The 144,179-nt window shown below is 33.1% G+C and overlaps 1 protein-coding gene across 2 annotated transcripts; it reads right to left on the bottom strand.

Annotated features, from left to right (window-relative positions):
* Window positions 1-23,618: 23,618 nt before the first annotated feature.
* Window positions 23,619-99,281, bottom strand: LOC118204858 (splicing factor 3B subunit 4-like). 2 transcript variants are annotated; one of them, XM_085821569.1, is made up of 9 exons: window positions 99,209-99,281; window positions 77,319-77,402; window positions 73,550-73,695; window positions 69,904-70,032; window positions 54,786-54,966; window positions 49,136-49,462; window positions 45,134-45,328; window positions 32,175-32,282; window positions 23,619-23,797 (listed from the first exon to the last, which is right to left on the bottom strand). In XM_085821569.1, the coding sequence occupies exons 1-9, from the start codon at window positions 99,240-99,242 to the stop codon at window positions 23,655-23,657; spliced, it is 1,347 nt and encodes a 448-aa protein (XP_085677695.1). In that variant the 5' UTR covers window positions 99,243-99,281; the 3' UTR covers window positions 23,619-23,654. The 2 variants fall into 2 exon arrangements, with proteins under 2 accessions (XP_085677695.1, XP_085677696.1); XM_085821570.1 differs by lacking the exon at window positions 99,209-99,281 and having other exon boundaries at window positions 77,368-77,402.
* Window positions 99,282-144,179: the final 44,898 nt, after the last annotated feature.

Here is a 144,179-nt window from a genome sequence, read left to right as displayed (position 1 = left end):
TTATATAGCTACTGGTTCTTTGAAAACATCCTCCCTTGAAAATTGTCAGAATTATTGTGGACTTCTCGGTAATGCTGATAATATTGATAGATTGGTAGAAAAATTTTGGTTAGTGGAAAATATCGTTGAAGGAAAGCCAATTCTTAGCCAAGAAGAAGAATTCTGTGAACAACATTTCAAAGACACTTACAGACGAAATGAAGATGGCAGATTTATCGTAAAAATGCCTATGAAACACGAACAATTAGGAAATTCAAAGCATTTAACCAACATTAGACTCAATCAATTAATTAAAGGTCTTAGCAAAAATGCTACCTTGCAACATTTATATCAAGATTTCATAACAGAATATGAAAATTTGGACCATATGGAAAGAGTCGATGATAATTCAAAACCGGAACTTGAATATTACCTCCCTCATCATGGAGTATATCGACCAGAGAAGTCAAGTACAAAATTAAGAGTTGCGTTTAATACTAGTGCGCCAAGCTCAAATGGCTTAAGTTTGAATGATTTACTTTTAGCGGGAGCAGTCCAAGAAGATACTTTTGATATTTTTGTGAGATTTAGAAAACATCAAGTTGCAGTTATTGCGGGTATACAAAAAATGTACCGGCAAATTTTAGTTGATGAATCCCAAAGTGACTTCGAATCTTATGGAAGAGAAACCTTAGTGACTCACCTGTGTAGACTCAAAAAAGTGACTTATGGTACTAAAAGTGCTCCATTTTTAGCCATTAGATGCATATAGCAAGTTGCATATGACGAAATGCATAAATATCCTGAAGCTGCCAAAGCTGTCTTGTCAGACTGTTATGTTGATGATGTCATCTCTGGTTCATCAAACTTAGACTCAGCAAGGGAATCGAAAAATCAGCTTAAACAGCTTTTTCATAGTTGTGGAATGACTTTGCACAAATGGAACTCTAATTCTCCTGAACTGTTGGATACCCCTTCTACAAGCTCTGAGCTTTCATTCTCCTCCAAAAGTGATAATGTTGTTAAAGCTTTAGGTATTACATAGAATTCTCAGAAAGATGAATTCATCTCTAAAGTCCCAATCAAGGAGAAATCATCATATACCAAAAGAGACATTTTATCCACAATTGCCAGACTTTATGATCCTTTAGGACTGATTTGTCCGGTAATCACCAAAGCCAAGATATTTTTACAGAAATTATGCGTTCAAAAACTGAGTTGGGATGAACCACTCTTTGCAACTATTGTTCACGAATGGCAATAAATACTTTCAAATTTAAAGACTGTTGAAAACATAAAAATTAATCGTTGCATCCTCTCCAATTAACCAAGCAAGATTTCACTCATTGGATATGCAGATGCTTCGGAAGCCGTTTATAGTGCAGTTGTCTACTTGATTTGTGTCGATGAAGATCACGGCTCGTCATCTCATCTACTAGCCAGCAAATCTCGTGTGGCTCCATTGAAAACGTTATCTATTCCAAGATTGGAACTTAATGTTTGTTATTGGTTTAACTGATTTCGAAAGTTAGCAACTCATTGAAGATGCATTTAGATGACATCATTCTGTGCACTGATTCAAAGATAGCACTGTCATGGTTGAAGACTTCTCCTCATCTGTTGAAGACCTTTGTTGCAAATAGAGTCTCCAAAATCCAAAGACTAGTAGAGCCTCAATACTGGAAGCACGTATCATCAGCAAATAATCCGGCAGATCTGATTTCTCGTGGTGCTTATCCTCATGAACTTGTGACATCTTCCTTGGTGTGGAATGGTCCTGAACAAAAAGAACTTAGTGATGCTTCTTTATTTGAACTTGACAAGACTCTCATAGATTCTCCTGCTTATCAGGATGTACTTAAAAAACCTTTAGACGTTAATTCGAACTGCAATTTAAACTTGTTTTGGAATATCTTTTTTGAATTAACAAATAATTATGTTAAACTAATTAGAATCTTAAGTCTTATTTTCAGGTTTCTGTCCAATCTGAAAGGTCCAGTGAAGAAAACAGGCCCCATTAGTAGTACTGAATTTCAAGATGCGGAAATGCACTTGATAAACATGGTTCAGGTAATAGAATTTGCTAAAGAGATTAAATCACTTCAAGATCAGAGAGTAATCAAAAGTCAGGTAAAAACTTTAAATCCATTTTTAGATGGGAAATATATATTATGTGTGGGCGGTCGCTTGACTCATGCCACAATTAATTATGACTCTAAACATCAAATTTTATTGCCAAAAAATCATGAGCTTACCAAGCTAATATTTATTCATTATCATTTGAAAAATTTTCATTCTGGCCCTCAAGCATTGTTACATTTTGTTAGGGAAATGTTTAGCCCATTGGTGGCAAGGACTTAGCTAGAAAATCAGTTCACGAATGCTTACTTTGTTTTCGTCATAAACCTATCATTTCAGATCAATTAATGGCCGATTTACCTCCTGAACGTGTAAATCCAAATCTGACCTTTCATAACACAGGATAGATTTTGCAGGCCCTTTTCTAATCAAATATGGAAATCAAAGGAAAGGTAGTTTACATACAGTTTATATAGCAATCTTTGTTTGCTTAGTTACAAAGCCGATTAATTTAGAAATAGTATTTGACTTAACATCTGAAGCCTTGATTGCATGTTTAACACGATTTTTCTCGCGTAGAGGTAAAAGCTCATGTCTGTTTATTGACAATGCAACTAATTTTGTAGGAGCTCACAAAGAGTTAAAGAAACTTGCTTCTTTAGTTACTGTCCCTGATTAAGTTTTGGGTAAGTATTTGGCATCTGAAAATATCTCTTGGAAATTTATTCCTCCTCGTGCCCCCAATTTTGGTGGAATTTGGTAGGCCGGAATCAAATCTTTTAAATTTCATCTTAAAAGAACTATTTTCGATGCTAAACTAACCTATGAAGAATTTTTAACCGTAATTGATCAAATTGAACGAATCCTAAATTCGAGACCTCTTTCTCCTTTAGCGTCTGAACCTTCAGATTACGAACCCTTGACACCGGGTCACTTTTTAATAGGTAGACCCATAAACCCAATTGTAGAATCTCAAATTTTAGATTTGTCAGAAAGCAGATTGTCAAGATGGCAAAAATGAACTAAAACGATACAGATTATATGGAAACGATGGATAACTGACTATCGTAATCACTTGCAACAACGAAAGAAATGGTATTTTTCAAAGGACAATATAAAGAAAAATACAATGGTTATTATTAAAGATGATCAGTTACCTCCATTTAAATGGTTACTAGGAAGAATTGATCAGACAATTCCTGGTAAAGATGGTAAGATACGAGTAGTAGTCATTAACACAAACTTTGGTCCAATTAAAAGGCCAATATCAAAAATTTGTTTATTGCCTATTGAGGATAACTTCAAGGATCAAGTTTCATTGTTAGAAATACACACTATTCTTTATCGTACTTATATTTTGGTAATTTTATTGAAAAAATGTGAATTTTCACTGTTTGAAATGTTGATATACTTACCCTAATTATTGAAAAAATTTGCAAATGTTCAAAATTTATCGAATATTCTGAATTGTTTATTTCATTCTGTAAATGATTTATTAACTTAACGACTTTTGTTAATGCTTAAAAAATGAATAGCTGAATTTTTAGCATTTGATGTTGAATTGTATGCTTAGATTTAGTTTGCATATCATAGATATTGCAACGTGGGGCGCAACTTCAAAGTTATGTACAGCGCATTGGTTCTGCGCAATTTCAGTTAGTTAAGATTCGAACTTCTAGCGTAGCATACATGTTTTGATCCCGTATGGTCGAGAATTTATCATTTTCGATTTAGATTTTTAATAAATTACAGTCCACGAAATAAAATTGGTTGTTGTTGTCGTAACGCTGTCTTTAGTATACAGTCTAACCAGCGACCTCAAAACAGTATACATGAGATATAAACTTGTACTTGGCAATAATTCTGATGCCAGCTTGATGTTTAAAAAATGGAAGCTGCAATACTAAAGAAGTATCACAACATTTTTAAGGTTCTGTTTATATTTCAGTTCATTTCATTGCCATATCAGTATGTTTTGAGTTTGATGTCCTCCAATTATGAATGTTTTTTAATTTCCTTTTAAAATATAGAAGTGTGTCATTACTCTATATTACATATGTTTTAGTTAATTTCATAAAACTACATTATGTAGCAAGGACTTGAAAATTTACAGATGTCTCCTCGCAGGAAATTTCTAAATCTATAAATGTCTGAGCAGAAAGAGGCTGTGTAGGTAAAGAATTTTTAGCTGAATCGCAGAATAGGCTGCATCAGTCGATGCTGTGTTTACTTCTCTTATGCTTGGACACGCCTTTTTATGACGTAATATTGGTTACGCCTCTTCTTCAAAACAAGTTATAAGTATGCTATAGCTTCGTATTTAAAGAAAACTTAAATTATATTTTAATTGAGTTGAAATGGTAGGTTTATAATGTTCTGTGCGAGATTTTTTAAATTATAAATCTAATTTTGTGTGTTGTGTGGTATTGTTAGCATTTAACGCAACGAATTATCTCTCACAAATGTATTATTAAGATACCAAACGATTGAAAACGATCATTAGCAAACGATTGAAAATATTGAATGCATGAATTAAAAATTATAACCGTAACTTCTGAAAATACAGAAAAGAATTCTTTTGCTTAAAGAATGTTTTGATTATTCATGAGTGTGTCTAATTCGGTGCTTACTGCAGAATGGATGAGTATCTGAATCTGGATTTCTTTTATCAGTTGGAGCGAAGAGATAAAAAATGCGTTATTGAGTGGTGTATGGAGAAAGGTTTGATTGCAATATCGTATAAGTGCCCGATTTGTGGAACAAATATGAAACTAGTAGAGCGAAAAAACCGTATAGACGGTTTTGAGTGGATGTGCAGAGTTACTGGAGGCGAATGTAGGCATCGAATTTCAAGGTCAGTTCGAAAGAACTTCTGGTTTGCGAAGAGTAAATTGAGCATGTGTGATGTTTTGCGAGTTATCTATATGTGGTTGGGTAAGTGCGGGAATGATTTTATACGAACGGAATTACGTATTGCTAAAAATACGGTGACAGATTGGAAAAGTTTTTGTAGAGAAGTATGCATGGAGTTATGTTTGAAGGAGAATGTTAAGTTGGGTGGGGAATGTGTCATTGTCGAAATCGACGAAAGCAAGTTTGGCAAGCAAAAGTATCATAGAAGGAAAAGAGTCGAAGGAAAATGGGTTTTTGGTTTGGTTGAGAGAGGAACAGATAAATGCGTCTTTAGAGTTGTTAAAAACAGAGGTGCCGAAACATTGCTAGAAATCATTAAAGAGAATGTTCTACCAGGATCGATTATTATATCCGATTGTTGGAAAGTGTACGACTGTCTCGAGTTCGAAGGGTATGCGCATCTGAAAGTCAATCATAGCTTGAGTTTTAAAGATCCAGAAACAGGTGCGCATACCAACAGTATTGAAGGAACTTGGGCGGCAATCAAAAGAAGTGCTCTAGTAAGGCAAAAGGACAGTTTGATTCCTATCTTGCGGAATATATTTGGAGAAGGAAACACAAGAAATCCGACGCCAGCCAATTGATGCGTATATTTCTCAGTGAGATCACAGCCATATATTCTGCAAAAGGAGAGGACTGAAGGTAAGTTTCATTTATTATTATTGACTTAAGTAAAATATTGGGTGCTTTTCTAATATGGCAGTTTGGATGTTTGGTAGTTGCTTTATTCTGGCAGTTTATCTTTGTTTTGTATCATTTTTCTGGACACATTTTTTGCAACTCGAATCAATGGAGTTGGTTCCACGCGAGTTTCTGCAATTTTCTGGTTTCTTTAAGTGAAAGCAAATTTCTGAGTATATGAGCAATGGAGAATTTATTTAATGTCTGATTTTTTTAAGTAAAATAGATCGATGTTCACATGGGCAAAGCCAATGTGGTGCGCAATGCCGAGGTTGTGCGCGATGCCGAGTTTGTGCAATTCTGGTATTTTTTTTAAGTGAAAATAGATCGATGTGCACATGGGCAAAGCCAATGTGGTGCGCAATGCCGAGTTTGTGCAATTCTGGGATGTTTTTTTAAGTGAAAATAGATCGATGTGCGGCCCGCCAGCGGCCGAGCGGTAAAGTAGTTGAACACTGGTAGTTCGGTTCGAGGTTCGAATCCAGCGAACGGGCTGGCTGCATGGCCGTTTTCGTGGATTTCCCCATGTGTAATGTGTATAGAAGCCAGTTTCCATTAGAAAGTCCTCCACGAAGGCATCCCTCTCTTTAGGCAGATAGCCCTCCTGTGCTTTTCCATAATTAAATACACACCACCAACAGATCGATGTGCACATGGGCAAAGCCAATGTGGTGCGCAATGCCGAGTTTGAGCAATTCTCTGATTTTTCTTTAAGTGAAAATAGATAAATGAGCACATGGACACCGAGTTTGTGGAATTCTTTGATGTTTTTCGAGCGAATACTTATCGTTGTGTAAAAGGGAAAACGAGGTTGTGCGTGATGTCGAGGAGTAATGTAACTTTATTTATGTGCAATGTTTAATATATCGTTTGTGTATTTTAAATTTGTATTGTTGTTTTAATTGTGAATTATATTTAAGACATAATTTTTCATTTAAATTGTATTTTTAATTTTTTGTTTTTTTGATATGTTTATAACGCTTTCCGACTTACGATATATATGGTCCGACGATATAGTCCGACGATCTACTCAACAGTAGCGAAACTGTAAACTTTAACCCTTGAAGTAACGTTTACCTCATATTTTAATACGTAGAGTTTGGTATCGTAATTGCACTTGATAATATGAGTTCATTGATAATATGTGTGTGTGTGCGTATGTGAAGCATTGCTTAGTGTTCCAAGTTTGTAGTATTTATTTTAATATATTATTTTCTTTCATTCTAAGAAATTAGAATTTTTTATTTATTAATGCGTAGCATATTCTAGCATGCCTACACAGAATATGACGTGATTTAGGAATTTTAGAAACTGATATGAAAGCTGTGTAATGATGTTCATATGCAATAAAAAATATTCTTCTTTTTTTATTAATGTAAAGTTTAAAATTTTTAGAAATAATGAAAACTGTCTAATTATTGGTATGTAAGGAATTATGTTGTTACGTAGCAAGAAGGTAATTTGTAAAAATGATAAAATTGAAATGTTCCACAATATGAATTTAAATTTAAAAAAATAGTTTATCTGTATAAATAAAAAAATTAATTAAAAAAAATAATAATTTAATAAAAATCTTTGAAAATATTGAAGCTCTACAACTATTAGAGACTGCGACGTCGTTTATCGTTTTAATAATTGGTAGAATTCGCTCACTGTATCATGGTAATTTTAAATATAAACAATTTATTATACTAATTTATTATCAGAAACGCCTAAGCTTAAATGTTATAAATGTAAATTAAAAGTAAAGAATTTGATATTAATTTACAATAATAAACAATTTATTATTGTTATTAAGAGAAAATAGAAACTACACGTAGTGTAAATGTAAGACTACATTGTGACGTCATAAGCTTAGTCCCACCCATTTAATGACGTCACGCAGCTCCTCCTACTGAACTTTGTTGATGCAGCCTATTCTGCGCTTTTACCGAATTTTTAACCGGTTGGTGAGGGCATTATTTTAATAGCCACTGTATTTTCTATTAAACATATAATTTAGCTATTTCTGTATATTTGGCACTGTTCTTTTATCAGGATATAATTCAGAAATGCAGATATGTATGCACGTATATATGGATGTATGTGTGTATGTGTTCATATATGTAAGTACGAATTTATGTGTATATACATACACATATATGTACATACATGTCTACAAATGCATACATTCATACATTTGTTAATCCGGTTCCGATAACAGAACAGTACCTAATATTTTGCCAGTTAATTTTTATGGGGGTAAACCTCAACCGATAAGCCATGAGAATATATTGATGAAGCAACGCACAATGTTCCCAAAAAGCATTTACGTGTCAACCCATGATGTCACCAAAAAATATTTATTGTGCAACCCAGGCATATGTATAGCATTTTCCCAAATGGTTTTTCACTTCTCCAGCATTTTCAGTAGCATGACTGCAGATTATGATCCCTCCAATGGAAATTTTAAGGTTTTAACATAGTGGACAGCATAGTGCAGTTTTGATCTCATTTTTAGCTTTCTGCACGCATACACTGTAATGTGGCTTGCTTTAAAGACATCATGCGCGTCTTTCTTCTTTCTGATTTTGGAATTTTAATACCAAGTTTATAATATTCTCAGATGTTTCCTTAAGTGAAAACAGTTGACTGTGTATATGGTGAGAACAAAAGCACAAAAACTTAAGACGTATATGTGTCTTATACAGAAAAAGAAGAATATAGAAAAACAAGTGGCAGTGGATGAATCGTTGGAATAGATATGTTTCTTTCCAATGACGCAAATGAGTTAATACAGTTAAAGGCCATACAGGGTATGGATGTCTAGGAATGCGAAACGATCAATAACACATATTACAGATAATGTGTAATTTTCTCTATAATTCAACAAATTTTTAAAAAATACCTTAAAATGTTTGATTTACCATAACTGTGAACACTGCATTCAGATTTAAAGTTAGGTTAGGTTATTTGAATATGGCAAAGTATACAAGGGCTAAATGCCTAAGGAGAGAGATACCTTTGTGGACAACTTCCTAAGGGAAACTAGCTTATATTCATGTTACACATGGAGAAAAACAACCATGCAGCTAGCCCATTTGAGTGTGTTTAAACCTGGGTTGAACTACCAGTGTTCAGTGGTCATAACTTCCCAACGACTGGTGGGATCCACATTTAATGTGTTTTAACAATATTTTTCTGTGACAGAAATGGCTCACAATAGACAATTGTTAAAACTAAGGAGTGCTGTTAGTTCAACCCAGGTTCAAATCCCAGCACATGGATTGATTGTATGAGAATTGTGGTTTTTTCCATGTGTAACATGGAAGCGAGGAGCTTTTCTTATAAAAAGTATTTCACAAAGCTATACCTCCTCTTAGGCAAATCGTGTATACGAGCCAGTTCCCCTTAGAAAGTCCTCCACAAAGGCATCCCTCCTTTATAGCAGATAGCCCTCGAGTGCTTTGCCGTAATATAATAACCTTCCCCCAAAAAAACCTCTTAGGCAAATAGCTGTTCAGTCCTTTGTTATCATTTAAGTAATGCAGTGTTAATTTGTAAGTATTTGTAAGTGAATTAAAAAGGAAGCTATTTAAAATTAGGTAAAAAAATAGAAACTTATATTTTGGATAAAACTAAATTGATTTTGAAAGCGAGAAAACACAAATCCAAGTTTGCCTGGAACAAAGAAATTCAGTTTCTAATTGTGTTGATATCATTATAAACAGCTATATAAGAGTCAGATATTTATCCACAAGTATCAATTGTGGCATGACAAATACCTTTTATTATGCAAGCATCATAAATCCAACAAAACACAGACATGTTTTAGTAGCAACTATATAAATTTTATTCACAAATTTGCACATAATGATGAATGATGTGATACGAGAAATAAATAGCAAATATATGGAAATGCAGTTGGTTGGCATTTTCAAAAACTTATAATCTATTTTTAAGGTCTGATTACAAAATAACAGAAAATACTATTTATATGTTTTTATTCAAACATAGTTCCTTTGTGAATTAAATTATTAATCTTACTGTGAGGTTACCATAATCCCAGTTTTATTCTGAATATTTTTTGAAAGAGAAAATTTATAGACTAAATTTGCCCGTAAAAGCTAATTTTGGCTGTATTAAATTTGTCTAAGTTTGGCTTAATCAGTGAACTTGACAAAGAAATCATATCATGTAGAAATAGGATTACATACATCTGACACTAGAATAATTTTACTGAAGATTTTTTTACGTGCACTACATTTTCTATATTGGACCAATCTAAAAAATTATCACTATTTATTCTTTCGCTTTCTTATGCGGAGAAACATAACCAAGTCATTCAGTTGCAAAATGCTCGAAATCGATCAAACATACATATTCACAGATATCGACAAAGACTTATTTCAGATTTCCGAATCAATGTTGCGAACCATGCTTACATCAACCGAAGTTGTTGTTGATGCTGGCCGGAGCTTCGTTGTGACGTCAGCTTACGCATGGCATGGACCTTATAGGAAATAGACCAACAGTCGGTGTTGTCGGTGTTGAGTAGACTAACCCAGTGGGCGTCACACACATGTCGGGAAGAGAGAGTAGAGACGATTTAGTTTATCGTAACATTGAAACATATGGCGTTTGTATCACATAACTCTTTTTAATTATTAAATGTGATACGTTGTATAAATGATGAGATAATAAAAATCACAGTTTTGCTAATAAGATTTTATATATCTCATGAAACCACATTTTAGTGCATTTTGAGTATTTTTTTTACTGCATTTTGAGCATAAGCGTAATTCTTGTCTAAACATCATTACTTTGATAAAACGGTAAAAACTCTAAACAAAAAATTTATGAATTTACTACAAATAAAGTAAAATTAAGTAAGATTGATAGTACATGATGCTATGAAACAAATAAAGTAAAATTAAACAAGATTTGGTAATTTGTTTTTAATTTTATGAACATTTTCAGGCAGTAGTAGCAAATATTTATCATTTCAAATGTTTATAGAAACCAAGGATTGTTTTATTTATTTTTTCTGTTTTCAAAATTATTATGGTATTAAAAGATGATCATTTATGACAATATTAATAACTCATAAAATTCGGAGCATAAACTTTCCTGAGTGTAACGAAAAATTAAAAAAAAAAAAAAATTCACAGTAAATAAAAAAATCTTATGCGGAACTAGAAATAAATTAAAAAAAATAATTACTATAAAATACAAGATATTATATGTCCAATCTTAAATTTTTATTAATGCGCCTAAAGTAACCTTGTAATTTTATATACCTGTAAATACTTTAAGCAGAATGACTATACATCCATAAATACATATGTATGAAAGTAAACAATTTAGAATATTTGTTGCATTGAAAAATTCGCTTACTTCACTTTTAATTCAAATATTTGTGAAAACAAGATTATATCTATTTATCTATTAATGTGAATACACACACCTATATATATATATATTTAGAGAGAGGAAGAGAAACAGATAATATGGTTTATTGATGCTTAAATAAAATTAATTTAGTAAATCTGCTTAGAATATTTTCTCTCTGTTTAGATTCATTGTAACATGCAACTGCATAATGCATTCTGATTTTTAAATATTGAAATATCACTGCTTTAATTAATTTAATCAGGTGGTTTTTATCTGGCTCAACATCATAAATATGGTTTTGAAGAGAAGTAAATATATGTGTTCCTACGCTTTTTAAGACTTTTAGAGTCATGAAATTTATAATATTTTTTTATTCAATTTAAACTCCTTTTCAGTCTGCCTAAAAATTATTTCTGCATTTTTGCAGATCATTCGGACGTCACTGGAAGGAGAAGTTAAACCTTTACATCCAGATTTATAATATTTGAAACCTAGCAAACCATCATATGGTTCTGTTGAAACTAAAGCTGAGAAACAGATATTACATTTTACTTTATAAGCTAAGCTTTTAACAACAAAACCAGCTATATAAGATGTATACTTTTCGTTCTTAAATATTCTTATTTTTGATTAGTTATAATGCTAGGAATTAAAATTTACCTATAATTTAAAAAAGCAGCAAAAAATTATAAATTTTAAAGAAAAACGTTCAAAAATTCATTTTTAGGCATTTTAGTATTTAGTTATAGTTTAGTATTAGTTATAGTTTTAGTAATTGTAAGAGAACATTACTTGGTTGAATTTTTCTGTTAGTTCAGATTTAAAATATTATTTTCTAAAAGAAGAAGTTACGAATTCGCTTACATTATAGGAAAAGCTAAAAATATATACAAGCCTGAAAGCATGCAACAGCTTTATAATTATTTAGAACGTTAATTATGCTTGAAAAACATGCTAAGTATTTAAAAAGCAATCTCAGTGTCAAAAATAAAAATATTTAAAAATTCTTAATTGTGAAATGAGGCACCAGCTTTTTCGTGACAATTGTACGCGCTGCAATAGCCAACTATTGCTAATTTCTGGAAGTCGTCCCTACTCCTCCGGATGTGATCAAGGTGACAGCCGGGAACGTACCAGACAAGGGAGAAAACGCAATTGGGTTAGTCTATTTCTTATAAGGTCCATGACGCATGGTCGGAGATCGGAGATCATCATTCGTTAAGTGGTGTTCGACCCGAAGGCCTTTACCACTACATGTTTATCAATATCCGAAGGACCTGTAAAAGTTCGTTAAATTCCATAAAAATGGAAAAATCTGTGCACTTATAATAAAAGTGCAAAGTAGTGAAGAAGTTGATCAGGCGTGGCGCCATATATCGGCCACAGATAGCAACTAATAACTTTGGCATATCTTTTACACATTATCGCAGATTTGAGTGACGATCACGTAACCTCCCTGCGCATTCGGGGATTTAGCACTGACCTCTTGATCAGGAATAAGATATGCTTCAGGCCACTTGGTGAAGTAATCAATGACAACAAGGATGTGTTTGTTGCCCTCAGCAGTTCGTGGCAGAGGTCTCAAGATGTCAAACGCGATACTCTCAAAAGCTGCTTCTACATTGTCAAGTTGCAGCTTGCCTCGGCTGCGGTTCTTCGATCCTTTCCGAACCGCACAGGCATTGCAAGATCAGCACCACTTTTGCACTACTACAGTAGGAGCGCTCACGAACGCTCTGCAAGATATTCATTATTACGAAGTTACCTCCCGTAGGGAATGCTATCTAGTTAATAAAACAGGCAAATCGACAGCTGGTATTAGCTTGTATTCGGCATAGATTTTGTAAAGTCCCTATCGATTTTGAGGGCAAATTGGGTCCCCCTTCACCAGGAGCAAAACATTCTGCAAAAAACTGATGCCTTCTTTGCTCCTGATGAAGGGGGACCCGTTTTGCCCTCGAAATCGATTGGGATTTTACAAAATCTACGCCGAATACAAGATTCTCGATTTGCATGTTTTATTTTCGACGTGGACGTGTTTTTCTTGCGTCTTGCTATTTAGTTCTTTAAAGAAATCCCCAATCCGGGATCTTGGAAGTAACAGTTGCCATCGGAAAGTCTTCCCATCATCAGAATCGAATTTCTGGTACAAGCCGCCGTTTCGAATGTGAGTCTTTAGAGAGCCCAATATTGTTTTGCCGTAGAACCATTGATCGAAATTGTCCTGCCAGGTAGGTTTTCTATTTGAAGACTCCATCAGCTCAATTATGGGTTTAATGTCGCCGTCTTCCAACTGGTCTTTCCTGACTTCTTTGTCACTCCATGGGTCTCCATCAGCCGATGTTTATGTTGTAATTTGTCGTACGACTGGATTATACAGCTGGTATTTAGCTTCGACCCTGGAACAATATCGGCAGCTTTCTGGGCAAGGAATTCTAGACAGGGCGTTTGCGTTTTTGTGCGATGATCCCTTCCGATGACAGATAGTGATGTCATATTCCTGGAGTCTCTGTATCCACCTGGTTATTTGACCCTCACGATTCTTGAAATTTAAAAGCCAGTCCAATGATGCATGATCTGCACAGAGCAGGAATTTTCTGTCATATAGATAATGATTGAAATGTTCTACGGCTTTGCATATGGCGAGCAACTCTTTCCTGGTGACGCAGTAATTCCTCTCCGGTTTAGACAGGCACTTGCTCCAGTAAGCCATTACACGTTCTTGGCCGTTTATTTCTTGGGACAAAACAGCACCGACACATTCATTGCTCGCGTCCGTGTCCAGAATAAATGGTCTGTCGAGCTGAGGATATGTCAGGATTGGAAGCAGATGTTAAAACTTCCTTCAGATTCTTAAATGGATCCTCACATTCTTTTGTCTACAAGAAATTTTGCTTGCTCTCTGTCAGCTGGTGAAGGGGTGTTGCGATGGAAGAAAAGTCCTTCACGAATCTCCTACAGTAGGTGCAAAGCCCTAGGAAGCTTCTCAGCTTATGGACATTTTCGGGAGGTTTCCAGTCTTTAACGACTGATACTTTTTCAGGATCCGTGCACACACCTTCAGCAGAGATGACATGTCCGAAGTAAGTCACTTCCTGTATAAATAATTTGCATTTAGCAGAATTAGATTGGCTTCTTTTAGCTTCTGAAGTAGCTTTCTAAGATTTCCTAGATGTTCTTCAAAACTCTTCCCGACGATGATGATGTCATTCAGGTATATCAGACAGGCCTCGTAGGAAAGACCTTTCAAAACAGTCTCCATTAGGCGTTCGATTGTAGCCGGCTCATTGCAGAGTCCAAACGGCATAACCTTGAACTGCCAAAGTCTTTGTGCCGTAGTAAATGCCGTCTTTTCTCGGTCATCAGGATGTATTTCTACCTGCCGATACCCACTCTTTAAGTCAAGTGTCAAGAACCACTTGCTTCCAGAAAGCAAGAGGGTAGCTGTCTTTCTTCGTAACCTCGTTCAACCAGCGATAGTCAACGCAAAATCTTGTTGAACCGTCTTTCTTTCTGACGAGGACAATGGGAGATATTATTTTCTACCAATTATGAAAAACAGACGATGAAAGGATATTTAAGTGAGAACTACACTTACCTAGATTTTGGAGAAATTCTGAAAGAACAGTAAATACTTTTTCAGAGTTTAATACCAAACAACAGAAACCTTCCATAACATTAAGAAAGGGTTATCCATATAGGGATAAGGCTATGCCAATTGCAAATTTTGCAGTCTCATGACCATTGTGCACGACAACTAAGGGAAACAGTTATATTCTGGTATCAGGGACTATTTTAGATTGCGATTGGATATTTACTTATTTCATGAATAAGAAGCATAAACGGATGTCTAGTTCACTGCATAGAATTTGATTTCCAGTTTGAATGCAGCGTCTTATACTGATCAAAAGTCTTGTTTCACTTCTGCCGTTTTTAAAGGATTATGCGAAATCCTCCGACAGATCACCAGCGCTCATGGTCAGACGGCACAGTAGTCAGGTCAGACTTAATAAAAGGATCTCTACGGGGTAACATCGATAAACTTCCAGACATCATCTTTCTTTTTATGTCTAGGATTCATCAGAACTGGAGCTAAAACTTAGTCTCGTTCCTCCTAGTATAAGCGAGAGTCACAGTACCAAAAATCTTCTTTCTTTCTGCCATAGACAGCGGAGAAAATTTCAGGAATGTGTCAATGTAAGTAGGCCTTATCAGTTAAAAGGCGGACTCAATAAGAGTATCTTGAGCTAAAGCCAGCGTGTGAGTTTGGTATTTTAATATGACTTCTAAATTCAGACTATGGGTGTACAGCTGAAAAGACAGCAGTCCAGACAACTACTTATATCCAGACACACCCAGTTTACGCCTCAGAAAATCAGCTTCAATTAATTGGCACCACAGACAGAAAAATACCCAGACAGATGGTACAACATTAACTGAGTCATCAGGATGTGCGCTATCAGGAATTGAATCACGCTAAGTCTTACGGAACCTTAACAGTGATTAGACCTTGCCTCACTCATGTTTATGAACTCCTAATAACGTATTATTCTTGAGTTAAAGCATACAATCGGTTGTAGTAACATAACGGCACATCCCCACTCTGCTGCTAGCATCAAATTATACCACAAATGTGCCCACACGATTATACTATATTTTGTAATTTATATGTGAGTTATATACTGCAGTATCTACACAAATATGTTAAATGTACCGTGATGTAATTGCATCAATTATATAATAGCATAGAATCAATAATTATTTTTACTTTAATTTTATTGTATTAATATGTAACTAAACAAAACTAATATGCATTTTTACTTGTTATATATTATTGCTTAGAACATATCCATTTGCTTCATAGATATTTATAATAATGTGTTCCACTTAAATGTCTCGCTATGTATACTGTTGCGTGCGTACGGTTCCTAATAGATTGAATGCACACAGATCAGATGATAGGTTAATAAAATTTATTTTTATCAAATGAAACTGGAATTTTCCACAGAAATACTCGTACAGGTGTCCACAGTATCGTAGAATACAGTCAGTAATTATACTTTAAGCTACTAAGAACGTTAAACTGAACGCAATGTAAAGCGCATCTAAAGAGAAATCTCCAATTTCACGCTGAACTAAACGCTCGCAACAAAAACAACAACTAACAGAGCAGATGCTCTCTTTCCGGCTTTATATGGTTTTTCACCGGCCGCCATGATAGTTCCAGTACTTTCTGAGTGGCATATTCACAAAGCCTACAGACCATTTCTCTACAGGCTGCTTTCATTGGAGGAAACATATGCTTGGTGGTCATATTTGGAATGGCGAGTTATCGCCCTGTAGGCGTAGTAATTAACGCAAAACAAACGTTATTTCACTCGATATTTTTTTAGTTTATGAATGAAAGCTTAGAGGAATTGTGTGGAATATATTTTAAATAACCTACTGATCTTATTAATAGTTTATTTGTATTTGAATTTAAACTTTTAAAAGTACGTAATTGTTTTACAAGAAAAAGGTGTTTACATGGAGATAGCATATGCACTTTTTCGTCATTTCTGTTGTGTAAATTTCCATAGCGCATTAATTTATACAAATAAAGGAAACTAACCAAAGGGAAAACATTCAGTAAACATTTAAGGGCGTCGGATACCTATTCTTTTTACCTAAATTATGAGTAAGTATAACTAAAATTATATTTTATTCCATTATGCGCTATTTCTATTGAAATGCTTTTCGGGATCTTGGATAGTAATCTTGCTACTGGTACCTACTACAAAGAGTACAGACCAGTAAATAAAAATAAGAAAATTCAAAATTAACAAAAATAGAAAAAATAAAGGCGTTTAATTTTTAACACCACATCCGAAGGCGAAAAGACAAAGTCATTCAATAAAGTTAGAATAAAAACAAATCCGTGCAAAGCAGAGTTTATGAAAGCTACGAGCGGGGATAGAACCGGCGATCTGAAGTCTGAGATTTTCTCCCGCGCTCGTTACCGCAGCTCAGCGGACTGAGAATTACGAAATAACCCATGTCAAGTTCTGATTCATTTGAAAGTGACTATGTTATGAGAAATTATAATGAAGAGTATAATAATGACCTTGAAAGTGATAGTGGAAGTGATATCATCATTCGTTCTAAGAAATTACGAGCTATTAGTGATAGCATTGATGATGATGAAGTAACTGCAAGTACCTCCGATGACGATATTATTGATGAGTTTTTACCCGTGGATACAATTTTTTCGAACGAATTGAATACTTTTTCTGAAGTACCAGGGCCAAAGCATGCCCCTCCTCCTGATGCGAAACCAATTGAATATTTCAATAACTTTTTTTTCAAGTATACTAACCAACAGCAGTGTCTTCGCATTCTCGATACAAAACAAGAAAAGCGCTATCGCGCTGCGCCGTATTTTTGGCATACGACAAGTGAAGTGCACGCCGGACTCAAACAATTAATACTTTCAAAAAAAAAAAAAAAAAAAAACTGCGGAATAAATTTTACCACATTTTTCTCTTTCCACTTATTACTAAATGAAATATCAGACATTTCCATAAATATATATCAGATAAAACTGCTGTAAAACTAAAATATAATGAGAAATCTCATGTAGTGTTAAGAAGAACAAAAAATGTAGATACATTATTATTAGTATTATCTGAAAAGCCCTAAAATAAAAAGAATATTTTAAAATTAAAACCAAATAATAGTTTAGAAAAGAACCATCTTGTGTTGCAATGCCGTCCCTTCAGAAATGATATATTTTCGAAGCATATGCCCCAAAAGGCTTTAAATGAATTACAATTAAAAATTAAACAATTTTATTTAATCCCAAGAAATATTATTCAGAATATTTATTTTTAGCCCAAAGGGGCGCGTTAGATACAAAGGGCTATTAGTATCAAAATAGCATTTTGCATCATTTCACTTTTCAAACTGTTGTCACCAAATATTATTGCCATGTATTATATTTAAAGAAACTAAATAATGAAGAATCTGCATAAATTCATGAATGTTTCCTGCACTGTGAAAAAACAATGGTACCTAGAGCCATTCAATTTTGAACAACATAGTCCTCCAATGGAAGAGCATTTGGAAGCCTGAATTTTGAATTTGTTTTATTATCTATTTCAAATTTTGTAAAATTTTAACGGATTTTTGATTAACAGACTAAACGATTTCAAAGTAAGCAATAGCAACACTGTATGGGGGGGGGGAAATTTATCTTCAGCGCGTGAGACTTTGTATTGGAAATTCTAAATACAGTCAAAAGTCTTTAATCCGGACTCGTCGGAACTTCAGCGATTCTGGATTATCGGTTTTTCCGGATTATAGATCATCAGTTTAAATCTGGTAAGATAGCATGCAGAAATTATAAAATTAAAAATATGAAACCGTAATTTATGAAATAAAGAGCAATTATGTTTTAAAAGGTATCAAAATTTACAAAAAAAAAAAAAAAAAAAAAAAAAAAAAAGCAGCAGCTTTATATTTGTTTACTTAATTAAACATTTCTTTCAACGCGCGCATGCATACGCATGCATAATGCATACATTACACATACTCGAAATTAGAAAATTGCAACCAGAAAAATATTTGATGTGTATTCGCGATATTTATAATGACGAGGGATTTGATTTAAATCATATCAAAGACGGAGTACATCGAGATGAAATACTACATTTAGTAAGGAACTAAAAGCCGAATAAAATAAAAACATCTGCCCTGAAGATAAGGATAGTGCTGACAGATCAACTTCCAGTTCATTGCGCGCCGTGTCTTCGAGCGCAGCTCAAAGATAACATTGTGTCATTCTTCCATAGGAAACTTTGAAAAATAAGCATGGGTTTCAGATTTTGAATTTTTCACAGAAGTTCTTTGCCACAAAAACAACTTATATATCAAGATGCAAGGGGGGAAAAATCTATCTATTGCCAATATCTCTGCCAAATTTAAAACTAGATCTCTTTGTTTTCAAGCTAGCTAAGACATTGCATTTCCGATATTAAATGCAGTACTCTCGGTTAATGAAGACAAGTTTAACAGGTATGAAGATGGTCCGAGAAAACTGCATTCTGAGTTTGAACACAGATTTCAATGCCATTCAAACATAATTGGGTATTTTCACCTTGCATTTCAATGTGAATTATGAAGCAGTGATGCCGAATTTGCAGCTTGAATTAACTGAGTTACAATCTAACAATTGCAGGGGTGTTTGTGGAACCCCAAAAAATCCCCTGAAACTTTTACGGACTTACTACCGACATTTTGGAGTTTCGAGAAGGGGGGGGGGAGAAATGAAAAATTACAATTATGAAGCATTGAATGACCTAATTATAAAAGTTCAATGAATTACTTTTTTTGCAAAATTAATAACCATAAATTTTCAAACATATAAACTACTACATTTTATGTAAATATTTTAAATTACCTGAATTAATTCTTAAAAAAATTATCTAATTTCTGCTGCTTTTTTTTTTTTATTTTCTGATGTTTGTGGGCTTTTCTTTCTTTTGTGGTGAACTTCAAATTGGAGGAAGGTTGACTTTTATTTTCCTCATTTACAGTTGAAGAAATTTCCTCGAGAACTGCACATGCAGAGGTAGAAGCAGTTTGCTTTTCTGCTAATGTAGAAGGTTTTTCAGAGACTTTTATAGGTGACTCATCTGAAATACATGTTTTTAAGTCCTCTTGATATGTTTTCCAACTTCTGTTCATATTCAGTAAGAGATCTTTGTGAATTGGCTCAGTCATTGGATTTTTTGAGCCATATTTTTCACATTAGGTTTCTTTAGAAGCCATTAAATCATATTTAATAGTCTCCACTGCATCTAGGGAATCAATCTTAAGAGAGGTTCTATAGTCAGTGACAAGTGTATCCATTAAGTTGAATGCACTTTCCACTAATGGGCCATGGAAGCAGCTAAGGCAGGCTTTGACCAATTTAGCCAATGTAGGATACTTATAATCATTTGTGAAATCATCTTTTAAATTAAAAACTTTAGACCAATATTTATCAATTGTACACTTGACTTGATTTCCACTTTCATCAGATGTGTAGAGCATTTCTTTGGTGATATCAATATCACTCTGGTATAACCTTATTTCAGCTTCTACTTTTGATTCATTATCACTAAAAATACGGGACATAAAAGATGATAATTTTTCAAAAGCTAATATTGTACTGGTTTTACCTCTTAGCTCTGGATCTAATGCTGTAAAACTAATTAGATATGAATTTTTAAGGGGTAATTTCTGTTTCATATGCTGTGCTGTATTAGTATAAGCTTTCATCAGAGAAATTTGGAATTCTTTTGCTATTGGATGATTTTTTGATAATTTCTTCAGGAGAGTGGAAGCTTCTGCACCAGTAAATATTACTTTGCTAGGTAGATGGAATTCTGGATTTGTGACATCAACCTTTAATAAATCATTATAAGATGTGCAGTCTATATTTTCTGGCTTCATAAAAAAACAGAAAAATTTTGCCGTCAATTTACAAATACTGGAATGTATTAAATGAAGCATTGGTTTTTTTGTTTCAAATAATTTAATATATGTGTTGAACTCTGGTAATACTGCTGAATATAATGCCATATGCAATAAAGTTTTATTTTGCATAATAAATAACCCATTTAGTATTCTTTTTTTCCGAGCTAAAGCATCCTTTATGAGTTGTTGGGAATGCAAGCAAGAATACACCCCTTCAACAATTTTTTTCTGAGCTGCAGAAATATTTCTTTTATTGTATACAGTTTCAACATAAGAAAAATAATCCCCTTTATCAGTTTTATCCAAGTAGTGAAAATAAAATGCAATAAGAGCATCCCACAGATCTTTGATTCTTTCTAAAACACATAAAATGTACACCCACCTATGGTCTGGTCTCTTCAAGGGCTTAAGTTTTTTAATGGCAAGGGATTCACAGATTTTGAAAAAATTTTCTCTTTTACTACAGCTTTTCATATCAAAATAGATGTCATCAAACAAATCTTCTAAGTATCTAACAAATCATGAAGCAAATTTTTTTGCACAGTTATTAGCTGTGTGACATGTGTCACCATCAATATCTAATAAGTGAGGTGCTTTGTTTGATCGTAGTCTGGTTTCAACACCCTTTTTTTTTTTCCATGCATCTTGTTACACGAGTCCATTAATACACTAATTAAGTTTGCCCATGGAATATTATTATCTTCAATAGTATTAACAACTGCTTTAAAAACAGCTTCTGAATTGCAAGATTCCATCTTTAGAGATGCAAAATGATGAACTACAACTTCATTTTGATTGTTGTCATAAAACTGCACCAATATTGCCAGTATACTTTCTTGAGCATTGCTAGTACTTTCATCCAAATTTAGAGAAAATGGAGTCTCCTTTAAAGTTTTAATGATATTTTCCTTAATAGTTTTTGCGAGCCCATATTTCATCTTATAACATGCAGTAGTCCTGGACATTTCCAACGAGTTTAGTGCCGTCTGATCGCAGCTCAACTGCTTGCAGAGTTCAATTAAATTGGGAGCTACATTGAAAGAAAGAGAATTCTCGGTGATAGACGAAGTTATTAATACCTCTTGGCGTGCTTTTTTTGTCACTATATCCAATGGCCGATCATCAGTCTCCATCATCAGTCATCAGTCCAAGTCATCAGTATTTTTTGAATTAGCATAATTACTTAAAAGTCATTGAATGTTTAATGCACTTTGAATATTTTATGTGCGTCACAGTTTTAGAATGATTTGTGAAAGCCTTGAATCCTTCCCCACCATACTTCAGCAGTGAGTTACAAAAAACACAATATGCTTGTCCAGCAACATTTATTTTCTTGCACCATGTGCCAATGGTATCCCCATTACCATCTCTCCGTTCAATCAAATTCCACCTAAATGCATTACGGACACCTTCTTCTAATTGTATAATATCACTATTTATATCGAGAAATTTCATAGTGAAATTCTCTTGCGTACATAAATAAAAAAATATTTGAATAAACGAAACAAAAAATTTACACGTGCATCAATAAATGAAACAAAAATTTTACACAGCGAAGAAAAAAAAGTTGAGAAGCGATCAATGACAAAAAGCTAATACGGCGAAAAATCCCCCTTCTCTACTTATTGCCGCCACGCCAGGAAAGATAGGACCTTTGAACCCAGAGTCACGTGATCGCACATCTGGTCGAACGAAGTCTCTCCCTTTTTTTTCTGCCGCACCTACTTGCCGAAAAGAATCCAGAAGAGAATGTCTGAGAACCGGGGGAATGAGTCATAACTCGCAATAAGGAAAGAACAAAAAAGAAGTTTTTTCCTCCCTTTTCACGCATTATCACTGCCTTTGGAGAAAGAAAAGTTTTCACCACACACACTGACCTTGCGTTTTCTGCTTTCAAAGCAAACAAATTTACCCAGATCAAAATAAATAATTCATTATTATTTCTACTTCCTTTTGAACGACGATCCCCGGAATTTCTGGGTATTGAAGTTCAAAATCCCCGGAATTCTGGGGTTTTCCCGGAGAACAAACACCCCTGCAATTGTCTCAAGCAGCTGCTTCTCAGTTTTCCAAAACTGATTTTTTACAAATCATTACTGAAAGCAAGCTTCCCAAATTTAGTATCTCATGCCCAGAAAATTAGTGCTACGTTTGCTTCATCATATGTATGTGAAGAAGTGTTTTCTACTATGAACCCAAGGAAGAAGGCTCTTGGTAGTTCTATTAGGAATACACTGACAGATGAGCATTTAGCATCATTTCTCAGAATTAGTGCATCTTAGTTTGAACTTTAAAATATATAATAAATAATATTTAAATAATTTTTAAAAATGCAGTTGCAGTTTTATTCCTTACATTAATATTTGTATATTTTTTTAAAATTTTAGAATAAATTTTATTGCCCATTAATTTTTTTTTTCTCTTGCTTTTTGGCCCATTCTTAAAGAAGTTTGTCCACCACTGGTATAGAAAGAATATTGAGACACAGGTAACAACATCTAAAATTTTGATATATGTTAATACTCTTTAGAAACAACTAATATAATAAATATTTTGGCACATTTAGGTACAAGTAGTATTAACAGGTATCAAAACTTGAGATACCATAAAATTAATCTAAATTCCAGCTTATTTCTCCCATTCCAAATAGTGACAGGACCATGGAAGGACAAGGACGGCCACAAAAATAAATAAATTAAAAAATAAAGGGTTTCTATTAAATACTGCTGCTACAATTATGATGTGATAATATTATAGTATCACACAGAAATAACTGAAAACAAAAAGTACTAGCAGAAGAAAAGCTAAACTATGATAAAAGGTTTCTGAAGAGAAGCATGTTGCTAAAATTTACTTTTTTACATATATTTAACATGATAAATAAAAACTATCTGCTATACTGTAAATGAGCTCCGGGTTATAACTGTTATTCTCACGAAGGCACGGCTAAGTTTAAGAATCAGTCCAAACAATGCTCTGATATGTAAATTATTTTGCAATTTCAGCAAATAACAGTCATTTTAAGGGGAAAAAAAAAAAAAAAAAAAAAAAAAAAAAAAAAAAAAGAATTTATTAAATAAAAAAATTCTAACTACTACATATAAAATACACTTTATTCACATTTTTCATATTTAAGGTGCTGAGCTGGGTGGAGGAGGCGGTGGTGGAGGCATTGGTGGTCTCACACCTCTTGGCACTGGAGGTGGGGGCATTGGTCCAGGAGGTGGTGGAGCAGGTGGCATGTTACCTCTACCGGGAAATGGAGGAGGAGGACCTAAAATGGCAATTGCAGTAATATAGAGAATTATGTAAAAAACTTTCAAATATTAATTAAAGATCACACACACACACACACAGATATATATATATACTATACGAAATAAAAGGACTTGGTACCAAAGCAATATTGATGGTGTAGAACGTAGAAGGTTGAATCCATGATAAAGAGAAAGAATTTTGATGGTGTAGAATGCTGAAATTCCGATCCATAATGAACAGGAAACTGCCAGCCATGGCAGATTAAATCTTCATTTTATTTCAGTAACCATGTTGCAGCCACAAATAACTTGCACATTATTAGTGCCTATTTCAAAATGTTTACATTTTGACAGCTTTACAGTAAGAATAGCAGGTAACAGTTGAGTTAAGCCAAAACATAGAAAGCAAGCGAGTGTGTTATCTTCAGGACAAAAATCTTAATTCAGTCTGAGTTATTTTTGGTTCTAAATGCATTTTGATTGGATAATTAATACTACTATAAAATTATTAATCGGCTGTTTGAGTTTTAGTTCCATTTACATCATCAGAATTACGTAAGAGTCATATGACATGGATTAGTCTTGAAATGACACAGTGCAAAGAGAGATTACTATTTTTAGAAGAGAGAAGGGAAATTAATTTAAACCGCTACTTTAAATTATAATTTATCCTTTATATATTCTTTATTTTTCTTATGCACACACACATATATATGTAAGATAAAAAAATGCAAATCAAAATTATAATTTAAAATGCATCTTAATTGTTCATTTTTAATTTGGGTACTTTGTCTGTAGTAATAACTTTCTCTAAACTGTGTCATATCTGAAAACATATTCCGCATTATGTCATCTTGAAACTACTGCATTGCCTATAAGTTTTAGCAAATCAGATTAATGAAAACTTTTACTATAAATATTGTTGCAATCCTACCCCACCCTCTTTCTCTGCCTATGCTTGCTGGCTGAAGGACGTTTCTTGCTTTGCTGCTTTTGTTTAAAATGTAATGCACCATCATCAAAATTGTGGGGTGCAGATTGGCCCCTATTGTTTAGTGCTACAAGTAATAAAGGTATATTTGGAATATTAAGTGATTTTCGTGATTCTTCAAAAGTTCCCAACTGTCAAACTAAATTTTATCTTTATATATATATCTGTGTATTGCTTATTGCATTCAAACGAGAATGCTGTACAGACAATTGACATTAAAAGGTTTGAATGTAAAAGCATAAAAACATGACATTACTACCTGAATATTACAGAATAAAAATAAAAACCTGTATACTTTAATTTTTTATTTATCAGTACAATGAAATGTGATTACAATAGAAAAAGCTTTGAAATGGTAACATAACTAGAGTTTTATCATGACCGCATACATGGACCTTGCAGACTCTGTCGGTTGTATGGAATGAATACTTAATTTGAAACTCAATAATTCTAAGTATTATATTTTCTGAAGCTTCAGTAATTATATCTAATTGAGAAATATTAGAATCTTCCCAGTTCATGGAAGAATTAGACAAGACAGAGGAATGTGACTATCTCCAGCAGTGTTCTATGCTGCATAATCATAAGAAAATGTACTTATTCATAAAAGCTAATAGTTTATATAATATTATAATTTTACCTTAACGAAAACAGAGCAATTTTTTTAAATGGATGCTTAATAAAATTAACATATATCATAACTACTTTTTACCTCATAAAACTTTTTTTTTTCACGGTTATTTTGAACAGTTTTCAAATTTGTGTTTCTATGTTTTCAATGAAATTGAATATTCAAATAATGATGTTTAATGAGCATTACACCCAGTTCTAATGAAAACGTACATCATGTCACAATGGCAGAATTAAAAGCAATACCTATATACCAAACTTACTTGCATAGTTAGAAACATGATCTCTAAAATAAAATATAAATTATCACATTTTAAAGAAATGCTGCAATTATGCATGGGAAAGCACATTTCAGGAACAGTTTTAGAAAAATTCTGCAAATATATTTTGTTAATAGTAATTTTAGATTTCCCTTATTACGTTCACATCACTTTTTCCCCCTTTAATTAATGTTGAGATATTTGTAATGGCATTTTTATTAGTTAAAAAGAATTACAGCTTTCTGTCACATCTGTTAACCCTATTTTTTTTGTTTATATTTTCTTTATGTTATTTTTGATTGGTTGTTTTCTGAATCCTGTTTGTGATTCATTAAACCATGATCTGCTGTAAAGCTATGCATATTAACCTCTGTAAACCTTTTCGCTGTGTGTGTATATTTCTTCTTTTTGCTTGTAATAAATTTTGTTAGAAAGCGCTAATCTTTTTTTTTTTTTTTTCCATCTAACTTTCTATGCAAGTGTCATATGTTATCATTCACATGAGTTTGATTTTTGTTTTGGCTTTCCGTGAATGATGGCTTCTTCAAGTGGAAGTGAAAAAGAAGTTTTTGGTGTTGTACCATTTAATGGTGTTAATAACTTTACTGTTTTGGGTCAAAGGTTTCAAGCAGTATTTACTGCAAAGGAATTGGATACATTTTTAGAAACAGAAGCAAGTGCAAGCAAGACTGCAGATGTTTTGAAATCAAAAAAGGCTTATGCCTTAATTCTTGCGCTTTTAAGTGATAATATTCTTGCTTCTCTTCAAAGTGAAGACACAAATATAGAAGAAACTGCAAGCTACTTATAGTGCTGAAGGAGCAGCGAGTATGTTTGGCTACCATAAGAAAATCTAAAGATGTGTCAAAGATACAACATAATGAACTTGGTTAGTAATCTGCACATCTCTGGATCTGAAGTAAGTGACTTTGATTTTATTATTTACATTTCAATGTCATTGCCAAAGGAATATGAAAATGTTAAGGCATCACTAGAAAATCAACCAAGTGATAATTTGGGTTTGGATTTTTGTTAAAAACATATTGATTCTGAATCCCTTATATTCGATTACAAAAGTGAAAATAAGTATTCTAATCCAAATATGGACAACTCTGTTTTTATTAGTGCTCGTAAAGAACTGTTTTGTATTTATTGTAAAAGAAAAGAACATTCTGTTAAATTCTGTAGGAAAAAGAAACTGCGTTTGTCATAGCTGTGAGAAAACTGGTCATTTCAAAAGTGAATGTTTTGAAAATCCTAAAAAGCAGACAAATTCAAAATACGTATGCATTCCCTGCAATATCTTTTAGGGCTGGAAATCTTGTGCATGATCAATTTATTATTGATTCTGGCACAACTTCTCGCATGTCCTTTAACAAGGAATGGTTTACCTCAAGCGTAAGACTGGAACTGTTAAATGTGTGTCTAAAATCAGCGGTTTTAGAAATAGAAGGCATTGGTGACATTTGTGGCAAAACTAAGAATGGTGTTGAAATAATGTTAAAAGATGTTCTTTACGTTACAAAATTAAATGGATAATTAATTTCTGTCAAAAATATTGAAGCAGCAAGTTTGAGCATAATTCTAAAAATGAAATAGTTTACAATGAAAACAAAAACAAATATCTCAGAGTTGGATATTTGGACAAATGCGGGCAATATTTTAGTGATTTTTCACCAAATTTATACACAGCTTTAGCAATAAAGAATGATGATTTATGGCACAGAAGATTAGGATACTGTTGTGATCAAAAATTAAAACTAATGAATCTTCTTGCAAATGGGTTCTACATAAAAAATGAGATGGAACTTATAAAGCCAGTCTTGTTGCTCATGGCTTCAGGCAAAAAGAAGGCATAGAATATACAGGCACATTTTCTCCAGTAATTAGTATGTACTCTGTACGGTTAATCCTGGTAATAATCAATAATGAAGGTTTACAAACTTTTAATTTAGATGTCAAGACAGCTTCCTTGAATGGTAAGCTAGATGAAACCATCTACATGGACCAGCCCAAAGGATATGATGATATGAGTGGTAAGAAATGTAAACGTAAAAAAAGTTTATATGGTCTTAAACATTTTCCTCGACAATGGTATCAGAAATTTCTTAATTTTGTTATTAAATTAGATTTTAAGCAATTGGACTCTGAACCACGTACTTTCATAAGAAATCTAAATTGTAAGAAAGTATTTATGGCTCTTTATGTGAATGACTTATCAATTGCAGGTTCGGATGTAAAAGAAACAAGTATTATAATATCATTGTTATCTAAAGAATTTCAGACGTCAAAATCTGAAAGTGTCTCAGAATTTTTAGGCATTAGACTGAAGTTTGAGTTCAATTGTTTATATTTAGATCAGAAACCATATATTCAAAAACTACTTGATAAATTTAAAATGTCTGATTGTAAAACTGCCCCAACTCCCATTGAACCAAAACCTACAGCAGCTTTTCAGAAAGGAAATGCATTTCATGGCCCATACAAAGAATTAATTGAATACTTACTTTACTTAGCATATATTACAAGGCCAGATATTTTATTTGCAGTAAATTGTTTAACTGCAGGAGCATCCTAGTGATGTTTCCTGGTGTGCTCTAAAGAGAATTCTTAGGTACTTGAAAAACACCTTAAATTTAAAATTGATATACAAAAAGGGTGATTTAGAAAGGGCAAACTTATGTTTGTACGTAGATGCAGATTGGGGGGGGGGGAGATACTCAAGATAGAAAATCAATTACTGGTTACTTTATAACATTTTCAAACTGTCCTATTATGTGGTGCTGAAACAAGCAAAAATGTATTGCACTTTCATCAACAGAAACTGAAATAATTGCTTTATGTAAAGGTATTCAAGATGTTTTATGGATAAAAAATGTAGTAAATGAAATTTCCAGTGTTAAAAATGTTTATATTTTTTAAGATAACCAGTCATGTATTAAAAGTATTGTTAATGAAAACTTTTTTGGTAGATTGAAACATGTAGATATAAAATTAAAGTTCACTCGAAGATTGTTAAAGAAAATAATATTAAAATTGAATATGTGCAATCAAGTTTACAAATTGCAGATATGTTAACTAAGGCTCTCTCCAAAACAAAATTCTATGAACTATTGTCATTGAGCTGTTTAAAAATTGTGCAATTCTTCTATCTTTTCTATAAAGTGCGATTAAGGGAGAGTGTTGAGATATTTGTAATCACATTTTTATTGGTTAAAAAGAATTATAGCTTTCTGTCACGTCAGATGCATTCTGAAACTTAATCCTGTTTTATTTGTTTATATTTTTTTATGTTATTTCTGATTGGTTGTTTTCTGGTCTTGTTTGTGATTCGTTAAACCATGACCTGCTGCTGTAAAGTTATATATATAACCTTTGTAAATCTTTTCGCCATGTGTGTGTGTATTTATTCTTTTGACTGTTATGCATGTGAATAAATTTTAAATTTTGTTTAATTAATAAATTTTGTGTAATAAATTTTGTTTTTCGAACCACAGCATTTTAAATGTTCAACAATTAATATGTTCATAATCTTTCACATCAAATTCACATGCATAACAGTCAAAATGGTAATTTCACATATAATTTTACCTTTACAAGCTTGTCTGAAAATTATCCCATTAATTTTCTTCTGTTTCATTCCCAATTGCTCTAAAAATTATTTGCAACATACACCTGAAATGTTGAGCACAGCAAATAAGGTCTAATTTAGCCATCTTGCAAGTTTTAGTTGCTTTGCAGGATATAATTTCAGAATAGTATTTCTATGTTGATAGGTTATTAGAAATTAGATACTCTATCGCTTATAAAGCTTAATACGAAGCTTCCATAAATTTAACAGTATGTATTGGTTGAAACCACTATACAAAATTCTCACAGTTTCTCACCTGGTGGTTAGGTCTTTTCCTGCCACCCAAATGTTAATAAATTGGTTTCCCTCATAACTTAATTCCCCTTTCTTACTGAGTTTTGATCATAAAATCTTAAATACTCAGATATTTTATGATAAAATTCAGAATCATTTCAGATTCAATATCAGCTAAAATATTTCCATTTAGTGCCCATTTTAACCCACAGTTCTACAATTAACCGATTAGCATGATGAACATTTATTACATTTAAGAATCCTACGACAGCTTTGACTTCAGTTACATTAGTTAAAAATGCATCTTTATTTTCAACATGCAAAATTTTTAATTTCTATCTTTATGTTTTGATACTGAGCAATCTGGATAAAACAGACACATCAAAAAACATTTATAGTCTTTTATGTAATATCAAAATTTCTTGACTCTCCACACATGGCTTTCATTCTTTTTAAAGCTCTTTCTCTTCGGGCCAGAATTAAATATTTATTTATTTATCCTCCTGAAAGTGGTATAATATTTATCTCCACAGTTATACTTATTTTTTTTGCATACACTCAGCTCCAAATGATAATCAGCTTCCCCACTAATCTTCAAAGTAATCACCATCGGCTTACAGTACCTTTTGCCAACCAGTGGCTAGCTGTGCAATGCCATTGCAGTAAAACTAAGGGTTCTTAGATGCAAAGAAATCCGTGAGGGCCTTTTCGAGGTCTGGCCGGTTGTTGAAGGAATTCCCACGAAGATGGCTGTCCAGGGACTGCAAAAGGTGGTAGTCTGCTGGTGCAAGATATGGGAAATATGGTGGATGGAGTAGTGTCTCCCAGCCCAGTTGCTGGATGGTGTGCCTTGCCTCCCAAACCACATGTGGCCTCACATTGTCATGGAGGACACCTTTATGGTTGACCAATTGTGGTTCTTTATGCATCAGTGCCCTATACACACATTCCAACTGCTGCGAGTACAGGCCTGCCATCATGGTTTGGCCCACTGGCAGGAGCTCATAGTGCACCACTTGGAAACTAGTCCACCAGATACAGAGCATGATATTGCGCGGGTGGAGAGAAGGTCTCGCAGCGTAAGGCACAAGGACATGTGGTGACAACCAATGTCTGGAACACCTGGGTGTGTCATACTGGACCCACTTTTTATCGCTGGTGAGTACTCGATCAAATACGGATATACTGTTGTGGCGAATAAGCAATGACAAACAGGCAGTGACACGCTGTTGCTTGTTTGTATTGGACAGTGAGTTGGGTACCCACTTGCTCAGCCTGCATGCCTTTCCTATGCGGTGCGAATGGAGTCCGATCATTCCATCAGATACCTGGAAGTGTGCAGCAAGCTCACCACATGTTTGGCTACTATCACTCACTATAACTGCTCTCAGGGCCTCATTGTCCAGCGCTTGTGGCCGACTGCTGCGTGGTGCATCACTAAGAGACATACCCTCTGACCTGAACTTCTGGAAAAAATTGCTTAGTGGTTCGTTTGTTAACGACATCATCCAAAAAAACCTGGCATATTCAGCGACTTGATTCTGAAGCTGACCGGCCCACTTTAAAATCATACAGCAAATAACGCCAAATGAGCATTTTTGACAGGTCCGTTTCAATCAGTCATTGTGTGAGTTATGTTTGAAGTACTGATGCAATGTACTTTTATACTGTATGGTCAATGTTCGGACTCCCATCCTAACCACTTCATTGCCAAGTTTGGCGACTATTTTTATGCTGGAGTTCACTTTTCCAATGTCATATCAGAAATGGCAAGCACTTTCTTGGTTACCTTGTATTTCCATTATCTTCTTCTTTATCATTAAAAAGAATTAAGTATACTAAATCTGAATTACCAGCATTATTTAAATAAGTTTATGTTTAGAAGAAAAAACTATAAAAATTTTAGACAGCAAAATTCCACAAACTTATATGACTAGATGTAGTGAATATGACATACGACTGCAAAAGAGTGGGAAAAAACGTGAAGTTAATAAATCAAAATCACCAAATTATGTTAAAATGGTTGCTCGCAACCAAAAACTGATATTTAAAATAAAACTTACATGTGTAGGTATGGTATGATAACAGATGAAGAAAATCATTTATCCCATAGTCAATAAACCATTCTTTCTACAAGGAAAACTTGGCAAGTAAGCTGAAATGTGATGCTATAATAATTCTACTCAATTGGTGTAAAGTAACTACCACCAAATTACAGAAAAATATTCCACAGGTATTTGTGCTGACTCAAAACACTTTAATAACAGCTCCAAAAACATGAATTGTCTAGTTTCATTGTATACATCATTCAATATTTTGTTGACTACAATATACAACACACAGGCTTGTTAACACAGCCTCATATTATGATTGTTATAGATTTTAAAGTATTTCACAATGGCGGGGGAGAGTTCTCTTGAATGAAACCACATACAGAAGAGCTGAATGTATTACCTCCCCAAAATATACACTTTGAAAAAATAAGTAATTATGCTTTCTCTTGGGATATAAATTAAGGAATAATGAAACTTATAATTTCAATTTAATATAAATTTGTAGTGATTTATATTTAATTGTAAATCCTTAGTAAACAGACATACTGTTTAAGATTTTAAAAAGAGCATATTAAGGATACTGAACAATCTTACCAAAAGGCTGCCTTGGAAAACCAATGCCAGGAATTGGCGGTCGCATTCCATGAAGAGGAGGGGGAGGCACAGACTGACTGTGAAACGGAGGCATGCCAGGAGGCAAACCTTAAACACAAAAAATAAAAAATACACTGATAAAAGAAAGATTTTTTTGACAAATATCATAGAACAATTATAAACAAAGATTTTTAACATTATTGAATAACTTAAAAAGGCAAGTTACTAACAGTTTATTATTTTTAACTTCCTTCTGTTCTTTTTAAATCTATTATGAATAAACAATGGATTTTAAAGATAGTAAGAAGTAAAAAGATACTGGTATTCTGCTTGAAAATAAAGTTTACTTGGAAGCTTCTATCAGAATAACTTCTTGCTATTATGAAACATAAGACTATAAAATTATCAATATATGTGAACACCAATGTAAATGCAACATATCCAGTGTGTTAAAGGGGGGGGGAGCAATTACAGGCTTTATTTCTACAACTCTTTCAACTACATGCTTAAAATGGTTTCATGAAAACAGTTTTAACACACTCAGTAGAAAGCTTTTTTTTTTTTTTAAATTTTATTATTAATTATTTATCTGATTGTGGCAAAGCACACTAGGGCTATCTGCCCAAGATGATGGATGCCTTTGTGTCTAATATACGATACACATGGGAAAAACGACAAAAACGAATACAGCCAGCCTGTTCGACTGAAATTAAACCCTCTTGAAAGGAAGGTCTTGGCAAATTAAAACAACTTTTTATACAGACCCCACACAGCAAAAGTTACAGTTTGTAAAATATTTACAACGTTTAACTAAAAAGTATGCTTCTTTTTAGTTCCACACTTTTATATGCAAATAGTACTTTTAAAATACAAAAGTGACTCAACTTTTCTTGAAACAGTATTTTCAATTAATAAGTAGAAAAACATTCATTTATCTACAATGAAAAATATGGAATTATAAATTGAACACACAATGAAAAATATTGAATTATAAATTGAACACACAATGAAAAATATTGAATTATAAATTGTTTTTAAAAACATATATTAAATATATAAAAGAAACTTCCAGATGTTACTTTTTCTTTTTTATTACTTAAACTTTATTTTATAACTTAAAAACATTTGAAATAATTTTTAAAATGCATAAATGTCTTACATCGGCCAACAAATTGTCACCAAGCTATGTGGTTTTAGTGCCAGTTATGGATAAACATGATGTAAAAACACACTCATAACACCTATGTTTTCATCTTATGTAACTTGGATTGATTCTCAATAAGCCAAGTTTTGTTTTTATGAAAAAAATGGATATAAATTAACTGTTGTTATATTTTTCTTGCTTTTTGGAGAAAATTATTAAAATTTGGGACCAAGCATTCTACAACACATTAAGCAATGGATTACTTTATATATACATGCTATGCGATTCTACCATAAAAAAAGCTTGAATTAATGGAAATGTTAGTTAAAGGAAAATGGCTCACAAAACAATAAAAGATTTATAGCCAACTTTCATGGTTGATGGGATAACACGTAAAAGCCATATTTTAAATTAATTGAGCAGAAAAAGTATTCGTAAATTCATAATTAAAAATACAGCAAATCATACAAAATGTTGAACTTGTTTTTAAAAACAGAAAAAATAAATAAAAGAAATTTACTGATACAGACTATTTTTCCATTTTTATAACTAACTTAAAATCAAGACATATGGAAACAATTTTAAAAAAACTATCACACAAACAACAGCTGCTCATTTTACACTACTACATTAGGTGATTATTACATTATGAAATTAGTATTTATTGTTAATGATAGCTAATCATCTTATTTTCAGTGAAAATGTTTAAGCACAACTTTGTGGATCATGTTTATTAAGATTTTTTTAAAAAACTGATTAAAGTCTAACAAATCTTTTAATAATATCAATTTATCAAACTACAGACCACATAACACATCAGATTTCTTTTACAGACTTTTTCTATCCAGCACTGAAACTTTTTTTTTAAATTATAAATTTTATTTTAGGAAACTTTGTAAGTACAAGCTTATAATCAACTCTTAAAGATATAAAATACAAAACTGTCTTTACACAAATAACCTATATATAAAATCTCTGACACTTAATAAAGTCACTGTTTTACAAAATTAATATCACCAGTTATAGTAACCAAATAATAAAAAGTTTCACCGGAGTCTTCGCAAATGTCATGGTCAAAGGACAATAACAGGTAAATACAAATGGCTCTAACAGGCTAGGGTCTGATTGTCAAACTATGGCAGTGACTGATTAACTGGGATAGTGATGAATAAAATACATGCATGCCCTAAACTGCTTCCAACAGTCTACTCACTAGTCTTCATCTGTAGAAGGATGGATGGGCAGCATCCAATTTAAGTAAATAAATAAATTAATTAAAAAGACTTGCTTAACCAATATGATTTTTTTAAGAAGCCCCAAAAGAAGCTGCTGTGAAACTAGAAATCTCACAATCTACATTAACCTGATGGGAATACGTCCAGAAAATGCAAGAGGAGGGGGGGGGGATAGTTATCAACTCAAAAAATGAAGATGCTTAAATGACTTCGAAAACTTCCACAGATTTCTTATCAAAATGGGATACAGAACTGAAAAGTGGGAAGATTTTCGTATACACAAATTCTATTCTTGACTGTGGATCAAGGAATCATTAAAGATTTCAAACATCACTATGCTATTATTGTGAAGGAGATGATTCATAAAATTAATAGAAACAAGATTACAAGCACATCAAAGAAAATTACCAAATCAATGTTTTTAGAATTCTTTGTACATATTTAACAATATACGGCAATCTATTTGTGAAAAACAATAAAAATAAAAAATTCTGATTATCAGCATCTCCCGAAAAGTATTCACAAGGCATTGCACTATATCACCATAATAGTTACGTGGTTACCCAGGTATGCATGCATGTAGATCTCTAAATTCGACGTCCTTTTTCTGATTACTGTTTGTTCTTGCACAAAGTACACCCCTTTTTTTTTTCTTACAACAAAGTGTAATGGGACTGCGGGTTTGCCAGCTGATGAAAAAGAAACTGTTGCACTTCTACAGAAATATGGCAGTTTGCTTAACAGTAAAGAATACAAAAATTCACATTCCAGGAAGTTGTACTTTTTAAATGAACAAATTTTATGGAAATGCAATAAAAAAGTTGCAAGCAAACTATTAGAATGTGAAATGTTGAATTTGTGAATTGAACACAATGTAATCTATTCTTAACACATAACTGCAGAGCGGGTCAATTTGACTGAAACCAATATTTAATCATCACCACACAAAAAGTATTAATTGAAAAAAAATTCCTTTTCTGACTTTAAATAATTTGCAGTAAACAGCAACTTACCGAATAGGGAAATCTGTAACATAAATAAATGTCTGATTATTAACACTTACACCTAGAACCGGGAAGTTGGTCAATTTGACCCGTAAGAAATGTTTATGCCTAAATGATGAAAAACAGATGCATTTTCTCGGAAGTAACTGTAAAGTATATCTGCCTCACCCCCGAATTCTTCAAATGGACTGCAGCAGGAGAGAAATAGTGTAGGTTTTCAGTCAAGGTCAAAATATTTAATTCAAAATATGAAATACGTTCAAATGCAGTGGAAAATTACAATGAATATTTCGAAAGATTTTCTTAAGTTGCTTTTCTGTATTTAGTAGAAGGATTGATATGATGTAATGATGTCATCCAAGACTGTTCAACACCGTTCAGGAAGCTTTGAAATACTTACTACAATTATCTGAAAATGATTCAGAAGATGATGATAATGATGACAGTGTTTCGATTTTGAGTAGCGAGGATGCATACCTGCCTGCTATTGAAGAAAATTCAAATTCAAATGAAGAAAATGAAAGTGATGAGGATTCTGGCAGTGCCTCAACATTCGCTAGACCTTCTCATTGCAATGATATTGATAATTTATTATATAAAAAAGAAAAATAAATTCTAAAATAAGACGCATGCACTCAAGGAAATCCGAAAAAGAAATTAGCAGTAACATTCAAAGTTGGAAATAATGAAGTTGGCAAAGATGGGATAGTTTGGAATGTCGTACAATTAGGAACAAATGATAAAGAAAGAAAATCAAAGCAAAATGTTTTGAAGGAAGTTGGGGGCCTGACACTACATGCTAAACAAGGGTTCGTACACATTTCTGCACACAGAAATTAAGGACTTTAAAGGACCAATAATGGAAAAAAAAATAATAAATAAAAAAAATAAGGACATATCAGCAAATGGGAACTGAATAAATTCAATTAAAAATATTATTCTATGCCTGAATTTCACTTTTGTAATACCATATAAAAAATAAAATAGATCCCTAAGTAGTATGCATTATTACTAAACATGAATTAACATAATTATTAATAAGTTTGAGAATAAAATAAACTACATGCAGTTTACGAAGTAGCATTAAATATTTTACACTTATAATAGGTTGGACATATTTGAAAGAAGATAAATGACATTTATGTTTTTCTAATAGTTAGCTTCATGTTGATTTTTTTATGTCTCATTTTGTCACATACTTGGTCAGTCTAGAGCAGAGGTTCTCAACCAGTGGTACACATACATATACCACTGGTGGTAGGCAAGAAAAAAATAGGTGGTACATAAAGGAAAAGTATTTTTTAATTGTTTATTTCAAAAATTAAAACCCCAACATCCTGTTTGAGTTTTTTCTCTAACACTCATAAATTTATGCGATCTGAGCTTTTTTCAAGAGTGGTGGTGGTAGTAGTACTTTGTAGTGGTGGTACTAAGAAGGTTTTCAATTTTTGTTTAGATGGTACACATTAGTGAAAAGATTGAGAACTGCTGGTCTAGAGGTTTAGTAAATAGCAGGTAGATTTTATGTCAAATGGCATAGGTTAAAATAAGAAGTAAGATCATAATCAGCATCATTCATAACAAAAGACTGAATGTTATCACCGCTGCTGCTTGTCTAAAGAGGGACCTGCTGATTAGAACTAAACCTGAAAGGCCTGATATAGGCACGGTTGGCAAGTGTTGAAAGTTGGCTCTGTTTGATGCAGGTTGGCTCTGTTTGGTGATAGGCATGGTTGGCTCTGTTTGATGCAGTTAGTGTCATAGCTTTGTGTAGAGCTCCAGGGGTTGTAACCAAGTTAATATAATATTAAGTTCCAATAAGCCATTAAAGCCCCAGAGTTGATAAGTTGTTTTATATTATTTTAAGTCTCACTAGATGCAAAGAATAAGTTTTACTTGAATTTCTACATTTTTGTGTTTTATCTTGTGAGCACAATGAGTATTAATGAAAGGCAATAACTCGCTTTAATATGTAGAGAAATTTTATGGGTAAGCAGTTAGTTATAAATAATTAAATTAGGTAAATAGGTAACCTTAGTGATTACGGATTTACATGGCCACTATTAAATTTTATTTCTATTAAAATGTAATAAAGTTTCACAGTTTAAAATACATGTAATTTATGACACTGATTCTTAAAGGATATTCGAATAATTACACATTAAAAGCTACAAAACATTTATGTTTTGCAACAACAACACTGAACAAAATATTTATCCGTCATTTAAATTTGAAGCCTTCTGAAACATTTTTCCTAGTTTATATTGATTGCCTTCTCTTTAAGCACCTTTTCCAAGAATAATTAACGATTTGTCTCAATATGCAAACCAATGCTCTCACTAGTTTCTGCGTACTTTACCTCCTAACTTGTCAACCTCTCCACAATGTACCTATGAATGTTTTACTTGATCTGGTAAAAGTTAAAAAGTCCAAAACCCCAGACAGACGTGAAGCAAATTATCACTATGTCTGAAAGTAATTACAATAACAGATAAAGGTTTAAATAAGCCTCTTACTTAAAAAGAACTTAGAACATAAAGGCATGTTCTAATGCTAACAAACAAAATCAATTACATCTTACGGTGACGTAATCAAACGAGAACAGTCAAATTCAAATTAATAGTGTGGACAAAGATTATATAATTTAATGTTAAAGGCTGAAATCATAAACAATTGGGTAATTTACATAATAATAACTGCACATATCTTTGTAGAATAATTTTTTTATGTATTCAGTTTCTTTCTTCAGCATGTTTCCTTTCCATTTTAGAATTTTTGGATTTAATTAAGGATTTCTGTTTCTCTAAAAAACACTAAATGCATTTATCATGTATAGAAAAAGTGACTAATACTTTAGTAATATGGAATTCAGAAGAAATATGAAATATCTATGGTAAAGGCTGGTATGGCAGAATTTTTAGAATTTAGTGACACACCAAAAAACAAAATCTAGAAATGGCAAAACTTTTAGAATTTAGACAGGCATTGGAAGCAGAATTTAGAAAGGCACTATGCAATCGAATTTAGGATCCACAGAGATTGCATCAGATGGGAAAATGCCTAGTATGATGCCTAGTTTGTGTATGATGCATTAAGACATATCAGATGGATCTTTTAACCCTCTGGCTGCTCATCCCGTGATTTCCATGGGCAACACAAATGTAGCAAAATCTGCTCAGCCCATGTGTTTTTCTTCCTTTATTGAGGAGCACATCCTGTTTTTTCCCTGCTTAACCACTGAAATAAATTATATACAGTATTAGACATTTAGTTTATGTTTTGCTCAACAGATATCATTAGTTGTCCACTACATTGTGGCATTTGAAGACACGTGGTATTACCGCTCAAACTCCACTTTTTGCACTTTTTTCTTACAGAAATGGCTGCTGGAAAACATTCAGCGATTATCTTGATTATTTAATTAAATTATTGAATTATTAATTAGATTTATTGACTAGATTAATAATTAGATTTATTGAATCTGGTGGAAAGACTGTGAAGTTGGACTTTGCCTTGAACCCTGTTTTGAACTCTATCATACCAAACTGCATTTCTAAGGTATTTTTACCTCAGTGCTTTATATTTCCTTAAATTTTATACATTTTACTTTTTATATTATGCAACAAATAGAAATGGACTGTAATTCGACTGAAATTTATTTAAAAGAATTTTTTTTTTGGCGATAACATATGAAATTGGTTTTTCTGGCAACTTAGTTTTTCACAATAAAAATCCATATAAAAAAATATTTTCTAGAAAGAAAAAATGCATTTTTCAATTCTTCAATATATATAGATTTAAAATATGCAAAAAAGATAGCACAATTTTTAAAGCAATTTCGGTCCACAAATTGAGCAGTCAGAGGGTTAAATTGTAAGTTTTCAGTTTCTTTATAATAAAAAAAAATCCCTTTCTATAATGCCTGCCAAATGATAAGATTAGAAGCATTTTTCATATTTTCCATGCTTGTGCCTAGTGAAAAGGAGAGAAAAAAAAAAAGGGAAGATACACATGTTAAGAAAAAGATTCTAGTATCAAGAACATTGAAATACAGTCAAAAGTCTTTAATCTGGACACCTCGGGACTTCGGCGATTCTGGATTATCGGTTTTTCTGGATTATAGATCATCAGTTTAACTCTGGTAAGATGGCATGCAGAAATTATAAAATTAAAAATATGAAACCATAATTTATGAAATAAAGAGCAATTATGATCTAAACGGTATCAAAATTTAGAAAAAAAAAAAGCTTTATATTTATTTGTTTACTTTATTAAACATTTCTTTCAACGCGCGCATGTGTAATGCATACATTACGCATAGTCGAAATTACAAAATTGCAACCAGAAAACTATTCGATTTGTATTTGTGATATTTATAATGACGAGGAATTTGATTTAAATCATATCAAAGATGGAGTACATGGAGATGAAATACTACATTTAGTAAGGAATTATAAGCTGAATAAAATAAAAACATCTGCCCTGAAGATAAGGATAGTGCTGACAGATCAACTTCCAGTTCATTGTGCGCCACGAAGAAAATAAAGAAACGCACTGAAGATGAAGCTCATCGACAGAATCATGAAAATAAATGGAATATAACAATATAAGAAATGGATGCTTTTATAGCAATTTTATGTGCACATGGTATATATTGTGCAGTACATGTCAAAACAAACCAGATAAATTTGGAATCAAGTTCTGGTTAACTGCAGATGTTGACTCAAAACATCTAATATATGGATTCCCGTATCTTGGAAAAGATAACCAAAGTCCATTCAACGTTTCTCTTTTTTAACGTGTATTACTGCGACTATTAAGTCCATATGAAAACAAAGGTAGAAATGTCACTAAAGATAACTTTTTCACAACAATGAAGCTTGCAGAAGCATAGAAATCCAAAAACACCAGCCTTGTAGGAACTATAAAACGCTCAAGAAGAGAAATACCAGTCTCTGTGAAAATGTCAAAATCCCCATTGCATGCGACTGGGATACTAACGCATAAAGACATCAGTCTAACTGTTTATCAAGGGAAAAAAGGATAAAAACGTTTTGTCGCTAAGTAATCTTCATCTAAATTATAGATACTCCCAAAAAATTATAGTTCGACTGTCTTACCGGCGACCATGTGCGCAAACATGCATGCGCCATTTTGACCGATTTATTCTCAAAATGGGGTGGATGGAATCAGGGTGGAATCATGTTGTAGGGATTTTTTTCCGTTTTACTTTTTCCCTGTTTATTTCCACAGCGTTCAAAGGGCACAGACAGAAGGAGACAAAATTACTTCTAAGTAATCTGCGCTGATATGCTGATCATATGTTTAATATTAAGCATTTATGTATATATTCTTAAAAATACAAGTGTTTTCTAAAATTAGTTTTGCAGTATAACATTATTTTATAAAAAAAAACATAATAAGTAAATTTTATTATAAATATTCAATTATTATATTTTATATATGATTTTTCATTATTATATTATTATTACAATGAATTCTAATAATTTAATTATAATAATTATATAGCAATAATAATTATCATAATTATGTTGTAATTGATAATTAGTTTATCTTCGAGCTACGATCTATCTGCATTATTACACACTGAAAAAATTTCCTATTAATTAATTATAATGATTATACAGTGATAAATAATTATTATATTTTTTGAGTAATTATAATAACTATATTATAATAAATAAATATTACATCGCTTCGATTTTTGCGCTGAAAGCTATATGCAGTATTACATGTACTGAGGAGCTAAAAAACAAAATTTCTTACCTCATTACTTACTATTCTGTATCACAGTCACTACACATATCCAAGTTGTCTTCCTCTTCATCAGGGGAAATAATCAAAGATTCGCATAAATCTTCAATCAAACCATCTTTTTTCCAGTAGTCATTTTCGACATGAGTACAGTACTTCTTTTAAATTTTTCTATCATTACTCTTCTTTTGTAATTTTTAATAATTTATTCATTTCCATGTCTCCAGTTGTGTTGCAGTTCCGAAAAAATTGCTCTTTTCATCCCATACGAATTCAATTGCATTAATGTTGCAGTGGTATGGGGGCAGACGTAGAGCCGTGAAACCATGTTTTTTTAGCACTGAATCTAATTTATATGACTTTTCTTTAGGAGCATTTTGTTTCACAAACTCCATTAACTCCACTATCCGTAAAGCTGGAGAGAACTGAACATTTTTGTTAAGTAACCAATGGCTAATTTCTTCTTTTCGGCTTGCCATAGTTGGACAATTATTTACTTGAACAGTGAGGTAGGAGGCATTGTGTCACTACAGCATTTGGTGGAAGATTCGGAATGAGTTTTTTGGAAGTCCACTTTTCAAAAACAGTAGAATTCATTTGCCCGTGATAGTCCCCAGATATGGTATTTGCTTTGTATACTAGAGACGTATCAGGTAAAAATCCTGTATCTCCTCCAGCACATAAAACAATAATTATTTTCAATGCATTGCCGCTTTGCAAGATGCCAAAAACTTCTTCTGATTGCCAACACTTTGAGAATGTTATGTTGCTATACACCCAGGTTTTGTCCAAGTAAATGAGATGTCTTCTTTCACGAGGAAATTGCCTCACTTTTCTAAGATACTGCGTACTTGTTTCCATACAAATCCAATACTATGCAGTTCATTTCTTAATGTTTCTTTTTCCCATTTAAAATCAATCTTTTCTTGCAGCATAGGAAGTAATTTTGAAAGGGATGGAATTTTTTTCCCCTTAATATAAAATTCATGAACAGTTCTTCGAATCATATCACATTCAAAACCATCTAAACCAATCCTGTTTAATACTTCTTTTTTGGGCTCTTTTTTTTTTTTTTCGAGGAACTAAAAACTGGCTCTTCCTTCCTTTCTGCCTCTCAGCGAATTTTCTTTATTGTCATCAGAGATACTCCTGCAATGCTGCTGGCTCTTTTCGTAGGCTGTGAGATGGAAATGCTAAGTTCTCCATTCTTGGCTTCGATTTCACAAAATGGAATGACATTATGCAGCCATTTTTTAGTATCACTGTGAAAAGCTTTGTTTTTACCAACATAACTCATTTTAACAATAAAAACAAGCTATCCCTAACGCTTGCACAAAAGATACGCAACATTGACAAATGTTAAGTAAACAATCAACCACGATCTAAAAAAATCCCACGTAAATGTGGTGGAAACATATTGGTTTTCTTTCTTTACGACAAAAAAGAATGCATCTGCTAAAGAATATAGTTCCTTGATTTTAGTGACCTTATCTTTAAAAGTAAGCAATGAACTATGCATTGTTCATATAAAATTCATACATTATGAAAAAAATTTCAACATTCTAGGTTTCTGGGCTGCAAACCAATTTGAATATTAGTATTTATTTCTACAAATCTAAAAAAATGAAAAAAAAAAAAAAAAATAACACTAAAGGCGCGAAAGACAATTGATGCAACATCATCACCCAATGACATAAGGATTTTCCCTCCCTCGATCATATAAATTCCCTTTTACTTACGAAGAGAGAACTTCCACGTGACCTCTCACCTCGCAGCACTTAACTGACACCCCTTTTGGATGATTCTATGTGTTTTGGCAAAATGCCAACAGAGGCATCGAAATAGATAGTCGAACTATACCTGATACAATTGCTTACTACCACGCAACTAAATTCGGTATGGATGTGATTGACCAAATGGCAAGGAAGTATACTGTCAAGTCTGCTTCACATAGGTGGCTTGTGCAGGTTTTTTACACTATTTTGGACCTTGCTGCTATCGATGCCTGGATTTTATACAAAGCCGTATCTGGAAAATCTACAAGTAGACGGCATTCATTCAAGACTTAGTTGAAGAATTGAGAGAAAAGTTTGTTCTGTCCCGGCAAAACAAGGTGACATATAGGTGTACAGCAACCACCGAAAACAGCAATTTAAGCGTAAATGAGTCCAATGCCATAGTTTAAAATGTGAAAATAAAATCCAAGATATTTGTTCAAATGCAAAGCCCTATTTGTGTAAATGTACAAAACTTATGACTAAATTTTGTGCACAATGCATACAATAAATTGGATTAAAAAAAAATCTGTAAAACTAGTAACTGGTAAAATTTTTATTTTTTTTCTACAATTATGTCTGAATTTATTTAAATGATAAAATCTGTTTTAACCAAAATTAGAAAAATTATGTTTTATTTTGTTTAAAAGACGTTATTATACTTATGGAAATAAAATTTTAAATAATACAATTTTCGAAAAATTTAGGTAATTTCCATTGATATATATAAAATATTTAATGCAAATTTTGAGAAATATTGATTGTTACATGAAAGTAAAATGTTTTAGTTAGCTAAATTAATCACTTGTGTATATTTTTAGGTGTTTTCTATTTAGGCTCAAATTGATCCTCACCGCGGTTCTAGTGTTAAGTGACTACGGATCATTGTGTACATGGGGAGAACATGTGCAATGCCCAATCCCCCCCTTTTTTTTAAAGCAGAAACAAATTGGTATATACAGAACAGCACATAAAAAATTATGTAAGGATTTCTTGAAAAAAGTAAGTGTTTTATCACAGATGTTTTTTAAACATTTTATTGATTGATTGCTCTTGTATAGAATTCTTAGTGCTCTGTCATTCTCAAGGTGGCTGTTGCTTTTCACGTATTAGTTTGGTGAACAATTAGTCACTAATGTTTGGCAACTTTTCAGGCCGGGGGAGGGTGCAGATTAGCTGAAAGTATCAAAATTGTTTAAAAAATCCAAATTTCTTTAACACATGCTGGATGCTTCCAAACTGAAAGAAGAAACTTATTCATTTTCCAGTAAAGTCTTTAAATTCATTAACAATAATAAAGAAAACTAAAGATAAAAATATATTTTTATAATATAAAAAGAATATGAAAGTTTGGAAATGGTAAGGATTCTGATGCAGATGACACTGGTGTGCCAAACAGCTGTTGAATTAGAAAATGCACTTCAGATCCTTTCATGGTCTTCAGTTGAAATGAAGAGAGGTAAAAATATCCAAAATTTCATCAAAAATTCTAATGCATAGGAAAATACTGCTGAAAAACTGCAAACACAAACATTAAACAAAGAATGCAAATGCAAAGCTTAAAATTTTAACTATTTGAATTTGATTCTTAGTGTAACTACTTAATGTGATCACACATGATTACAGCACAAATGACCATATTATGCAGAAGAGACAATATAATTAGCAAAAGCTCTTAAAAGTCTGCTGCTTGGAATTCAGCAAGTTTATATTAACAATCCTTTTTTTTTTTTAATTATTTTTTTTATTTAGTCACAATTTAAAGTCCAAGCTACTATTCACGTTTTGTCATTTAATTAGACATCTACATTAGTAAGAAATATTTATTAAATCAACATAAATAACTTATATATTCTTAATGGTAAAAATCAAGTTAACATTTTAATACTAAATTATAAATGAAATAAAAAATATTATGCAGAAGAAAAATTACATATTAAACTTAAGTTATTTAAACTTAAGTTATGTAAATAATTTATAAATATGATTTAAACTAACAGTTCTAAACTGAAACTACATGACATACCCATTGGTGGAGGTGGTGGAGGCAATGGTGGCTGATCAGTTGACTTAGGAGGCGGTGGAGGCTGCTCTGTACTGCTTGGTGGCATTGGAATCTGAGATGTAGAACTAGATGCAGGGGGCAATGGTGGTGGAGGAGGAGGCATGCCACTGAAAGATGAAACTGGAGGAGCGGGTGGTGGTGGTGGCATAATATGACCTAGAAACAAACCAAAATGCTTGAACTCCAATGAAAACTGTCAACAAAATTTACTGTTACAGAAAGTATGGAAAAGAAAAAAATATTACTCTTTTTTTAATAATGAAACAAAATGTACATAAATCATAAAATACCTTGAATGTATTAAGAACAAAATTGAAATAATAGATTAAAAATTTTTAAAACCAATTACTGGAAATTTAGATTTAACAAGTGCACATAGAGTAATTTATATACACCGATAATGAAAGCAAATAAACCATGATTATGATTACAGTTAAAAGTAAATAAATTATTTATCAGTTTTTAAGAATTAAATATGAATGTTAGAAGTTACACTAGAAAGAATTATATGAATTGCAACTTAAATTATTGAAATTTCAAATAAATCCTTTCATAATTTTTTCTTTGTAAGCAGGATCTTATTTTTTAAAGACAATGAAAATAAAACTTTAATTAGCTGGGTTCAGTTAAATTCAATTTTGGATATTTAATTATCAATGTTTAATATTTCAAAATTTTTATACGGACTTTATTTTTTATAAAGTGTGAGTAGTTTTTGCTATTACTATATTCCTATTCAATAGAATTTAACAATATTTAATATTCTGGAAGCATCAGACGAAGCCAAAAAGTAGAAGGTCAGAATGAGAATGCACAAAATACTTCTAATTAAAATTTTTGTAAATGAATTCTGCATTTAGTACCTGCAAAGAAAATTCTTTCTAATTCTTTGAATTGAATTTTAAAAAGGATTACTGTGCAGAGATTTTACTGTAAAAGAATGCACAAAATATTTAAGAATAAACATAATGGGGGGGGATTTAATTTATGGATTTGATATTTGCAGAAAAATCTAATACTTGTAAAATCTTAGAAAATTTATGAAAATAATTATGGAAATTCACCACATATAAATTATTATATCATATATACATAAGATGTAAGGAAATATAATAGCTGCTTTAAAAAGAATATTCTAGATTTGGTGCTCTCCCTTTAAATTCATCTGTTCTCCCGACTCTGTGAACTGAAGGTTCAATGAAAATGGGCTCCCGGTTAAAAACCTATCCCAGTATTTCCGAATGTTGATGAGCATATTGCTGGAAAAGTAAGGTGCAAGTCCAAGAGTAACGTGAGCAGACGAGTTGATGTTGTTGACGAGTGTTCTAAGATAATAAGCACTGAGTAGGCAAGTGAAGATTACTTTCAGCAGCATAGCTGGCGCCATCTATTGACCATTCCAGAAGATCGTAACTCTGGGGAGGAGTCAGAGCAGTCTTGGGCCAAAGAGGAGGAAGGTGATTGATTAGGTAGGCGAGTGATCCTCAGTGCGCAATGGGGAGGGGGACTCTTTCCAATGACATATAATTTTGAAAGGGGAAGTAAAGGGAGGGGAGGGGTTAACCTGCTAGATGAGAGTTATTAAAATTTTAAGATATTTACTGAAGGATTGCAATTAAGAGAAAATGAGGGGCTAACTATTTACTGAAGTATCAGATTATTTAGAATGAGTTATTTGCTTCTTCGAGCTTTATAAATATTATATAATTTTTTTTTCATAATTGTATTTGCATTTCTTAACTCTAGTTTTGGTTGATAAGTAGTGTTAATTTGGATAGTTGAATGACGAAAATTGATTCAAGTTCTTTAATTGCGCATAGAAATTCTAAGAAGGCTGACGGAGATTTGTTTGGAAATTTTTGATTATGATTATGTTTGGATGTGGAGGGGATAGACTGATTTAAATTAATTTCAGGCTGTTGTGATTTGTGATACCGTGGTTTATTGAGAATTGGTTCCAAGTATGATCTTTTTGGCTGATTTGCATTAGTAGTTTTTGGTTTGGGGAATTTTAAACAACCACAATAAGACACACGATGAGAATTACTGTAATTTACACAGATGGGATTTCTAGAAAGCCTTTTTTAGGGCAGAGTGAAGTCTTATGTTCTCCTGTGCATTTAACACAGTGTGGAGCTAAGAAACAATTTTCGGAGGAGTGATTCCATTTTTGACAGTTATGGCACTGTGTAATGAGATTTTTGCTAATGTATCTTTGGATGTCAACTATGAATAGTGAAAAGTATGTGATGTTATAAATTGAGTCAATGTTGGGTATTTGTATTTAGAAGAAATTGTACTTGAAATAGTGGCATGGGTTGGCGTGTACGTAATCATGTCCTTTGCACTACTTTATGAACTGAGTATCCTAGGTCTGTTAAAATGTCACTAATTTCTGTGGTGTAAATGTCGACAGGTAGTCCTCAAATTACAACTTTGAATTTTTTTTTTTTTTTTTTTGTGTGTTGTGTATTGATGATATAGTGTTCTACTGAGTGACTTTTAAGATAAGTGGTGAGTGTTCTGTGGTCGTCAGAAGTGTTTGGAAAAACTTTAAGAAATTCTCCACTAACTTTACTGTAAAATTTGGTAAATGATTATTCGGAGAGTTGTTTTAGATAAACATTCTGCTTGATGTTAGCTGGGGGTTTGATCATGATCGGTGGTACAGACTTTTTCTTAGGCAGTGGAGATGTTTGTTCCTCAAGATCTTTGGGTTGGCTGTTTTGGATATTTTCCTTGTCAGAGTTATTTTTTGCACTATCTGCATTTAAGTTATTAAATTTATTACTTATTGTTATAGGGTTTTTCGCTACATGCTCTTTTTTAACCAATTTTGGCTATGCGAGTGGGTTTAATGAATCCATCATTTTGCGTTGAATTATCATCAGAGAAATCAGAGTTATCTTGTTGTTTTCTTTTTAAGTGTTGCAAGTTAATGTTACTAGCCGATTTTGAGGGGGAGGGTTCAGCACATTGAGAAATTAAAAGATCTTGCTTACCTATGAGGTAGTCCTTCTATATCCTGTTTTCTCGAATGGTATTTGCAAAAACCTCGGTGTAGTTATCTGGAGTGGTGACCGGTCTGCTCACATCGAACTGTATTTTCATTTCTTGTTCTGATTCAATTTCAGAGTCCATAATCTGAATTTGTATATTTAGTTCAGAAAGTTGTGCGTCTAGGTTTAGTCCGTCATCAGGGTCAGAGAGTCCATATTTCGTAGTGATCATCAGTGAAGTGAAGCAGTGGTAAACATCAGTGAAGACATCTATAGGCGCACTCCAATCAGAAAAGCATTTGTCCGGAGGAAGAATATCATTGTTTGACTTAAATTCATGGCTCGCCATTCGAGAATCTTCTATGTTATGTAACAACCTCAAATTAACCAATCATAGCTTGTCTCTACAATTATCTCAGACTTAGTATAAATACTGCTGGCAAGTTAATTGCATCATTCTTCCCTTCCCTAACTTCTACTCTGTCAACATCGCGTCGCTTTCCTTTTTCTCAACTGCCTACGCCATTTCTTGCTAAAAGTCAATGTGCATAGAAATTTATCATATTTCATTATGATTGGATAAATATCTACTGAGATGATTTTATATACGTTGAAATAAAGATTGGAAATTCGTCTAATTCATTTTTGTGTCAGCATTATCTGTTCGTCTTCCCTGCCTGCCACTATGAAATTACGACTACACTTCAAAATCATTACATAAGGAAAACATTTAGGGGGAGGGCACCAAGTCTAGAACACTAATTTTGAGGTCGTCAATTATTTTTAAAGCAGCTACTGTATTTTTTTATATCTTACATACATGCAATCACGACTATTCTTCAAAATCATAACATGTATATATTATATATTCATCAAATTGCTGCTATACCCATAACTACAGAAACAGATTAGATGTCACACATACAATAAATAAAATTAGAGCACAAAGTTTGAAATTACTTACTTGTAGGAGGTGGAGGTGGAGCGGATGGGAAGCTGGTTGGTGGTGGAGCTGGAGGTCGCACAGGTAATGGAGGTGGTGGTGGCAATGAGCTAGGTGGCAATGGTGGAGGTGGTGGCATTGGTGCCCCAGATGAAGTAACAATTGCAGGAGTAGACATTGGAATTGATGGTGGAGGAGGCATAATTGATGGTGGGGGTGGCATTGGAGGGGGAGGAACTATATGGGTTGGAACTGGCATAGGTCCACCAGCTGTAGGAGGAGCATCAGCAAAGAGTTGATGAGGTCGATCGGCATGTGACAATGGATTCTGTGCTGCTAGTAAACGCTCTGAAAGAACACAAATAATAAGTATTGATTTGAAATTACTGATTTAAAAACAATCAGAATACTTTTGGTATAAAAGCAAATAACACAAAACCAAAATAGAACTGAAATTCAAAATCCTGAACACAGTACATAAAATTAGCTTTGAGTGCAATTATATATTAAACAATTTACAAACACTTTTATTGTAAAGTTTTAAAAATAAATATTGATTATCATATTTGTATTTGAATTCCATTTATGAATGTCTGACTCATAAAATGGCAAAAGAAATGTTCTCAGATTATATCATTTTAAAATTATGAATGCATTTAAAAATATTAGAAGATTTTAAATTAAGAAGAAAGTTTCCATTCTTTTCATATTAAAATTTATGTAAACTTATTTCAAGCTATAAAAATCAATGGAGATGCAGAAATTAAGTTAGGTTATGCTGAAGCAGTGAACAACTAAGCAATTCAAGTAGGGTATCTCAACAGAGGGATTTTTAAAGGAAATTAGCCTATCTTCAAGTTATACATGGAATGAAATCCATGTATTCAGTCATCAGACATAAACATGGAGCATAGTACCAATACTCAACAGTCTTATTCACTGGTAAGGTGACTTTTGTGCCCCCCCCCAAATTTCTTACTTTATATAAAACATAAAACAAACATCATCTTAAACCTTCCTTAATGAAAATACAGATGTGCAGAGAACTATCAAACAGAATGTTGTAAGACAGATATGCAAGCATGAAGCATACTTCCATAAAAACATTTATTTAAATACTGCATGGGTTAAACATGAAATATTTATTTACAATTATGGTTAAGCACAACAGTAAAAGGAACTGCTTTGTTACATAACAGCATAGTCAAATTGTGGGTTTGCGAGCTCTGAAATGCGACTTATTTGCAATAAATAGTAGTTTAATTTTTAAAATAGAAATCATGCAATGACATGTTTCTTTATTAATTGCTAATTTACTTTCTTAAATTATATCATGTTTATAATAATTTAATTAATGTCAAACTCTCTCCTGCAGCCTTATCATCAGAGTAACAAACAAAATTGCATATAATTCCATTTCTGGCAATTACTATTCTGTCTATGTTATTTTTTAAACAGATAATGGCCATTGGAATAGCACGGAATGTACAAATATGAAGTTAAAGCAACACCCTCTAATATTTTTTGTCTCAGATTAATTTTATTTCAGCCAGTTTCTACTTACATTCCATCTGAGCAATCCTCTTATTCACAGCAGTTGTGATCCACCTGGAAGATTTGCTATGATGTAGAGTACTACTTTTATTCATGCCTTGAATGGCTTTGTAACTGCTGAAGAAACCTCTTTCACCCTGCAGTCTATGCAGGGTTCTTTTAATTTATGGAAGAATTTTAATCAAAGGATTTTGACTGATGAGATGAACCTTCCTGCTCATATTTGGGTAGGAGACTTGTCTCAGTTTCCTGGGAGTGTGCTTCGATATTAATTCCCCATCTCAAAGCAAGTCAGGTCATTTTTATGCACTTCCATCACAGCTTTCGCAATAATTCACAGTAGTATGCTGCAATAAACATTTTTTCACATAAAACTCTTTCAAAATAATTCCTTGGTAATCCTAGGCAGAGATTGTAATTTATTTCATCAAGGGCCATGCATACTGAAATATTTGAGGTCACGAAGAGAATCATGGGATTGACAATGATTTCACTTCTATTCAAACTTTTTAATTCATGTTTTATCAACTGATGTTATTTAAGGTAGAAATCTTTCACATTCACCATCAAATCTTCATATCAATAATGTTGCATCAAGCAATGAAGGATTAACTAAACACAAACTTCTTTCTTCTGCAAATTTCTGTCAAAATACGGTATACTGATGTCAGTGAAATCACTTTAGCATGTGATATTTTCTTGTCTATTGTCCTTTTAACTCAGCACAAATATTGCACTACATTAGAGCTTGCACTATGCTTTTTGCTGCCTAATATTTCTAAAGTTTTTCACTCTTAGTACTGTCGCTCGCAACAGTTGCATGTTGCCCTGGCTCTGATGCCCAGCATTATACTTCTTTAATCTTTTTTTTTTTTCTTTTTTTGGGAGGGGGTCTTCTTTATTTTTGATCATCATGTATGTCTGACACATTCTTCATAAAAGCTTAGTAGTCCAATGGAAAGTCATACTATGATCTACATAATTGTTCAGCTGTGTAAATATTTAGTTTTTAAGCCTAATCTTATGATACAGAAGTCACACTATTCTGATATGCCTATACACTCCATTTCAAACAATCATTTAAACTTCATTTCAGATTTATTTTCTGCACACAGATTGCATAACCATTGTGCTGACAGTAAATTAGAAAAATATTTATTTTAAAATTTCTTCTCAGTTATTTTACTCAGAAATTTAAGATGAGACGGTAAGCCTTTTGACTGCTTTTATGGGTTCAATAGTTAACAGTTAGACAGGGTTTGTACACATTTTGCCACACAGAAATGAAGTACTTCTAAGGACCTTTTAAGGACCATTAATGAAAAAAATTAAGGACCTATGAGCAAATGCGAACTGAATAAATTCAATTAAAAATATTGTCTATGCCTGAATTTCACTTTTGTAATACCATCCTAAAAATGAAATAGATCCCTAAGTAATATGCATTATTACTAAACATGAATTAGTTCACATAATTATTAATAAGTTTGAGAATAAAATAAACTTTAAGCAATTTATAAAATAGCATTAAATATTTTACACTTATAATAGTTGGACACATTTGAAAGAAGATAAGTGACATTTACGTTTTACTAACAGTTAGCTTTATGTTGATTTTTTTTATGTCTCATTTTGTCACATACTTAAGCAGTCTGGAGGTTTAGTAAATAGCAGGTAGATTTTATGTAAAACGGCATAGGTTAAAATGAGAAGTAAGATCATAATCAGCATGATTCATAACCAAAAGACAATGTTGTCACCGCTGCTGCTTTTTTAGAGAGAGACCTGCTGATTGGAACAAACCTGAAAGGCCTGATGTAGGCACGGTTGGCAAGTGTTGAAAGTTAGGCTCTGTTTGATGCAGTTAGTGTCGTAGGTTCGTGTAGAGTTCCAGGGGTTATAACCCAGTTAATATACCTTAAGGTTCCAATAAGCCATTAAAGCAATAGAGGTGATAAGTTATTTTGTATTATTGTAAGTCTCACTAGATGCAAAGAATAAGTTTTACTAGAATTTTTACATTTTTGTATTTTATCTTGTGACCACAGTGAGTATTAATGAAGAGCAATAATTCACTTTAATATGTAGACATAATTTTTAAGGGTAAGCAGTTAGTTATAAATAACTAAATTAGGTAGTTTGATAACCTTAGTCATTATGGATTTACATGGCCACAATTAAATTTTATTATTAAAATGTAATAAAGTTTCACAGTTTTCTTCCTGTACCATTAATTCTGATTTACCTTGTATTTTGGGAAAGCTTAAAATTCAACATATAAGGATGAAAGTTTGACTGGTAAACAGTTGTAATATGGGCATATGTGCTCAGCATGAACTACTATATTTATTTTGCAACAGGTTATCTATGTCCAGAATTATTGGAATGATTCAAGATAAAAAACTTTCAATACTTCATATACTTTTCATATATTCATTACTTTTAGCTCTTTAGTGGCTGTGGTGTGGTTGTGAGGGGAGGTTAGCATTTTCTATCTAAACAAAACAAAAAGTAAAGCCCCAAAACATATTTTGGAGTGGCTTGCACCTTTTGATGCCATAGCAATAGAGAATAGATTCTGAGAAATTATGTTCATTTAACATAGCAAACTGCACTCTTTGTGAATTAAGCCACTCATTATCTTGTTCTGTCTAATATCATTATTCTTATTGAAATTAGTTTTAATGAATGATAATGTCTCTTTTTTATGTTTTTCCTGAAACTGTACATCGAATGGATATCAGAATTTTGCACACACTGATAAAATAAAATAACTTTTTAAAAACTGATGTTAAAGTAAGACTATCCAAAAATTTTAGGAATATTTTAATATAAGATTTGAGATGTATGGCATTGCAAGATCATGAAAGCACATGTCTGCAGATGTTTTCAAAAGTGTTGGCATAATTTGTAAACAACTACCAAATTCATGATGATGGAGAGAACCAGAGATGTTAAGATTTTTAATTATCCCAAGAAAAAACGAAATTTTCTGATTAATGTTTGGTTTAGTTCAGTTAAATATGGCAAAGCACACTAGGGCAATCTGCCTAAGCGAAGGGATGCCTTTGTGAAGGGCTTTCTAAGGGAAAATGGTTTGTATACAAATTACACATGCAGAAAACCACAAAAGCATATATGCAACCAGCCCATTCACCTGGATTCAAACTCAGGTCAGAACTACCAGCGTTCAATAATTTTCACCACTCGACCGCTGATGAGCCCTTTTGATTCATGGAATGTGAAAAGAAATCCTAAATGAAAATGATTAAATTGAAATTGTAATCATCAATCAACAGAATGGTGAATATTTGTAGTACGGTTTTAAATCTGGAAAATATTGTCATTTCATCTTTGTGTGACACTTCAAATTTCACATTTCTTCGTGTCAATTCATGCGATGGTGATTCAGAAAAACTCTTTCTTTATGCAAAATACCACTTTCTTAATCAAACGTTAATAAAAAATATATTTTTTATAATTTATACATATTATCTTCCTAGATTTAAAACGATGATCTAAAGTCTGGAAATTTGCAAAATCCGGAAGCGGCAAGATTCCAATGATTAGGCTTTATATTGTATTTCAAAATCCACAATTAGCAATAATACTAAAAAACTTTATTTTTGCAATGAAGTCACAGAAAAAGGACTTCAGAAGCCAAATTTGTTAAACAAATCTTCAGTTGGCAACCTCTAAAGTAATACTTTAGTCTTTCTTTGTCTCCAGTTTTATCTACTTTTATATAACAGCAAAGTGTTCTCTGTTTCTGCTTAAGAAGAATATTTTCATGGAGGAGCATTTTTATGGAGAAAATTCTACAAAAAAATGGCTCTTATACATATTACATCAAGAAAAATTATCATAAGAATTTGCAATAAGCTTTCAGTTTGTGGTTATTCTGCAGATACTTAAAATATTTTGTAGAGTGAAGGGGCTTATTGATTTAGCCACCAGTGGGCATGTATTTTTTTTTTTTTTTTTTCCAATATGTGTAATGCTTGGGATGTTGCTGGTTCAGATAGATAGCTTATGTACTGAACTAAAACACATCACTTGATTTTAAATGTTTTATCACATAAAAGATTTAAAATAAATGTTTTTTTTTCCTTCTTACCAGCAGCAGAACCATGCCTTTCTCCTTTAGATTCTTTCTTAAATGCGTAAGAAATGGTAATTGGTCGATTACACAAATACTGTCCATTCATTGCTTCAATAGCAGCATCAGATGCCTCAAAACTGGCGAAATTAATGAAGGCATAACCTTTAGAATTTCCTGTTTCTGGGTCCCTCATTATCTATATAAATGATATGCATAAATATAACAAGTAATATTTATGTATTAACATACATACAAATTCCATAAACAATATTTACTTAAAATATTCAAACAATACTTAAGATAAATTTATATACAGATTTCCAGTTTCATAAAATATCTACTTTAGCATCTACAAGAAATTTCATTATGTGAAGGAAATCATAAGATTTTCAGTTTTACCAAGGGGGACAAAAAGAAAATTATGAGAAGTTCAACTTTTCCCTCAATGTGTGTGTATTACTGCAGAAAATTATCATTAGTTTTAAAATGGCATACAAAGGCTGAGTTACAAAGAAATGTATGAGTCGGAAGAGTCAAGCTTACTTCATACCCCGATACTTTTTATATTAGTCATAATTACAGTAGTAATTTTAATATGGAAAAGTAAAGTCTGAGTGACAATCATGGGATAAATTGCAAAATTTTGCAAAAAAATTCACAATTTAAGATTAAGATTAATCAAAACCCCAAAATAAATCTATGAGATAAGTTTCAAAAAGAGATAGTATGCTATTATTTTTTTTTTCAATAAATTCTTGCAAAGTAATCACTGTCATTAATATGAAATCAAAATTTCCGTTTAAGTAAAACTGACATATTGCTACAATATGTTTGACACATGCAGACCTTTTTTTCATTAAATAGTACACTTTTAAAATGGATTATTCAATATCAAAACTGTCTACTGAAGCTTTTGGTTGCTGGGATAACTGCTAAACCATACATATTCCTTTATATAAAAAAGAAATCATTACTCTTTACCTCAAACAAAATGTTATGAAAGTGTGAAAGTGATACTAACACAAAAGCAAGTTTATTGGCTAATGAAAAGTTTTAATTACATTACACAACAACACCTTACTCAGAGCATTCAAGACGGCTGATGATGCTAGACATATGATGCCATCTACCGATGCAACTTCTAGTAAGAGATTTGATGTACCAGATGAAAATTCAGTAAAAATATGAAAATGTATTAAAAACTGCATTCTTCAATAAATTTCATGCATTATTTTAACAGTGGAATGACAGACATCTGAACTATAGAGTTCTGCTGTTTTACATATCAAACTTTCATGAGCAGAGGCTTAATTTAACCATTACTGTTCTGCTTTTTGTAGTAAAAATAAATGATAAAAACAGTAAGAGAGAATATATTTTTTGTTCCTCTCCCCTCCCTCAATATTAATAATTTATGATATTTTACTTTTTAGGCTATAAAATATGTTTAATAATTAATGACAAAGAATTAAGTAAGCTATTTTTTGACAGTGCAAATTTCAGTAGCATCTTTTTCCTTCTATTTTTATCGAAGAATTCAATAATTCAACATGTAATAACTTATAATTAAAATAAAATAACACACAGAACAAGCGTTAATTATAAGATTGGCTGGACATTAATTCTGACCAGCCATTCTTATCTTATCTCGTTCTTTTGTGCTTTGGCAGCTGAGGATGATGGTTCAGTAAAACCATCGAAACTAGTCCTGTGAAAATTTGCAAATATAACGCTGATTTTTGTTGTTTGACTTCTAAATTAATAATAGCTTATGTTCATCACAATTTTCTGTTTTTAATATTTCTACTCAAAGTTATTTAAAAAAAGAGTTTCATGGTAACATCATAACACAAGATGACTACATAGACTATTTTGGAAACTGGAGAACTTTCTGTGCAAATTATTTCAGGGTTGCCACTTAATCAGGAGAATGAAATTCCCTAACTTTTCCAGGTGAGCTTTAAGAAAATCCCAGTCTATCCACATAGCGTTTTGCCAATTACATATGATTACATGTGGGAAATCATAACATCCAATGCCGAATTAGAATACCCGATGACGTCACCAGCACAGCCCAGCGCAGTAAGAATCATCCCAGATGGCAAGAGACAACGTTGGAGCGTGGACGTGAGCAGACGGCTCTGTCCTCTTCAAGAGTTTTGCTGTTATGCCTTTAGCTGTGATGATTTTAGATTATCATACTATTAAAGCTATGCACGAATGTTTGTGTAAACGGACTGCATCATTATGTTAATCCTGCATACCGTTAACTTCATCTTTACTTCATTTACTTTTCTTATTTTATTTCTTTCTATTAAATATCCATGCTCTCAATTCTCTGAGTTAAGTCAAATTCTACAAAAAAATATGGCGACCAACCGTGCGGCTCGAACTTGGAAAATGTGTGAGTGACATTATGAACTGTGTTCTGAACTGTGCATTGAACTATTGAGTGAACTGTTCTCACAAGTTATTCGATTTATTGGATTACTCGTATAAAGTGTGGATTACCCAATTGACGACGATCATCTGTCAGGTGAGTACAAAACTTTCTTTCTAATATGAAGTTAGTAGAAATTCCAGAATTGGAAGCAGCTTTAAAGAACAGTAAAAGTTCTGAAATCAAAAGTTTGCATAAGCTTATTTTTAATACTGATGGAGATCGAAATAACCGGAAAAGATTACGTGAATTTTCTGGCTTTATATTTAAACCAGATTCTGAAGAATTTAATAAGAAAATAGATGCAGTGCAGAATAGTTTTACTTTGAATGAGTTAATTAAAGTTTGCAATGTACTGTGCATAAATTCAGAAGGTTTGAAATCGGAAGTAGTAACCTGAATTGTCTCTTTCCTATGTGATTTATCTGTATTATTTGAAAATATTTTGCATGAAGAAAATAGTGATATTGAAGATGAAACTATTAATAAAATTTCTGAAGTAATGCTTGATGATAATCAAAGAGACAATCCTGGTTTTACCGAGTCTCAAGTAAATAACAGTATGCAGCTTCCAATTCAAGATCATTTTAAACCTCATCTTAGTTTTTCTGATATTGAAAGTATTGTTAATCCTTTTTCTGGTAATGCATATGAAAATGTTGATAAATGGATTGATGAATTCGAAGATGTTATAAATTCTTTAAAATTAAGTGATTTGCATAAATTAGTTTTTGCTAAAAGATCATTGAAAGGTAAAGCGAAACTATTTATTCAGAGTGAACCTAAAGTTAATGACTGGTGTAAGTTAAAATAGCTTTTGAAATCTGAATATAGTAAAGCTTTTAATTCTCCTGAATTGCATGAAATGTTATGTAAGCGTAAGTTAATGCCTAATGAAACTTTAGATGAGTATTTTTTGAAAATGAAAGAAATGTGTTCGCGAGGTAACATCGAAGATGCTTCATTAATTAAATATGTTACTGATGGTATTCCCGATTCTGTCGTGAGGAAAACTATACTATATGGTTGCGAAACAATAACTGAATTTAAACAAAGGTTTAAAATTTATGATAAAATGAGATCGGACAATGATAAGTTTACAAATCCGAAACCGAAAGTAGACACTCAAGTTTAAGATAGAAGTAAGCTTTCATGATCAAACAGAAATAAATCTAATGTTAATAAGGTCAAATGTTTTAATTGCCAGGAATTTGGGCATTATTCTAAGCATTGTGTAAACAAATCAAAGGGTGTAAAATGTATAAAATGTAAGAAGTTCGGGCATTATTCAACGGACTGTCCAGAGCGGAGCCCCGAGACGCAACAAGCAGCTTTATTACAACGAATTTCCAACAAGGATAGAATTATGAAGACTGTAGAAATAAATAATCATTTAGTCAATAGTCTAGTTGACACTGGTTCAGATGTAACAATATGCAGCGTAGAGTTACACAAGCAGATTGGTTCTCCTAATTTTAATTGTAGCGATATCACATTAAACGGAATTGAATCAAAGCAAACGTACCCCATAGGCTTTTTCATTCCTGATATTTCAATTGATAGTTTTTCACTTCGTACGAAAATTTATGTTGTTAAGTCGTTATGTAATCAAATTGTATTAGGTTTGGATGTATTGAATCAGTTTAACTTCTCTTTTACCAAGAATGGCCTTCAAATGATTTCTCATCGGAATAAAAGTAATGTAAACTTGATAACTGCTGCGTCATATCGAAATTCTAACGTTCGTTGCGTTATGGGAAATTTGAATATTGCTATGTCATTGAAGAATGTTTATGATCCTTCGCAATCGTCTGGCGTCTCTGTTAATGTAAACAAAAGTCCTGAAAGAGGAAGTAGCTCGACGTCTAATTACCTTTCACATCTGGTGAATGCCATTTCTGTCAATGAGATTGATTTATCGCATATTTCAAATGCAGAACATAAAGAAAGACTGTATAATTTAATTAATTCGTACCAGCCTCGGAAAAATAGACAATCTGACTTCAAGATGCAAATAAATTTATGCGATGATATTCCTGTCTGTCAAAATAGAAGATACATGTCTTTCGCGGAACAAAAAGTTGTTGACGATCAAATTAAGGAATGGTTAAAAGAGGGCATAATAAAGCCTAGCAATTCTAATTATTCGGCGCCTATTGTTTTGTGTAACAAGCGTGATAATTCGAAACGTTTATGCGTGGACTATCGGAAATTGAATAAGAAGATTATTAAAGACAAATTTCCACTGCCTTTAATTCTGGAAGTACTCGATCGTTTAGAACAGTCAAAAGTCTTCACGACACTAGATTTGAAAAATGGCTTTTTCCATGTAGACATAGATGAAAATTGCACCAAATATACCGCATTTGTAACACATAATGGTATTTACAAATTTCTTAAAGCTCCTTTTGGTTTATGTATTAGTCCAAATGTTTTTCAAAGGTATATTTATTCAGTATTTCGTGACTTGTTAAATGAAGGTGTACTAATTATTTATATGGATGATATAGTCATACCGGCTAATGATGAAGTTGAATGTTTAGACAAATTAGAAAGAGTACTCAAAACTGCTTCAGAGTATGGGTTACAAATAAATTTCAAAAAGTGCCAATTCTTAAAACTTTACGTTTTAAAAATTGAATTTTTGGGACATGTAATCGAAAATGGAACTATTTGACCATCACCTTCCAAAACTGTTGCTGTTCGAAACTTTCCACAACCGCGTAACTGTAAACAACTACAAAGCTTTTTAGGACTAACGGGATATTTTCGTAAATTTATTCCTCAGTATGCTAAAATAGCTAAACCTCTTAGTGACTTACTTAGAAAAGCTATTGGTTTTAAGTTCGATTCCGAACAACAGGAAGCTTTTTGCAGATTAAAAGAAATTCTATCTCAGGCACCTGTTCTACACATATTTAGGCAAGGATATCCATTAGAACTTCATACTGATGCTAGTAGTCAAGGCTTTGGTGCGGTATTACTCCAATTGTCTGATGATGGTAATTATCACCCAATCCAGTATATGAGTAAGAAGACTTCACCGCAGCAAGAGAAACTCTGTAGTTACAAATTAGAAGCCCTTGCAGTAATAGAAGCTCTGAAGAAATTTCGAAACTATTTGTTAGGGACTAAATTCAAAATTGTAACTGATTGTAGTGCTTTTCAGAAAACTTTAGATAAGAAAGATTTAACTCCTAAAATTGTGAGATGGGCAATGTTTATTGAAGAATTCGATTACGAAATTGTACATCGTTCAGGAAGCCAAATGAAACATGCTGATGCTCTAAGTAGAAATGCTCTAATTTTAACATCATACACATCCGATGTAACTGAGAAGATTCAGTTAGCACAACAACATAATGAAGATGAACATGTGAAATTAAACAAGAATTTAGTTGAGAAGGGAGAAGAAAATGGATTCTTCGTGAGAAATGATATTTTGTACAAATTTGAAAATGGTAAAGATCTTCTAGTAGTGCCAGAATCCCTACAGAACGAAATCATACAGGAGGTACATAAAAAAGGTCACTTTGCTGTAGATAAAACTGTGAATGCGGTAGAGCAAGAATTCTATATTCCCAGACTGAAATGCAAACATGAAAAAGTAATTGCTAACTGTATAGAATGTATACTGTACAACAAGAAGCAAGGAAAAGCAGAAGGATTTCTTCATCCTGTACCGAAAGAAAACGTTCCTTTGAGTACGTATCATATCGACTTTATTGGACCTCTTTCATCAACGAACAAGAGATACCAACACATTCTAAGAGTTGACGACGCTTTTACGAAATTTACTTGGTTCTATCCAGTGAAATCACCAACTACGCAAGAAGTTATTTCAAAATTGAAGCAACAACAGACTGTATTTGGAAATCCAGCCAGAATCATTTCAGATCGAGGTAGTGCCTTTACATCGAAAGAATTTTCAGCATATTGTACTGAAGAAGGTATAGAACATGTCAAAATTACTACTGGTATTCCAAGAGGTAACGGACAAATTGAGCGAATTCATAGAATTTTGATTCCTGTTTTGTCAAAATTATCACATGAAGATTCAACGAAATGGTTTAAGTATGTTCCAGATGTACAGAGGATAATCAACAGTACGACTACGAGAAGTATGAAATATTCACCGTTTGAGCTTCTCATAGGCACCAAAATGAAGAATAAAGAAGATTTGAGAATTAGTGAGATATTGAATGAAGAATATCTAAAGCAATTGATACAAGAACGTGATGAAATGAGAGAAGATGCGAAAAACAACATTTTGAAGATACAAGAAGAGAATCGTAAACAATTCAACAGAAAACGTAAGAAACCGAAACTATACAAGATTGGCGACTTGGTAGCCATTCAGAGAACTCAATATGGGACTGGTTTGAAACTACGACCTAAATTTCATGGACTGTATAAAATCATAGCTGTTAGATCAAATGACAGATATGAAGCCGAGAAAGTAGGATGCCATGAAGGACCAAATTTGACATCTACTGCGGCTGACCATATGAAGCCATGGTCAAATTGATTTAATGCTTGTATCAGCTCAAAACCAAAGGACCTGATACTCTTTTTTTCTTTCTTTGCAGGTATATGATGGTGATGTCCATTCAACAGACATCGAGGACGATGCCTCTTCAGGCTGGCCGAAGCTGTGGGAAATCATAACATCCAATGCCGAATTAAAATACCCGATGACGTCACCAGCACAGCCCAGCGCAGTAAGAATCATCCCAGACGGCAAGAGACAACGTTGGAGCGTGGACGTGAGCAGACGGCTCTGTCCTCTTCAAGAGTTTTGCTGTTATGCCTTTAGCTGTGATGATTTTAGATTATCATACTATTAAAGCTATGCACGAATGTTTGTGTAAAAGGACTGCATCATTATGTTAATCCTGCATACCGTTAACTTCATCTTTACTTCATTTACTTTTCTTATTTTATTTCTTTCTATTAAATAAACCAATATTAAATATCCGTGCTCTCAATTCTCTGAGTTAAGTCAAATTCTACATATATAAACCCAAAGTATTGGCTATTATAACTATAATAAGAGTTGTTTTCTCCACTGATGATTGGGATTAGAATCTGCCCAATCTGGATTTTAAAACGTCCTTTTTTGCAGACATTTTGCAGCTAAACGAAAGAAAGGAATCTATTTAATGATATTTTTAAATAAATTCAGGTATTTTATATTTATTTAGCAGCACACATTTTCAAAATATATGCACATTAAATTTTGTGATAGTATGTCATCATACTGCTAGAATTAGTTTTTGGATTATGCCAGAGAAAACTGCCTGAAAGTTGAATGCATTATTAACCAATAATAAATAAATTTACAGGGAAGAAACAACACTAACTGATACAAATAACATAAAAATAAAGTTAATTACTTAACAATTGAGTTACAAAAACAAACGATTTTTTGACAAATATAGTTATATTAAATGGTTAGCCTAGATGACCGATTACTATTTTTTTAAAAATTTTACTGAAAAATGACAAATAAGGCATTTATTAAAAAGAAAAGGTTTTAAAGATTTTGCAGTAAAACCCCAGTATATGCTACGGCCTTGCCACGATTTTGAAAACTGTCGCCAGCACCAAAATGACCTGTTTACTGCTCATTATAATGGCTCCAAATCCTGTGTGTACCATTACTAGGATTAAACCGATTTTTTTTATATGAGAACGGGAAGGTATTTTCTTTTGTTCAACATGCACTGCACATACAAGTCTCTTGATTCTCGAGGTTACTAGAAACCAAAATTACTGAAAACTTGCTTTGCCTTTCTAAAAGACAATATGATTGGAGCTGCGAAAATTGACTCTATGCCAGCTGCCTGAATGATTCTCATGCAGAACATAATTAACCAAGAAAGTTATCGCTTCTAACATTGGTGCAAAACTAGTTTTTTGGGGAATTGCTATATGAAATTTCCTGACATTTCCAGATTCTGACTAAAATATTTAAATTCCCCAACTTTTTTGGTCAATTTTCGAATTCCCTGACGTTTTCAGGTTTTCCTGCTCACAGGGTTGCCACTCTTGTTGTTAAACACAACATCACATTGGCGCCCGAACACTTTTCGAACTGAAATGGCCGAAAAGTGGATGGAAGATCCTGTACATGTTTAACAACAAGAGTGGCAACCCTGTTAATTTCATGGAGCAAATATTTATATTAATGTGCAATATATTTCCTCTTTAAGGATAGCACCAGCTAAATTAATGCTAATCCAAAGATCAGGGACAAGAGAAAATTTATCCATTTAAATATCATATAAAATATTATTTTATTTATCTCAAATCTTTTCAGCTATGAGATTGTAGGGTTTATATTTATTTTAACTAACATTTATTTTAAGTTTAAGCTATCTTTCCTGTCAAGCCTTTACTTTCGCCTGGAATTGCCAATGCCAGAGTATGTAAATTTTAGTAGAACGTGCAGAGTATTCAAATTTGTAGCAGAAGTAATTTGAATTAAATAGAAGGGAAACGAGTTTGTAGGTGTGTGCTTTCTTGATTCACGAGCGTGAACGTTGCTAGGTAGAAATTTAAGAACTGCACGTTTCGGCCTGTGTGCCTACTTCGGCAGTTAGTTGAATCTTTCAACTTCTTATTCAGAAAGTTTGCTGAAATCTCATCTGTATCTTAGAACGCGGTTAAGTTAGTCACGTTGATAGAGCCTCGTAGATAGTGACTTCGTAGTTATGCATCTTGTTATTTACTTTTAGTTGTACGTTTCTATTTTTTGTTACACCGCCGGGTCGGCGTAGTTTGTGAGCGTCAAGTGAACGCAACTGTAAGTTCTAAAGTGAAATAAAAAAGGGAGTTAAACCTTTCTTAAGAGTTTGTGTAATTTCCAGTTCATAGCAGTCACTACTACTGTTGCGGGCAAGTTGGGGCCACGCAACATCACAAGATATATCCCTTTATCACATATTATGTAATATTTACTGAGGGTTTTCGTACTTTTTATAAATAGAATAAAATAGTTACTATATTAATATTTTCATGTCGACAATAGAGATAATTTTTCATATACTGATGTCATTTACAGGGTTCGTACACATTTCTGCACACAGAAGTTAAGTACTTTTAAGGACCATTCATGAAAAATCTAAGGACCTATAAGCAAATGGGAACTGAATAAATTCAATTAAAAATATTATCTATGCTGAACTTCACTTTTGTAATACCATCCTAAAAATAAAATAGATCGATAAGTACGATGCATTAGTATTAAATATAATTATTAGTAAGTTTGAGAATAAAATAAAGTTTATGAAATTTATCATTAAATACTTTTCACTCATAATAACTGGACATATTTGAAAGAAGATAAGTGACATTTTATTTAGGTTTTACTAACAGTTTGTTAGCTTTGATTATTTTTAATGTCTCATTTTGTCACATACTTGCTCACTCTATGAGTTTAGTAAATAGTAAGTAGATTTTATGTTAAGTCGCATAGGTTAAAGTGAGAAACAAAATCACAATTAGCATGATTCAAAACTAAAGACTGGCTGTTGTCGCCGCTCCTGCTTGCCTAGGAGAGACCTGATGATCAGAACAAACCTCAAGGCCTGATGTAAGCATGGTTCGCAATTTTGAAAGTTAGCTGAGGTCTGTCTGACGCAGTTAATGTCATAGCTTTCTGTAGAGCTCCGGGGGTTGCAACCCAGTTAACATACTTTTAAGTTCCAATAAGCTATTAAAGCACCAGAGTTGATAAATTGTTTTGTATTATTTTAAGTCTCACTAGATGCAAAGAATAAGTTTTACTTGAATTTTTACATTTTTGTGTTTTATCTTGTGAGTACAATGAGTATTAATGAAAGGCAATAACTCGCTTTAATATGTAGAGATAATTTTTAAGGGTAAGCAGTCAGTTACAAATAATTAAAGTAGGTAAATAGGTAACCTTAGTGATTATGGATTTACATGGCCACCATTAAATTTTATCCCTATTAAAATGTAATAAAGTTTCACAGTTTAAAACATATGTAATTTATGACACTGATTCTTAAAGGATATTCGAATAATTACACATTAAAAGCTACAAAACATTTATGTTTTGTAACAACAACACTCCACAAAATATTTATCCATCATTTTAATTTGAAGCCTTCCCAAACATTTTGGCTATTTTATATTGATTTCCTTTTCTTAAGGCATCTTTTCTAAAAATTATAGATTTGTCTCAATATGCAAACCAATGCTCTCGCTAGTTTCTGTGTGCTTTATCTCCTAACCTGTCAACCTCTCCACAATATACCTATGAGGGTTTACTTGATCTGGTAAAAGTTAAATAGTCCAAAACCCTCGATAGATGTGAAGCAAATTATCACTCTGTCTGAAAGTAACTACAATATCAGACAAAGGTTTAAATAAGCCTCTTATTGAAAAAGAACTTAGAACAAACATAAAGGCATGTTCTGATGCTAACAAAGTCAATCACAGTGACGTAATTAAACAAGAACAGTCAAATTCAAACTAAAAATGTGGACTAGTGGTCAAAGATTATACAATTTAATTTAATCTGGCTAAGTCACCACCCTATCATATGAGGAAACAGAAATGGAAAATTATAGTAAAGGCTGAAATTATAAACAATTGGGTAATTTACATAATAATAAACTGTAACTTTGAAGAATAATTTTCTTTATGTATTCAGTTTCTTTTTCAGCATGTTTTCCTTTCCATTTTAGAATTTTTGGATTTAATTAAATATTTCTTTTTTCTAAAAAACATTAAATGAATTTAGAATGTATAGAAAAAGTGACTACTTTAATTTCATTAGTAATATGAATTTTTAGTAATATGAATTTGGCAGAATTTTTAGAATTTAGTAACATAGCAAACAACAAAATCTAGAAATGGCAAAACTTTTAGAATTTAGAGCAGGCATTGGAAGCAGAATTTAGAAAGGTACTATGCAGTCGAATTTAGGATCCACAGAGATTGCATCAGATGAGAAAATGCCTAGTGCCAGCTCTGTGCATGATGCATTAAGACATATTAGATAGATCTTTTAAATTGTAAGTTTTCAATTTCTTTATTAGTAATAAAAAAAATCTGATGTGTACACCACATGACTTCCTTGTACGGAATATTAAATTATACGCATTTTTTCTTGCATTTCATTTAACTTATTAGATTGAATTAAACCTACTTTGTCGACAGCACATAAAACACAATAGAATAAATGCATTCTATAAAATTCACTTTGTTTACCATAGCGACACTCTGGCGCTAGGTTTACTTAACAGTATTATATTTTATTCATATTATAACTCAGAATGCACAAAATGTATATCATTTAAAGAATTATCTAATCGTTGCCACATGTTCTATTCAAATACTATAATAAAGCTAGAACTATGTATAAAAGAAATTAAGCAAACAAAACAAAACAGAAACAGTTTTTCACAGACGATTGAGTATTTCTCATTTAATTAATTCAGTTCTCAAAATTCCAGAAAGAATTAAGCATGATTTAATTGGCAATAATATATGAATGCATTATATTTGTTGTTGCGAAGCTAAGTTTCTCTAGATTGGCAACAAATCCACTAGTCTCCTGTTTCAAATGTAAACATCAATGGCCGCCATTAAAAACAGGCTTAGCGGCAATTAAACAACTTTAAAATTGCTGATAATTCTAAAAATATTGCACACTGATTTACTAAAGGCATAAAATCCTTAACTGGAAGATAGAAACAACATAATTCAATCATTTTTAAAGCAAAAAATGTACAATTTACAAACATATAAGAGTAAAGAAACTGAGATCACCGAGCCGGGTAATAGAGTGGATATATATATAAATATATTTATATACGTTTGGTGCGGCCGATTGCAACCAAAATATGAGGTGCACATCTACATGTTATAGCAGTCCTCTACACAAAATTTCAACGTTCTGAGGCTACTCGTTTTTGAGTTATGCGAGATACGTATGTACGCACAAACGTACATACATACGTTCGTACATACGCCACGAAAAATTCTCTTTATTTATTTTAAAGCAGTTATATATTTTTTTTGAAGGAAAAGAGTATTTTATTTTGTCCTTACGTACAGATATAATGCAAAAACATCGTTAAATTGCATTCAATAGCGGTCAAAATGGATATTTTCGTTGAAATACGCTGCTTGAAACTTTTCACAATTACAATACTTCCTTTGTACTTCGTACAAGGAAGTAAAAAACATAACTTGCAACATTCGTATTAATAACCAAGAGCTATATTACAAATTCCAAGAGAAAAATAACAGAACTGCAATTTGCACTTAATATAAAATTTAATGTTTTTTAAATATATGATTAAAAATGCAATAATTATGGATTATAATATTTAGTAGTAATGCTGATCTTTCTTAACACCATTTTTTCAATCATATGCAGGTGCATATACATATTTTAGCTTCTAAATTTTAGGATAATAAGAATTACGATTATCATTTATATGCTTTTTAAAATCATTAACCTTTCTTTGCATAATACATAGAGCTTTCAATAATATACACAATAACTTACTATGTGCATTAAAATCTGTTCTCCATTAAACAGCATGCCTTTTTTTAAAATTTATTGCTTCCTTATTATCACATATATCAAATAAAGCAAAAAAGCTAAAGTTATACTTAAATATAATAATAAATATCATATAATCAAACATTCATATTTATTGTTATTTATAGTGGTTTCTTAACATCTGCTCTTTCTATCATACCTTAACATATTCTATTCTTTGAAATAATCATTATAATTTAATTCAAAAAATACATTTTCTAAAATCAGTATACCTTTCGCATAAACTGCACAGAAAATCTTTAAATATACACAGTAGCATATCACATGCATTAATGACTCTTTTCACGAAATAGCATACAGTGAAACTTTTTTTATCCCATTTAATCATGAATTTTCCTACTATCACAAATATATACAAAAAATCAGCAATGGAAACAATATACTTTAATAGTAAAATCTCTAAATTCAAACATTCTTATTTTAACTATGGTCATATCTTAGCAAATACATATAACCTATCTTTCAAATGGCATAAGCATGCAGTGCTTGGAGTTACAAATACTGTAAGAAAATTAATAAAACTGCATTTTTACAACTAAGAAAATAAAAATACTTAATTATTTTTAAATTTCTTTAGTTTTCGTTCATTTGAAGCAGAAAACTTACTATCTTCTAATACTTTTGTATAATTGTTTAAACAAGTGTTTGCAAATGTATTTAACATTTTGATGACAATATTAAAGAAATCACAGTTGTAAGACTGACATATTTCATTACCAAGTAGCGCACTATTACTTATAAATATTTTAAAAAGTGAAATAATGACTGAATGCTGATTCTGGCTTTTTTGAAAATGTGTTTCATATTTCTTTGATATAAGTTTTCTAAATATGCAACAACTATGGATTATAATATTAAAAACTAGTATGGACGGTTTCTTAAGATCACCTCTACTTACCATATCTAAATTTGTGCTTTTATCTTTGGTTTCTGTTGTTTGAGATAATGGAAGATTATCATGCCCTTCGATCAATAAAATACCCAAACTTAGTATCTTTTCTTTGCAGATTACACACTGCAGTTTCAAAGAATGTACACAATAACCAGCTATATATATTAAAACTTGCTGTTCATTTATTGATACATTTAACTCCACATCACAGCCGTTAAATATGCATGGATGTGCATCGTCTTTTACCATTGGACGTTTTCTTGGAATTCTTAAAATCGCCCCATTTTTATCCTTGAATACATCTTCACGCACAATGATAACTCCGTGAAAACGTTTTTCAGAAACAACACTACGTTTAGATGGTATGAAATTTGCGCAAGGAATCTTATGGCACCAGAGCTGCTTTTTTGCTTCATCCGTTGGAAATTTGTACACACTAACGTAATTTTCAGTTCCAGCGTAATTAGAATTGCACTTAGGTACACAACAATGCTCAGGCATTGCTACAGTATTAATAAAGTCAGCACTAAACAACAAACTATATTGACAAATTTAGAGCTTTACAAGAACGTACACACGCCTCATGGTAGTTACAAAACTAATGGTGGAAAAATGATGGACGGAAAGCATGACTCATCTCTGACTTGTTCGACGAGTGTCATGGCCTCCCTCTCGAAGGTAATGGGTTGACTCAGCCTTTCATCCCTTGAGTGGGTCAATAAAATGAGGATCAAGTTCGCTTTTGGACTAAACACTGGGGGTCCTGCAACAAGCTGACCACTTGCCCAGAGCTTATGCAGATGCACTCTAGGGCCCAAGGTTAAGAAAGCAGATTTCGAGACCCAACAGGCCTTGTCCCACTAGGGCTGTGGTGCAACTTAGTTTTTTTAGCTCTTACATATGCATTTTGACACAAAATCAGATTTTCAGAAATGACATACCGATTTTTTTTTACCTGATTTGCTCCTGTATAAGGTTTAGAGAAAAAAGAAATCGTTTTATACTGCCATATGAAAATATACAGAGACAAAACATTTTTACTAAATTACATAAGTTTTTATTACTTACATATATTTTCTCAAATAAAAATTTAAAAAATTTTCATTTTAACAAAAATTTATACTATGTAATACCATATAATTTATTTTATGTAATACTATACTAAGTAATAGCACACTAACAGAAAATTATTCACCTTTGGAGTCTGTAAAATAACACCAAATGCACTGAAAGTATCGTACAAAAGTTTTTCATCCACTTCAGGATCTAAATTTCCAATGAATATGTTAGCTCCTACATCCAGATTTTTTTGATGAGCAGAAGCCTACAAAATAAGTCAGATATATGAATACTCGTTAATGCATCATGAAATGATGAATAATACATAAACATATTTTAGAACTGTTACTTAACTTTTAAATAATGCTACCAACATTTGGCAAACATTTACAGTACATATCTCTAACAGGAGTCTCTGAGTCGCTGTTGAAAGAAATATTACAGTGGTTCTAACCTGATGCAATTTTAAACAGATGTGCTTTGACTACAAAATGGTAGATTTGAAAATGAAACTACCATGCAGTTTTATTCCGTATGTAATTGTGAAACATGCTTTTAATTTGTTAGAAACGACTTTAGAAAATGGTAATTCAGTAGATATGGTTGCTTTTCTGCATTTCTTGGAATCTAGTTTATTATATTAATACTAAATCTTCCACAGTGGCTGAAGAGGAAATGCTCAGCCCCGAAGGATCATAACAGTAACGTTATGATAACCATTTTAATTATAAATGCATACATACTTTACTTTTCAATTTTGAACATGAAACTGCAGCATAGTTCCTGAATAACATAACATTAAGAAAAACCGATCATGTAATAAGTGGGACTATGCATTATTTAAGCATATTTTCATATTAAATACATATCATAAATCATTTAAATGCACACTATGGCATGATCCATGAATTCCAAATGAGGTACGCAACACTCTTGTTGCTAGGAGAAATTCCACAGAAAAGACATTTCCGGAATTGCAAAATATTAATGCTATTCATTTTAGTATCAATCCATTGTCTATTTTATTTGTACCAAATCGTAAATGCATCTTGCATAGCTGCACATAAGCCAACAACCATGCAACCTAACATTCCGATAACTTGTTTCTCAATTGGAAATACTGCAGTTTTTCATCACTTGAAATAGTATTTTCGCTCTGTAGTACCATTGACAAACAAATTAAATATTTTGTACCTTTCTGTAAATGAGGCAGCAGTCAAAATGTGTATTGAGAGTGCCAATTTATGATCGCCATCTTACACAGCAACTAAAAATCAAACACAATAACTAATTTTTCACACCAGACTTTGTTGATTTTGTGAGGAATCAAGATGGACTTAACGATTTGACAAATGTCGAACAATAATGAGTCATCTATTGAATTTTTCAGAGACAAAAGGAATTAGCCACAGTAAAAGTTTGTGTACAAACAACCATAAAATGAAGTCATATTTTAATGCTGTCACAACATTGTTACAGCTAATAATCATGATAAGAGAAGAAAAGACAGAGAAACTAACTGTGCAATAGTCTTCTTAAAATTTCAATTACAATTATATTTTTAAGCGGCGATGTGTCTTCAATATATTGTTAAGATTGTCATTATAATTTCAAGCTATATTTAGTGCTGACATTTACGTTTGACAACTGACCCTGAAACAGAAAACTAAAATTTTTATTTAAAAAAACAAACTGATAATTTAAAGGAAGAAACAATATTTCTTTTATTCTTTTGGAAAATTGTGAGCTTTATAAGTACAGCTTATTATAATTTAAAAATATGAAGACACTTTAACCCTTGTCTCTTAAATTTTGCATAAAAAAAAAGAAATAAAATTACTTAATTTTATCTCAAAGTATGATATTTAGACCATTTTATTACCTTAATTGATATTACTCTCGTTAATATATCAAACTCATAGCCATTATTTGCAAATTTTTAGAACTTTCTGATTAACTGCAAAAGCTGAGGCAAAGTAACGATGAGGCAGCACTTCTACATGGTTGTACCAGACTTCAAAATCTGAGCTTGCTCAAACTAGGTTTGGTCATATCGGATGTCAAACTCCGTCGACCTAATGTCTCGCAAGCCATGAAACGTACCATTTAGCAGGCTACTTGGGGGCAGGAGACATGATGCTAGAGAGTGCAGTTAAGGGAGCTGCTAACTCATAATAACACATTATGTTATTACAAGGTATTTATGTGGCAATCTGGGTATGCATGTATATTTCAGTATGCATGGATTTGTACTTTTGAAATTTACTGCTCAATTTTCTAATTAGTACTTCTTTTTTGTATTGAGTACATCTATTTTTATTACAATGAAATATAATGCCACTGTGAAATTTGCCTTCTTTTATTTTCATTAGAGAGTTTTGTAGAAGTTTCAACTGTTCTTGGGCAATACCAGTGCATAATGCCAAGGTTGTGCAATTCTTTGGTATCTTTCTTTGACAAAAATAGATTGCTTTGCAGAGGGGGAGAAAATTCTTCTATGGAAGAAGAATGTAAAAATTAGGCAGTTTTGAATGTCTCACTGAAATAGATGCACAGATACCCAAACAAACGTTTCTCTCCAATATCACTGACGAGTTTGTAAATGCTCTCCAAAGCCATCAGTGGATTCACAACTTTTCAGTGGAATGTGAATAATCAGGAAGTACCTTTAATTTTTATTCATTTTATGACATATTTTAAAATGAAGGATTGTTTTATATTTGTCTGGACCAACAAAGTATATAAATCTTAAAAGAAAATTGTGATATTCATGTAGTATAAAATCTACTGCTTTTAGTCATTCAGTTATGCTTTAGATGACAGCACTAAAATTGGTGGTAAAATTTCTTTTTCCTATCGTTTTATGGCCCACTTGAACTTAAAAATAGCATTTTAATGGAGCCATCTAAGAAATAACTAACTTAAAGTGGCAGATTGAATACAAGATGATTTGAAATTTTTTTTATATGTAACAGGTCATAAATCTGTTTCAGAAGGATTAAGAAAAAGGGCGCATAATTTTGCACAAATAATTTTAATTGTAAAGAAATTTATTAAATGTTTAGCTCTACATCATATCAACATCACACTATCTACATATTACACGTATTCTATGTTAATAAAATGTGGCAAAAAAATATAGTGTTTTTTCTGTTTAATTTTTTTTTCCCAAACAGAGCATAAAATTTAAAATGGTTGTGATAGAAGAAACTTACAAATGTCATGGCTGCTTGCAAGAGAAAAAAAGTACATATTGTAACCATGTCTTTGTAAAATAAATTATTTGTAAAATTTTCCTCTTTCTATTTTCATATGACAAGATTAGTATGAAAGGGAGAGTAGATATGGGAATTAAAAGGAAAATAGCGTAGTTTTGTTAATTTCTTCCAACTCAAACCTACTTTTTTCATTAATTCATTATTTTATATTCATATTACCTAGCAATTACAAATTCAGTAAATTAATAAAAATTTTAACTTAAAATAGAATAGTAGCTGTTTAAACTGATTTTGAAGTGGTAGGGCTTAATAAAGCAATACCAAACAAAGAGGGGCTAAAAACAGGAACTGAAAAAAAAAAAACTAATTTTTCATATAATTTTTAAGATATTTTAGGCTTGCAAACTGAAACAATGTTTATAAAACAAACAAACAAACAAACAAACAAAAAAAAAAAAAAAAAAAAAAAAAAAAAGGAATCACTTTAAATTTTAACCACATGAACTAATTTATTCTTCAACACATCTCAGTATTTTACATACTAAAAAAATACAGATTACTTACCTTATTTACTCTAATAGGCTTCCCGTATAATTTTATCATATTCATGATTTTTATTGCATAATCAGCATCATCTTCACCTAAAAATTCAACAAAACCATAGCCTTGGTGCTGTCCTGTCACTCTGTCCTTTGGCATATGAACATTAACTAAAATTTCAAAAACATTAATTTTCTTATTAATACATATTATAAGATTTTTAAAAATTGTACAAACTTTAGAAGTCAACTCAATAAGCATATATCTCTTGATAACTTTAAGATTTTATATCATTTACTTCTTTAAAAAAATTCAGATACAACTATACCATAATTGTATTTGCAACACAATTCCACCCAAAATTTGATATAACTTACTGCATAATCTTAGAACTAACACAAATTTGGTACTACTCTTATTTGCGCCCTTAGGTCGCCAAATGTGGCAATATGTGTTGTGCGCTGATTCTAGCAAGCGCTGTGCTTTGAATATTAGTAAGGTTCAGATCATAATATCCCTTTCCAATATTCATAGAATTTTATCCTTCTTCAAATTAATTAGAAAGCAAGCATCGCTAAGGTTTAAACTGAAATTTGTTCATGTGGTGGTTGTCTTTGTCTTACTAATTGATTAGCTCATGGAAACTGGGTGCATGATGAAGCATTTATAGTGAACAGGTTCAAGAAAACAGAGCTATCTCATGTTATTGATGTATTTTGAAAATCTTTGCACGAGGGAAGACAAACTGGGCAATGATAACAAAGACAATGATAATACTGATGTTGGCAATGACTAGCAAGCTGTAGCAGATGACACAGTTTCAACATTGAATGAATTGAGGCCAGCAAAGTAGCAGTAGACAACAATAATAGAGGGCAAGATTCAAGATACAGGGAAGTGGAAATGAAGATATTTTATTAGATACTGTAATGCTAATGTTAAAGCATTTTTATTGGGGTGTAGGATTCTTTTAAATAAATAATATTGTGACAGTTACTTGTAGTTTATTTATGAAAATTTTGCATTTGCTATATTCTTATTGTAACTGCATCCTTCGGAAATCAAATTATCAGCAAAATTCTTTCTCGATTTTCGTATGATAAAAATTAGTAAAAGAAAGTAGGAAAATATGCAAGTATACATGGTATATTTTAATTTTGCATCACAATTTTTAAATGCTAAGTTTTATTTCTGAGAAATTGACATTGTGTTATTCGGTAATGCTGTAACAAAAGCATTAAGGCATGGAAATAGTAATAATCAACAATCAAAATATTTGAATTGCATTTTTAAATAAGATAAAACCTAATTAATATAAAATATTCATTACAATTTAAATTGAACTTGAAAGTTTAGATTAAAGCACTTTCTAATGCAGTGTAAAGAAAAATTATAAGAAAAATGCATTATTTGACAAAAGAGTTAGTCTGTACCAAATTTCGTGTTGTTAAGCTTGTTTATATTGTTTAGTTTATTTGTGTTAAATTTGTGTTATTTTTCTGTTGTTAAGGCTTTTTATGTAATCAGTATTACTCATTATATGCAAAACAATGTTTCTGGAAAGGGCAACTCTCTGCTAGAAAAACATATTCGACTACCTTAAAAATTAGAGTAATGCTTTTCATGCTGCATGAAACTTCAAAGTCTCAGCAATCGCAGATCCAACAAAATAATTCTTTGAAACAACAAAGCAAAAATTAAATAAATTCATATACAGTACAAAGTCCAAAATCCGGACTCATCGGGACTTCAGCGACTCTGCCGAGATTGGGATTTTTCTGGATATTACATCATCAGTTTAAATCTAGTAAGATGGCATGTAAAAATTATAAAATTAAAAATATGAAATCATGATTTATGAAATAATGAAGTATTTATGATCTAAAGGGTATCAAAATTTACAAAAAAAAGCTTAATATTTATTTGTTTACCTTATTAAATATTTCTTTCAATATAAGTTGTTTTAAATTGCTTCGTTTTTCTTTTGTGCTAACACTTTCTGTTTAATTCTATAGACAGACATAATCTCTTTTTCAGTTACACTGCTGAAGTCCTGTAACTGCTGTTTCGAGAATTCCGACTAACTTGTCAATCGAAATTTTCTTGTTTTCAGTAACTTCTCTCACTCTCTTCACTACCGTTAGTGGTGTTCGATGTTATGCAAATTGTATTTCTTTCTTTGTACCGAGGAGCGGCGCAGACGCAAATTTGTTAGGTTTTTAAAGCTCGCATTTAGAGCTTTGAGGTTGCTGTGAATTACTGGAATTTCAACTAAGCAGAGGTTCTTCTGAGTTTGTGTTTGGTAAGCCACCACTGAAGTCGGAGTTTGTGTGGTCTTCGCCGTTCCTCAACTAACTTACTCTTTGAAAGTCAATAAAGAAGTTTCGGTCAACGTTATGACTCTGAGGTTTTTTGGGTTCTATACTGAAGTAATATCAAGTCAATTTACAGTCCACTATTTTTAAACAACGGAATGTACAGGTGGTATTTTCTGGATCTATATCCATACTACAAATTTTGCCATTCATTAATTGATTGATGATCAAGAAGCACTGTCATCACAATGAAAAACTTCTTTTATATCATCTTCATTTATTACAGCTTCTCCCCATTTTTTTACAAAATCCATTAATTGGAAAATTTAACCTTTGTTTTGTGATATACGAAAACCTTTAAAATTAGCGGCTAACATCATCAAATTTAGGCTATCCTTCATTATACATATTTGGCTAAGCATCATGAGCTTAACGACTAACGACAAGTTGTTCCATTAAATTTTATCTTGCTTCTATCGTGCATTGAGACAATTAAGCCTGAATTGTATTAGTTTAGTTATTTATTATACTTATGTCTATTTCTTGCACATTCTTAAGGCTTATCAGAGTTCTGAATAAATAAATTCCCACATATACTTAAGCTTTATTGAGGGCCGGCGCTAGATATCTTATCACCTGATGTAGTTTCTGTGGGTCCTAAATTCTGCGACTCAGTGCCATTCTTTGCCGGTGCGGCCATACGAGTCCTGGTGCTGGTTCTGGGTTTAAGTGAATAAAAACAAATCAGAGTATCATCAACAAAATCTATTTTTAGCAAATGGAAGGAAGTTCTTGGTAAATTTTTCCTCATCAACATTTTTCAGTGCATTTAACTTAAATCTTTAATCATCACCAAGCATAATGTCAAAATTAAAAGGTTACCATACTCCTTTATTATTCAATTATTAACATAAAAAAATTGGTTAGGCATTGCTACATGAGTCATTCCTCAAGTTGTCATGTTTTGATAAACATGCGGTGATAAAAGGAAAGTATAATAAATAATGATTTTCCAGGTTGGTGTCAAATCAACGATGTATGTATATGGAATGTTTCGGTTTGAGATGTGTGCCAAGCAGATACACAGCAATGGAGCCAAATTACTGATCGTACAAATTTATGCTAAACTAATTTTTTCTTCAATAACAAGGCATTTTATTTAGTGTCGAAGTGAAATTAAGAATCGGGATTCTCTAGATGTTTTATTATGTGCGGAAGGGGGGATTAAATGCACATGCATAAAGCCTATGAGAAAACGTTTGTGGTTTTGAGGTCCGGATTTTTGATCATTCCGGATAATGGACGTCCAGATTTTGGACTTTGTACTATATATACCCATATGAATATAATTATAAGATAAATAATGATAATAAGCTAGCATACTACATAAAACAGAAATATATAGATATATAAGGAAAAAATACAAACACAATAGCCAAATGAACTACAAAAAACTGAATTATAATAAGAGATCGTACCCACTGGTCCAGCTTGGACAAAAAGTTCCCATAGAATGGTTTCACTAACCTTTTCATCCAATCCACCAACATAAATGGTTGCATCTAAGGACACAAAAGAAAATAAATTCATTCTATGAAATATAGTCTATACAGTAAGTAATTTTAAACGTTTAATAATTAGTTACAATTGTAAAGTTTTTTTGGCCCTCCTTAATGTGTGCTTTCATGGTATAATTGGAAGCATGTCCAACTAGCAATCAGGAGGTATGTAATTTGAATCCTGGCAATAGCATTGCATATTTTTCAAGTCTTTTGCTCTGAAATAAAATACCCAATGGTCTCTACACAATAACTAATTAAAACATACATATTGCATAGCTGACAACCTTGAAATCTTAAAAACTGAGAGGTTCCTGCTGTGCTCGATATTATTTCAAAGAAACTGCTAACTTACTTTAATTCACTTTATAATGCATGGTTCAGGCTAGAGAACTGTTTGTAATTCAGTTCTGATGTAAATATATTAGCATTTAAGTAGATATTCTAAATTTTATGTTTTTTGACTAATTTCATTTTTTAAAGTTTTCTTACAACTTTAAACTGAAAAATTCTAAGTAGCTAAGGAAAGCTTTTCTCTCTCTCTCTCTTTTTTTTTTTTTTCTTTTCCCAGAGTACTTTTAACTACAATGAAAATAAAATTTATTTATTAGTGTGCATAGTATTTATGTAGATAAATGTAGTAATCTATCACATACTGAAGTATATAAAAGTAAATACAAATATTAACTGATTAAACATTGAATTATCATATAAAACTCTACAAATATGTACATTAGATTAAAACTACTCAGATCAAATGAATTTTAATAAGATCAATCGAATGTAATAAGGAAAAATACAGTTTTGATGAAATAAAATTTAATAAGAAAAATTATTCTGAAAATTACTAGAGGTGGTGGGGAATTTACCTAATTTCAGTATCATTACAGTCAAAAGTTGTTAATTCGAACACCCATAATCCGGACCTCAAAGCTAAAAACTTTCTGCGCATGCGCCACGTTGACACATGCGTATAGGCGTTTACGCATGTGCGCAAGACCTTTACGACTGCGCACATGCGTGTGCGCAAGCGCAGAATACGTTTTCGTGTGCGCGTTTTATGTACAACGGATGGTATAAGCTAAAATTATCTAATTATCTATTTCAGTTAACGTTGATGATTGCGTTGTTCCTTAATCTTCGAATTGGATCCTGCTTATTATTTTTTGCAGACTATAATTTTATAAAAGGCAGCAATTTTATAAAAGTAAACTTGAACTTCCGATTATTTCAAATAGGATTTCCGATGCTGGAGCTCTCAAAGGATCTACAAAACGAAAGTATGTCTCGATGTCCATCAAACAAAAAGTGGTATTCTCGGCACAGCAATTACGGGACTTGAACAGTGGAACTTTGTAACCGAACAAGAAATTATGTCTGTTTATAGAATTAAAGAGAAAGTATTATCACATAAAACGAAGCAACTTAAACAACTTACATTGTATCTTAGTATCTTTACATTGAAAGAAATGTTTAATAAAGTAAACAAATAAATATTAAGCTTTTTTTTTTTTTTTTTTTGTAAATTTTGATACCCTTTAGATCATAATTGTTCTTTATTTCATAAATTACGGTTTCATATTTTAAATTTTAGAATTTCTGCATGCCATCTTACGAGATTTAAACTGATGATCTATAATCCAGAAAAATCGAGAATCCGGAATCGCTGAAGTCCCGACGAGTCCGGATTAACGACTTTTGACTGTATTTCAATAAATTTCATTTATTACTGGGAAACATTTTCATTGATAAAGGCTAAAAATTAGAAATCAGGATATTTGATTATCTACTGGGAGATGTTATACGAAAAACTGAGAGAAGTAGTAGCTATGCTGTTGTAAATAGTTGGGTTATATTTAGAGATATGTGAGAACACAGTATCTTTAATTTTAGTGTAACAATGTTAAAAACTAATATCAGCAACTTATCAGACTCTGTTTATCTTTTTATATTACAGTAATGTATCAAGATGTTTACTTTAATTCTGGATTTAAATGTCACTGTAATTTCTAGTAATGAACAAAGGGAATTGGTTTAGTTACGGGAAGAAATGGAGATACACATTTGCAAGACTAAAGGCATTATACTTATTAGATAGTACATTCAATCTTAAATAGCCATGAATATTGTCCACAGAAATCTGTAAATAATTTAGATTACGTTGTGGAATCTATACTAATATGCATTCAAAAATAAAAATCAAACTGACATATTTTCTGTATCAAAGGATTGAAAAGTGGTGTTAAAAATGAGCATCTGTTAGTCTCCTGTAATTCTAAGATACATTTTTCTATGGTACTTTCTGATTATCTACATCCCCAACGACAAACCACTGAAAAGTATTATCACGCGATGCACTATAAGAGGCCAGCAATGTTCAATAGGTAGCACATCATACTGCATACTGGTAACGTCAGAGCACTTGCTGCTTGCTAAAAGTACTCATATTTATGTGATAACCTCAGATGTCTGCAAATGGTATTTAATTCTCTGAGAGTTATGGGTTTAGCCCTGAAATTTCAAAGTTCCTCAAAATGTCATGAATAAATGATATTTTCTTGATTTGAATTAAAAAATGACTCTCTAATTTCGTACCTTGATTCCTTTTCTTCCATTATACATCCAAACCGAAATCAGATACATTTAAAAGCTAGCAGACATTTTCATGTTTAATGAATATAGAAAACAGCCTTTTGTACGGAGAGAGGGTTAATTGGCAATCCAGATCTGTGCATAGAACTGGAGAGTATGGTGTATGTGGCAGAATTTCTCAGCCTAGCTCTGAGATTTTCTGATGAATTGCTAAAGCAGCAGCAAGTGCTCTGACATTACCAGGATGCAGTATGACATGCTTCCTATTGAACATTTCTGGCCTCTTTTCTTTGACTTCTTTGTTTAAATCATCAATTTGCTGATAGTACCTCTCTGAATTGGGCTTTTCATTAGGTTTTAAAAGATCGTAATATACTGGTCCTTGGACATCTCGCCATATCCACAGCATTCACTTATTCAAGCTAAAATTCAGTTTTGAGCTGGATAGGGCAGGTTGTCCGAACTCAGAGTATTACCTCTTCATAACAATGTTTACATAGGTGATGTACACTGCGGGGAAAAAAAAAAAAAAAAAAAAGAAGAGGAGACACTTCTATATCTCCCGTTCTACTGGGCCAATTGACGAAATTCAACATGCGTTTTCCATGTCTCGAAAGCGCGACTTGGGATATGTATTAGATTTATATATAGCATTGCTATAATATAGGTATTTTGACACAAAATCAGACTTTCTCTGAAATAATATACCAATTTTCCCATACTTCAATTCTACGACTCAAATTACGTCAAACTACCAAGTTTTGTAAAAATTGCAGGAGCAGTTTTTAAAAACATTAGCAATCAAAATTTTAGCTCCTCAATATTAATTGAGTTTGGTATATATTTATTAATATTTCTTTTTTTATTAAGCTTTTTTGATTCTTCCTTTCACATTTAGAAATTCAGGTTCATTCCAAATAAAATTCCCCCATTTTTTATGATTTATTTTTTAAATTTGTAATTTTAAATCAGTTTTTATAAAGTTTTCAAAAAACATTTTGAATTATAATCTATAAAATTTTTACCATCAACTTAAAGTAGACGTTTCTAAGCACACCTGCAAAAAATTACAATTTTTTATTCAAAATTTCTGAAAATATTCGTGAATTTATATTTTGAATTTTTTTTTAATTTGGCATATTTCTTGAAAGGAATGAAACATCAGATGTAGTTTAAACACTTTGCTAAAATTATATGGAAGTAGAAACAATGTGACTTTTTTCCCGCTCATGCACAATGTAAAAAGATAAGAAAGAACGAGGTGCCTTTTTTTCCACTTCGGCATAATGGAAGGGAAAGGAAAATTGGTTGCCATATATTAAGAAGTTCACCAAGTGAATTATTCTTGGCCAAACTGAAAAAAATTTTGCCAAGATAAATTTTTGAATTTCTCCATAAATTTTGCACCAAATTTTACAAAATTTAATATCTAAGTATAATTTGAGTTGTAGAATTGAAATATAGAAAAAAATTGGTATGTTATTTCCGAAAAAATCTGATTTCATGTCAGAATACCTATGTTAGAACAATGCTATATATAAATTTAATATATATCCTAAGTCACGCTTTTGAGACATGAAAAATGTAATTTGAATTTTGTCAATTGGCCCAATAGAACGAGAGATATAGAACTGTCCCTTTTTTTTTTCGCAGTGTACTTTTCATCATCAGTTATCATCCAGTCCAATGAAGGTTCTTTTTGTTCCAAATAAGCAGAGATATGTATATGATGACTTGATCATGCAAATTTTTCTCACTTAACGCATGAGGCCCCCATCTGGAATATAGAGGATGCTTGCATATTTTTTAGATGATTTTCATTATATTTACAGAAATATTTTACCTAAAATTTTTGTGTTTTAAATGTTCAATTGATAAGCCTTATTCTTCACTATTTTTCTATACCATAATTTCCAAGACAATAAAAATAAAGCCTTTTGGAAAGCGGGAAGAAGTATTTTATATCATTCCTCTGGAACAGCTTTTCAAAATCCAAGGAGAGTTGCAGGTCAATGTTTGGACAATCTCCTTTTTAAAAGTCCCAAAATGCAAAAATCCATCAGATTTATTAGGGATAATAATGGCAAAATGAGTAAAGAGAAGGTATTTTATATTTGAAAATTGGATATTAAATATGTTCTTGATAATATATCGAGTTGATCTTAACTTCTTCTTCACTATCTTTATTTTTAATTTGCCTTCATATGAAAACCAGCAAAAATCAAAAATCCACTGAACCATGTTTTAAGACTTTTTTCCTTCCTCTTTGATGATAATAAATGGAGCTCTTTTTATTGCAGTGATTTAAATGCACCGAAACTTAATTTACTGTAAAAATATTTTTCCATTTCTGTTTGGATAGCTGTTTCCATAAAGAATTCTGCAATGCATTTTGCTTTCAGCGATACGTCGTACAGAAAGATGATGCACATTACATTTTTTCACCTTTTTAAGATTCAATCAGCACTGATCACTTTGCTCACAGTTGACACTCAGCATTTTAAATGATTTTTAAAATGTCCTTTGAATTGGCAGATTTTCTTTAAAATTAAGCTTCCCCTTGCAACATTCGAAACATTCCGTTTTTTCTCTTGATATGCATTTGGAACAATTCTTCCGTTTGAAACCAAACTTTGACCTTTTTTACGTTTCTGCTGACAATATTACCTATCATAGCTTCAGATACGGAAAAACTATGGATTTCACAGCATTTTTTAATAACTAGATGGGAATAAACTTCTTCAGAAAGAGCACAAACATAGCCTTTCGTCCACTTCTTTAAAAGTGTCATTTTGCATGAAAACAAAGCAATGAAGTAGAAGATGATAATTTATAGTTTAAAAAAATATAGTTGCAGTCAAAAAAAAATTCAAGCAGATTTTTTTTTTTTAAACAGCAAAGCAAAATTGTCTAAAAAGTGTGCCTATGTATATAGACCAACTTAGTTCCTGAATATGACCAAAATGGTTTGTTGAGCTGAGTTAAGCTTTTGAGCACTTTCTGAAGTTCTCCAAGAAGGATCTTGCATTATCATGGTCTTTATAATTTCACCATCAATAAAAATGGTGGCAAAGAACATGGCTTATCACTAAGGTCGAAATCACCTGCTTCAAATTTTTCTAATCATCTCCTACACGTTCTGTCTGAAATTGCATCTCCACTAAAAAACTTTCAATAAATTTTAACATGCTTGTGCAGCATTTCTTCAATATTGGAATTCCTATAAAATACAGCATTATAAATGAACTCTATCAGCAACCATATTTACATGATCATATCTCACTTAATAATGATTTGGGTTTAAATTAATTTAGCAGAGCATATGTGTATCTCAAATAGACATGTGAACGTGTACTTAAATTTGAAATAGCATTTTCGGACAGAACTTTCCAGTAGACCCCATAATTTCCAAACTTCACAAATTTCAGCTATAGTCTGGTATAAGCAGCTAATTTAAAATTTACTTTTTAATTGAGGAAATATAAGAGGATCAAAGTTTAAGAATCACTGGCGTAAAGGTATCAGAAGTCTCTTTATTCCTTTTAATTTTAAGACTTTGGTTGCAAGTTTGTGCAATTCTCTGATGTTTGTTTTTAGTGAAAACAGACTGCAGTGTAAATCAGAAAAACTACACAAAAAACTAAGAAGAGTATGTGTTTTGCATGGGAAAAAAAAAATGGTGTAAAAAAAAAAAGACATCATTGGATGTATCGAAGGAATAGACATAAAGATATCCAAAGAGACATTTCTCTCCAAAACTGCCAGCAAATTTGCAAATGCCCTCCAAGGAGTTCATCATTTTTTTTAGTGCAGGTGCAGCAAGAAGCTTTTTTTTACTTGTACAAATTCTTTTTAAAAGTGAAGTACCTCTCCTGGAACCCCAACATTTTCTTGAGGGGGGGTCTTTCTCCAATTTCAGTCGTGGTGTGAAAAACTGTATATTGTGAATAGCTGAAAGAGTAAGTTATTATTTTGTTACATTTTATTTTTCTTTTCGGATGATGCCTGCTAAATTTTATTTTGACTGTATTTTATAACTGTATAATTTTTGTAGTTAGGTTCTGGCATAACAGCAAAATATTGCTGTTCAATTCTGTTTTATTTTAAAAGTAATTTATGCTGATTTTTGAGATATAAGAAATAAGGCACCTTTTTTGTAATATTTAAAAGATGCATACATTGATTTTCGATGTGCTTACAGTGCAATAAACATGTTTTATCACAGAACATGGAGTTTTTATTCAATCATTATTGACCTTCGAGTATTTTTAAGATGCAATTATTTGTCATATGGCAGACAACATATTTTTTTACACACTGGAGTTTTTATTCAATCATTATTGACCTTCGAGTATTTTTAAGATGCAATTATTTGTCATATGGCAGACAACATATTTTTTTACACACTATGTTACATAAATAATGTTGCATTAAGAATGCCTTTATGGCTTATGCAATAATATATTGTGGAACAATAAAGAATTTTAATCTCGGTGTTTAACCCTTTCCAGCGCAGTGTGTTCAGTGTCAACACACCAAAAATATTCAATCTTTAGACACTGAAATAAATCGATAAATATCATGAAAACTACACTAAAGCCTCGTTTCCACTACTGCATACAAACGCGTTGCGTCAATTGAAGACACGCCTATGGCATCCGTACAAGCGCTTCCACTGCCGCATATCCATAGATTATTTTCTTTTTCTGCCGCTAGGTGTCACTGTAATATTTTGGCGCCAAACAACCAGTTGGCCAGTTACGACGCTGAACATCTGAATTTTTCCCGCTTAAGCGAGTATTGTTTGTTTTGGATTTGATATGGATCCTGACGTAGAACGCAGAAAAGTTTTGTTTACTAAATTCCATGTTATTGGAAATTTTTATTTCTGCTTATGAACTGCGAAAGTAAAGTACGATAGCAATTTTTAGATAAGTAAGGTTTATACTACATCACTAATTGCATAGAAGCTGAAGTAAAATTTAAAAATTTCTTTGCATTTCTAGAAGTTTTAAGTATAAATGAAATAATATATATATTATTAAAACTAAAATATACTTTAGTGAAAAAATAAACAAATAAATAAATAAAATAAAAAAGGTAAAGGAATTAAAAAATAGTTGGTACTTTAAAAATACAGAGCAACTGTAAAGAAAGGTTCACTATATTTACACAGAATTTGCTATGCTTGTATACCGCTGACTTCAGAGTCATAGCTGGATAATTTATTAGAAATCTTCTTTGTTTTAAAATGCACTATGAGCATATTTTGGAAACGAAAAAATCGAAATTTTTTCGTTTTCAATAACCTCTGTGTCACTTTCTTCACTATCGGATGCGAATTGTAATGACAAGGAATTTGATTTAAATCATATCAAAGACGGAGTACATCGAGATGAAATACTACATTTAGTAAGGAATTATAAGCCAAGTAAAATAAAAACATCTGCCCTGAAAATAAGGATAGTGCTGACAGATCAACTTCCAATTCATTGCGCGCCGTGTCGTTTCCCTTTCCCCGCAGAGCAGCGTGAAATTGATAAACATACTTCGGAATGATTAGATAATCAAAGGATATGCCTTTATCCATGTTTTGCAGCATTTCCACTTTCTGTTTAATGGACTTCGAAACATACTTTCCCTTTCTATATCCTTTACATATTAGTAAATATATTTCGGAAATTCTATTTGACATAATCGGAAGTTCAAGCTTACTTTTATAAAATTGCTCTAACAGTCTGCAAAAAATAATAAGCCGGATCCAATTCGAAGATTAAAGAACAACGCAATCTGCAACATTAACTGAAATAGATAATTTTAGCTTATACCGTCCGTTATACACTAAACGCGCATGCGCACATGTATATTCGCAGCCGTAAAGGTCTTACTCGCACGCGTAAACGCCTATGCGCATGCGTGAACGAGACGCATGCGCAGAAAGTTTTTAGCTTTGAGGTCCGGATTATGGGTGTCCGAATTAACGACTTTTGACTGTAATTGCCAGTTTTCAGAGGTTATAATTCAGTGTAGTGTAATATTTAATTTATCTTTCACATTAAAATTTCAAAAATAATGAGCATCCTTTTTTATATCTTTATTTCATTTTGATTTTTATAATAATTAAGAGATAGAAGTCTTCAAAGGAATATAACTGCAATTTGTTTTAAAATTTATTAAGATCTATAAAGAAGGCAATACATGTCATATATGCATAAGAATTTTGGTTCTTGTTCAGTAGCAAGAGGTTTAAAGAAGGAAGAGAACGTTCTGACTGGCTTCCCAATGTAATCTATATATCTTCAAGATTTGGCCATCAAGTAACTTCCTGAATTCTAAAAATTATGTCACCTGTATTTCACCAGGTGACTAGTCCTGTGTTTTAGACACCATACACTGACAATACTGAAAGAGAATTGTCATTTCATTAAGCTCCAGACTTTGAATGCTGTTTTTAACTTTGAATTAACAATTTATTTTGTTAATTTGATCTGAAGTGTATGAAATTGGGAAAATTTATCTTATATTAAAATAAAAAAAGAAAAACAATATTTTTATTTGCATGAATAAATACCTGGGCAGTTTGGAAACATACATTAAAGGAAACAAATCAACTTCCAATTCATCCCCGCGCCGCAGAGCAGCGTGAAATTGATAAACATATTTCGGAATGGTTAGAGAAAAAAAGGATATGCCCTTTATCCATTTTTTGCTGCAATTCCCCTTTTTTATGAGCAGTTATATTTTATGCATAATCTATAAAATATTATTTTTAACTTAAACATGTTTAATTCATATGTCTTTTTATAGAAATTTTAAAAATAAGCTTTTTCTCTTTATATATACACACAATCAGTAAAGAAAATGGAAATATTTAATTAATTCCTGTGCTTTTAATGGAGAGGACTGAATTTAAAAGCAATTATTATAGTAATTTTTTGTTAAAAAAATGTTTAGGGCATTAATACTGTCTCATGTTAATTGGTAATGAAAGTTTAGAGCCATACACATCCCAAAGTCTGAGCATACGTATGTACATTCACATAAAAGTGAACAGTCAAAAGTCGTTAATCTGGACTCGTCGGGACTTCGGCGATTCCGGATAATCGATTTTTCCGAATTATAGATCATCAGTTTAAATCTGGTAAGATAGCATGCAGAAATTATAAAATTAAAAATATGAAAACATAATTTATGAAATAAAGAACAATTATGATCTAAAGGGTATCAAAATTTGCAAAAAAAAAAGCTTAATATTTATTGTTTACTTTATTATTACATTTCTTTCAATGTAAGTTTTAAGTTGCTTTGTTTTTTTCTCTTTAATTCTATAAACAGACATAATTTCTTGTTCAGTTACAAAGTTCCGCTGTTCAAGACCTATAATTGCTATTTCAAGAATATCGACTAATTTGTCAATCGAAATTTTTTCGTTTTCAATAACCTCTGTGTCACTTTCTTCACTATCGGATGCGAATTATAATGACAAGGAATTTGATTTAAATCATATCAAAGACGGAGTACATCGAGATGAAATACTACATTTAGTAAGGAATTATAAGCCAAATAAAATAAAAACATCTGCCCTGAACATAACAATAGTGCTGACAGATCAACTTCCAATTCATCCCCGCGCTGTAGAGCAGCATGAAACTGATAAACATATTTCGGAATGGTTAGAGAAAAAAAGGATATGCCTTTATCCATTTTTTGCTGCAATTCCCCTTTTTGTTTAATGGACTTCGAAACATACTTTCGCTTTGTAGATCATTTACATATTAGTAAATATATATCGGAAATTCTATTTGACATAATCGAAAGTTCTTACTTTTATAAAATTGCTCTAACAGTCTGCAAAACATAATAAGCCGGATCCAATTCGAAGATTAAGGGACAACGCAATCTGCAACATTAACTGAATCAGATAATTTTAGCTTAGCTTATACCGTCCGTTATACATTAAACGCGCATGCGTAAACGTATTATGCGCATGCGCACACGCATATTCGTGTTTACAGTGGTGATAAAGGCAAAGCATAATTTGCTTCCCTTAAATAAAGCTAAGACTAAACTAAATAAAATTCATGCTTTATTCCGTAAATAAAATAAAAGAGCTAACACTGTAGCCTTTACATTTAAAATCATTTAGTGAAAGCAAAATTAGCATAATGCTAACTGATAATCACAGAAGAGAACAAGAACAAGATTCGCCGATACCGGCGTACATATATATTATACTCGGCCAACCCGCCGATCTTGACGTCATCGGCCAATCGGCGGCAACCACGTTAGCTTACCGCCGATTGTCTTCCGATCAAAATTTGCACGTGGAAAACTAAAGCCAACAAACGGCCCTTTTTTCCCCATGCAAAGACAAAAACAAAACTTTCACAGAAGTTCATAGTTCAATTCTATTATACGAAAACACTTATTGTCTTTAAACACCGAAAACATCTAAACAGAACTTACTTAAATTAATAGCAGTCGCTGCTTTTGTAAATAAGTCGGCAGTATTTAATTTACTGGTGATAAATTCAAGGTCAAACACTCCATCATTTACTAGTCTTCTAACAAAGTGATATTTTACGTCTATGTGCTTAGTTTGGCGATTTTCTATTGCCGATCTAGAAAAATCAATGGCAGACTTGCTATCACAAAATAGTTTACACTCTCTTAAATTAAACTTTAAAATTTCCTCTTGTAAGACATTTTTCGTCCACATTAATTCCTTCGCTGCTTCAGATAAGGCGATATACTCCGCTTCCATGGTTGATAAACTTTTTTGTTTAACAGTTTTCCAGCGGTCATCTCTATTACTTGCATAATCAGCATCTGAATAACAATATAAATTTAGATGTTTAATCTTCGATAAGTTTAACTTATATAATTTAGTACTATTCCAGGATTCTCCTGAAATTGTGATAAGATATTCACTGCATATGTAATATCAGGCCTTGTCCTGTTACCTACAAAAACTAAACATCCTAACTGATTTCTAAAGGGTAATGTATGCATTTCCGCAATTTCTGCACTTGTAGATGGACAATCTAATTTTGTAAGAATAGTGCCCTTAGCTATGGGATGTGAAGTTATTGGTATCTGGAAATGTTTAAATTTTTCAAAAATTTCTTCGATATATTTTTGCTGATGTATAAAAACCCCATTCTCATTCTCTAAGAATTCAATTCCAAGTAACGTTTTAGTTTTGCCTAATACTTTAAGATTAAAATACCATGATTCCTTCTTTGCACTTCATTTCTAATTTATTCCTAATCTGTTTTGGCACGCCAACATAGGCTTTACAACCAAATACTTTAAAATAAACAACACTGGGTTTTCTATTTAGGAACATTTCATAAGCGGTTCGGTTGCTTTTATGACATACTCTGTTCCACATATGTACGAAACAGCCAAGAGCTTCTGCCCACCATTCTTTTCCCATTTTACCGTCATTAAGCATAGCTTTAACTGCATCTAATGCCGTTCGGTTAAAACGTTCACACACACTGTTCTCTTCTGGGGTGTACGTGTTCGTGCGTTCAACACTAATTCCATTTTCAGCTAAGTACCCTTCGAATTGCCTATTACAGAATTCCCCACCATTATCGGTGCATATACTTATTAATTTTCTATTTGTCAGTCTTTCCATTTGCCTATGATAATTCTTAAAGTTGTAGAACGATTCGTTTTTATTTTTCACACAATACACTGTTACTAATCTACTATAGTCATCTACAATAGCAAGAAAATATTTACTCCCACCCTTAGATGGAACTGGTAGTGGACCACAAACGTCTAAATAAACCAACTGCAATGGTTTATCCGATCTCTTTGGAATAGTTTTAAAAGTTATTCTACTAGATTTAGCAATAATACACGATTCACACCTCTCTATTGGTTTTTCAATTTCTGGTAACCCTTTCACGCTTTGATTCTTACTAGTTTTCTTAATATAATCAAAATTTACGTGGCTAAATCTCCGATGCCATAGCATTGCATTGTCTATTTTATTTAACTTTCCAATTTCTGTACCGTAACCAGCTTCCTTCCCTTTTACATGTTGCATATCTAAATGGTTTTACGTGATAAAGTCCGTCATATCGTTTAGCGTAGCATAATCTATCCCAATTATTAAAGTATATCCACATCTTCCCTTTTGAAATCACAAAATGAGCACCAGCCTTTTCTAACCTTGCTCCTGATAATAAATTTCTTCTTAGATTAGGATTATATAACACATTATCTAACTCAATCAAATTTATTCGATTGCGTACTTTTACTGTGAATTTGACGGTACCCTTTCCTAGTACTTTACTTTCACAATTTCCTACAGCTAAAGACATACGTATATCGTTTATTTCTTTGAAATTTGTCATTAAATTTCTATTATTACAGAAATGAGTTGTAGCTGCAGTATTTACGACCCAATTAAATTTATCTGCGTTACCTCCTTTATCTGTAGTTGTTACATAATTTTCTACTAACATTAATTCTTTATCTTTAAACTGTCCATTTTTATCGTCTATTTTAAACTTCTGATTTTTACTTACATTTTCTTTACATTGAGCAATTAAGTGCCCAAATTTATGACATCTGAAACAAGGTCCTATTCTCATATTCCCCATTTTTTCTTAGATTTAGTTTTATTTTCAACTTAATCTTTCCCTGCGTTTAAACTAATAGTATTAAACACGCTTACCTTGCTGTCTTCTAAATCGGCGTTTAACTGGCGAAGTCGGCTTTCTTCCCTTACCAGCTCTTCAGCAATTCTTTCCAGCATAAAATCTTCGTCCTTCCACCTATAGATCAATTGTACAATGCCGGAGTATTCCTGGGATAATCTCCTTATTGCCTGGAATCCTTTAAAAAGATCTGCCAAGTTGTGACCAGCTTCAGCCAACTTCTTTGCAGTCATTCTTATCATTGCGATGAATAATCCTATTTCTTCATTTGGCGTATATCTAATACTAAAAAATTCATCCAGTAACTGAATTATCCTTGCTCTTGTTTTGAGTTTGAATTGCTTCTGTAGAACTTCCCACGCTTCTTTACCACTTGAACATTCTTGTATCAGCGGCCTGAACTCAGCTTTAATTCCGTAATATAATGTAGCGAAGGCTCTGTTCTCTCTCAGTGTAAACTCCTGCTTTTCACGCCTTGTTGCACTTTTATCTAATTCTTCTTCTTTGCCCTCTATGAAGCTCCAACAATTTCTATCCAGTAACAGCATTTTCATGTCGACTTTCCATCGATCCCAGTTGTCATGGTTTAACAACTCAAAACCTTCAGGTAGTAATGACATCTTCAAATAATTGTGAGCACAACGACTTGAACAAACTTCTAAGATAGGTCAGCTTCTTTTCGTGGATAACGGCCCTCTTCACCTACATTCCTTCAATGCTGAGTTGAACTGGATGACTGTTTAGCTGTTGTCGCTGGGCCCATAACGCTGATGGCAGTGGGGTAAAGGCAAAGCATAATTTGCTTCCCTTAAATAAAGCTAAGACTAAACTAAATAAAATTCATGCTTCATTCCGTAAATAAAATAAAAGAGCTAACACTGTAGCCTTTACATTTAAAATCATTTAGTGAAAGCAAAACTAGCATAATGCTAATTGATAATCACACAAGAGAACAAGAACAAGCTTCGCCGATACCGGCGTACATATATATTATACTCGGCCAACCCGCCGATCTTGACGTCATCGGCCAATTGGCGGCAACCACGTTAGCTTACCGCCGATTGTCCTCTGATCAAAATTTGCATGTGGAAAACTAAAGCCAACAATTCGCAGCCGTAAAGGTCTTACGCGCATGCGTCAACACGACGCATGTGCAGAAAGTTTTTAGCTTTGAGGTCTGATTGTAGATCATTCCGGATTATGGGTGTCCGAATTAAAGACTTTTGACTGAATATATGTGCATGTGTGTACAGGGTTTCAAAAGAATAAATAGTAAATTTAAATTAAATTTAAATAATTCTCTTGTTCTACTGCTGCAATGAATGAAATTTGAATTTAACAAACATTCTCTATTTGTAAAAAGCAAATTCAAAGTTAATTAAATTTAAATTAAATTTAATGCAAACAAATAAATGATTAATTATTGCTACGAACTAATCTACAATGTCATTTAAATTCTGACAGCATAAATATATACAGTCAAAAGTCGTTAATTCGGATACCCATAATCCGGACCTCAAAGAATATGCGTGTGCGCACGCAATGAATTGGAAGTTGATCTGTCAGCACTATCCTTAGATGTTTTTATTTTATTTGGCTTATAATTCCTTACTAAATGTAGTATTTCATCTCGATGTACTCCGTCTTTGATATGATTTAAATAAAATTCCTCGTCATTATAATTCGCTTCTGATAGCGAAGAAAGTGACACAGAGGTTATTGAAAACGAAAAAATTTCGATTGACAAATTAGTCGGTATTCTCGACACAGCAATTATAGGACTTGAACAGCGGAACTTTGTAACTGAACAAGAAATTATGTCTGTTTATAGAATTAAAGAGAAAGTGTTATCACATAAAAAACGAAGCAACTTAAACAATTTACATTGAAAGAAATGTTTAATAAAGTAAACAAATAAATATTAAGCTTTTTTTTTTTTTTTTTTTTTTTTTTTTTGTAAATTTTGATACCCTTTAGATTATAATTGTTCTTTATTTCATAAATAACGGTTTCATATTTTTAATTTTATAATTTCTGCATGCCATCTTGCCAGATTTAAACTGATGATCTATAATCCGGAATCACCGAAGTCCCGACGAGTCCGGATTAACGACTTTTGACTGTAATTCCAAAAATTTATTTATCCTATTAGTCATTTATGCATTTTTATAAATTTTTTAGGATTAATAAATCCAAGAATAAATAAATATATTTCCAAAAATTCATTTATCCTATTTATTCACTTATGCATTTTTATAAATTTTTTTAGGAATAATAAATTTTTGTAATTATATATTTATTCATGGATTCTGATACTTGCACTTGATTTACATATGCTCTCAGAATTTAAATGATATTGTAGATTAGTTCGCAGCAATAATTAATAATTTCTTTGTTTGCATTAAATTTCATTTAAATTTAATTAACTTTAAGTTTGCTTTTTACGAACAGAGAATGTTTGTTAAATTCAAATATATATGTAAAGCGTATGTTTTAAATTCGTATTATATAATATTCAAAATTTTTTGTGGGGAAAATTTAAATAAATAAGAGGATAAATAAAATATCATATTTAATGTATATAATAATAGAAATAAATTATAAAACACGAATATAGATCAAATTGGAACAAAAAGCTAAGAAAGATGCAGACAGAGTGGAAAGAGCATATAGGATTCGAACTCACGACCCCAAAAGTTAAATCTTGTTAAGCTTTACCACTAAGCTAGCATCAGACAGGAATGATATGCATATTTTGGCTTATATACATCATCAAGTAAATCAAGTCTTAAAACTAAAATTTTTGGTCCTATTTTCAATGTGCTATCATCTAAAAAATTCACCAGAGTTTGTTCTTCAGCTTCTAGCACATTTTTTACAAAAAAAACATTATCTTTTAAAGTGGCATTCTGAATGAAATTAAACGGGATGCTAAAAATATATTTCATATATTTACAAATATATGTTAGCCAAAAAAATTTAGATTTATAAATAGAGAAATACAAATTTAACATACTCTTTAATGCAGTAGAATATTTAAAAGGCTAGTAGATTTAATTTATAATTAACGTTTTTAGTTTTTAGCAGTTTCAAAAGAGTTTCAAAAGATCTGAGTTGCTATAGCAGTTTGATATAGTCAGACATTCATTTTCATTAAAGGTAAATGTGTATGCAGAACTAGGATACAATTGTCAGGACAAATTTTGCTATTTCATGGACTTGAAATTATAATTTTTGCCACTGATTTTCTTGAAATGAATTTCTTGAACGCCTGATTTTATCTGTGAATAAGTACTGTAGTTGTAATTATCTTATTTTTCTTATCTTTTTTAAACTAAATTCAGCTGATTGTTGACTTTTTCAGCAAGCAGATTTCTCGCTATAATGTTAATTCAGAAATAAGTATTTTTTAGCAAAACATTATTTCCCTAAACTAGCGTTCATCGCTACTGCTGCTACCAATAATTTTTAGTGACTACACCTGATTGCTCCTTTTTTACCACGCAACCCCAATGCATCCGCAGACATATGGATAGAAGTTGAACATTGTTGAACTCCATCCATCACCGCACATCGACCGGATTGCAGATGTTAATCAAAGTAAATTTGCTCGCTAATTGGAGAAACGCATACGCAAATGGGCCTTAATGGTTATTTTTAATCTCTTTTATGAATAATAGATGGCAGCACCACACAAGCAAATCATTCATGCTGAGATATATTCTGTTTTTAAAGACGTTGATTTTTCAAAGAAATGTTTCAGATTTTTTTTTTTAAATATAAAGAATATCAATGAAAAAAATCTTTATATAATTTTGTTGCTCATATGCTAATCTGCCTATTCTGTATTACTTTTAATTTTTATCTTTGAAATATTATGTATAGTGAAGCCTTCAGTGTATGGTATGTTCGGACTGCACACACTGTACTGGTAGCACCTGTCGCATGAGTGTGAGTCACAGAATCTGGTCTCGTGCTTCAAACACGGGCGAGGCTGAGAGTGCAGATTTATTTATATTTGTTTTTATTCTTTTCTGTTTTTGGTTTTGAAGACCCTGGTGCTTTGTTTTCACTTAGCTATATGATTTTCAACGAGAGCACACCCTTTTTACTTCCTTGTACGAAGTAAAAAGGAAGTATTGTAATCGCTAAAAGGTTCAGGCAGCATATTTCAACGAAAATATCCCATTTTGACCTCCTTCAAATGCAATTTAACGATGTATTTCCATAATATGTGTACATAAGGACAGAATAAAACACTCTTCTTCTCCAAAAAAATTATAAAACTGCTTTAAAATGAATTCTGAAGAGAATTTTTCATGGCGTCTGTACGAACGTATCTCGCATAACTCAAAAACGAGTAGCCTCAGAACGTTGAGATTTTGTATATAGGACTACTATAACATGTAGAAGTGCATCTCGTATTTTGGTTGCAACCGGCCACACCAAACGTATATAAATATATCTATATATATATCCACTCTGTTACCCGGCTCAATGATCTCAGTTTCTTTACTCTTATATGTTTGTAAATTATATATTTTTTGCTTTAAAAATGATTGAATTATGTTGTTTTTATCTTCCAGTTAAGGGTTTTATGCTTTTAGTAAATCTGTACGCAATATTTTTAGAATTATCAACAATTTTAAAATTGTTTAAGTGCCCCTAAGCCTAATTTGATGGCGGCCATTGCTCTTGTTTACATTTGAAACGGCTGAGTAGTGGATTTGTTGCCAATCTAGAGAAACTTAGCTCCGCAACAACAAAAATAATGCCTTCATTTATTATTTAAATCATGCTTAATCCTTTCTGGAATTTTTTCGAGGAAATAAGCATTTAAGATTTACTTCGTAATTTTTAATACAGATATTTTGAGTATTTATGTAGTTTTGCCTTGTTGCAAAGTGAAAACTGAATTAATTGAATGAGAAATACTCAATCGTCTGTAAAAAACTGTTTCTTTTTTGTTTTCTTAATTTCTTTTATGCATTGTTGTAGTTTTATTATAGTATTTGAATAGAACATGTGTCAACGATTAGATAATTCTTTAAATGATATAAATTTTGTGCATTCTGAGTTATAATATGAACAAAATATAATACTATTAAGTGAACTTAGCGCCAGAGTGTCGCTATGGTAAACAAAGTGAATTTTAAAGAATGCATTTATTCTATTGTGGTTTATGCGGTGTCGGCGAAGTAGGTTTAATTCAACCTAATAAATTTAAATGAAATGCAAGAAAATATGTGTCTAATTTAATATTCCGTACAAGGAAGTCATGTGGTGTACACATCAGATTTTTTTGTCTTGCTTTCATCATGCGTAGTTTGCTTAGTTTTGATTTCTGTAGATTTTTATTTGTATATATGTTTAATAATTATTTTTTCCTAGTCAACCAAACAAGTCCTCGCCAAAAATGTTTGACGAGAAACTTCACGCTGCCATATTACTATCTAAATTTTTTGTCTATATTTCGAACTTTAAGCCTAAAATGTCTCCAAAAACACGGTTTTCTCACATGCAAAAAATACGTTTTGAACACACGATTTAAGCTAAAAGTCCGAAACAAAAACAAAAAATTTAGATAGTGAAAACGTAAAGTTTCTAACCAAAAATATTTGGCAAGAATCCATGTACACAGAGACATGTTTTAACTTAAAAAAACATCTACGAATGGCACAATGTAGGCAACGAACGAATCTACGAACTACGCACACCTCACTTTAATAAATTAACATAACAACAAATTTCAAAGAATACCATGTACACAGCATCCTGTTTAAACTTAAAAAAACATCTACGAATTGCACAATTTAGGCAAGGAACGAATCTACGATCTATGCACACCTCGCTTTAATAAAATAACATAATAACAATAAATTTCAAATAATACTATGTACATAGCGTTCTGTTTCAAAAACAACAATAACGACAGAAATTCATACTAAATAACCAATGAACATAACATTCTACAAAATAAGAACAAGAATAAAATAGAATGCACTTACCATGAATTAATGCTTTTTCGAGTAGCAGAAATACCAATTTCATACCGCCTTTAACATGCCGCCACATAATCACTATCGTATTTACATGACAGCCAGACACACTCCAGAAAATTCATACTATGGTTCACAAATAAATAAAATCACAAATCCCTACTTTTATCATGCACAGCCATTAAAAATAATTTCCCAGACCATCTTTCCACACCTCCAAATACCTACTACCTTTCAACAGGATACCACAATGATATTTCCTTTTGCCGAACTTCAATTCAACAACTTCTACCATTTTATCTTTCCCTCCCATCTTCTCAGACACAGACGCGAATCAACAAGCTCCAGCGAAAGATTGTTCAATGTCAATAGGGTTGCCATAGAACACACAAATGCACCAAAAACCAGCGCAGAACACATATCGCCACATTTGGTGAAATTAGGGCGTATATCAGAGTTGTACCACTGATTCTTGTTCTTTATATAAACAAAAGACCTTTGAGGAACATAGAAAAAATGTGATGACTTTTCAGACAGCCCAATATGTCAGTTTTTGTAATTTTCAATAAACAAGAAACCTTAAGATCAGACACAATAGAAAAAAATTAAATGAGGCTTTACACTTTTCTAAAAAAAAATAGACTAGATATATGTTTCTTAATTCTGTAGGTATTAGTAAAATTATAATAAACATGTAATTCTTGAAATGGTATCTTATTTTTGCTCGTAGTCGAAACCATGAATTTACTACTTCAAACAGAAATTTTTGGTAAAACTGCAACTTATAGGCAAGAGTTAATCTTTGGATTATGGTAACTTGGCGATTTTTTGGCGAAAATTTGCCGACCAACCCTGCTACAGCAACCTGCTAGTTTTTGTTTGGACACCACTTTGTTTTCACGAACTAAAGGTATTTTTTTTTTAACTCAACATTTTATTTCCAACAATCTGTTAGCTGAATTACGCTTATGCTAGAACTTTTATGGAACAAAAGTGCTTAATCATGACGAAGATTAGGTGCGAAATTGGGAGAAAGTGCAGAATCGCCCACTGCTTGCTGCGTTTTTAAGAATTGCACATATACGGTATCATCCATGTACACGTCAACTTATTTTCACTTAAAACATCCCAGAATTGCACAAAAATGGCATTGCGCACACTCTTGACTTTATCCATGTACACTGCTAAAGTCCTAGCTAGCAACCTTTATCGCCTTACCAAAATGTTGCCAAACTACCTGTTACCATATTCCAAAGATTAGATGCTAGGCAAGTTTTAGAAAATCACTAATTTGCTATATTTTGACAACTGCATTTTTAAATAAAACTTGTAAATATGACCAAAAAATGTATCTTAAAAAAAAAGGAGGGTTAAAGAGAAATAGAAAATTATCTTATTTTAAGGCAAATTAATACACATGTTACAGGATGAAACACATTAAGAACTTGGAATGTTACTTATCTATCATTTAAAAACAACAGAACAACAACAACAACACACACACAAATATATATATATATATATATAACTTCATCGAGATATATATATATATATATATATATATATATATATATATATCTCGATGAAGTTAAGAAACAAAAGCATTTAAAATAGGCAATGCACAAAAAAAAAAAAAGTTTACTCTTATCTAAGCTAAACTTTGATAAAATAAAGAGTAAAAAGGAAGATGAAATTCAAAATAGTGATCATTTGGGCCATGTGCATAATTACACATTATTAGTAAAAACCTACTACAAAACATTCTTGGCTATGCGATTATTGTTAACAAGAATTTTTGATTTGCTACACACAAAAAAAGTATACGTGTTTCGAGCTAAATTAAAAACTTAATAAAATAAAGAACAAAAAGATAAAATTTAAAATGCTGTGCCTTTCAAACATATGCTTATTGGCATCTGCCAAAAAATTTTCCCGATTGAAATTTGGGTTAATTTTTTATGGTCTTAAAAACTTACTTTGGACTAACACCGATCCGTAAAAATACTGCTACAACAATTTAGTTCTTGAATTAGCCTTTGAAGCAACCCCTGAAATCTGTTCGACTTGGTCCTATTTCATTCCGATCTCCCATAGATATCGATTTCATTTTTTAATGAAGATAAGCTTCACAGTTTGTTGAAGTATTGCTCAACAAATGATATACAGCTGAATTTAACATGGAAAACGGTTATACCTACTTACTAGAAACTAAACATTACTTATCCAATTTGTCACCTTATAACTACTGATAAAATTTATTACAAACATTTAACAAGAAGCCTTATATTATTTTCAATATATATCTTATATTGAAAATAATTCTCTTATATTCATTTTATGTGGAAACCTTTTACTAGGATAACAAATAATGACCTGCATTAAGATTAATTCATTTTCAATGTTACACCGAAGTTTAAAGAGAATTTACTACAACACTATCTTGCTTATATAGTATTTATATAGTAGAAGGTACATAACTTTAGTTGTAATAATGCGACAAACAGGCATAATTTATAACAAAAGTAATTTAATAACGAACCTTGATTTCTCTCCGCTATCGGACCTGCCGCCATTATTCTTGTTGTCAGATGTCTTGTTTTGCACGCTCTATGTTCTTCTGCCCGCAGAACGAAATATCAAGCTTATGTGCAAAGGAAACGCAGTGGCTAATCGCACCGACGGGGCGAATAGTTAACAGGCTATTCACACCACCTACTTTCGCGCATACGCACAAGGAGCCCAGGTAGCGTATTTCCAAACCCTTCCCCACTTTTCGAATTTTTGACGTCAGGGACAAATCGACTAGTTTCGCCTGGATGGTAATTCTTGAGCATGCGCTGAAGGGCGAGAAGTAACATAAACAGAACTTTGGCTTGCACTTGTAAACAATATTAAGTATATTGTCTGAAAGTGCATTCGTTTATGTAATTGCATAATTTTACTGTTTCTGTAATAAGAAAACTTCATTCAGATAAAATTTATTTTAATAGTATTATTATCTGGTTATAGGATTATACGAAATGCTGAATACTCTAGGCACTATCATAATCTTCGCATAACCTTTCACATTGTATTTTGCGTTATCATTGTAAAATATATTGTATTATAAAGATTAAATTACTTTGTTAGAAATGTGAATGTTCTAATTTAATTTTCTTTTTATCACTTATTATTTATTTCCGCTTTGAAAACACGTTCATATTTAACAATTATCTCCGCTAAAAATTTTTGATTGTTTAAAAACTATATTTGTCAATAATGTAATAAAAACTCACTAATCTAGTGCTTCATAGATCAACATGACAACGAATTTGAAATGTTTTAAAAACAGTTCTTTAATCTTTAGTTTATAGTAGATGCAACTAATGTCACAAAGAAAAAATATTTCAATAAAAAAGTTCCTCATGTTAATTCAATAGCAAAATTATTTCTCTTTCAATGAGAAATCCACTTTCAATGCTTATATAACAGAAAAATGTAACATAAGCATTTTAGAAGTTTTAAATATAAGCTAAAGGTTTGTTGTACAATTTTATATAAGAAACGTAATAATTTACTTTCATTCCTTTTAAATCGGCATATTCGTTTCCAATAGATAACTAAAATTTTTGACAAGTTACAGACTTAACTTGAACACACAGTGTTCCATCACTTAAAATATCAATTAATTGTTCTTTTTCATTTCATACATTGGAATTGAAAATAGCAAAGGCAAAATGGGTCACAGATCCAACCTAATTCCTTATTCGGAAATTTTTCAAAGAATTTCTGCGAGTTTTATCATATGTTGTTTTAAACAAGAAATCTGGGGTTTTCATCCGCAGAGAACCCGTTGGCGCCGTTGCAATTTTTACTCGCCAAGCTCCGATGAGCCGGGCCGTAAACGTGATTTTTAGTGCATGTAAATTCAAGTTAGCAGACAAAGCAATATATTAAGCATATGGTAGTAAAAATTCACAGATAATAAGCTTGTAGATGTAAAACTAACCATTTAAACGTGATATACGAAAATAAATCCATCTTTTTCATAATATATTTCACAATACAAATAACCTTCAACAGTTATCAAATTTTCTTCAGTAGCATTGTTAATAAAACTATAACTTTATACATTTTATTATTTTTCAAGAGTCATTTGAACTGTATTCCTTACACCAGTAGTGGTTTGCTAATTTTGATGACCATGGGGATACATCAAACTACTCTGTCATCTCAGATAATCAATAATATTTTTTATTTCAATTTAATCAGCTATTTATGTCACACCTGCCATCCTCTGAAAGGCTGTTGTTAGAAAAGCATTAACAATATAGTATCTTGTTAAAATTTTACGCCATAAGAATTGGAGTCGAGAACCGGCATCTATCAACGAAAACTTCTTTAATTATACAAAAATATTTCTATCTATTCGTTGTTAAAAAATTCAGAAAAAATAACGTGGAAAATTTGAAAAAAATAATAATAAATAAGAGAAGAAGAATATAAATCTCTAAATACGAACAACGACAGTGATAATTCAATAAAATGAACGCAAGAGGAATGGTTTCAACCTTCAAACAAGCGAATACAATAAATCCGATAGGTTACCAGGTTTGAACTATTATCGCCAAAGTTGGCGATGTTTATATTTACCGGGTTCTCTGCGGAAGTGCTTCAGAAATCTGTATTATTTTCTTTAATAAATTCTGAAAACCATGTTTCTGTTGTTTTTGTTCAATGCTCCTTGCCAAAGTATTAGCTTAGTTTTAAAAGCTTCAATATTGGTGCTCAGTATTAAAAAGCTTAGGTTTTTGAAAATGTCTACTATGTAACTGAGTTTTCCTAATTAATCATTAATGAATGAACTTGATGATGTATGTTTCTTTTCTTCCGAAAATATGTAAACTGTATTTCTCAAATCGAAAATATGTCTCGCTATTTTTCTGTGTGAAAGCCAACCGACTTTGGTAATTATGTCCCATATACAGTGCTTATCTAATGACATTGTATTAAAAAGAGACAGCTGTTTAGAATCTTGCCTTTTAATGTAATCAATTGCAGTAATAACCCTGCAATATCTTGTGCAATTCTTCATCAATTTGCAACAAGAGCTTTTCTATGTGTCGTACAATGATGGAATATTATATGGGGAGCAATTTTCATTATTAATCCTCTTAGTCCTTTATAATTACCTGTTAATGCTGCAACATCATTAGTACAAACTGCGACACAGTGTGTCTAGGTAAGATTATTCGTTTCAAAATGTCTGTTAATAATTTCAAATATTTTCTATCCAGTTCCTTTCCAAATATTACAACATAAAAAATATTCTACTGCGTCGTCTTCAAAAACGTATCTCAGATAAACGATGAATTGAGAAATTTTTATAATGTCGGTAGTTTCATCAAGTTTTATAGTACAGACTAGATTTTGTATTCTATAGCGTCTGATATTACAGAAATTTGGTGAGAAACGGTATCTTTTTTTAATGCTATTGTTTTTAAATCATTAGTATATTTTTCTGCATGCATAAATGATGTCATTTTAATTACTGAAAAAAAATGAGCGATTTTCCAATTGTATGAGGTTTTAAATTTTTTGCAATTAAATATGAAACTTTTAAGATGCCTGTAAATCCTTCTTAGGAACTGTTGTATATTTTTTCAAAAATACATTTTAAATTTTTCATTCTCTTAGCTCATTCCTTAAAAAAATTCTTCAGATATATTTACTTAATCTTTATGTTTAGTTTCTTAGGTACTTTCCATTTCACTGGCGCAAATCTCGCCAAGCAGACTTTGTTGTCGACAACATACAATATACACATAAAAAATTTTAACAAACGTTAGTTCTAAGAATTTTTTATTTTGAAGGCATAAACATCTTAATACCTTTTAAAATTTTGTGAAAAATCCAATAAATAAAGACAATAAATTTGTAAAAAGACATTAAGAATTTACTATGTTTTCATGTTTCAACATCCTGATTTGTCGGTTCGTATCACGTGATCTCATCTCACGTAAACTACGCTACAAAAATCTAATTCTCTCAGTAATTATCTACAGTCGGTCACAAAAGTATTCGAACACCGGTACCCATTCAGAAAATTTACTTCTCCGTTGAGAAACAAAATTGTCTCCAGAGTCCATCTTGGTTCGATAGAAAAAAAAAAAGGATGGCTCATGTCCAAAATTGGCTAGGTGCATGAAACAAAATACAACATGACCTATCTGGGTGAGATGGGAAACAAAATGGCTGCTCACGTGATCCATTATTGCGCTCATAGAAAACGCAAAGTGTGGCTGCGGCTCGTCTCGGTTCGCGAAGAGTGAAAACCCAAAACGGTCTGCAGTGTCTATCTTTGTTGGATGAGAAAACAAAAGAATGGCTCATGTCCAGTTTATTTAGGTTTGGGAAAAAATATAGCGTGACCTATTTGGGTGAGATGTCTCCAGCGATCCAGTATAGACTATTTCCCCATCTGCAATAGGTGACATCTATAAACAATTTCATTGAAATCTCCTCGAAATATAAGAAACAGCTAGCTCGTGAAATTGTAAGGTATTACCAAAGAATTCCACTTCTTGAAGAAGGAAAAACATCCTAGATGCAGATGAGGTAGAGGGAGAAAAAGCATGTTGCACTATGGAGAGCCCGCACGCTTCTGAACAGAAAACGTGGAATGCTTTTATAGAAAAGAGTTGAAAGTGAAAGTAAAAGCCGATTGCAAATTTTTCACTTGGTTGCCGACTGGGAAAATTTTTCAGAGCTCAGAAAAAAATTTTGAGATGTAAAAAAAAAAAAAAATTTTTGTTAATTTTTATCATGTCTCCTAGACATGATAAATATTAACTCCCTTCTCTTTTTGTCTGAGAATGTTGTCTCACTCTTTCTAAAAATAGACCATGACTCATTCTATCATTCTAGGAATTATATGTTTTAGAAAGGATGAGTCATGGTCTTTGGGTTTCTCCATTCCAAAGTAAACAAAGTGAAGACATCAATTTAATAGAAAAAAGGAAGATTTCTTTTTTTTTCTTTTTTTTTTTTTTTTTCAGCTCTGAAAATATTTTTCCCATTCAACAGCCAAGAAATATTTCCAGCCAATACAATTTCATTTTTACTTTCACTGTCAGTTCATTTCTTATATCTATAAAAACATTTCATATTTCTGTTCAGATCAGTGTGGGTTGTTCAAGATGCAGCAACTCTACTCCATCCCACAACCAGGAAAAAAAGATGTTCTTTCATGAGGAATTCTTTTGGCTTTCGAAAACAACGATGACATGATGATTGTAATATATTTCTGTTCTCAAGTCCGATGCTTGAACTCAGAATTATTTCCAGAGCTCTGAGAATTTTTCCTAGTCCACTTGATGACCCAAATTTCGCATATTTATTTAAGCCACTCGAGTTTCGACTTCCCATCCGTTGTGCTGTGCATTCAACCTGGACACACATTCCCTGAGCTCTAAGAAAATGTTTCCCAGCTCACTCAATCGCTGAAATGGATTAAAAATAAATTGTTTCATACATTTTTAAAGCTCAAGTGTGTTAGCTGTCATGGAAAGGCCCTTTTTTCCCCCAGCCCACTCAATAGCTGAAATGGATTAAAAATAAATTCTTTCATACATTTTTAAACCTCAAGAGTGTTAGCTGTCATGGAAAGAGCCTTTTTTTCCCCTGAGCTCTAAGAAAATGTTTCCCAGCCCACTCAACCGCTGAAATGGATCAAAAACAAATTCTTTCATACATTTTTAAAGCTTAAGCGTGTTAGGTGTCATGGAAAAGGCCTGTTTTCCCCAGCCCACTCAATCGCTGAAATGGATTAAAAATAAATTCTTTCATACATCTTTAAAGCTCAAGAGTGGTAGGTATCATGGAAAGAGCTTTTTCTTTTCACAGCCCACTCAATCGCTGAAATCGATTAAAAATAAAAACTTTCATACATTTGTTTAAACCTCAAGAGTGTTAACTGTCATGGAAACTGAAATTTATGTCATGGTTTGTGTCTCACACGTCGTGAACGGTATGATTTGAGGTGAAAATTTAAAACCCGGTATGAAAAATCTCTTTAACTTCACTTTAGAAGAAGGTGTGGGATAGAGAGATTCCGTCATGGGAAAATGTCTTTCAATATCATGGAAAATGTCTTTCTATGTCCGTCATGGAAAAATGTCATTCAATATCATGACATCTCCTTTCAAATAGGATTGAAGGATTTTTCTTAAACCATGTTGAAATCTTGATGCATCCAAACCACGGATGGGAAATTTTGATTCATGGATGGATCATCCAATTTCGCTAGAACCTGATGAATGGTTGCTGATGAAATCGAAACGAGGGGCAGTAGCTTTTCAAAAGGGAAACATTTTCCCCTAAACAGAAGAATGATTTCTATTCTGTGAGACATTAAAATGTGAAAGAAACTTGTGTTCACAGAAGCTCTTTATAGAAGAGTGGTCCTGGGTCCAGATGAGATAGAGAAAGAGAAAAAGCATGTTGCACCTTGGACAGCCCGCACGGTTCTGAATAGAAAACGTGGAATACTTTTATAGAAAAGCGTTGAAAGTGAAAGTAAAACCCAAATCGTCTTGGCTGGAAAATTTTGAATTGGTTGCCGACTGGGAAAAAATTTTTAGAGCTCAGAAAAAAATTCTAAGATGTAAAAAAAAAAAAAAAAACTTTTTGTTAATTTTTATCATGTTTTCTAGACATGATAAAAATTAACCCTACCCCCCTTTTGTGTGGGAATGTTGTCTCACTGTTTCTAAAAATAGACCATGACTCGTTCTAGGAATTATATGTTTTAGAAAGGATGAGTCATGGTCTTTGAGTTTCTCCATTCCAAAGTAAAAAAAGTGAAGACATCAATTTAATAAAAAAAAAGGAAGAGTTTTTTTTTTTAACTCTGGAAATATTTTCCCATTCAAGAGCCAAGAAATATTTCCAGCCAATACAATTTCATTTTTACTTTCACTTTCAGTTCATTTCTTATATCTATAAAAACATTTCATATTTCTGTTCAGATCAGTGTGGGTTGTTCAAGATGCAGCAACTCTACTCCATCCCACAACCAGGAAAAAAAGATGTTCTTTCACGAGGAATTCTTTTGGCTTTCGAAAACAATGATGACATCATGATTGTAATACATTTCTGTTCTCATGTCCCATGCTTGAACTCAGAATTATTTCCAGAGCTCTGAGAATTTTTCCTAGTCCACTCGATGACCCAAATTTCGTATATTTATTTAAGCTACTTGAGATTCGACTACCCATCCGTGTGTGCTGTGCATTCAACTTGGACACACATTCCCTGAGCTCTAAGAAAATTTTCCGAGCCCACTCAATCGCTCAAATGGATTTAAAATAAATTGTTTCATACATTTTTTAAAGCTCAAGAGTGTTAGGTGTCATGGAAAGAGCCTTGTTTTTCCCTGAGCTCTAAGAAAATGTTTCCCAGCCCCCACAATCGCTGAAATGGATTAAAAATAAATTTTTTCATACATTTTTAAAGCTCAAGAGTGTTAGGTTTCATACATTTTTAAAGCTCAAGAGTGTAGGAAAGAGCTTTTTCTTTCCACAGCCCACTCAATCGCTGAAATGGATTTAAAATAAATTGTTTCATACATTTTTAAAGCTCAAGCGTGTTAGCTGTCATGGATGAAATGGATTTAAAATAAATTGTTTCATACATTTTTAAAGCTCAACCGTGTTAGCTGTCATGGAAAGGGCCTTTTTTCCCCAGTCCACTCAGTCGCCGAAATGGATTAAAAATAAATTCTTTCATACACGTTTAAAGCTCAAGCGTGTTAGCTGTCATGGAAAGAACCTTTTTTTCCCCAGCCCACTCAATCGCTGAAATGGAATAAAAATAAATTCTTTCATACATGTTTAAAGCTCAAGCGTGTTAGCTGTCATGGAAAGAGCGTTTTTTTCCCAGCCCACTCAATCGCTGAAAGGGATCAAAAATAAATTCTTTCATACATTTGTTTAAACCTCAATACTGTTAGCTGTCATGAAAACTGTAATTTATGTCACGGTTTGTGTGTGACACGTCGTCAACGGTATGATTTGAGGTGAAAATTGAAAACCCGGTATGAAAAATGTGTTTAACTTCACTTTAGAAGAAGGTGTGGGATAGAGAGATTTCGTCATGGGAAAATGTCTTTCAATGTCCGTCATGGGAAAATGTCATCTCCTTTCAAATAGGATTGAAGGATTTTTCTTAAACTATGTTGAAATCTTGATGCATAAAAACCACGGATGGGAAATTGGATGATCCATGGATGGATCATCCAATTTCGCTAGACCCTGATAAACGGTTGCTGATGAAATCCAAACGAGGGGTCCTAGCTTTTCAAATGGGAAACATTTTCCCCTAAAAGGAGGAATGATTTCTATTCTGTGAGACGTCAAAAATTGGAAAAAAGCTTGTGTTCACAGAAGCTCTTTCTAGAAGAGTGGTCCTGGGTCCAGATGAGGTAGAGAGAGAAAAAGCATGCTGCACCTTGGACAGCCCGCACAGTTCTGAACAGAAAACGTAGAATACTTTTATAGAAAAGTGTTGAAAGTGAAAGTAAAAGGCCAATCGTCTTGGCTGGAGAATTTTCACTTGGTTGCCGACTGGGAAAAATTTTTCAAAGCTCAGAAAAAAAAATTTGAGAAAAAAAAAAAAACTTTTTGTTCCCCCTTTTGTGTGGGAATGTTGTCTCACTGTTTCTAAAAATAGACCATGACTCATTCTAGGAATTATGTTTTAGAAAGGATGAGTCATGGTCTTTGGGTTTCTCCATTCCAAAGTAAACAAAGTGAAGACATCAAATTAATAGAAAAAAAGGAAGAGTTTTTTTTTTCAGCTCTGGAAATATTTTTCCCATTCGACAGCCAAGAAATATTTCCAGCCAACACGATTTCATTTTTACTTTCACTTTCAGTTTATTTCTTATATCTATTAAAACATTCCACATTTCTGTTCAGATCAGTGTGGGTTGTTGACGATGCAACATCTCTACCTCATCCCACAACCACGAAGAAAAGATGTTGTTTCATGTGGAATTGTTTTGGCTTTCGAAAACCACGATGGCGTGATGATTATAATATATTTCTGTTCTAATCCGGGGGGTTGTGGAAAATACTTTCTCGGTACGTAATCCCCCATCCAGGAAGAACAGAAAATGTTTTAAAAGGAATACTTTGGCCTGACGTTTGAAAAAAAACAATGATCACAGGGCTGTTGGGATAAGATTGAGAACCCATGATGATGTTGTGCGAGGGGGCTAATCTTTTTTACTTAAACGGATCTTCTTCTAAACATTCAAGGTATGATTGTTTCCCTAGATGAAAGAAAACAATACCTTTTTTTCTTTTTTACAAGAAAAGTATCCTCAATATTGTTGCTGAAAAGATTAAAGCGATATTTCCTCATGGAACTATTGGACCGCTCGTCTATGGTGTTGTCGGAAGGGATATCACATTCAATCCCTTTTTACCGACTCACAAATCACGAAAGGAGTGGCTTTCCAGCATCCAGTGCACCCAGCTTCCCTTACAGAGTTCCGTGAAGGAGGCTCGTGGGTATTGAATTCTATTTCTGTGTGTTGTTTCTCAAAGACGCACAGGATGAAATCCACCTTCCTCCCTCACGATTGACTAAAAGAATTCCTCTTCTTGAGAAAGAACATCCTAGGCCTAGAGGAGGTAGAGAGAGAGAGAGAGAGAAAAAGAGCATGTTGCACCTTGGACAGCCCGCACGGTTCTGAACAGAAAACGTGGAATACTTATATAGAAAAGAGTTGAAAGTGAAAGTAAATCGCGTTGGCTGGAAACATTTCTGTTGGCTGTCGACTGGGAAAAAAATTCTCAGAGCTCAGAAAAAAATTCTGAGATGAAAAAAAAAAAATGAAATCAATCTTATTGTTAATTTTTATCATGTCTTCTAGACATGATAAAAATTAACTCTACCCCCTTTTGTCTGGGAATGTTGTCTCACCCTTTCTAAAAATAGACCATGTATACCAATATACTACAAACGGACTTGAACGCCTGTTCTCAGTATGTAGCTATACAAATTTGAAGGTAAAATAAAAAAAAAGACATCTTTTTGGGGGAAAGGGAGTAAATTTGTATAGGAATATACTACAAACGGAATTTAAGGCCTGTTTTCAGTATATAGCTATACAAATTGGAAGGTAAAAAAAAATAAAAAAAGTCATCTTTTTTTCGGGGGGAAGGCAGTGAATTTGTATAGGAATATACTACAAACGGACTTTAAAGCCTTATTTCAGCATATAGCTATACAAATTGGAAGGTAAAAAAATAAAAAAGACATCTTTTTGCTGGGGAATTAAGTGAATTTGTATAGGAATATACTACAAACTCACTTTTATGCCTGTTTTCAGTATATAGCTATACAAATTGGAAGGTAAAAAAAATAAAAAAAAGATATATTTTTTGGGGAAAAGGAGTGAATTTGTATAGGAATATACTACAAGAACATCAAAAAAAGAACATCATGGGTCCAAGAATTGAAACTGAAAGTCCAAAAACGAAATGTTAATGACTGGGAAGAAAATTTTGAAAGCTGAAAAAAAAAAAAAAAAAAAAAAAAAAAAACCTTCCCTTTTTTTCTTAATTTGATATCTTCATTCTTTTGACCTTGTCGAAATTAAAAAAGTGAAGACATCAAATTAACAAAGAAAAAAGGAAGGTTTTTTTTTTTTTTTTTTTTTTTTTTTTTTTTTTTTTTAATGTGTGAAATTTTTTCAGAGCTCTGAGAATTTTTCCCAGTCCGTTTCTAGAAGCAACTCGTTAATGTATTTAAACCACTCGCGTTTCGGCTTCAGATCAGTCTGTGCTGTGCACTCAACGTGGATACACGCTTCTCACTCTCCTGGGAAGAGCTTCTGTGAAGGTATGTGAACATTTTTTTCTTACTCTTTTGTATTTCATAGACTACAAGTATTTATTGAGTCACCCATTTTATAGAAATGTATACTTATTTCTTTTCAATAGTTTGAGGTAGGGTAATATTTTCCCCCCTGCTACTGTTTTTGTTTTTCAAGGCTAGAAATGTTTTACTAAATAGCTGTTTTTATAGAAAACATGCTATTATTTCGTATACTGATATATTTTGTGAAACTTTAACAAATCCTTTTCAACAAAGCAAGATCATGTGATCCACAGCTGGCTAGACACGTCAGTGTAATCGGATCACGATTGTTCCATCATATACTGATATATTTTGTGAAACTTTAACAAATTCCTTTCAAGAAGCCAAGATCTCGTGATCCACAGCTGGCTAGACCCGTCAGTGTAATCGGATCACGATTTTATCAATCGTATATTGATATATTTTGTGAAACTTTAACAAATCCCTTTCAACAGGGCAAGATCTCGTGATCCATAGCTGGCTAGAGCAGTCAGGATCAACGGATCACGATGATTCCATCGTATACTGATATATTTTGTGAAACTTTAACAAGGCAAGATCTCGTGATCCACAGCTGGCTAGACTAGTCAGGATTAACGGATCACGATTTTATCAAACGTATACTGATATATTTTGTGAAACTTCTTTAACAAATCCTTTTCAAGAAGGCAAGATCTCGTGATCCACAGCTGGCTAGAGCAGTCAGTATAATCGGATCACGACTGTTCCCTCGTATACTGATATATTTTGTGAAATTTTAGCAAATGACTTTCAAGAAGGCAAGATCTCGTGATCCAGAACTGACTCAATCAGTCAGGATTAACGGATCACGATTGTACCATTGTATACTGATATATTTTGTGAAACTTCTTTAACAAATGACTTGCAAGAAGGCAAGATCTCGTGATCCACAGCTGATTAGACCCGTCAGAATCAACGGATCAAGATAGTTCCATTGTATACTGATATATTTTGTGGAATTTTGACAAATCGTTTTCAACAAGGCAAGATCCCATGATCCACAGCTGACTCCATCAGTCAGGATAACGGATCATGATGGTTCCATCATGTACTGATATATATTTTGTGAAACGTTAAGAAATGACTTTCAAGAAGGCAAGATCATGAGATTCAATAGAATTGTTCAATCGTATACTGGCATATTCTGATAAAACAACAGAATGATCCAATTTTGAATACGATCCCAATATGTTTTTATAAAATCCATTTCATATTTTGTAAAACGTGAACGACTGACTTTCAAGCTGGCTGCATGGGTGTTTTTTTTCGTGGTTTTTCCCCATGTGTAAAGTGAATACGAGCCAGTTTCCCTTCCAAAGTCCTCCACGAGGGCATTTCTTAAGGCAAATAGCCCTCAAATGCCTTACCGTCCTCCAAATCGACTTGACCTCTCTCCAACTTCCACGGTGTCATTTGAACGATCGAGTCGGCTGTTGGAAAAAAATGTCTGACAGCTGAAAACAATATCTTCACAATACCTCTTTCCAGGAGGAAGTAGCGTGTATTCAGCTCCAGTGCACAGCACAGACTATCATGTTATTCAATAGAAGTGGTTTAAATAGATGAGAACCCTCTATAGAAATAATTTGAATATATCTGGTTTTGTGAATCAAGCCGACTGGGAAAAAATTCTCAGAGCTCAGAAAAAAATTCTAAGATGTAAAAAAAAAAAAAAAAATCTTTTTGTTAATTTTTATCATGTCTTCTAGACATGATAAAAATTCATGTCTTCTAGACATGATAAAAATTAACTCCCTTCTCTTTTTGTCTGGGAATGTTGTCTCACTCTTTCTAAAAATAGACTATGACTCATTCTTGTGGAATTCTGTTGGGATTTTACTTTCGATTGGCTTTTGACTTTGTTTTAATCCCCAGTTATCTATAAAAGCATTCCGCGTTTCACTTCAGATCCGTGTGGGCTGTGGAAGAGGCCACACGTCTCTCTCTTTACCCAATCTCATGATATTCTTTAAGAATTTCTTAGCCATTTGTCAAAGAAGGGGACTATAATTGAAGAATTTATGAATTTGGGAACATGTCACCCATGGCAAATCTAAAATCTTGGAAGTGGATAGTGGAAAGCCCCGCTCTGATTATAATTCTGAGTTCTAGCATGGGACATTTTTTAAATCAATAAGCTAAACTATTTTTCTAGTCTCATATTCTCTCGTGACTAGGGTTCCAGATTTGGGTAGAGAGAGACATGTTGCCTCATCAACAGCCCGCACTGTTCTGAACAGAAACGTGGAATGCTTTTATAGAAAAGTGAAGAGTTGAAAGTGAAAGTCGAAAACGAAATGGGATCGGCTAGGAAAAATTTCTCAGAGCTCAGAAAAAAATTCTGAGATGTATAAAAAAAAAAATCTTTTTTTTAATTTTTATTATGTCTTCTAGACATGATAAAAATTAACTCCCTTCTCTTTTTGTCTGGGAATGTTGTCTCCCACTTTCTAAAAATAGACCATGACTCATCCTTTCTAAAGAATAGAATTCCAAAAAAAGAATGGGTTCTGGTCTATTTTTAGAAACGGTAAGACAACATTCCCAGATAAAAGGGGGATGAGTTAATTTTTATCATGTCAAGAAGACATGATAAAAATTAAGAAAAAGATTTTTTTTTTTTTTTTTACATCTCAGAATTTTTTTCTGACCTCTGAAAATATTTTCCCAGCCGATCTCATTTCGTTTTTCGACTTTCACTTTCAACTCTTCTCTTTTCTATAAAAGTATTTCGAGTTTCTGTTCAGAACACTGTGCGCTGTTGAAAAGGCAACACGTCTCCCTCTCTACATTAATTGGGAATCCAAGATGTTCTAAAGAAGAATTATTTGAGAATCTCTTAACCTTTCTGAACTTTAGACGAGCTAGCTGGATATTTCTTCATTTCTTTTTCAAGTATGGGTTCAAAGGATTCTTTTAAATAGTTGCAAGTAAGACGTTGTATTATTTTCTCTTGATCATGAATCTATTAAAAAATTTCAATGCCTAATTTTAGGGCTACCTATACCCGGCATGATTCATATGTTTTACTCTACGTTTTAGATGAGACCCTCTCTTAAAAACATGATTTTCCTATTCAAAGTTGAAATGAGTTTCCAAAAGCATGATCCTTTTAAAAAAACATGTGTGTTTGCGTAGGTGTGGTGGGACGGTTAGCTTTCTTTCTTACGAGATAGTCATCACCACGAGATGTGTTTTGGATATCTTCTCCACCCTCTCGTGGTCACTGAAATCTCGTGATGGCTCAAGTGAAAAGGGTTCGTTTATTTTGACTCACAACCACGTTATATTTTTTGGATATCTCCTCCAACGACTCGTGGAACTCTTTTCCCTGAAATGAGGTATGTTTAGCAGCGCACGCCCTCTGAAGTGAAGCTCGGAATACTTTGACAAATCCTGTCGAGTGGATTCTGAAACCATTTTTAAAGGATCTCAGAGAAACACCCATGAAGACGATACCAACGTGTCGTTTTTCAGAAAGAATGAAGGGGGTTCATGGTGAGAGATGAGGTGGTAAAATAGTTTTTTTCTTAGAAAGTTGAAAAAATGGAGAGTAGTAAGACACTGTCTCTTTTTTCGAAACTGAGTAGGAGGGTCATTTTGAGAGGAGCTGGAAAATATTTTCTGAGAGATTTGAAAAAAAAATTTTAAAAATAAAAAAAATATATATCATATAATATATATTATAAATACTTTTTGTTCATTTTTATCATGTCTTCAGACATAATAAAAATGAACGACATCTCTCTTTTTTTCTTTGAAACCTCTCTCAACCTATCTCGTCCTGTTTCTCAAGTAACATTCCTTTCCTGAAAAGCTAATTTCTTTAGAAACCTAAGACAACTCTTTTCCTGAAAAGCTAATTTCTTTAGATACCTAAGACAACAGGTAGAGACATCCTTCGAACCAAAAAGAGAGTAGAGATCCTTTTGAATAATGTCGAATAGACAAAACACGAGTAGCCATTTCAGTTCTATGCTTTTTTTCCTAGGGACGATCCACGAAAGGGTCCTCTTTTGTTCACGAAGCGTGGTTCACCCATGAATTAAACACGTAGGCTCGAAACTTTCTAACATCTCTACCTCCACGGTGCAGTTTGAAAGGAAGGTGACCCACCCATCACCCCAGCTATGAAATGAAACGTCAAAACAGTGCACACGTTCTAGAATAAGAACCCTTGTAGACATTTGGGGGCTCTACAGCACAGACTCAACAGAAACAAAACGATAAAAACTTTCATAGATCCCAGAGAGTGGATGCTTAAAAATAAGGTGATGTCTCGTCGATCAAATCAGCTGTAAATAAATGTCTAAGAGCTGTGAAAAATGGATGGCCTACCTTCACAAAAGCTGTTTCTAGGAGGAAAAAGTATGTATCCAAGCAGAATACACAGCACAGACAGATGTTAAGTCGAAACTGGAGTGATTTCAATTCACAAGTATGAATTCGTTCTAATAACCCTTTAGATAGGTCTCGTTTGACTCATCGAGTCGAGGGGGAAAACATTGACGTGTTGCCTTTCCAACAGCCCACACTGTTCTGAACAGAAACGTAGAATGCTTTTATAGATAAGAGAAGAATTGAAAGTGAAAGTAAAAAAACGAAATCGGATCGGCTGGGAAAATTTCTGAGCCGAGAAATAATAATAATAATAATAATAACCCTTCCTTTTTTCTTTTTTAATTTGATGTCTTCACTTTTTGACTTTCTACAAGGTCAAAAGAGTGAAGACATCAAACTAATAAAGAAAAAGGAAGTTTTTTTTTTTTTTTTTTTTTTTTTAATCTCATAATTTTTCCTGAGCTCTGAAAAATTTTTTCCCAGCCGATCCCATTTCGTTTTTTGACTTTCACTTTCAATTCTTCTCTTTTCTATAAAAGTATTCCGCGTTTTTGTTCATAACAGTGTGGGCTGTTGAAAAGGTAACACGTCTCCCTCTCTCTTTACCCAAATCTGGAACCCATGATGATCTTAAGAAGAATTCTTTAAGAATTTCTTACGATTCCTGAACCTTAGACAAGCTGAATGTTTCTTTTTCGTATTTCGAAGCTATTGATGGATCAAAGAAGAAGATTTCAATGGAATGACTTCATCGTTCTAGGATAGAATATTTTTTCGAAATCTCTTCCTACTTTCGTCTACACAGAAATGCTTTTCACGAAAGTTAGGTCCTCTTTTACATTTACTTTTTAAATAGTTGTTCAAAGGGATTTTCGTTCTGCTGATTCAGGTTTCCCGCGCTTCACGCTACCCATCCTCACCCATTTCTAAAGGATCTCAGAGAAAATTAAAAGGGAAAGAAATAGCCTCCAGTGAACACAACTCCAACAACGACAGTGGATAGTTTTTTTCTGTCCTTCCAGAGATATCACCGGTGACCGATAGGGTGTTCAGCCACACGGGTGTCGTGAAAAGGCACACCATGCCTGTTTCCCTCCCAAAAATGTTTCTTCGGAAAAGGGAAAGATTTTTCCCACCCCTTTGGAGATTCCTTTTCCGCATCGATAATAAAAATTAACAAAGCAAGTTAAACAAAAGCAAGTTAACAAAGCATAAAAATTAACAAAAAGATTTTTTTTTTATTTTACATCTTAGAATTTTTTTCTGAGCTCTGAGAATTTTTTCCCAGTCGGCTTGATTCACAAAACCAGATATATTCAAATTATTTCTATAGAGGGTTCTCATCTATTTAAACCACTTCTATTGAATAACATGATAGTCTGTGCTGTGCACTGGAGCTGAATACACGCTTCTTCCTCCTGGAAAGAGGTTTTGTGAAGATATTGTTTTCAGCTGTCAGACATTTTTTTCCAACAGCCGACTCGATCGTTCAAATGACACCGTGGAAGTTGGAGAGAGGTCAAGTCGATTTGGAGGACGGTAAAGCATTTGAGGGCTATTTGCCTTAAGAAATGACTTCGTGGAGGAGTTTGGAAGGGAAACTGGCTCGTATTCACGTTACACATGGGGAAAAACCGCGAAAAAAACACCCATGCAGCCAGCTTGAAAGTCAGTCGTTCACGTTTTACAAAATATGAAATGGATTTTATAAAAACATATTGGGATCGTATTCAAAATTGGATCATTCTGTTGTTTTATCAGAATATACCAGTATACGATTGAACAATTCTATTGAATTACATGATTTTGCCTTCTTGAAAGTCATTTGTTAACGTTTCACAAAATATATATAAGTACACGATGGAACCATCGTGATCGGTTATCCTGACTGATGGAGTCAGCTGTGGATCACAAGACATTGCCTTTTTTGAAAAGGATTTGTTAAAGTTCCACAAAATATATTAGTATACAATGGAACTATCGTGATCCGTTAATTCTGACGGGTCTAGTCAGCTGTGGATCACGAGATCTTGCCTTCTTGAAAGTCATTTGTTAAAGAAGTTTCACAAAATATATCAGTATACAATGGAACAATCGTGATCCTGACTGATTGAGTCATTTGTGGATCACGAGATCTTGCCTTCTTGAATATCATTTGTTAAAGAAGTTTCACAAAATATATCAGTATACAATGGAACAATCGTGATCCGTTAATGCTGACTGATTGATTCAGTTCTGGATCACGAGATATTGCCTTCTTGAAAGTCATTTGTTAAAATTTCACAAAATATATCAGTATACGAGGGAACAGTCGTGATTCGATTATACTGACTGCTCTAGCCAGCTGTGGATCACGAGATCTTGCCTTCTTGAAAAGGATTTGTTAAAGAAGTTTCACAAAATATATCAGTATACGATTGATAAAATCGTGATCCGTTAATCCTGACTAGTCTAGCCAGCTGTGGATCACGAGATCTTGCCTTGTTAAAGTTTCACAAAATATATCAGTATACGAGGGAACCATCGTGATCCGTTGATCCTGACTGCTCTAGCCAGCTATGGATCATGAGATCTTGCCCTGTTGAAAGGGATTTGTTAAAGTTACACAAAATATATCAGTATACGATTGATAAAATCGTGATCTGTTTTACCTGACTAATGGAGTCAGCTGTGGATCACGAGATCTTGGCTTCTTGAAAGGAATTTGTTAAAGTTTCACAAAATATATCAGTATATGATGGAACAATCGTGATCCGATTACACTGACGGGTCTAGCCAGCTGTGGATCACGAGATCTTGGCTTCTTGAAAGGAATTTGTTAAAGTTTCACAAAATATATCAGTATATGATGGAACAATGGTGATCCGATTACACTGACGGGTCTAGCCAGCTGTGGATCACGAGATCTTGGCTTCTTGAAAGGAATTTGTTAAAGTTTCACAAAATATATCAGTATATGATGGAACAATCGTGATCCGATTACACTGACGTGTCTAGCCAGCTGTGGATCACATGATCTTGCTTTGTTGAAAAGGATTTGTTAAAGTTTCACAAAATATATCAGTATACGAAATAATAGCATGTCTTCTATAAAAACAGCTATTGAGTAAAACATTTCTAGCCTTGAAAAACAAAAATAGTAGCAGGGTGGAAAATATTACCCTACCTCAAAGTATTGAAAAGAAATAAGAATACATTTCTATAAAATGGGTGACTCAATAAATATTTTGACAATAAATATATTTGACTACAATTAAATATTTGTAGTCTATGAAATACAAAAGAGTAAGAAAAAAATGTCCACATACCTTCACAGAAGCTCTTCCCAGGAGAGTGAGAAGCGTGCATCCACGTTGAGTGCACAGCACAGACTGATCTGAAGCCGAAACGCGAGTGGTTTAAATACATTAACGAGTTGCTTCTAGAAACGGACTGGGAAAAATTCTCAGAGCTCTGGAAAAATTTCACACATTAAAAAAAAAAAAAAAAAAAAACCTTCCTTTTTTCTTTCTTAATTTGATGTCTTCACTTTTTTAATTTCGACAAGGTCAAAAGAATGAAGACATCAAATTAAGAAAAAAAAAGGAAGGGTTTTTTTTTTTAAATCTTTTTTCAGCTTTGAAAATTTTCTTCCCAGTCGTTAACATTTCGTTTTTGGACTTTCAGTTTCAATTCTTGGACCCATGATGTTCTTTTCTTGATGTTCTTGTAGTATATTTCTATACAAATTCACTCCTTTTCCCCAAAAAAGATATCTTTTTTTTATTTTTTTATTACCTTCCAATTTGTATAGCTATATACTGAAAACAGGCATTAAAGACAGTTTGTAGTATATTCCTATACAAATTCACTTAATTTCCCAGCAAAAAGATGTCTTTTTTATTTTTTTACCTTCCAATTTGTATAGCTATATGCTGAAAACAGGCTTTAAAGTCCGTTTGTAGTATATTCCTATACAAATTCACTGCCTTCCCCCCCGAAAAAAAAAGATATATACTATATGATAGCTATATACTATATGTAAAGATATATACTATATGTATAGCTATATACTGAAAACAGGCCTTAAATTCGGTTTGTAGTATATTCATATACAAATTTACTCCCTTTTCCCCCAAAAAATGTCTTTTTTTTTAATTTTACCTTCAAATTTGTATAGCTACATACTGAGAACAGGCGTTCAAGTCCGTTTGTAGTATATTGGTATACATGGTCTATTTTTAGAAAGGGTGAGACAACATTCCCAGACAAAAGGGGGTAGAGTTAATTTTTATCATGTCTAGAAGACATGATAAAAATTAACAAAAAGATTGATTTTTTTTTTTCATCTCAGAATTTTTTTCTGAGCTCTGAGAATTTTTTTCCCAGTCGACAGCCAACAGAAATGTTTCCAGCCAACGCGATTTACTTTCACTTTCAACTCTTTTCTATATAAGTATTCCACGTTTTCTGTTCAGAACTGTGCGGGCTGTCCAAGGTGCAACATGCTCTTTTTCTCTCTCTCTACCTCCTCTAGACCTAGGATGTTCTTTCTCAAGAAGAGGAATTCTTTTAGTCAATCGCGAGGGAGGAAGATGGATTTCATCCTGTGCGTCTTTGAGAAACAACACACAGAAATAGAATTCAATACCCACGAGCCTCCTTCACGGAACTCTGTAAGGGAAGCTGGGTGCACTGGATGCTGGAAAGCCACTCCTTTCGTGATTTGTGAGTCGGTAAAAAAGGATTGAATGTGATATCCCTTCCGACAACACCATAGACGAGCGGTCCAATAGTTCCATGAGGAAATATCGCTTTAATCTTTTCAGCAACAATATTGAGGATACTTTTCTTGTAAAAAAGAAAAAAAGTATTGTTTTCTTTCATCTAGGGAAACAATCATACCTTGGATGTTTAAAAGAAGATCCGTTTAAGTAAAAAAGATTAGCCTCATCGCACAACATCATCATGGGTTCTCAATCTTATCCCAACAGCCCTGTGATCATTGTTTTTTTCAAACGTCAGGCCAAAGTATTCCTTTTAAAACATTTTCTGTTCTTCCTGGGTGGGGGATTACATACCGAGAATGTATTTTCCACAAACCCCACGGATTAGAACAGAAATATATTATAATCATCAGGCCATCGTGGCTTTCGAAAGCCAAAACAATTCCTCATGAAACAACATCTTTTCTTCCTGGTTGTGGGATGAGGTAGAGATGTTGCATCGTCAACAACCCACACTGATCTGAACAGAAATGTGGAATGTTTTTATAGATATAAGAAATAAACTGAAAGTGAAAGTAAAAATGAAATCGTGTTGGCTGGAAATATTTCTTGGCTGTCGAATGGAAAAAAATTTCAAAAGCTTAAAAAAAAAAAAAAAAAAAACTCTTCCTTTTTTTCTATTAATTTGATGTCTTCACTTTGTTTACTTTGTAATGAAGAAACCCAAAGACCATGACTCATCCTTTCTAAAACATATAATTCCTAGAATGAGTCATGGTCTATTTTTAGAAACAGTGAGACAACATTCCCACACAAAAGGGGGGTAGGGTTACTTTTTATCATGTCTAGAAGACATGATAAAAATTAACAAAAAGTTTTTTTTTTTTTTTTTACATCTCAAAATTTTTTCTGAGCTTTGAAAAATTTTTCCTAGTCGGCAACCAAGTGAAATTTCTCCAGCCAAGACGATTGGCCTTTTGCTTTCACTTTCAACACTTTTCTATAAAAGTATTCTACGTTTTCTGTTCAGAACTGTGCGGGCTGTCCAAGGTGCAGCATGCTTTTTCTCTCTCTACCTCATCTGGACCCAGGACCACTCTTCTAGAAAGAGTTTCTGTGAACACAAGCTTTTTTCCAACTTTTCACGTCTCACAGAATAGAAATCATTCCTCCGTTTAGGGGAAAATGTTTCCCATTTGAAAAGCTAGGACCCCTCGTTTGGATTTCATCAGCAGCCGTTTATCTGGGTCTAGCGAAATTGGATGATACATCCATGGATTAGAATTTCCCATCCGTGGGTTTTATGCATCAAGATTTCAACATAGTTTTAGAAAAATCCTTCAATCCTATTTGAAAAGAGATGACATGATATTGAAAGACATACTCCCATGACGGACATTGAAAGACATTTTCCCATGACAAAATCTCTCTATCCCACACCTTCTTCTAAAGTGAAGTTAAAGAGTTTTTTCATACCGGGTTTTCAATTTTCACCTCAAATCATACCGCTGACGACGTGTGACACACAAACCGTGACATAAATTTCAGTTTCCATGACAGCTAACAGTCTTGAGGTTTAAACAAATGTATGAAAGAATTTATTTTTGATCCGTTTCAGCGATTGAGTGGGCTCGGAAAAAAAAAGGCTCTTTCCATGACAGCTAACACGCTTGAGCTTTAAACATGTATGAAAGAATTTATTTTTAATCGATTTCAGCGATTGAGTGGGCTGTGAAAAGAAAAAGTTCTTTCCATGATACCTAACACTCTTGAGCTTTAAAATTGTATGAAAGTATTTATTTTTAATCCATTTCAGCGATTGAGGGGGCTGGGAAACATTTTCTTAGAGCTCAGGGGAAAAAAAAGGCTCTTTCCATGATACCTAACACGCTTGAGCTTTAAAAATGTATGAAAGAATTTATTTTTAATCCATTTCAGCGATTGAGGGGGCTGGGAAACATTTTCTTAGAGCTCAGGGGAAAAAAAAAGGCTCTTTCCATGATACCTAACACGCTTGAGCTTTAAAAATGTATGAAAGAATTTATTTTTAATCCATTTCAGCGATTGAGGGGGCTGGGAAACATTTTCTTAGAGCTCAGGGAAAAAAGGCTCTTTCCATGACACCTAACACTCTTGAGCTTTAAAAATGTATGAAACAATTTATTTTTAATCCATTTCAGCGATTTAGGGGGCTCGGAAAATTTTCTTAGAGCTCAGGAAATGTGTCTCCAGGTTGAATGCATGAAAGCCAAAAGAATTCCTCATGAAAGAACATCTTTTTTTTCCTGGTTGTGGGATGGAGTAGAGTTGCTGCATCTTGAACAACCCACACTGATCTGAAGAGAAATCTGAAATGTTTTTATAGATATAAGAAATGAACTAAAAGTGAAAGTAAAAATGAAATTGTATTGGCTGGAAATATTTCTTGGCTGTTGAATGCGAAAAACATTTCCAGAGCTGAAAAAAAAAAAAAAAAAAAACTTCCTTTTTTTCTATTAATTTGATGTCTTCACTTTGTTTACTTTGGAATGGAGAAACCCAAAGACCATGACTCATCCTTTCCAAAACATATAATTCCTAGAATGAGTCATGGTCTATTTTTAGAAACAGTGAGACAACATTCCCACACAAAAGGGGGGTAGGGTTAATTTTTATCATGTCTAGAAGACATGATAAAAATTAACAAAAAGTTTTTCTGAGCTCTGAAAATTTTTTCCCAGTCGGCAACCAAGTGAAAAATTTCCAATCGGCTTTTACTTTCACTTTCAACTCTTTTCTATAAAAGCATTCCACGTTTTCTGTTCAGAACCGTGCGGGCTCTCCATGGTGCAACATGCTTTTTCTCTCTCTACCTCATCTGCAGCTAGGGTGTTTTTCCTTCTTCAAGAAGTGGAATTCTTTGGGAATACCTTACAATTTCACGAGCCAGCTGTTTCTTATATTTCGAGGAGATTTCAATGAAATTGTTTATAGATGTCACCTATTGCAGATGAGGAAAAAGTCTATACTGGATCGCTGGAGACATCTCACCCAGATAGGTCACGCTATATTTTTTCCCACACCTAAATAAACTGGACATGAACCAACCTTTTGTTTTCTCATCCAACAAAGATAGACACTGCAGACCGTTTTGGGTTTTCACTCTTCGCGAACCGAGACGAGCCGCAGCGACATTTTGCGTTTTCTATGAGCGCAATAATGGATCACGTGAGCAGCCATTTTGTTTCCCATCTCACCCAGATAGGTCATGTTGTATTTTGTTTCATGCACCTAGCCAAATTTGGACATGAGCCATCCTTTTGTTTTTTTTTCCATCGAACCAAGATGGACTCTGGAGACAATTTTGTTTCTCAACGGAAAAGTAAATTTTCTGAATGGGTGCCGGTGTTCGAATACTTTTGTGACCGACTGTCTGATTATACTGTTATAACCACGAAATCTCGAAATGGATAGGTTTTACAGTTGACTACGGTAAGACGCAGGAAGACCTGTCATCCCTAGCTCCTCCTAGGAATTCTGAAGATACTATTACAACCCCAAAATCTCAAAAATGATAGGATTTACAATTGACATCGAGTCTCGAAACCAATCGAGCTGACCCTAGAGAGATTGGAAAGGAAGATGGATTCCATGGGAGGGAGATTATTCTTCTTTCGGGATGGAAACAATATTCGTACTACTTTCCTTTCAAGAGGGAAAGGGGGACCAGTCCCACAACCTGTCGAGCGGACCCTAGAGAGATTGAAAAGGCAGACAGATTTGACTGGGGTCGGTTTCGGTTTAAAAAGAAGAGGCGTTCCGCTTTTCTTTCAACATGGAAAAGGGTATCTAGTCACACAACCTACAAACGGATATTCTTTCAAAAAGTTAGAAAGGATTTTAAAATAGGTTGGAAACTATTTTCTTCTTCAAAATTCGGGAAAACAACAACATACGCTTGGGTTTCAAAAATAGTTAAAGAAGGCTAAATGAACAGCCCGTCTAAAGTGAAATTCCGAAGAGAATAAATGGGTAAGGACTCATCCATCGAGTCGGCTGGGCAATGGTTTTCTTAGAAATTGAAACGGTCCACAAATAAACAACGTGGTAAACAATATCAACAAAATGGTAAAGCAAATCTATTGAGCTGGTCTCTCAAATCTCACCCCGCAAAATATTTTAAACGTAAACAAGTCAACAACATAGTAAATACCATCAATAGAATAGGATAATAACATCGGCTAGAAGGGGAAAAACCTGTCAGAGAAGCAAAAACACAATAGAGTGGAAGAAAAAATGTTAACATACCTTCACAGAAGCTTTTTCCAGGAGAGAGAGAAGCTTGTATCCACGTTGAGTGCCCCGCACAGAGTGATTAGAAGCTGAAACACGAGTGGTTTAAATAGCTAAGTGAGAGTTCTTTCTAGAAACAATTTGGAAGTCTTATTTTGATCATCGAGTCGACTGGGAAAAAATTCTCAGAGCTCAAAAAAAAAAAATTCTGAGATTAAAAAAAAAAAAATTTTTTTTGTTAATTTTTATCATGTCTTCTAGACAATTAACTACCTTCTTTTGTCTGGGAATGTTGTCTCCCACTTTCTAAAAATAGACCATGACTCATCCTTTCTTAAGAATACAATTCCAAGAAAAGAATGGGTTGGGATCTATTTTTAGAAACGGTGAGACAACATTCCCAGACAAAAAAGGGGGGTAGTTAATTTTTATCATGTCTTGAAGACATGATAAATATTAACAAAAAGTTTTTTTTTTCATCTCAGAATTTTTTTTTCTCAGCTCTGAGAATTTTTTCCCAGTCCACTCGATGATCAAAACAAGACTTCCAAATTGTTTCTAGAAGAAACTCTCACTTAGCTATTTAAACCACTTCAGTTTCAGCTTTAGATCAGTCTGTGCTGGGCAGTCCACCTGGATATAGGCTTTTGAATACAAGAATGGTTTTTCTCAACTCGCAGAAATTTGTTTCCAGCCGACTCGTTTTCACTTTCCCATTCAACTCGTCTCTTATCTATAAAAACATTCCGAGTTTCAATTCAGTTCGAAACGGGCTGTTGGAGATGCAACACATCCTTGTTATTGATAACAATATTCAGACAATATTCATTTTTCCTAGTCCACTTGATGACCCAAATTTCGTATATTTATTTAAGCCACTCGAGTTTCGACTTCCCATCCGTGTGTGCTGTGCATTCAACCTGGACACACATTCCCTGAGCTCTAAGAAAATGTTTCCCAGCCCACTCAATAGCTGAAATGGATTAAAAATAAATTCTTTCATACATTTTTAAACCTCAAGAGTGTTAGCTGTAATGGAAAGAGCCTTTTTTCCCCTGAGCTCTAAGAAAATGTTTCCCAGCCCACACAATCGCTGAAATGGGTTAAAAACAAATTCTTTCATACATTTTTAAACCTCAAGAGTGTTAGCTGTCATGGAAAGAGCCTTTTTTTCCCCTGAGCTCTAGGAAAATGTTTCCCAGCCCACTCAATCGCTGAAACGGATTAAAAACAAATTCTTTCATACATTTTTAAACCTCAAGAGTGTTAGCTGTCATGGAAAGAGCCTTTTTTTCCCCTGAGCTCTAAGAAAATGTTTCCCAGCGTACTCAATCGCTGAAATGGATTAAAAACAAATTCTTTCATACAATTTTAAAGCTTAAGCGTGTTAGGTGTCATGGAAAAGGCCTGTTTTCCCCAGCCCACTCAATCGCTGAAATGGATTAAAAATAAATTCTTTCATACATTTTTAATGCTCAAGCGTGTTAGCTGTCATGGAAAGAGCCATTTTTTCCCAGCCCACTCAATCGCTGAAAGGGATCAAAAATAAATTCTTTCATACATTTGTTTAAACCTCAAGAGTGTTAGCTGTCATGGAAACTGAAATTTATGTCATGGTTTGTGTCTCACACGTCGTCAATGGTATGATTTGAGGTGAAAATTGAAAACCCGGTATGAAAAATCTCTTTAACTTCACTTTAGAAGAAGGTGTGGGATAGAGAGATTCCGTCATGGGAAAATGTCTTTCAATATCATGGAAAATGTCTTTCAATGTCCGTCATGGAAAAATGTCATTCAATATCATGACATCTCCTTTCAAATAGGATTGAAGGATTTTTCTTAAACCATGTTGAAATCTTGATGCATCCAAACCACGGATGGGAAATTCTGATTCATGGATGGATCATCCAATTTCGCTAGAACCTGATAAATGGTTGCTGATGAAATCTAAACGAGGGGCCGTAGCTTTTCAAAAGGGAAACATTTTCCCCTAAACGGAAGAATGATTTCTATTCTGTGAGACATTAAAATGTGGAAAGAAACTTGTGTTCACAGAAGCTCTTTATAGAAGAGTGGTCCTGGGTCCAGATGAGGTAGAGAAGGAGAAAAAGCATGTTGCACCTTGGACAGCCCGCACGGTTCTGAAGAGAAAACGTGGAATACTTTTATAGAAAAGCGTTGAAAGTGAAAGTAAAACCCAAATCGTCTTGGCTGGAAAATTTTGACTTGGTTGCCGACTGGGAAAAAATTTTTAGAGCTTAGAAAAAAATTCTGAGATGTAAAAAAAAAAAAAAAAACTTTTTGTTAATTTTTATCATGTCTTCTAGACATGATAAAAATTAACCCTACCCCCCTTTTGTGTGGGAATGTTGTCTCACTGTTTCTAAAAATAGACCATGACTCGTTCTAGGAATTATATGTTTTAGAAAGGATGAGTCGTGGTCTTTGAGTTTTTGAGTTTCTCCATTCCAAAGTAAACAAAGTGAAGACATCAATTTAATAGAAAAAAAGGAAGAGGTTTTTTTTTTTTTTTAGCTCTGGAAATATTTTCCCATTCAACAGCCAAGAAATATTTCCAGCCAATACAATTTCATTTTTACTTTCACTTTCAGTTCATTTCTTATATCTATAAAAACATTTCATATTTCTGTTCAGATCAGTGTGGGTTGTTCAAGATGCAGCAACTCTACTCCATCCCACAACCAGGAAAAAAAGATGTTCTTTCATGAGGAATTCTTTTGGCTTTCGAAAACAATGATGACATGATGATTGTAATACATTTCTGTTCTCATGTCCCATGCTTGAACTCAGAATTATTTCCAGAGCTCTGAGAATTTTTCCTAGTCCACTCGATGACCCAAATTTCGTATATTTATTTAAGCTACTCGAGTTTCGACTACCCATCCGTGTGTGCTGTGCATTCAACTTGGACACACATTCCCTGAGCTCTAAGAAAATTTTACGAGCCCACTTAATCGCTGAAATGGATTTAAAATAAATTGTTTCATACATTTTTAAAGCTCAAGAGTGTTAGGTGTCATGGAAAGAGCCTTGTTTTTTCCTGAGCTCTAAGAAAATGTTTCCCAGCCCCCTCAATCGCTGAAATGGATTAAAAATAAATTTTTTCATACATTTTTAAAGCTCAAGAGTGTTAGGTATCATGGAAAGAGCTTTTTCTTTCCACAGCCCACTCAATCGCTGAAATGGATTTAAAATAAATTGTTTCATACATTTTTAAAGCTCAAGCGTGTTAGCTGTCATGGATGAAATGGATTTAAAATAAATTGTTCCATACATTTTTAAAGCTCAAGCGTGTTAGCTGTCATGGAAAGGGCCTTTTTTTTCCCAGCCCACTCAATCGCTGAAATGGATTAAAAATAAATTCTTTCATACATGTTTAAAGCTCAAGCGTGTTAGCTATCATGGAAAGAACCTTTTTTTCCCCAGCCCACTCAATCGCTGAAATGGATTAAAAATAAATTCTTTCATACATGTTTAAAGCTCAAGCGTGTTAGCTGTCATGGAAAGAGCCTTTTTTTCCCAGCCCACTCAATCGCTGAAACGGATCAAAAATAAATTCTTTCATACATTTGTTTAAACCTCAATACTGTTAGCTGTCATGAAAACTGAAATTTATGTCACGGTTTGTGTGTCACACGTCGTCAACGGTATGATTTGAGGTGAAAATTGAAAACCCGGTATGAAAAATCTGTTTAATTTCACTTTAGAAGAAGGTGTGGGATAGAGAGGTTTCGTCATGGGAAAATGTCTTTCAATGTCCGTCATGGGAAAATGTCATCTCCTTTCAAATAGGATTGAAGGATTTTTCTTAAACTATGTTGAAATCTTGATGCATAAAAACCACGGATGGGAAATTGGATGATCCATGCATGGATCATCCAATTTCGCTAGACCCTGATAAATGGTTGCGGATGAAATCTAAACGAGGGGCCGTAGCTTTTCAAAAGGGAAACATTTTCCCCTAAACAGAAGAATGATTTCTATTCTGTGAGACATTAAAATGTGAAAGAAACTTGTGTTCACAGAAGCTCTTTATAGAAGAGTGGTCCTGGTTCCAGATGAGATAGAGAAAGAGAAAAAGCATGTTGCACCTTGGACAGCCCGCACGGTTCTGAATAGAAAACGTGGAATACTTTTATAGAAAAGCGTTGAAAGTGAAAGTAAAACCCAAATCGTCTTGGCTGGAAAATTTTGACTTGGTTGCCGATTGGGAAAAAATTTTTAGAGCTCAGAAAAAAATTCTAAGATGCAAAAAAAAAAAAAAAAAACTTTTTGTTAATTTTTATCATGTTTTCTAGACATGATAAAAATTAACCCTACCCCCCTTTTGTGTGGGAATGTTGTCTCACTGTTTCTAAAAATAGACCATGACTCATTCTAGGAATTATGTTTTAGAAAGGATGAGTCATGGTCTTTGGGTTTCTCCATTACAAAGTAAACAAAGTGAAGACATCAAACTAATAGAAAAAAAGGAAGAGTTTTTTTTTTCAGCTCTGGAAATATTTTTCCCATTCGACAGCCAAGAAATATTTCCAGCCAACACGATTTCATTTTTACTTTCACTTTCAGTTTATTTCTTATATCTATAAAAACATTCCACATTTCTGTTCAGATCAGTGTGGGTTGTTGACGATGCAACATCTCTGCCTCATCCCACAACCAGGAAGAAAAGATGTTGTTTCATGAGGAATTGTTTTGGCTTTCGAAAACCACGATGGCGTGATGATTATAATATATTTCTGTTCTAATCCGGGGGGTTGTGGAAAATACTTTCTCGGTACGTAGTCCCCCATCCAGGAAGAACAGAAAATGTTTTAAAAGGAATACTTTGGCCTGACGTTTGAAAAAAAAACAATGATCACAGGGCTGTTGGGATAAGATTGAGAACCCATGATGATGTTGTGCGATGGGGCTAATCTTTTTTACTTAAACGGATTGTCTTCTAAACATCCAAGGTATGATTGTTTCCCTAGATGAAAGAAAACAATACCTTTTTTCTTTTTTACAAGAAAAGTATCCTCAATAATGTTGCTGATAAGATTAAAGCGATATTTCCTCATGGAACTATTGGACCGCTCGTCTATGGTGTTGTCGGAAGGGATATCACATTCAATCCCTTTTTACCGACTCACAAATCACGAAAGGAGTGGCTTTCCAGCATCCAGTGCACCCAGCTTCCCTTACAGAGTTCCGTGAAGGAGGCTCGTGGGTATTGAATTCTATTTCTGTGTGTTGTTTCTCAAAGACGCACAGGATGAAATCCATCTTCCTCCCTCGCGATTGACTAAAAGAATTCCTCTTCTTGAGAAAGAACATCCTAGGCCTAGAGGAGGTAGAGAGAGAGAGAGAGAGAGAGAAAGAGCATGTTGCACCTTGGACAGCCCGCACGGTTCTGAACAGAAAACGAGGAATACTTATATAGAAAAGAGTTGAAAGTGAAAGTAAATCGCGTTGGCTGGAAACATTTCTGTTGGCTGTCGACTGGGAAAAAAATTCTCAGAGCTCAGAAAAAAATTCTGAGATGAAAAAAAAAAAAAAATCAATCTTTTTGTTAATTTTTATCATGTCTTCTAGACATGATAAAAATTAACTCTACCCCCTTTTGTCTGGGAATGTTGTCTCACCCTTTCTAAAAATAGACCATGTATACCAATATACTACAAACGGACTTGAACGCCTGTTCTCAGTATGTAGCTATACAAATTTGAAGGTAAAATAAAAAAAAACATCTTTTTGGGCAAAAGGGAGTAAATTTGTATAGGAATATACTACAAACGGAATTTAAGGCCTGTTTTTAGTATATAGCTATACAAATTGGATGGTAAAAAAATAAAAAAGACATCTTTTTTCTGGGAAATTAAGTGAATTTGTATAGGAATATACTACAAACTGACTTTAATGCCTGTTTTTAGTATATAGCTATACAAATTGGAAGGTAAAAAAAAGATATATTTTTTGGGGAAAAGGAGTGAATTTGTATAGGAATATACTACAAGAACATCAAAAAAAGAACATCATGGGTCCAAGAATTGAAACTGAAAGTCCAAAAACGAAATGTTAATGACTGGGAAGAAAATTTTCAAAGCTCAAAAAAAAAAAAAGATTAAAAAAAAAAAAAAAAAAAAAAAAAAAAAAAAAAAAAAAAAAAAAAAAAAAAAACCTTTCTTTTTTTTTCTTAATTTGATGTCTTCATTCTTTTGACCTTGTCGAAATTAAAAAAGTGAAGACATCAAATTAACAAAGAAAAAAGGAAGGTTTCTTTTTTAATGTGTGAAATTTTTCCAGAGCTCTGAGAATTTTTCCCAGTCCGTTTCTAGAAGCAACTCGTTAATGTATTTAAACCACTCGCGTTTCGGCTTCAGATCAGTCTGTGCTGTGCACTCAACGTGGATACACGCTTCTCACTCTCCTGGGAAGAGCTTCTGTGAAGGTATGTGAACATTTTTTTCTTACTCTTTTGTATTTCATAGACTACAAATATTTATTGAGTCACCCATTTTATAGAAATGTATTCTTATTTCTTTTCAATACTTTGAGGTAAGGTAATATTTTTCCCCCTGCTACTGTTTTTGTTTTTCAAGGCTAGAAATGTTTTACTCAATAGCTGTTTTAATAGAAAACATGCTATTATTTCGTATACTGATATATTTTGTGAAACTTTAACAAATCCTTTTCAACAAAGCAAGATCATGTGATCCACAGCTGGCTAGACACGTCAGTGTAATCGGATCACGATTGTTCCATCATATACTGATATATTTTGTGAAACTTTAACAAATTCCTTTCAAGAAGCCAAGATCTCGTGATCCACAGCTGGCTAGACCCGTCAGTGTAATCGGATCACGATTTTATCAATCGTATACTGATATATTTTGTGAAACTTTAACAAATCCCTTTCAACAGGGCAAGATCTCGTGATCCATAGCTGGCTAGAGCAGTCAGGATCAACGGATCACGATGATTCCATCGTATACTGATATATTTTGTGAAACTTTAACAAGGCAAGATCTCGTGATCCACAGCTGGCTAGACTAGTCAGGATTAACGGATCACGATTTTATCAATCGTATACTGATATATTTTGTGAAACTGCTTTAACAAATCCTTTTCAAGAAGGCAAGATCTCGTGATCCACAGCTGGCTAGAGCAGTCAGTATAATCGGATCACGACTGTTCCCTCGTATACTGATATATTTTGTGAAATTTTAACAAATGACTTTCAAGAAGGCAAGATCTCGTGATCCAGAACTGACTCAATCAGTCAGGATTAACGGATCACGATTGTTCCATTGTATACTGATATATTTTGTGAAACTTCTTTAACAAATGACTTTCAAGAAGGCAAGATCTCGTGATCCACAGCTGACTAGACCCGTCAGAATTAACGGATCACGATAGTTCCATTGTATACTGATATATTTTGTGGAATTTTGACAAATCGTTTTCAACAAGGCAAGATCCTATGATCCACAGCTGACTCCATCAGTCAGGATAACGGATCATGATGGTTCCATCATGTACTGATATATATTTTGTGAAACGTTAACAAATGACTTTCAAGAAGGCAAGATCATGTGATTCAATAGAATTGTTCAATCGTATACTGGCATATTCTGATAAAACAACAGAATGATCCAATTTTGAATACGATCCCAATATGTTTTTATAAAATCCATTTCATATTTTGTAAAACGTGAACGACTGACTTTCAAGCTGGCTGCATGGGTGTTTTTTTCGTGGTTTTTTCCCATGTGTAACGTGAATACGAGCCAGTTTCTCTTCTAAAGTCCTCCACGAAGTCATTTCTTAAGGCAAATAGCCCTCAAATGCTTTACCGTCCTCCGAATCGACTTGACCTCTCTCCAACTTCCACGGTGTCATTTGAACGATCGAGTCGGCTGTTGGAAAAAAATGTCTGACAGCTGAAAACAATATCTCCACACACCTTCACAAAACCTCTTTCCAGGAGGAAGAAGCGTGTATTCAGCTCCAGTGCACAGCACAGACTGATTTAAAGCTGAAACGCGAGTGGTTTTAAGTAGATGAGAACCCTCTATAGAAATAATTTGAATATATCTGGTTTTGTGAATCAAGCCGACTGGGAAAAAATTCTCAGAGCTCAGAAAAAAATTCTGAGATGAAAAAAAAAATCTTTTTGTTAATTTTTATCATGTCTTCTAGACATGATAAAAATTAACTCCCTTCTCTTTTTGTCTGGGAATGTTGTCTCACTCTTTCTAAAAATAGACTATGACTCATTCTTGTGGAATTCTGTTGGGACTTTACTTTCGATTGGCTTTTGACTTTGTTTTAATCCCCAGTTATCTATAAAAGCATTCCGCGTTTCACTTCAGATCCGTGTGGGCTGTGGAAGAGGCAACACGTCTCTCTCTTTACCCAATCTCATGATATTCTTTAAGAATTTCTTAGCCATTTGTCAAAGAAGGGGACTATAATTGAAGAATTTATGAATTTGGGAACATGTCACCCATGGCAAATCTAAAATCTTGGAAGTGGATACTGGAAAGCCCCGCTCTGATTATAATTCTGAGTTCTAGCATGGGACATTTTTTAAATCAATAAGCTAAACTATTTTTCTAGTCTCATATTCTCTCGTGACTAGGGTTCCAGATTTGGGTAGAGAGAGACATGTTGCCTCATCAACAGCCCGCACTGTTCTGAACAGAAACGTGGAATGCTTTTATAGAAAAGTGAAGAGTTGAAAGTGAAAGTCGAAAAACGAAATGGGATCGGCTAGGAAAAATTTCTCAGAGCTCAGAAAAAATTTTGAGATGTAAAAAAAAAAAAAAAATATTTTTGTTAATTTTTATTATGTCTTCTAGACATGATAAAAATTAACTCCCTTCTCTTTTTGTCTGGGAATGTTGTCTCCCACTTTCTAAAAAAAGACCATGGTTCATCCTTTCTAAAGAATAGAATTCCAAGAAAAGAATGGGTTCTTGTCTATTTTTAGAAAAGGTAAGACAACATTCCCAGATAAAAGGGGGATAAGTTAATTTTTATCATGTCAAGAAGACATGATAAAAATTAACAAAAAGATTTCTTTTTTTTTACATCTCAGAACTTTTTTCTGAGCTCTGAAAGTATTTTCTTAGCCGATTTCATTTCGTTTTTCGACTTTCACTTTCAACTCTTCTCTTTTCTATAAAAGTATTTCGAGTTTCTGTTCAGAACACTGTGGGCTGTTGAAAAGGCAACACGTCTCCCTCTCTACATTAATTGGGAATCCAAGATGTTCTAAAGAAGAATTCTTTGAGAATCTCTTAACCTTTCTGAACTTTAGACGAGCTAGCTGGATATTTCTTCATTTCTTTTTCAAGTATGGGTTCAAAGGATTCTTTTAAATAGTTGCAAGTAAGACGTTGTATTATTTTCTGTTGATCATGAATCTATTAAAAAATTTCAATGCCTAATTTTAGGGCTGCCTATACCCGGCATGATTCATATGTTTTACTCTACGTTTTAGATGAGACCCTCTCTTAAAAACATGATTTTCCTATTCAAAGTTGAAATGAGTTTCCAAAAGCATGATCCTTTTAAAAAAAACATGTGTGTTTGTGTAGGTGTGGTGGGACGGTTAGCTTTCTTTCTTACGAGATAGTCATCTCCACGAGATGTGTTTTGGATATCTTCTCCACCCTCTCGTGGTCACTGAAATCTCGTGATGGCTCAAGTGAAAAGGGTTCGTTTATTTTGACTCACAACCAAGTTATATTTTTTTGGATATCTCCTCCAACGACTCGTGGAACTCTTTTCCCTGAAATGAGGTATGTTTAGCAGCGCACGCCCTCTGAAGTGAAGCTCGGATTACTTTGACAAATCCTGTCGAGTGGATTCTGAAACCATTTTTAAAGGATCTCAGAGAAGCACCCATGAAGACGATACCAACGTGTCGTTTTTCAGAAAGAATGAAGGTGGTTCATGGTGAGAGATGAGGTGGTAAAATAGTTTTTTTCTCAGAAATTTGAAAAAATGGAGAGTAGTAAGACACAGTCTCTTTTTTCGAAACTGAGTAGGAGGGTCATTTTGAGATGAGCTGGAAAATATTTTCTGAGAGATTTGAAAAAAAATTTTAAAAATAAAAAATATATATATAATATAATATATATATATTATATAATATATATATTATATAATGTATATTATAAATACTTTTTGTTCATTTTTATCATGTCTTCAGACATAATAAAAATGAACGACATCTCTCTTTTTTTCTTTGAAACCTCTCTCAACCTATCTCGTCCTGTTTCTCAAGTAACATTCCTTTCCTGAAAAGCTAATTTCTTTAGAAACCTAAGACAACTCTTTTCCTGAAAAGCTAATTTCTTTAGACACCTAAGACAACAGGTAGAGACATCCTTCGAACCAAAAAGAGAGAAGAGTTCCTTTTGAATAATGTCGAATAGACAAAACACGAGTAGCCATTTCAGTTCTATGCTTTTTTTCCTAGGGACGATCTACGAAAGGGTCCTCTTTTGTTCACGAAGCTTGGTTCACCCATGAATTAAACACGTAGGCTCGAAACGTTCTAACATCTCTACCTCCACGGTGCAGTTTGAAAGGAATGTGACTCACCCATCACCCCAGCTATGAAATGAAACATCAAAACAGTGCACACGTTCTAGAATAAGAATCCTTGTAGACATTTGGGGGCTCTACAGCACAGACTCAACAGAATCAAAACGATAAAAACTTTCATAGATCCCAGAGAGTGGATGCTTAAAAATAAGGTGATGTCTCGTCGATCAAATCAGCTGTAAATAAATGTCTAAGAGCTGTGAAGAATGGATGGCCTACCTTCACAAAAGCTGTTTCTAGGAGGGAAAAGTATGTATCCAAGCAGAATACACAGCACAGACAGATGTTAAGTCGAAACTGGAGTGATTTCAATTCACAAGTATGAATTCGTTCTAATAACCCTTTAGATAGGTCTCGTTTGACTCATCGAGTCGAGGGGGAAAACATTGACGTGTTGCCTTTCCAACAGCCCACACTGTTCTGAACAGAAACGTAGAATGCTTTTATAGATAAGAGAAGAATTGAAAGTGAAAGTAAAAAAACGAAATCGGATCGGCTGGGAAAATTTCTGAGCCGAGAAAAAATAATAATAATAATAATAACCCTTCCTTTTTTCTTTTTTAATTTGATGTCTTCACTTTTTGACTTTCTACAAGGTCAAAAGAGTGAAGACATCAAATTAACAAAGAAAAAGGAAGAGTTTTTTTTTTTTTTTTTTTTTAATCTCATAATTTTTCCTGAGCTCTGAAAAATTTTTTCCCAGCCGATCCCATTTCGTTTTTTGACTTTCACTTTCAATTCTTCTCTTTTCTATAAAAGTATTCCGCGTTTTTGTTCAGAACAGTGTGGGCTGTTGAAAAGGTAACACGTCTCCCTCTCTCTTTACCCAAATCTGGAACCCATGATGATCTTAAGAAGAATTCTTTAAGAATTTCTTACGATTCCTGAACCTTAGACAAGCTGAATGTTTCTTTTTCGTATTTCGAAGCTATTGATGGATCAAAGAAGAAGATTTCAATGGAATGACTTCATCGTTCTAGGATAGAATATTTTTTCGAAATCTCTTCCTACTTTCGTCTACACAGAAATGCTTTTCACGAAAGTTAGGTCCTCTTTTACATTTACTTTTTAAATAGTTGTTCAAAGGGATTTTCGTTCTGCTGATTCAGGTTTCCCGCGCTTCACGCTACCCATCCTCACCCATTTCTAAAGGATCTCAGAGAAAATTAAAAGGGAAAGAAATAGCCTCCAGTGAACACAACTCCAACAACGACAGTGGATAGTTTTTTTCTGTCCTTCCAGAGATATCACCGGTGACCGATAGGGTGTTCAGCCACACGGGTGTCGTGAAAAGGCACACCATGCCTGTTTCCCTCCCAAAAATGTTTTTTCGGAAAAGGGAAAGTTTTTTTCCCACCCCTTTGGAGATTCCTTTTCCGCATCGATAATAAAAATTAACAAAGCAAGTTAAACAAAAGCAAGTTAACAAAGCATAAAAATTAACAAAAAGATTTTTTTTTTTTTACATCTTAGAATTTTTTTCTGAGCTCTGAGAATTTTTTCCCAGTCGGCTTGATTCACAAAACCAGATATATTCAAATTATTTCTTAGAGGGTTCTCATCTATTTAAACCACTTCTATTGAATAACATGATAGTCTGTGCTGTGCACTGGAGCTGAATACACGCTTCTTCCTCCTAGAAAGAGGTTTTGTGAAGATATTGTTTTCAGCTGTCAGACATTTTTTTCCAACAGCCGACTCGATCGTTCAAATGACACCGTGGAAGTTGGAGAGAGGTCAAGTCGATTTGGAGGACGGTAAAGCATTTGAGGGCTATTTGCCTTAAGAAATGACTTCGTGGAGGACTTTGGAAGGGAAACTAGCTCGTATTCACGTTACACATGGGGAAAAACCACGAAAAAAAACAACCATGCAGCCAGCTTGAAAGTCAGTCGTTCACGTTTTACAAAATATGAAATGGATTTTATAAAAACATACTGGGATCGTATTCAAAATTGGATCATTCTGTTGTTTTATCAGAATATACCAGTATACGATTGAACAATTCTATTGAATAACATGATTTTGCCTTCTTGAAAGTCATTTGTTAACGTTTCACAAAATATATATAAGTATACGATGGAACCATCGTGATCCGTTATCCTGACTGATGGAGTCAGCTGTGGATCACAAGACCTTGCCTTTTTTGAAAAGGATTTGTTAAAGTTCCACAAAATATATTAGTATATAATGCAACTATCGTGATCCGTTAATTCTGACGGGTCTAGTCAGCTGTGGATCACATGATCTTGCCTTCTTGAAAGTCATTTGTTAAAGAAGTTTCACAAAATATATCAGTATACAATGGAACAATCGTGATCCGTTAATCCTGACTGATTGAGTCATTTGTGGATCACGAGATCTTGCCTTCTTGAAAGTCATTTGTTAAAGAAGTTTCACAAAATATATCAGTGTACAATGGAACAATCGTGATCCGTTAATCCTGACTGATTGAGTCAGTTCTGGATCACGAGATATTGCCTTCTTGAAAGTCATTTGTTAAAATTTCACAAAATATATCAGTATACGAGGGAACAGTCGTGATTCGATTATACTGACTGCTCTAGCCAGCTGTGGATCACGAGATCTTGCCTTCTTGAAAAGGATTTGTTAAAGAAGTTTCACAAAATATATCAGTATACGATTGATAAAATCGTGATCCGTTAATCCTGACTAGTCTAGCCAGCTATGGATCACGAGATCTTGCCTTGTTAAAGTTTCACAAAATATCTCAGTATACGAGGGAACCATCGTGATCCGTTGATCCTGACTGCTCTAGCCAGCTATGGATCATGAGATCTTGCCCTGTTGAAAGGGATTTGTTAAAGTTTCACAAAATATATCAGTATACGATTGATAAAATCGTGATCTGTTTTTCCTGACTAATGGAGTCAGCTGTGGATCACGAGATCTTGGCTTCTTGAAAGGAATTTGTTAAAGTTTCACAAAATATCTCACTATATGATGGAACAATCGTGATCCGATTACACTGACGGGTCTAGCCAGCTGTGGATCACGAGATCTTGGCTTCTTGAAAGGAATTTGTTAAAGTTGCACAAAATATATCAGTATATGATGGAACAATCGTGATCCGATTACACTGACGGGTCTAGCCAGCTGTGGATCACATGATCTTGCTTTGTTGAAAAGGATTTGTTAAAGTTTCACAAAATATATCAGTATACGAAATAATAGCATGTTTTCTATAAAAACAGCTATTGAGTAAAACATTTCTAGCCTTGAAAAAAAAAACAGTAGCAGGGGGAAAAATATTACCTTACCTCAAAGTATTGAAAAGAAATAAGAATACATTTCTATAAAATGGGTGACTCAATAAATATTTGTAGTCTATGAAATACAAAAGAGTAAGAAAAAAATGTTCACATACCTTCACAGAAGCTCTTCCCAGGAGAGTGTGAAGCGTGTATCCACGTTGAGTGCACAGCACAGACTGATCTGAAGCCGAAACGCGAGTGGTTTAAATACATTAACGAGTTGCTTCTAGAAACGGACTGGGAAAATTTCTCAGAGCTCTGGAAAAATTTCAGACATTAAAAAAAAAAAAAAAAAAAAAAAAAAAAAAAAAAAAAAAAAAAAAAAACCTTTCTTTTTTCTTTTTTAATTTGATGTCTTCACTTTTTTAATTTCGACAAGGTCAAAAGAATGAAGACATCAAATTAAGAAAAAAAAAGGAAGGGTTTTTTTTTTAAATCTTTTTTCAGCTTTGAAAATTTTCTTCCCAGTCGTTAACATTTCGTTTTTGGACTTTCAGTTTCAATTCTTGGACCCATGATGTTCTTTTCTTGATGTTCTTGTAGTATATTTCTATACAAAATTCCCTCCTTTTCCCCAAAAAAGATATCTTTTTTTTATTTTTTTATTACCTTCCAATTTGTAGAGCTATATACTGAAAACAGGCATTAAAGTCAGTTTGTAGTATATTCCTATACAAATTCACTTAATTTCCCAGCAAAAAGATGTCTTTTTTATTTTTTTACCTTCCAATTTGTATAGCTATATGCTGAAAACAGGCTTTAAAGTCCGTTTGTAGTATATTCCTATACAAATTCACTGCCTTCCCCCCCGAAAAAAAAAGATGTTTTTTTTTTATTTTTTTTACCTTCCAATTTGTATAGCTATATACTGAAAACAGGCCTTAAATTCCGTTTGTAGTATACTCCTATACAAATTTACTCCCTTTTCCCCAAAAAGATGTCTTTTTTTTAAATTTTACCTTCAAATTTGTATAGCTACATACTGAGAACAGGCGTTCAAGTCCGTTTGTAGTATATTGGTATACATGGTCTATTTTTAGAAAGGGTGAGACAACATTCCCAGACAAAAGGGGAAAGAGTTAATTTTTATCATGTCTAGAAGACATGATAAAAATTAACAAAAAGATTGATTTTTTTTTTTTTCCATCTCAGAATTTTTTTCTGAGCTCTGAGAATTTTTTTCCCAGTCGACAGCCAACAGAAATGTTTCCAGCCAACGCGATTTACTTTCACTTTCAACTCTTTTCTATATAAGTATTCCACGTTTTCTGTTCAGAACCGTGCGGGCTGTCCAAGGTGCAACATGCTCTTTTTCTCTCTCTCTCTACCTCCTCTAGACCTAGGATGTTCTTTCTCAAGAAGAGGAATTCTTTTAGTCAATCGCGAGGGAGGAAGATGGATTTCATACTGTGCGTCTTTGAGAAACAACACACAGAAATAGAATTCAATACCCACGAGCCTCCTTCACGGGACTCTGTAAGGGAAGCTGGGTGCACTGGATGCTGGAAAGCCACTCCTTTCGTGATTTGTGAGTCGGTAAAAAAGGATTGAATGTGATATCCCTTCCGACAACACCATAGACGAGCGGTCCAATAGTTCCATGAGGAAATATCGCTTTAATCATTTCAGCAACATTATTGAGGATACTTTTCTTGTAAAAAAGAAAAAAAAGTATTGTTTTCTTTCATATAGGGAAACAATCATACCTTGGATGTTTAAAAGAAGATCCGTTTAAGTAAAAAAGATTAGCCTCATCGCACAACATCATCATGGGTTATCAATCTTATCCCAACAGCCCTGTGAACATTGTTTTTTTCAAACGTCAGGCCAAAGTATTCCTTTTAAAACATTTTCTGTTCTTCCTGGATGGGGGATTACGTACCGAGAATGTATTTTCCACAAACCCCACGGATTAGAACAGAAATATATTATAATCATCACGCCATCGTGGTTTTCGAAAGCCAAAACAATTCCTCATGAAACAACATCTTTTCTTCCTGGTTGTGGGATGAGGTAGAGATGTTGCATCGTCAACAACCCACACTGATCTGAACAGAAATGTGGAATGTTTTTATAGATATAAGAAATAAACTGAAAGTGAAAGTAAAAATGAAATCGTGTTGGCTGGAAATATTTTTTGGCTGTCGAATGGGAAAAATATTTCCAGAGCTGAAAAAAAAACTCTTCCTTTTTTCTATTAATTTGATGTCTTCACTTTGTTTACTTTGGAATGAAGAAACCCAAAGACCATGACTCATCCTTTCTAAAACATATAATTCCTAGAATGAGTCATGGTCTATTTTTAGAAACAGTGAGACAACATTCCCACACAAAAGGGGGGTAGGGTTAATTTTTATCATGTGTAGAAGACATGATAAAAATTAAAAGAAAGTTTTTTTTTTTTTTTTTTTTTTTACATTTCAAAATTTTTTCTGAGCTTTGAAAAATTTTTCCTAGTCGGCAACCAAGTGAAAATTCTCCAGCCAAGACGATTGGCCTTTTACTTTCACTTTCAACAATTTTCTATAAAAGTATTCTACGTTTTCTGTTCAGAACTGTGCGGGCTGTCCAAGGTGCAGCATGCTTTTTCTCTCTCTACCTCATCTGGACCCAGGACCACTCTTCTAGAAAGAGCTTCTGTGAACACAAGCTTTTTTCCAACTTTTCACGTCTCACAGGATAGAAATCATTCCTCCGTTTAGGGGAAAATGTTTCGCATTTGAAAAGCTAGGACCCCTCGTTTGGATTTCATCAGCAGCCGTTTATCAGGGTCTAGCGAAATTGGATGATCCATCCATGGATTAGAATTTCCCATCCGTGGTTTTTATGCATCAAGATTTCAACATAGTTTATCAGGTTCAATGTTTCTTCTAACCTTCTTCGGAAACATACAATGACCTGACTAGAACAGAGAGCTTACTAAAGCTATGTTCACTAATTGTAGTAAGTAGACAGGATACAGACGAAGGGTATACAAAACCCTTTATTTTTTTCTTTATATACAATGACTTCCGTACTTCGGAATACAATGACCCTCCACTCGGGGTCTAACTTAAAAGATATCAAAATAAAACTAAACTCTAATTTAACTTTAGAATAAGATTGGCCTTATAATAACAGAAAGCGTATGTAGCACAGAGACTGTGAACACTACAATACGTTTAATTTATCAAGAGGATTAAAACCTCTGGCCTGGAAGGCAAAGTAGCAACTGCGTAACTTCGTAAGCGGCCTGCTTCGAACTCACGGCTTCCTCTCTTCTGCTTGGCAAAAAGGCCACACTTAAATACTTGGCGTTCGCCAGACAAACTTTGCATAAACTCCTTCACGCTTATAATTCTGGCCGGAAGTAGAAAATAAGAAGTGATAGTAAAGATTTAAAATAAAATAAACGTTAGTAAAACTTAAGATCCTTACATACTTCCCGCCAGAGTTAATTAGTTTGAAACTGAGGTCTAAAACGACCTTGTTGAAAACTTCTAGCTCTAGAAACTAACGCGAGGCCAAACTTTTACAATCATAACTTAGCTAGAAACTAGAAAATTTTAAAAGAAAGAAATTTGTTACAATAGCAGCTCCCGGAATATACAACAATCTTTTTTCTTTTTCATCTGTACTGCATCAAAACGGGAGCTTTATTCAATTCTGGTTCCTTCCAGAGATCTGGAAGGAAAACTAGTTTAATGAAATGTTACAGAATGACATTGCAAAGAACATATAGAATATACTTTTCTTAACATTCTTATTTCATTCATGACTATTTTAATTATCTCTCCCCGTGCTCTCTGACATGTGTTGTAAAAACACCAAACACGAATGTGTTTCTGTCTATGTGTTCAACACTTCCTCCTACAATCAAAACACTAACGTGTTAAAATTCAACATACGAGACCTCTTAACACACCCTAATTTCAACTCTAGACCCTGAGGTACTATTCTGAAAGTGGCTAACTCTAAAGTGTAGCGTCAGAGAGCCTAACTACATCATTCAACCTTTAACACATATTCACCATGATTTAATCTTTACAGTCACACGAATAACAAATTTTTTAACATTACTTTCACTTTTACCATATCACGTTATTTCTAAACATTCAAAATAACAGTTCACATGTATACATGAACATATCAAGATGCCGTTAATTTTACACATTTGAAAACATACATTAGTAGTACATTGTTAACTTCTATTCTTTTCAAAGCAAGTGCCAATTCTTTCTACATTGAAATAATACTACATTTCAAAAAGTCTTTCAGACTAAAACTTCTTTCTTGTTAGAATGTTTTAAATAAAATTTATACAATAACTTTTTACAATATTTAAGTCTTTATACAACGCTATTATACATCAACTTTAGTTTTACGCGCGAGTAATTGAAAAACATAATAAGAAAATCGGTCACAACTCATTTCTCGCCCTTTTGGCGATAAAGGTAGACCTCGCATGAGGTAAAACTTCTTGAAATCTGCCACTTGCAGTAAGAATGAAAGATTAACTTAAGTTTGTAAAGTAACATAAAATTTTACTTATCTTTGTAATATTCAGACATCCTTTTCTGGGCCCAGTCTTTAAAGGTGCTGCAGACCGTAGCTTGGTTGATCCTCCTTCTTGTACGGGCTCGCCCTTCTGTGCTTTCCTCTGGAAGCTTCCGTTTTTCACCACTACGGCCACCCTTGAACATCTTCCTTCTGTCCTCTGCTTGTGGTCTTGGCCGTTTGAAGGCAGCTGGTCTTGGTGGAACCGGGAAACTTCTGTCGTGATCCTGCTTGGACCTCGTTGTTGGCCGTTCAAATTTTTCTTGTACTTTTTCCTCCGCCGCTGATGGCCCTTCCGCAGTTCGGCGACTTTTGCTGCGGAGAGTTCTGTCGGATGAGTCAATCTTCCGTTTCACAGCCGGGTTATAGTTGCCGTCCTTTCTCCCGGTCTTTTCCACATATGTCGTCCTTCTCCCTTCTTCATTCTGGGGGTGTTCGTGCACTCTGTTTTTTGGACGGTGGAACGGCTTCTTTTTCTTTGTACCTTCAATTTTTCCGCGGGGCAATTTTCTTTTCACTTGCTTCTGTCTCTCATTGGCTTGCCCTTGTACTTGTCGTTTTCCCACCTCTGGAACTTGTACCTGCGGTGTCTGCCGTACCGGATCCTGCAAAAGATCTGAAAAGATTTGCATTTTATTACGGTCATAGAATGGTTTTATCTGGTCAATGTTTGCGGAACAGGTTTCACCATTTCTTGCCTTTAACACTACAACAGCGTGAGTTATTTTTTCTATAACATATGGTCCTTCAAAGCGTGGAAAAAATTTGGCAGTTTTATCTTCTGGTGCTGAAGAAAGTGAATGCTTAATTTTTAGTACTTCATCCCCTACTTTATAAGTTACTCCCCGTCGTTTCAAGTCATAATACAATTTTGTTTTCTTTGTGCTACTTCCGTATTCTTTTTTGCTTCTTTTATTAGTTTGTCTATATCACCCATTTTAAATTCTGGGGCTCTTTGTTGCACATAAAATAGTTTATCTAACGGTGTTATAACCTTTCTGCCTAGAAATAACTCAGCAGGAGTTTTGCCCGTTGTATCATGTTTTGCGGTCCTAAGGGCGAAAGCAAATTCATTGACATAGTTATCCCAGCTTTTATGAAAATTTTTAACATAACTACGGATAATTTTCACTATATTTCTGTTGACTCGTTCCGCTATATTTGATTGCGGCCGATACGGGACCATTTTTAAATGACGTATGCCCAGTTTTTGGCACATGTCTTCAAATATATTACTTACAAATTGAGGACCATTATCCGATATAACTTTTAGGGGCGCCCCGTATTTTAAAATATATTTATTTAAAATAGAATCGGTAACTAATTTCGCGGAGGCTCGTTTTAAGGGAACAATTTCGGTCCATTTACTAAAATGATCAACTATAACAAGGAGATAGCGACTTTTGTTTAACTGACTTTTTGGGAAAGGGCCCAATAAATCGATGCCGATTATTTCATTTGGAAATTCGGATTTAATACTATTTAGAAACCCGGCCGGGAGGAAATTAATATAATTAACGGCTTGACATGTTGGGCAGGACTGGACATACGCCCTTGTTAACTTTTGCAGTTCAGGAAAGTAGACTGCCTCGCGTACGCGTTGGATAGTTTTTCGAATACCAGCATGAGAAGCTAAAGGGCTGTCATGGAGCTCCTGCAGGATATTTAATCTAAGACCAGCTGGGATAACAGGTCGAAATTCGTTGTTGGAATTCGTAGTTTTTGTATAGAATAAGAGACCATCTATTAGTTCGTAATGGGCCGCCCTATTTCTTATCGCCACAATATCTTGGTGGCTAAAATTTTCAGGATCCTTCAAATACTCATAAATGCTTCCAAACTCAGGATCCTTACCCAGTTCGGTTATTACAGTTTCTCGGGAATTTATTGTACACGCTGTCAGCATTGCAACTTTTACGGTATTACCCTGTTCGTCTAATTTAATTCGTGACAGGGCATCTGCTACGATATTTTCCTTTCCGGGGGTATGCTTGATTACCAGATTATATTCTTGCAGCTTGAGTGCCCATCTTATTAACCTTGGGGATAAATTTTTTCCAGAGTACAATCTAGTTACCGCCGCATGATCAGAATATACTGTTATCGGCGCCTTTCCAAAATAGACTCGGAACTTTTGCACTGCTAACAGAACTGCAAGTGCCTCTCTCTCGGTCGCGGAATAGTTTCTTTGTGTTTGATTTAAAGTTCGGCTAAAAAATGCCACTGGCTGCTGATTTTGCGAAAGTACCGCTCCTACCGCATAATCCGAAGCATCCGCTGAAATTTCTAAATTTTCATCCTTTTCAGGAAATTTCAACACAGGGGCTTGCGTTAATGCTTGTTTTAATTTTTCGAAAGCACTATTGGCTTCGGCCGTCCACGAGAATCTTGCCTTTTTCCTTTTTAATTTTAACAATGGCTCAGCGATAGCCGCAAAATCTTTTATAAAGGACCTATAATATGAACAAAGTCCTAGAAAAGAAGAGAGCTTCTTTGCCGTGTTTGGAGTCGGATACTTTTGTACAGCGATTATTTTTGATTCATCTGTCTCGATCCCTTTTTGCGATATTTTGTAACCTAAATATTTTAATTCAGGGGCTGCAAATTTGCATTTTTCGACATTAACTTTTAGACCGGCCTCATTTAATAAAGAAAACACCTGTCTTAAATCCTGTACATGTTGGTCTAGATTATCACTAGTAATAATGATATCGTCTAAATAGATAAATGTGGACATTCCGAGAACAGGTCTTAACACAATGTCCATGCATCGCTGAAATGTTGCTGGGGCGCCTGAAAGGCCAAACGGCATTCGCAAAAATGCATAAGT

Source organism: Stegodyphus dumicola, chromosome 8 (assembly GCF_044657685.1).
Source record: "Stegodyphus dumicola isolate Sdum_Otavi_A_Nest chromosome 8, ASM4465768v1".
Lineage (NCBI taxonomy): Eukaryota > Metazoa > Arthropoda > Arachnida > Araneae > Eresidae > Stegodyphus > Stegodyphus dumicola.
The sequence above is the reverse complement of the archived record's forward strand: the minus strand, read 5'-3'. Positions and strand labels throughout refer to the sequence as shown.

Bases quoted from the DNA above. Each gene is read 5' to 3' on its own strand.
- LOC118204858 (XM_085821569.1), bottom strand. From the start codon at position 99,242: ATGGCGGCAGGTCCGATAGCGGAGAGAAATCAAG. The intron at 70,033-73,549 runs GTAAGTAATCTG...CTTATTTTGTAG, and splicing joins AGCCTATTAGAGTAAATAAG to GCTTCTGCTCATCAAAAAAA. The intron at 54,967-69,903 runs GTGAATAATTTT...TCATTTATATAG, and splicing joins TTATTTTACAGACTCCAAAG to ATAATGAGGGACCCAGAAAC.